At 45.8% G+C, this 133,376-nt stretch overlaps 2 protein-coding genes, 1 long non-coding RNA gene and 1 other non-coding gene across 5 annotated transcripts; 1 reads left to right on the forward strand and 3 right to left on the reverse strand.

The window, feature by feature from the left end:
• Positions 1-23,274: 23,274 nt before the first annotated feature.
• On the reverse strand, positions 23,275-39,314 carry LOC120226211. Its single transcript, XR_005526964.1, has 3 exons — positions 38,909-39,314; positions 24,407-24,481; positions 23,275-23,412 (listed from the first exon to the last, which is right to left on the reverse strand). It is a non-coding gene; the product is annotated as an uncharacterized LOC120226211 (long non-coding RNA).
• A 6,298-nt stretch (positions 39,315-45,612) lies between these two features.
• On the forward strand, positions 45,613-53,334 carry ZBTB33 (zinc finger and BTB domain containing 33). 2 transcript variants are annotated; one of them, XM_039224407.1, is made up of 4 exons: positions 45,613-45,880; positions 47,573-47,638; positions 47,918-48,117; positions 48,349-53,334. In XM_039224407.1, the coding sequence occupies exons 3-4, from the start codon at positions 48,063-48,065 to the stop codon at positions 50,367-50,369; spliced, it is 2,076 nt and encodes a 691-aa protein (XP_039080338.1). In that variant the 5' UTR covers positions 45,613-45,880; positions 47,573-47,638; positions 47,918-48,062; the 3' UTR covers positions 50,370-53,334. The 2 variants fall into 2 exon arrangements, with proteins under 2 accessions (XP_039080338.1, XP_039080340.1); XM_039224409.1 differs by lacking the exons at positions 47,573-47,638; positions 47,918-48,117 and having other exon boundaries at positions 45,614-45,880.
• An 828-nt stretch (positions 53,335-54,162) lies between these two features.
• Positions 54,163-111,606, reverse strand: TMEM255A (transmembrane protein 255A). Its single transcript, XM_039224406.1, has 10 exons — positions 111,497-111,606; positions 104,632-104,774; positions 94,547-94,609; positions 92,170-92,259; positions 85,729-85,797; positions 84,404-84,475; positions 83,909-83,997; positions 73,240-73,402; positions 66,041-66,184; positions 54,163-56,555 (listed from the first exon to the last, which is right to left on the reverse strand). The coding sequence occupies exons 1-10, from the start codon at positions 111,552-111,554 to the stop codon at positions 56,397-56,399; spliced, it is 1,050 nt and encodes a 349-aa protein (XP_039080337.1). The 5' UTR covers positions 111,555-111,606; the 3' UTR covers positions 54,163-56,396.
• On the reverse strand, positions 64,322-64,394 carry TRNAK-CUU. The gene has a single exon. It is a non-coding gene; the product is annotated as a tRNA-Lys (tRNA).
• Positions 111,607-133,376: the final 21,770 nt, after the last annotated feature.

The following is a 133,376-nucleotide window of genomic DNA, read 5'->3' on the forward strand; positions in this document are numbered from 1 at the left end:
CTGTACTGAAAGGGAGTATACATAATCCTATACATTGTGGATCATAATGGCCCTAGGGGGCCGGAAGAATGGGGAGTAATGGCTAACAAGTCTGGGATTTCTTCTGAGAGTGAGGAAATACTCTGAAATTAGATAGTGTTGATAATTAGCACAGCCTTCTGAATATACTACAAACCACTGAATTATGCACTTTAAGCTGATATGTGAAATATGTCAATATAAATAAGATATGAAGTCCCAATACGTGGATGAGCCTTGAAAACATGATGCTAAGAGAAAGAAGCCACGCAGACTAGGCCTTATCTTTTATGATTCCGTTTGTTAGGAATGTCCAGACTGTTGAAATCCATAGGCAGAAAGTACATGAGTGGCTGCCAGTGGCTGGGGAAAGGGGAAGTAAGTGGTGAGTGATTGCTAATGGGTATGAAGTTTCTTTTGGGGGTGAGGAACATGTTCTGGAACTAGATAGTGAGGATTGAGGCACAAACTTGCAGATACGGTATGCTAGACACCACTGAATTGTACATTTTAACAGGATGAACATCATGGTGTGTGAATTATATCCATCAAAAAAATATTGTTTTGAAAGGAAAAAAGGTGTGGGAGAGCATAGATGCATTCATGTATTCAAAAAATATTTATGGAGGATCGACTGCTTACCGGACATGTCTAGGGGCTAGGGACCAGGAATTGAACAAAAGTCCTTCCCCTCATGGCCTGGCGGGCTCAGTCTGAAGAGCACACAACTCTTGATCTTGGGGTCATGAGTTCGAACCCCATGCTGGTGTAGAGGTGAGTTAAAAATAAATCAGTAAATAAACTTAAAAAAAAAGTCCTTCCCCTCATGGACCATGTATCCTGGTATTAGAAGAAAAGCAATAAGATAAATAGCTGAAAATGAGGGTCTTAGTGCAGGGGAACAAATGAAGCGGGGGGGATGGGGTGGGGGGGGAGGGTGATGTAATTGGATTTCAAACCACCTCAATAACCAGATGGCATTTTAGCAAAGATCTGAAGGGTGGTCAAAAGGCGAGCCATGAGAATATCTCAGGGAAAAGCATTGCGGGCAGAAGGAACAGCAGGTGCAAAGGCCCTGATGTGGAGTGGGGCATGCTGGTTGAGGAGCAGCAGGGAGATGAGTGTGGCTGGAGTGAAGAAGGTCACAAGGGGGAAGGTAGGTGGAGTTGGAGCCCTAACGGTGGCGAAGGGGCCGGCACTCAGACTGCATCAGGTCCCGCAGGCCACTGTCAGGCATTAACTTTTATCTTCTACTCAGAGTGACTGGTGGGCTTTCCAGAGGCAGAAATTCCCATCTGTCCCATTCCGGTTTGGTTCGGGAACCTTGGGTGCGCCCGGTAGGGTCCTCGGCCCAGCCCCCAGTGGAGACATGCTCTGGGGCAGGGAAGCCCAAGAGTAGCAGAGAACTTGCACGGTTGAGCCTCGCTCTGCTCCAGATGCGCTCCAAGTGGGAATGGTGGGCTGTGTCCATGGGGTCACGGACAGAGAGCTAGGAGCCGGAAGTCCCTGGCCTTCCCCTGCTCCCACCTGACCCAGCCTCCCTGGAGCCTAGGAAACCATACTTAGGGCTGTAGGCTTTGATGGGGCCGGCCGGAGGGACAGAGGCGGGGAGAAGCTTCTCCCAGGGATGGGGAAGTTCGCCTGCACCAATTTCAAGGGAGCACGACTGCAAGCCACTCTTCTCCATTTGCCCTGCCAGTTATGCAAAGCAGCCGAGGGCCTTTTCACCAAAGGCGCCAGGGTAAAGCGTAGGAAGGGCTCAGAGGCAGGCCCGGGAGGGGAAAGGAAAGGAATCATGAGCAGGTACATCTGACTGCATGGTGAGTACACTCCACGGTCACATCAAAGTGACTTCTGGGCCATTCGTGTCCCCTGTGTTATCGTGAGCATTCTGAAGTTGACACGAGGAAATTCCTTTCCTGGAACAGGCTTCCCTTCCTTAGGCCACTAGGCCCCACATCGAACGCTAGCGTGAGCAATAGGTTTAACCCAGACGGTCAGAGAATTCTCAGGACACGCATGGTTACAAGATGACACAGACACTGGAAATCAGGGTGCTGCTCTTCACCATCAAAAACTCCCAGTTTGACCGTGGAAGTCAGATGGGGGCGGTGTTTACTTACTCTAGCCGTCCATGTCATCTCTGGGTTTCTGTACTTAAAGCTTTCGATCTAGCCACAGGCGTGTTGCCGTTCTTCCCCCCAACGTGCTCGGCCTCGTGACGCCAACACCCCGGTTTACTCCTGGCCCGGGTGTGCTGCGCATTTACCTTGTGCGATCCACGTTGTCTTTCTGCGGGTGGTGAATTTCCCCCGGGGGGTGAAGCGAAGGTTCTGGAAATAGATAGCGAGGATTGATACACAAACTTGCAAATCTACTAGAAACCCCAGAATAGCACATCGTAACAGCGTGAGCATTGTGGTATGTGCATGGTACCTCAGGCAGGAACAATGTTATTTTTAAAAAGACAAAATAATGCTATGGAGAACATAAAGCCGTTCATGGATTTTAAAAATACCTGTGGAGCATCTACCATTTACCTGACAGTTATTTCTAAGGACTGGGGCCTGAGAACTGAACAAAAATTCTTTCCCTTGTAGGCTGCATATCCTGGTATTAGGAGAAAAGCAGTGAGGTCGCTTTTCTTAGTAACCTCTTAGATGGCTTCTGTGAAGGTCCCCGAAGCACACTCGAGAATCTCAAAGAATTTGTTCTCTGGTTTCCTGATGGTGCTTCCCGTAGGATCTAGTCCATTATTTCTGCTCTTGAGGGTCCCCAAAGGCAACAAGTGAACTTTTCTCAAAACAGATTTTTGATTTGCCCAAACTTGGGAGGAACCACGAGGTCCTGCGGCAGGTGAACGGATGAGTGAGCTGTGGTGCGGCCAGACAGTGGAATATTCTTTAGCATTAAAGAGGAATGAGCTACTAAGCCATGAAAAGCCATGGAAGAGCCTTACATGCATTAGTACGAAGTGAAAGAGCCGATCTGAAAAGGCTCCATGCTGGAGGGTTCCAACTATATATAGGGACACTCTGGAGAAGGCAAAACTGTGCAGACGAAAAAGGAGCAGCAGTTGCCGAGGGTTGCGGGTCACGGGAGGAGGAGGAGCTGGAGCACAGGATTTTTCGGGCGGTGCAGGAACCCTGTGTGACACCTCAATGACAGCTGCATGTCCCCATACATTTGTTCAAATTCACAGAATGTACGGCATCAAGAGCCCACCAGTTGATTCTCCAGACTCCTATGGAGTCTCTCTCCTCCTCACTCCCGATACCCAGCTACATGGGCTCTTCTAGAAAATATGAACCCTCCCCACCTCGGGATCCTTGCCCCAAACCTTTTCGTCGGGCTTATTCATAATTATTCTTCAGGATCAGCTGTCACGTCCCTCCCTCGGAGTGGCCTTCCTTGACCTACAACCTAAATCTGAATCTATGACATTCTCTCTCCTTCTGTCGTGTTCCTTACGTGGACACACTTGCCCGTCTCTGTGGATTTATTAGTTTATTGTCCGGGGCTGCAGTTGGGTGGCAGATTTCAGGAGTGTGAGGAAGGCACCTGCCGTGTTCGCTAATGTATTCCCAGCACAGAGTCCAGGGCCCGGCTGCAGGAGGTGCTCAGCTGACCTGTTGAATGCGTGAGTAAATGAATGGACTCTGTGAGGTTGAGGTTATTAGCCCAGACTACTTCAGCAATTTACCTGCTAGCAACAAGACAGAAATGGAGGAGGCCACAGAGTTATAGCTCCTAGGTGAATATACCATCTAGGAAAGTATTTGCTAAGGGGATGAAAATAGGGGTGGGGGAGGGGGGAGGGAGGGGTGGGGCATCGAGCTGGCAGGTGAGAAGATTCCAGACCAGTGACTCTCAGGGAGATGGCCCCAGGTGTGTTGGGGGGGGGGGCGGGGCTGGGGTGAGAATGTGCAAGATGCATATTCAGTGTTTTACATTTTTTGAAAAATATCTTCTGTTTTCATAAAACAGACCGCTGAAAGACTGTCCCTTTCCTGCCTGGGAAGGAAAATGGGAAATAGGGCACCTTTTCCTCTAAGGGCAGATTTTTCAGTTTCCCAGAAGGAAGCAGGTTTACAAGGCCACGGGGAAACTGCCCAAGGGCATTCTAGCACTTACCCAAGCAGAGCAGTGGGCCGGAGGGCACGGCTGCGCCAGGGCCATGTTTGCACAGGGAAAATAGGTTGTGGTGACACAGCACCCCTCAAGCTGCATACTCCCAGCCCCACCTCACAGACCACCCTCCACGCCCTCCGGTCTGTATGTGGCTCAGACTCCACTCACCCCTCCAACCACTTCCCCCACTCCCAAGCACCCTTTCACCCACATCACCCCCCCCCCCACAGGCTTCTCTTCAGCCCAGTCTTCAGTCTTGCCTAATCCCACCGCCTAGGCTAGTCTTGTCGCCATCCTCTGCCGGGACCTGGTGCCTTGCTTGTCGGTGAGAATAGTGTGCTGGCCCTCAGCAGGGGTGTGAGGGACAGGCTAGCAGTCACCCATCACGTGCGTGGGGAGGAGCCAATGTTGTATGCAGTAAGGCCAGTGGCCGGGGTTGTTCATGGATGGTCTGCTTTTGTTTCTTTGGCTTGGATGGGGGGGGGTGTTGCTTGGGTGTGTAGTGGTTGTTTTTTGTGTGTCTGTCTGTTAACGTATAAGTTCCAAATCGTCTTTCTGGGGAAAGACCCTTATTTTTCTAGAGTGATTTGACACATTTTCGGTGAAATGCATTAGCTTTCCCCTTTCGAAAGACTGATGGGAAGGGAATAATGGGAACAACACCATATGCCAAAGAAAACAGATAAGGCGTGAAGAGATGGTTTATCAACATTTAAATGCCCACATGCTGTTTTTGGTTTTGTTTTTAAGAACTTCACTAGGAATGAAATTGACTAAGTTCAAAGAATGTGAGAGCTGGAAGGAAGTTTTGAAATGAAACCAGCTTCTTATTATTATATATGTAGGAGAGCAAGAGGCCCAGAGAGGGTAAGTGACTTGTCCAAAGTCACAGAGCACTTGAATGCAGTTGGGGCTGATTTCTAGTCTGGAGCTCAAGTGGGAAGTGCAGCATCTCTCAGTGAAAGGACAGTAGTGCTTTTAAAGATTTTATTTTATTTTTTATTGTATGGTCGTTGTAAGAGAAGTTGGGAGCACTTCATGTTTTCATTTCCCTGGAGTTCTACCACTTCAAAATGATCCTTGTGAGTATTTTTGCTGTATAATTTTCCAGACTTTTTAATGTATGTGTATCCTGGTAAAAAAAAATGCTGTATTTATTAAAATTGGTTCACACTGTGCATACCTCTTTGCAATGTAATTCGTAACATGCATAACCATTGTATTGAATGGATGTAACTTCGTTAATTTAATCAATCCCTATGATAGACATATAAGCTTTTTCAAATGTTAAGCTCTTATAAAAAGATGCTGCATTAAAGATTCCTGTTTGTACATCTTTTGCTGAGCTGTTGTCTACTTATTGATCAGTATGAGTTTTTGTACGAATGCAGTGCCGTAGTATATGTAGGCTGGGTGTGAAGCCTGGCTCTGGAACTTGCTGTGCATCTCGACACAACTCACAACCTTTGTAGGCTCCAATTTCTTCATCTTTAGGTGGAAACAATCATCCTACTGACCGCCTGGAGGTACTGGTAGGATTAAATGAGATAATACGTGTAAAGTAATTAGCGCCTAGGACATAGCAAGTCCTGAGTCCATATTAGCCATCATTATTGTCGTCACAAGAACATTATTTCTTCCACATAACCCCATAGTTTTCTGTTACTCTTTAAAAGAGAGTGGTCTGTTTCATAAGGAGGTTTTTAGGTATAAGATTAAGGTAACTAAATTAATATTTCCTTCTTCTAACTTAATTTGTCCAGAGGATAAATAATAAATTCTTTTTAAAAAATTTTTAATGTTTGTTTACTTTTTGAGAGAGAGAGACAGAGCGTGAGCAGGGGAGGGGTAGAGAGAGACGGAGGGTGACGCAGAATCTGAAGCAGGCTCCAGGCTCTGAGCTGTCAGCACAGAGCCCGACACAAGGCTTGAACTCCAACTGTGAGATCATGACCTGAGCCGAAGTTGGACACTTAAGCAACTGAGCCACTTAGGCGTGACCGATAAATAATAAATTTAGGTGAACTGCAGGCTGTTGAGCTACTTGCCATGTTCTGGTTATACAGCTTACTGCCAGTCAAAACAGAAAAGTAGAGCTTTTCATTGAAGTTTAAGTAAAAATCGGCTGTTTTGTGGTAACTGAAGCTGCCTCTGATTCTTTCTCCTTTGGAAAGTGCTCAAAGCAGCAGGATTTCTATGCTGTCACCTAGAAAGTTCCCCAATGCCTCAGAAGATTGGGGCAGGGGCGCCTGGGTGGCTCAGTCGATTAAGCCTCCATCTCTTGATTCAGCTCAGGTCAAGATCTCACAGTTTGTGGGTTCGAGCCCCGCGTCGGGCTCTGTGCTGATAGTTCAGAGCCTGCTTGGGATTTTCTCTCTCCCTCTTTCCCTGCTCTTCCCCAACTCATGCTGGTTCGTTTGCTTTTTCTCAAAATAAATAAATGTAAAAAAATTATTTTAAAAAATTGGGACAGGTTTCGGGAGGCAAAAGCGTAGTACGGACAGCCGTCACGTTCTGAAGTCTGGCGGAAGACCAGTGCTGCTGCCACTTGCGCCCAGCGGCACTGCCCCTCTGGCAAACCTTGTTGCTGTGGGACAGCAGTGGCCCCAGGCAGCCTGAGCTTCCACAACATCTCCTCCAGGGTCCCTGAGTCCTCGGCCCAGTGCCCGTGCAGCCCCATAGCGCAGGGCGCCAGCTCCTTCTCCTGGCGGGAGGCGGGGAGGGGCAGGCGTAGGTTCCACAGTGTCTTCACAGGTTTTGGTTTGTTCTCACGGGTCCCCAGGGATCCTTGCGGGTTCCAGTTTGACCTCAGTACAGACTGACCCCACTCTTGACTCCTTAACTCCTGGACCAGCTGATGTTGGCTGAGTGCTCACCATGGGCCTTATCTTTATTACTTTAAACTTCACAGGGGCGCCTGGGTGGCTCAGTTGGTTGAGTGACCGATTTTGGCTCAGGTTCGTGGTTTTGAGCCTCGCATTGGGCTCTGTGCTGACAGTGCGGAACCCGCCGTGGATCTTCTGTCCGTCTCTCTGCCCCTCCTCCGTTTGTGCACTCTCTCTCTCACTCTCTCAGAAGTAAAGCATTTTTTAAAAAACAAAAACCTCACAACATGTGGGTGGTTCGTGAGTTCAAGCCCCGTGTCAGGCTCTATGCTGCCGGTGTGGAGGCTGCTTGAGATTCCCTCTCTCTCTCTGCCATTCTACCACTCTTGCTCTCTCTCAAAAAATAATGAGAATGAGACATTTAAAGAATTTACAAATGGCATTAATGACAAAAAATGATTAATGGCTACCTCCAGGATAAAGGTACCTGAGAAGTGGTTTAATCTGATTCCCTTGTTCTCTCAAAGGCAGGGTTGCTGACACAGCAGATTCCGCTGCTCCCTACCTGCCCTTATTTTCCTTCCAACTGGCTAGTGGGAGAAGGGCCACATCTGGAAGTCCGATGAGCAGAACCACCTCCTTCATCAAGATGTGGCATGGATTGTCTATGAATGAGGCAGCCCTGGCTACTCTTCTTTTAAAGAGGGGATGATGATAATGGTGGCTGTGCAGGTAAAAACAGGATAAATCAGGTACTGTTGTCAAGCACAGACGCATGGTTAGAAGCTATTCTCAATACTCAGGTTATTAACACGTCCCAGGGTCCCTGTAAACACCTCATAAAGAACCATAAAGCCACCAATCTGGCCTGGCTCTTATTTGACACTTTTCAGTGGGGAACAAGAATTCAGGAAGGTAGTTGGGGGTTGGGGTGAGGGGGGAATATGGAAACTCTGGTCTACAACACAGGCCCGGTAATGGGCACACTTTCGCTGTTGGAGGGCACCCTGCAGCCGCGCGAGCAGAGCCCAGCAGAGGATGCACGCTCTACGGCTATGTCCAAAGTCAAAGGAAAGGCCCCTGTACTGGAAGCGTTCTTGAATGCACTAAGCACTGGGCAGGGGGTGACACTTGCACTCTGACATGGGTTTATTATTAAAAACCTGGAGGGGCGCCTGGGTGGCTCAGTCAGTTAAGCAGCCGACTTCAGCTCAGGTCATGATCTCACAGTTCGTGGGTTCGAGCCCTGCTTTGGGCTTTGTGCTGACAGCTTGGAGCCTGGAGCCTGTTTCAGATTCTGTGTCTCCCTCTCTGCTCCTCCCCGCTCACACTGTGTCTCTCTCAAAGATAAATAAACGTTAAAAATTAAAAAACAAAACAAAGCCCTGGAGTACTTGGACTTTGTCAAGGGGCGTGGGGGGGGTTTCCTGCAGGTGTATGGAGCAGAGAGCTCTACTTTCAGCGCGTTCTTGCAAAACCCCCGAGCAAGCAGCCCCCCCAGCTAATCGTTTCGTCTGAATTGCCAACCGGGCTCGTGGACTCTGGGCGCGAACAGAACCGAACCAGAGAGTCCCATCCATTAAAACTACCGACTTCTAGGAGGGGAGAGGCGCGCTCAGAGCCCACACGGCAAGGAGGACTACCGTCGCTTCCATGCTGGGGCTGCCAGGGGCCCCGCGCTTTCTCCAGCCCTGCCTCTGAGTCCCTCGCCCCGGAGGAGCTTAGGGCTACAGCCTCGCACCGACCGCCGCGCAGCGAGAGCCAGGCGGAGAGATGTTCTCCCCACACTTCTCCAAGGGCCCTGGGGGCGGGCGGGAGGACTCCTTCCCCGCCCCTCCCTTTCCCCGCCCCTTCCCCCCTCCCCCGGCTGGCTCGCACCACCCAACCCCAAGTAACTCCCCGCGTCAGCAGCGAGTTAGAGCCCTCGGGCACGCCCCCTCGCAGCACGCTTCCGGCAAGCGCTCCGCCCACCTCGTCGCCACGCCCCGGCCGCGTGCGCTCCCAGGCAGGTCGCGCCCACCACAGCTGGGCTGCTGCGTCTCACCAGCTGGCCTCTGGCTGGAGCAGGGAGAGCCGCGGGGTCGCAACCTGGGCGGAGACGGGTGCTCTGGCTAACCTCAGAAGGTAACATCGCCTTCCCCTGGGAGAGGCGGGTTACGGGACACCGCCCCTGCGATCACGGTGCGGCCCTTCCCTGCCCCCTACCCTCTCTCCCTTTCCCCCTTTCCAGGTAGGAAGGCTTCCTGTATCTCAGTGAAGGTAGAGGGATAAGAGAAGGAAATGTGGTCCGACGTGGGCTGGGGTGGGAAGGATGAGGAGGCGGCGACGGCGGCCCGGAGCCCAGGAAGCAGCAGCTGGAGCTGTCCTCCTGAGGTCTCTGGGGGGCAGCAGCCCGGGGACAGGCAGCAGCACCCCTGTCGCACCACGTTCACCCCCTCCCTGGCAGCTTTTCCACCGCACCAAATACTCTTCGCACGCGTCCTCTCGGTGTACGGCGTGCTTCTGGAGGTGTCTGGTCCTCCAGGGTCTCCGTTGTCTCTGGCTATCTTCAGGACCCCCCCCCCCCACGCAACACCTTCTTCAGGGCCAAAAGTCACCTAGCGGGCCCAAGGCCACCAGGGCCCCATCCCAAAAATCTGGGGTGGGAGCAGACCTACTGGACATCAAGGTAAATATCGTCATGCAGTATTTAAATCCAAGTAGGGAAGCACCGGCTGGAAGCAGGTTTTAAATAACGTTTCAGTAGAGCCGTGCATGAGGCCTGATGGAGCAAGTACAGAATCAGGTCCTATATTTAAATTTTGATAATTTAGGGCACCTGGTGGCTCAGTCAGTTAAGCCTCGGACTTGGGCTCAGGTCATGATCTCATGGGGCAGGTGCCTGTGGAGCCCCACATGGGGGCCCCGTGCTGACAGCCCAGCCTGGAGCCTGCTTCAGAGTTTGTCTCCCTTTCTCTCTGCCCCTCCCCACGCTCTGTCTCTGTCTCTCAAAAATAAATGAGAAAAAAAAAAGTTCAGTTATACTCAATTCTTTAAAATATTTAAAACCAAGCAGAACCTCTGAGCTAAAATGAGTAATTTCATAAGTACGTTGGCACTGGTGCAAGGGAGTCATTTGTTCACAGAAGACAGGTCAGGAGCGCCTAACGTCGGCTTAGTTATGTTGAAACTGACAGAGGAAGAGAGCTTCAAGTCCAGGTCCCCCTACTGTTGCCTTTAAGCATTGGGTAAAGCAATAAAGGGAGGGGCATCCCTAAATTTATCTAAAACAAAACAAAAAGAACTACGGATGAGTTCCATGGATCTACAGGTTGCAGATACCATACAAGTTCGATGTTCTGAAACTACCAAAGCAGAAATGAATATTCTCTTGAAGAATTTCTAACATCCGAGGATTTTTTTTTTCCTTTTGGCAGTACCATTACGAACAGGTAGGGTTTGTGGAATTTGGGGGTGGGGGGCCGCGGCAGATTTGTACCTGTGTTAATTTGAAGTGTATTTTCATTTTCCCAAGCAGCAGTGACTTATTTGTAGGTCACAGGATCGAAAGGGGACTACCTGAGAGGACAGGAACCCCAGTCGTATCACAGAAGTATTGGTGGGGGAAGCAGGAGGGGCTTACCACCAGCTCTGCTGCACAGCATATGTGAGAGCGCTGTGGGAAACAGGCAGTAGGCCTGGTGATGGGGTGGCCGAAACACAGCTCAGCAAAGCAGGCCACCTGAGGCCACAGCTGGCCTCCCAAGTCTGGCCAGCGTTCGGGAGGCCCAGGCCCCTCTGCTTTCTCAAACTGGTGGCTTGCTTTTACTGGGGCTCTGTGGGCTCCCCACTGTGGGCACCCCACTGTGGGCTCTGGCTGCTTATGGGTTTGACCACTGGTACATTTGAATCTCCCCCAAATGAGCGCTATTACACTGGCCTTCTTGAAGATGATAGACTCATGCAGAGGAAGGATCCTAGATCCTGAATCTGAGAGCAAAAGCGAGGAGTCAGACAGGGAGAGGAGACCCACCGTGTCACAATTTGTGGTTGGGAAACTTCCAAAATGATTAAATACAATGTAAATTCCATTAGCCAGGATGCTGAGTGGACAGTGAGATCAACTGACACTGTTTTTAAAATTAATTTTATTGAGGCATAATCGACATATAACATTAGTTTCAGGTGTACAACATAGTGATCTGTATACATTGCAAAATGATCACAGTGAAGTCTAGTTAACATCTGTCATCAGTTACAAAAATTTTTTTCTTGTGCTGAGAACTTTAAGATCTACACTCTTAGCAACTTTCAAATATGCAATGCAGTTATTATCTTTTTAATTATTATTTTAGAGTAACAGAGTGTGAGTGTGCGAGAGGGCAGAGGGGGAGAGAGAATCTTAAGCAGGCTCCATGCTCAGCATGAAGCCTGATATGGGGCTCAATCTCACGACCATGAGTTCATGACCTGAGCTGAAATCAAGAATCTGATGCTCAACCAACTAAGCCACCCAGGTGCGCTGCAATGCAATATTAGTAACTATAATCACCATGCTGTACATTACATCCCCATGACTTAGTTTATACCTTTTGATCCATTTCTCCCACCTTCCCCCACCTCTGGCAAATGCCAGTCTGTTATCCGAGTTTGGCTTCGTGTGTGTGTGTGTGTGTGTGTGTGTTAGCTTCCACACGTAAGATCATACCATATTTGTCTTTCTCTGTCTGACTAATTTAGCACAATGTCCTTGAGGTCCATCCATATTGTTGCACATGGCAAATTTTCACTCTTTTACAGCCGAAACGTATTCCATAGGGTGTGTACGTGGTCTTTATCTGTTCACTGATGGACACTCCAGCTGTTTCCATATCTTGGCTACTGTAAATAATGCCGCAGTGAACGTGGGGGTGCCACCTGTTGACCTGAGTCTAAAATGCCTAACGCCACCCTTCTGCCACAAGAACTGGTGATGGGAACTGGGGTCTCCTCGCTACGGAGAAGAGCCGGCAGGTCCCAGGGTGCTCCACTGCCCCGGGCACCACCACCTTACCCCCAGAATCTTAAAGCGGGAGCTGAAATCAGGTCAGTTGACAGGGTCCTGAACCCAGGAAGGGTGGAGGGTGGGGGCAGGTTGGCACATGCAGAACTGACTGACGGTGGCACGCCGCTTTCCCTCCAAACTGCTGACAGGGCAGACACAGAGAGGTAATAAATCTGAACTAGTTGAGCTCAACATCAAAGGCTCAAATACCAAGGCAGCATCCAGAGCTTCAGCAACTCTCCTGTCCCAGCTAGACGGGCCACAAGCCTCCTTAGCCTCCTTGCCAGACCACATTTTTTTTAATGTTTATTTTTGAGAGAGAGAGAGAGCAGGGCAGGGGCAGAGAGAGAGGGAGACACAAAATCCAAAGCAGGCTCCAGGGTCCTTGCTGTCAGCACAGAGCCTGACATGGGGCTCAAACTCACGAACTGCAAGATCATGACCTGAGCCGAAGTCCGACGCTCAGCCAACTGAGCCACCCAGGCGGCCCCCACCAGACCACCTTTCTAACTCTCAAGAGGTTTCAGAGGATGACTCTTGAGTCATCCTTAAAGGAAACCTTCTAAAAATCCAAAGTTCATCTATTGATTAGCTACTTCAGACTGAAGAAGGGCTTTTCAAATAAGGGACTTTTATTTTATTTTTGAGAGAGAGAACATATCGCAAGCAGGCTCCACACCCCATGCAGAACTTGACACAGGGCTCAATCTCATGCCCATAAGGTCAAGACCTGAGCTGAAATCAAGAGTCAGACACTTAACTGACTAAGCCGCCCAGGCGACCCTCTCTCAGACTGACTTTCAAAAGGACCTGCTTTTCACCTTGCTCAGCTCCCTCTATTAGCAGGGTGACACTAGCTCTAATGAGAAGGGGGCAGAGCAGCTGCATGGCTGATGGCCTGCCGTCAGGACGATGACAATGCTTTATGCTGTTAGCAGGCAAAGCCTAACAGCAAGGACACAATGCAAGCCACTAGCTACTCTTGGATCCAAGACCTGGAAAATAATTAAAGAACATTAAAAGTGGGAGAATGAAAGCAAAGCAATGAGCCTAGACCAGAGCTTGGCACGAAGTTCATGCTCATGAAGAGTGAGCTGGACAGAGGGGGTGCAGTATTCACTTTCCAAAGATATTTTAGGAATAATGAAATTTCTCCCACTGTGGTTTCAAATCTCAAACGCATATGGATTGGTATGTTGTATTTTTCTATGAAGATGGTAACTTTTCAATATACTAAACCAATCTCTTTTTTCTCTCTGATTGAAGGTTTGGTTTCGGTTTAAGAACAGGAGGGCCGGGGCGGCTTAGTCGGTTAAGCGTCCGACTTTCGCTTAGGTCATGATCTCGCAGTTCGTGGGTTCGAGCCCCGCGTCGGGCTCTGTGCTGACTGCCAGCTCAGAGCCTGGAGCCTATTTCAGTCTGTGACTCCCTCTCACTCTGACCCTCCCCTGCTCAGGCTGTCTCTCTCTCTCCTAGAAATAAAATAAAAACATTAAAAAAAAAAAAGAACATGAGGGCCAAATGCTGGAGACATCAGAGGGTTTGAATTTTCAGAAACTTGGCCCCCTTGCCGTGGGTCCCCTTGTCCCCGCTTTTCTTCCGGAGCCCAAATGGAGAGGGGTCCTTCTGGTGCCCCTACAGCCTAGAACCCCCACAGCTAGTCTACTGGGTGGGGTAATGCTGTTGTGGTTAAGTAAGAAAACGTTTTTTTAAAAAACCTTATTTTAGAGAGAGCGTGAGAGTTAGGGGGAGGGGCAGAGGGAGAGAGAATTCCAAGCAGGCTCCACACTCAGCACAGAGCCTGATGCAAAGCTCAATCTCACAGCTGAGATCATGACCCGAACTGAAATCAAGAGTTGGATGCTCGGAGAGGGGCCACAGTGGCAGGGCAGCACGCAAATTCTCAACTTCTCTCATCCCTGAAATGCAGCTAGATCAGCACCAAAGCATTTGGCACACCTGGAAAACTGACCTGAGGATTAACACAGTCTGCATAACTTGAGCCACAGAACTCAGCAGGTACATGGCACGGAGAGGTGAGCTGGGGGAGAGAGAAGCCCTGGAGGGTAGGGAGCTATATTTGCAGAGAGAGGGCAGAGAAAGGGGGGAGGGGACAGGAAAAGCACTCCCCCACAAAAGTAGCTGCAGAGAAAGACAAAGAGTGGCAGCACCCACAAGTGACTGAAGGAGATAGGGAGAAGGGAGAAAGGAGAGGGTTTCAATATCATCAGGACTTTATACAAAGTGCCAGCAATTCAGCAGCTCGGTACCTGACAGTGCTCTGGTGGGAATGGCGAATCCCCAGCAGCAGGCAGCGAGGTCTGAGGGCCACACGGGAAAAGGCTGCTCCCCTGCTGGGAAGACATTTGGTAGAGGCCTTACAGCCTCCTCACAGGGAGAGGTCAGAAAACAGCCACGTTTGCTGGTACTGGAGCAAAAATGCCAGGGGACGGGAAACCTGGCGCTGACCGTGTGTTGTGTTTTGCCACAATCTCTAAACCTCTGCTGCCTCAGAACCCCATGACCTTTCCCTGGGGCAAGCCAGCACCCAGACACAATCACTGAGCCTCTGCAACAGCACAAACGCACGAACGTTCCCTGGGGCAGGCCAGCACCTGGCCATAGCCTGGCGAGACCCTCCTCCAGAGGGTTGGAGTGGGTCCAAGTGGCAAGGCTCTCAGAGGTGAGGGGTTTGGAAACACAGCCCCATCCGAGATATGATTCAGGAGGGAGGTGCCGCCTGGCGGGCTGATGGCTTGGATGACATGGGCAGTGTGGAAGTGGGGAGTGTACAGAAGCCGGAGACAAAGGAGGGGTGCTTGACTGCTGGTCGGTGAGAGTGCAGAGTTCTAACATCAGACTGGGAAGCCGGGTGACACCATTTTCACCTCTCCAGCACATGCGCATACACGCACACCTGTGCCACACCAATCCACTCCAGTAGGCTATGGGGTGCCATCTAGTGGAGCACGGAGCCATTACACCAAGCCCCGCCCAACTGTGCCAACCAAGCTCAGGCCTTAGAGGACGACCACACATCTATCCTCCTACTTAGTGTATGGGCTATAAAGTGCTTCACAGTCAGAATTCCAGGGAAAACTGGATGTAATTTCATTCAGATTTCATTGTTTGTTGGTCCATCTGTTTAGTTTTTTTCCATTTCTTATTCTTTTCTTATTCTTGGATACTGAAAGAGAAAACAATTATTTTTATTTTCTGTTTAAAATTTTTTTAAATTTTTTACTATATTTTTGTAAGTTTTTTAAATTCTATTTTACTTTCTTCATTTCATTTTATTCTATTTCATTGTATACATCTAAGTTTTTAAACGTTTTCTTACTTTTTTCTTTTCCTTTCTTTCCCTTTTTTCTCTATTCTATCACGTTTCTTATAACAATAAGACCGAAACACCTAGGATCTAGCTTCCTTTATTTGATTTTTTGGTGTTGTTTTTAATTTTTTAATTTTCTATTTTATTAATTTTTTTTCTTCCTCCAAAATGACAAAACGAAGGAATTCACCCCAAAAGATAGAACAAAAAGAAATGAAAGCCAGGGACTTAATCAATACAGATATAAGCAAGATGTCTGAACCAGAATTTAGAATCACAATAATAACACTAGCTGGGGTTGAATAAAGCATAGAATCCCCTTCTGTGGAAATAAAACCTAGTCAGAACGAAATGAAAAATGCTATAACTGAGATGCAATCTCAAATAGATGCCATGGCAGCAAGCATGGACGAAGCAGAGCAGTGAATCAGTGATATAGAAGACAAAATGATGGAGAATAATGAAGCAGGAAAAAAGAGGGAAACTAAGGCAAAAAAAGCATGATACAAGAATTAGAGAACTCAGTGACTTACTGGAAAGGAATAACATCTGAATCATAGGAGTTCCAGAAGATGAAGAGAGAGAAAAAGGGTAGGTTTATGTGCGCAATTCATAGTAGAAACCTATCCTAACCTAGGGAAGACACAGACATCAAAATCTAAGAAGCACAGAGAACTCCCATCAGACTCAACAAAAACCGACCATCAACATGACATATCAGTCAAATTCACAAAATACACAGACAAGGAAAGAATTATGAAAGCAGCAAAGAAAAAAAAGTCCTTAACCTAGAAGGGAAGACAGATCAGGTTCACAGCAGACCTATCCACAGAAACTTGGCAAGCCAGAAAGGAGTGGCAGAAAATATTCAACGTACTGAATCGGAAAAAAGTATGCAGCCAAGAGTACTTTATCTAGCAAAGCTGTCATTCAAAATAGCAGGAAGGAGAGAGGAAGAGTTTCCCAGACAAACAAAAATGAAAGGAGTTCGTGACCACTAAACCAGCCCTGCAAGACATTTTAAGGGGGACTCTCAGAGGGGAGAAAAGAAAAAACAAAACAAAAAAAGACAAAAAGTAACAGAGACTAGAAAGGACCAGAGAACACACCAGAAACTCCAAATCTACAAGCAATATAATGGCAGTAAATTCATATCTTTCAGGACTCCACCCAAATGTCGATTGACTAAACTCCAATCAAAACATACAGGGCAACAGAATGGACAAGAAAACAAGATCTATCTATATGCTATTTACAAGAGACTCAGTTTATTTTAGTTTTTAAAAATTTTTTGATGTTTAGTTTTGAAAGAGAGAGAGAGAGAGACAGAGTGTGAGTGGGGGAGGAGCAGAGAGAGAGGGAGACACAGAATCCGAAGCAGGCTCGAGGCTCCATGCTGTCAGCACAGAGCCTGACAGGGGGCTCAAACTCATGGACTGCGAGATCATGACCTGAGCCCAAGCCGGACACCCAACCGACTGAGCCACCCAGGCACCCCTACAAGAGACCCATTTTAGACCTAAAGACACCTTCAGATTGAAAGTAAGGGGATGGAGAACTATCTATCATGCTAATGGTCACCAAAGAAGGCCAGAGTAGCCATACTTATATCAGACAATCTAGATTTTAAAATAAAGACTGTAACAAGAGATAATGAAGGGCATTATATCATAATTAAGGGGTATATCCAGAAAGAGGATCTAACAATTGTAAACATTTATGACCCCATGTGAAAAACCCAAATATATAAATCAATTCATCACAAATATAAAGAAACTCATTGATAATAATACCATAATGGTAGGGGAATTCAACAGTGTACTTACAGTAACAGACAGATCATCTAAGCAGAAAATCAACAAGGACACACTGGCTTTGAATGACACATTGGACCAGATGGACTTCACAGATTTATTCTGAACATTTCATCCTAAAGCAGCAGAAAACACATTCCCCTCAAGTGCACATGGAACATTCTCCTAAACAGATCACATGCTGGGACACAAATCAGCCTCAACGAACACAAAAAGATCAAGATCATAATGTGCATGGTTTCAGACCACAGTGCTATGAAACTTGAAATCAACCACAAGAAAAAATTTGGAAAGACAATGAATAGTTGGAAATTAAAGAACATCCTACTAAGGAATGAATGGGCTAACCAAGAAGTTAAAGAGGAAATTAAAAAGTACATGGAAGCCAATGAAAACGAAACTACAATAGCCCAAAACCTCTGTGATGCAACAAAGGTAGCCATTAGTGGGAGGTATATAGAAATCCAGGTCTTCCTAAAGAAGAAACAAAGGACTCAGATATACAACCTAACCTTATACCTAAAAGAGCTGGAAAAAGACAGCAAATAAGACCCAAAACCAGTAGAAGACAGGAAATAATAAAAATTAGAGCAGAAATCGATGCTGTAAAAAAAACAAACAAACAAACAGTAGAACAGATCAATGAAACCAGGAGCTGGTTCTTTGAAAGAATTAACAAAATTGATAACCCCCAAGCCAGTTTGATCAAAAAGAAAAAGGAAAGGACCCAAATAAATAAAATCAAGAATGAAAAGAGGAGAGATCAAAACCAACACAGCAGAAATACAAACAATAATAAGAGAGTATTATGAGCAATTATATGCCAATAAAATGGGCAATCTGGAAGAAATGGACAAATTCCTAGAAACATATAAACTACCAAAACTGAAACAGGAACAGAAAATTTGAACAGACCTATAACCAGTAAAGAAACGGAATCAGTAATCAAAAATCTCCCAAAAAACAAGAGTCCAGGGTCAGATGGCTTTCTAGGGGAATTCTATCAAACGTTTAAAAAATAGTTAACACATATTCTTTTGAAGCTGTTCCAAAAAATAGAAATGGAAGGAAAACTTCCAAACTCATTCTACAAGGCATTACCTTGATTCCAAAATCAGACAAAAGACCCCACAAAAAGGAGTACAGACCAATTTCCCTGATGAACATGGATGCAAAAATTGTCAACAAGATGCTAGTCAACCAGCTCCAACAATACATTAAGAGAATTATTCACCATGACCAAGTAGGCTTTACACCTGGGATGCAGGGCTGGTTCAATATGCGTAAGTCAATGTGATACATCACATCAATAAAAGAAAGGACAAGAACCACATGATCCTCTCAATAGATGCAGAGAAAGCATTTGACAAAATACAACATCCTTTCTTGATAAAAGCCCTCAAGAAAGTAGGGATAGAAGGATCATGCGTCAAGATTATAAAAAGCCATATACAAAAGTCCCACCACTAATTTCATCCTCAATGAGGAAAAACTGAGAGCTTTCCCCCTAAGGTCAGGAACACGACAGGGATGTCCACTCTCACCACTGTTACTCAACATAGTACTGGAAGTCCCAGCCTCAGCAGTCAGACAACACAAAGAAATAAAAGGCATCCAAATCAGCAAGGAGGAAGTCAGACTGACTTTCAGCCTTCGCAGGCAACATAACACTCTATATGGAAAACCCAAAAGATTCCACCAAAAAACTGCTAGAACTGATCCATGAATTCAGCAACGTCGCAGGGTATAAAATCAATGCACAGAAACCGATTGCATTTCTATACACCAATAAAGAAGCAACAGAAAGAGAAATCAAGGAATCGATCCCATTTACAATTGCACCAAGACCCATAAAATACCTAGAAATAAACCTAACTAAAGAGGTGAAAAATCTATACACTGGAAACTGTAAAAAGCTCACAAAAAATTTTGAAGAAGACACACAAAAAAGGAAAAATATTACATGCTCATGGATTGGAAGAACAAGTATTGTTGAAATGTTGATACTACCCAAAGCAATCTACATATTCAAAGCAATCCCTATCAAAATAAGACCAGCATTATTCACAGAGCTAGAACAAACAATCCTAAAATTTGTATGGAACCACAAATGACCCTGAATAGCCAAAGCAATCCTGAAAAGGAAAACCAAAGCTGGAGGCATCACAATTCCGGACTTTAAGGTGTAATACACAGCTGTAATCACCAAGACAGCATGGTACTGGCACAAAAACAGACACACAGATCAATGGAACAGAATAGAGAACCCATAAATGGACCCACAAACATATGGCTAACGAATCTTTGACAAAGCAGGGAAAACTATCCAATGGAACAAAACTAGTCTCTTTAGCAAACGGTGCTGGGAAAACCGGACAGTGACATGCAGAAGAATGAACCTAGACCACTTTCTTACACCATACACAAAAATAAATTCAAAATGGATGATAGACCTAAATATAAGACAGGAAGCCATCAAAATCCTAGAGGAGAAAACAGGCAACAACCTCTTTGTTCTCAGCCACAGCAACTTCTTACTCAACATGTCTGGAGGCAAGGGAAACAAAAGCAAAAATGAACTATTGGGACCTCATCAAGATAAAAAGCTTCTGCATGGTGAAGGAAACAATCAGCAAAACTAAAAAGGCAACCAACACAATGGGAGAAGATATGTGCAAATGATATATCAGATAAAGGGTTAGTTTCCAAAATCTATAAAGAACTTACCAAACTCAACACTCAAAAAACAAATAATCGAGTGAAGAAATGGGCAAAAGACAAGAATATATACTTTCCCAAAGAATTCATCCAGAAAACCAACAGACACACGAGAAAACGCTCAACATCACTCATCATCAGGGAAATACAAGTGAAAACCACAATGTGATATCACCTCACACCTGTCAGATTGGATAAAATTAACAACTCAGTCAACAATAGATGTTGGCGAGGATGTGGAAAAAGAGGAACCTTTTGCACTACTAGTGGGAATGCAAACTGGTGCAGCCACTCTGGGAAACAGTATGGAGGTTCCTCAAAAAATTAAAACTAGAACTACCCTTATGACACAGCAATTGAACTACTAGGTATTTATCCAAAGGATTACAGGTCTCCTGTTTCGGAGGGTCACATGCACCCCAATGTTTATAGCAGCGCTATCGACAATAGCCAAAGTATGAAAGAGCCCAAATGTCCATCAACAGATGAATAGATGAAGATGTGGTGTACACACACGTATACACACACACACACACACACACACACACACTGAAGTATTACTCGGCAATCAAAAGGAATGACATCTTGCCATTTGCAACAACATGGATGGAACTAGAGTGTATTATGCTAAGTGAAATTAGAGAAAAACAAATATCATATGACTTCACTCCTATGAGGAATTTAGGATACTAACAGATGAACATAAGGGATGGGAAGCAAAAACAATATAAAAACAGGGAGAGGGACAAAACACAAGAGACTCTTAAATACCGAGAACAACATGAGGGTTGCAGGAGGGGTCCTGGGGGGGTGGGATGGACTAAATGGGCAAGGGGCTGTAAGGAGAACGCTCACTGCAATGAACACTTTGTGTTATATGCAGGGGATGAATCACTGGATTCTGCTCCTGAAATCATTATTGCACTACATGCTAACTAACTTGGATGTAAATTTACAAAAAAGACTTGGGTGCTCAACTGACTGAGCCACCCAGGTGCCCCAAACAGTCTTTTTTAAAAAAAAATTTTTATGTTTATCTTTGAGAGAGAGAGACAGAGTGTGAGCAGGGGAGGGGCACAGAGAGAGAGAGAGAGAGAGAGAGGAGAGAAAGAGAGAGACAGACAGACAGAATCTGAAGTAGGCTCCAGGTTCTAAGCTGTCAGCACAGAGCCCAACACAGGCTCATGAACGGTGGGATCGTGACCTGAGCCAAAGTTGGATGCTTAACCAACTGAGCCACCCAGGAGCCCCCAAAATGTCTTTTTTAAAAGAGCTACAGGGGCGCCTGGGTGGCTTAGTCGGTTAAGCGTCCGACTTTCGCTTAGGTCATGATCTCGCGGTTCGTGGGTTTGAGCCCCGCGTCAGGCTCTGTGCTGACTGCCAGCTCAGAGCCTGGAGCCTGCTTCAGTCTGTGACTCCCTCTCTCTCTGACCCTCCCCTGCTCACGCTGTCTCTCTCTCTCTCTATCTCTCCTAGAAATAAATAAAACATTAAAAAATTAAAAAAAAATAAAAGAGCTACAGAGATATTTTGGATCAAAGTATTTGTAATTTACCTTGGATAATTAAGCAAAAAACCCATATTTGGAACAAGTATGTCAAAATGCTAACAAAGTTAAATATGAGTGGTAAGTATACGGTATTAATTATACTCATAATGAAAAGGATATATTCAGGCACCTGGGTGGCTCAGTCAGTTAAGCATCTGACTTTGGCTCAGGTCATGACATCATGGTTCGTGGGTTCAAGCCCTCATTGGGTTCTGTGCTGACAGCTCAGAGCCTGGAGCCTGCTTCAGATTCTGGGTCTCCCTCTCTCTCTCTCTGCTCCTCCCCTGCTCGTGCTCTGTCTCTCTCTGTCTTAAAAATAAATAAACAAGAAAAAAATTTTTTAAAAAAGGATATATTCATAATGAAATATATTCATGATGAAAAGGAGGGGGAAACCCCATGTGTTTAGGGCAGGGGGCACGCTTCCCAGTCCAGGCGCTCAGTCTAACGGAGGAGACAGAGGTAAAGAGAGAGAGAGAGTTTGGAGTGATGCAGGAAGCACAGGGTGCTCCGGGTGTACAGAGAGGTGTCAAAAGCAGGCTGGCCTGGGGAGGCTGACTGAGGAATGGTCAGAGCCGGGAGCTGCTTCAGATTCTGTGTCTCCATGTCTCTGCCCCTCCCCTGCTCACACTCTGTCTCTCAATAAAATTTTTTAAATAAAAATAAATAAATATGTATTTATTTTTGAGAGAGAGAGAGACAGCGTGAGCAGGGGAGGGGCAGAGAGAGAGGGAGACACAGAATCCGAAACAGGCTCCAGGCTCTGAGCTGTCAGCACACAGAGCCCGACGCGGGGCTTGAACCCACGAACTGCGAGATAATGACCTGAGCCGAAGTCGGATGGCCAACCGACTGAGCCACCCAGGCACCCCAATAAATACATATTTTTAAAAATCTTTTAAATCAATAAAACCAGGTTCCCCACACAAGCGCTGCAGGCCACGGCCGAAGCGAGCAAGCCACGCGGCGGACAGGGGGCCACCGCCTCGCAGGCAGCCGGCTCTGTGCCACGGAACCAAAGTGGGAGGAAGAACGCAGACTCCGAGGAGACGGAAAGCAGGTCTCAGGCCCCAGAGGGCGCCGCAAGAGTGGCAGGGCACGTGTTATTAGAGAGGGTGCCACCAGGGCCCAAACTGGACCCTGAAGGCCCCAGAGAGCCCCCGCAGGACTGTAAGTAGGGGACGCTCACACGTGCGCTAAGAAAGCTCACTCTTCCCGGCGGTGAGGAAGAAAAGTGACAGCGGGGGCCAGGAAACCCGGGTGACATCAGAGGAAAAGACGCCTTCGTGTCCTGTGTCCCCAGAGGTGGCGGCCTCTGTCAATCATCGGCCAGGAGAGGGCACAAAAAGGTGGCTTTGTGAGAGGCGCCACCCCACGGGGGTGTCTTCCATCGACAGCTCCCGGCCTCGAAAGGGGCCTTTGTGACGCGCCTTCCTGAAGGCGGCACCCAGGGGCCCGAGTGTGCGAATGACACGACAGCACTGCTCCTCGGGGGCCCGGCGCGGCCCTGTGGCCTGCCTGCCGCCACACGGCTCATGCCCAGCCTTGCCCTGGTTTGTGCGGCCACATGCGACCCGGAGTCACGCCACTCGGCTTTGAGTCCCGGCGCTGTGACCCCGGCAGTGGGACTTCCCTGCCGCTCTGGGCCCCACGTCCCCGCCTCTAGGGTGTGCCCTACAGCCAGCGTGAGGGACAAGTGGCAATCGGAACGTGGGGCACTGGGCAAGGGGCCTGGCACAGCGGCAGCGAGCGGTCACCAGCTTCCGGCCACTGTTACTGGCTTGAAGAACCTGCTTCCGAAGTGAGTTCTAAGAGGGAGAATGAGTTCGGAAGCCAGGCTGGCGGGGCGACACCGGCCTTCTTACCGCTGGAGTCTGTCTCCGAGTCAGAGTCACTGTCACTGTCAGAATACTTCTTGTGTTTTCTTTTAGATGATTTTTTCTTTCTCTTTTTCTTGGACCTTTCTTTTGAATGGCTAGATTTCCTCTTCTTCTTCTGTTCTTCTACGTAAAATACAAATATAAAGTTAACTTCAGGGCACCTGGCTGGGTCAGTCAGTGGAGCATGTGACTCTTGATCTCAGGTTGTGAGTTCGAGCCCCACATTGGCTGCAGAGATTACTTTAAAACATTTTTTAAATACAAAATTATCTCCTGGGGTATCTGGGTGGCTCAGTCAGTTAAGTGTCTGACTCCTGATTTTGATTCAGGTCCTGATCTCGATTCAGGTCCTGATCTCATGGTTCATTGAACAGAATTCCATGTTGGGCTCTGCAGACAGTGCTAAGTGTGGCGACTGCTTGGGATTCTCTCTATCCCCATTCTCTCTCTGCCCATCCCCCAACACTCTCTCTCAAAGTAAATAAATTTTTAAAAATTTAATATACAAAATTAACTTTTTAAAAATGTTATTTATTTTGAGAGAGAGAGAGAGAGAGAGAGAGAATCCCAAGCAGGCTCTACATGTCAGCGGGGAGCCTAATGTGAGGCTCAAACCCACGAACCACAAGATCATGACCTAAGCCAAAAGTAAGTGCTCAACCAACTAAGCCACCCAAGTGCCCCACAAAATTAACTCCTAAACAAGATTTCTGAGTGTCAATTTTATTGTACTTGAAATACTGAAAAAGAACAGATGACAAGCAATTTGAGTAAAGGCAAAGTCTATTTTTCAACAACTTATAACCAGTTTTATCCAACTTCTCAATAAAAAAGCTCTGTAGTATTTTAAAAATGCCTTTTGGGGGCACCTGCGTAGCTCAGTTCCTTAAGTGTCTGACCAGTTAGATCATGACCTCTCATTTGTTAAGTTGGAAACCCACATCAGCCTCTTTGCTGTCAGCATGCAGAACCTGCTTCAGATCCTCTGCCCCCCTCTCTCTGCTCTTCCCCTGCTTGCACTCTTTCCCTCTCTCTCTCAAAAATAAACAAACATAAAAAAGAGCCAAATAAAAGCCCCATGTCTCCTGCATTTGGCTCATACTAAAAAAATACATACCTTCTGAAGTAGAAGCTGACGTGGTGCTTTTCTTCAGCTCATCATCTCTACTGGTGTGTGTTCATCAGAGCTGAACTGAAAGAAGATGGTTATAAGAATCAGAAAAGTGATGAAATATAAACCATGGGGTATTAAAAATATGGAATTAAAAATGTTCAGTAATGACACTGATTGTCCAAGAACCATTAAAAGCAGTGAGGGGAGGGCTGGGTAGTGCAGTCGGTTAGGCATCTGACTCTTCATCTCGGCTCAGGTCATGATCTCACAGTTTAGGAGTTCGAGCCCCTCATCAGGCTCTGTGCCAATGGCATAGAGCCTGCTTGGGATTCTGTCTCTCCTCCTCTCTGCCCCTCCCCCGCTTGTATGAGTGCACGCGCTCTCTCTCTCTCAAAATAAACAAACTTAAAAAAATTTAAAAAAAAATTTTTTAAAAAGCAAACACTAAAAAAACTTTGTTCGAGGGTCTACCACCTTCATAATAATGTAATAATCACTTAGGTTTGCATAAAGCCTTGGAGTTTACAAAATGCTATTCAAACTCAAAGCAACATGTAAGATGTATACTTTCAATGCTGCCTACAAGGTACTCACTTCAGACCTAAAGGCATCCTCACTGAAGGTGAAGGGATGGAAAAACCTGTATCATGAAAATGCAAGTGAAAAGAAAAGCTGGGATAGCAATAATTATACCAGACAAAATAGACTTTATTGTTTTATTTTTATTTTTCTTATTTTTAGTGCTCCATATGCCCAACATGGGGCTTGAACTCATCACTCCGAGATCAGAGTCGCATGGTCTATGGACTGAGCCAGCCAGGGCCTCTGTTAGTTATTGTTTTAAAGTGTAGTTTTTTAAAAGTGCCTCTCCCCAGCTCACTCACTCTCTATCAAAATAAATAAACTTTGAAAAAGTCTATTTTGTCTGGGGCACCTAGCTGGCTCAGTCAGTAGAGTGTGCAACTCTTGATCTTAGGGTTGTGAGTTTGAGTACCACATTGGGAATAGAGATTACTTTAAAAAAAAAAAAGACTAACAAGGCACAAAGAAGGACACTACATAATGATTAATGTAATAATCCAGCAAGAGGATATTACAATTGTAAATATTTACAGACTCAACATGAAGCACCTAATAGTGAATGCTATACTACCCGAGTCAACTATTAACAGACACAAAGGAAGTAATTGACAATAATACAGTAATAGTAGGGAGCTTTTACACCCCACTTACATCAACAGATCATCCAGACAGAAAATCAACAAGGAAACAGTTGCTTTGACAGGCAGATATACCTACCAGGTGGACGCAACAGATATATTCAGAACATTCCATCCCCAAACAGAATATGTATTCTTTTCAAGGCCACACAGAACATTCTTTAGACTAGAGCATGTGTTAGACCACAACACAAGTCTCAATAAAATCAGAAAGACTGAAATCATATCATGCACCTTTTCTAACCACATTATAAAAATAAAAATCAATCACAAGAAAAAATCTGGAAAGAACACAAATACGTGGAGGCTAAACACCAAACTATTAAACAATGAATGGGTCAACCATGAAACCAAAAAGGAGATAAAAAAGTACACGGACACAATGAAAATGAAACCACGATGGCCCCAAATCTTTGGGATGTAGCAAAGGCTGTTCTAAGATGGAAGATTACTGTAGTGATACAGGCCTACCTTAAGATGCAAGAAAAATCTTAAATAAACAACCAAACTTTACACCTAAAGGAACTAGAGAAAGAATAACAAATGAAGCATAAAGCCAGCAGAAGGAAGGACATAATGAAGATCAGAGTAGAAATAAATGTTACAGAAACTAAAAAAAAAAAAAAAAAAAAAAAAAAAAAAAAAAAAAAAAAAAAAAAAAAAAAAAAAAAAAAAAAAACCCACAAAACAAAACAAAAACCAATAGGACAGGTCAATGAAACCAGGAGCTAGTTCTCTGGAAAAGTCAATAGAACTTCTAAACCCTTAGCCAGGCTGATTGAGAAAGAGAGAGAGAGAAGTCAAAATCAGAAATGAAGGAGAAATAACCAGTATCACAGAAATACAAAGGATTATAACAATATCATGAAAAATTTTATGCCAACAAATTGAACAGCCTAGAAGAAATGGATAAATTCCTAGAAACATAACCTTCCAAAACTGAATCCGGAGTAGAAAATCTGAACAGACTGGGGCGCCTGGGTGGTGCAGTCAGTTAAGCGTCCAACTCTTGATTTCAGGTCAGGTCATGATCTCATGGTTTGTGGAACTGAGCCCCATGTTGGGCTCCACACTAGCCTGTTTGGGATTCTCTGTCTTCCTCTCTCTGCCCCTCCCCTGCTCGCATACTCAACGCTCTCTCTCAAATAAACAAACGTTTAAAACAAGAAAATCTGAACACACTGATCACTAGTAACGAAATTGAATCAATAATCAAAAACTCCTAATAAACAAAGTCCAGGACCAGATGGCTTCTGAGGTGAATTCTACCAAATATTTAAAGAAGAGTTAATACCTCTTCTCAAACTATTCCAAAAAACAGAAAAGGAAGGAAAGCTTCCAAATTCATTCTGAGGCCAGCATTACCCTGATACCAAAATCGGATAAAGACACTACAAAAAAAGAAAACTACATCGGTGCCGGCGTGGCTCAGTTGGTTGTGTATCTAATTCCAGACTTCAGCTCAGATCGTGATCCCAGGGTCCTGGGATCGAGCATTGCGTCAGGCTCCACACTCAGCATGGAACCTGCTTGAGATTCTCTCTTTCTCCCTCTGTCCCTCTCCCATGCTCAGGTGCTCAGAAAGGAAGGAAGGAAGGAAAGAAGGAAATGACAGGCCAATATCTCTCATGAACTCAGGTGCAAAAATCCTCAACAAAATATAAGCAAACTAAATCTAACAATACATTAAAAAAGTCATGCACCATGATCAAGTGGGATTTATTTCGGGGATGCAAAGGTGTTTCAAAATTTGCAAACCGATGAATATGATACATCACATTAATAAGAGAAAGGAATAAAACAATATGATCATTTTAATAGATGCATAAAAAGCACTGGACAAAGTACAGCATGATAAAAGCCCTCAACAAATAGGTTTAGAGGGAACATACCTCAACATAAAGGCCTTATGTGGAAAACCCACAGCTAACATCATACTCAATTGTGGAAGACTGAGAGCTTTTACCCTAAGCTAAGGAATAAGACAAGGATGTCCACTCTCATCACTTTGATTCAATACAGTTCTGGAAATCCTAGCCTCGGCAATTAGACAACAAAAAGAAATAAAGGCATCCAAACTGGTAAGGAAGAAGTAAAACTTTCACTATTTGCAGCTGACATGATAGTATGTACAGAAAATCCTCAAGACTCCACCAAAACACTACTAGAACTGATAAATGAATTCAGTAATGCTGCCAGATGCAAAATTAATTTACAGGGCCACCCGGGTAGCTCAGTCGGTTAAGCGTCCGACTCTTGGTTTCAGCTCATGTCATGAGCTCACAGTTTGTGAGTTCGAGCCCCTCATCAGGCTCGGCACAGAGCCTGCTTGGAATTCTCTCTCCTTCTCTCTCTGTCTCTCCCTGGCTGGTGTTCTCTTGTGTTCTTTCTCTCTCTCTGTCTCTCTTTCTTAAAACAAATAAACTTAAAATTTTATATACAGAAATGTGTTACATGTCTATACATTTAAGCAGGAGAAAGAGAAATTAAGAAAATAAGAATAAAATACCTAACAATAAACTTTGCTTAAATTTTTTAAAATAGTTTATTGTTAAGTTGGTTTCCATATAACACCCAGTGCTCATCCCCACAAGTGCCCTCCTTCATGCCCATCACCCTCTTTCCCTTCCCCCCCACCCCCAACAACCCTCAGTTTGTTCTCAGCATTCAAGAGTCTCTCATGGTTTGCCTCCCTCCATCTCCCCCACTATTTTCCCCCTTCTTCTCCCCCACGGTCCTCCGTTAAGTTCTTCCTAATCCTCCTAACCAAGGAGGTGAAAGACCTATACACTGAAAACTACAAAACACTGATAAAAGAAATTAAAGAAGACACGAATAAATGGGAAGATATTTCATGCTCGTGGATTAGAAAAGTGTTAAAATCTCCACAGTACCCAAAGCCATCTAGAGATGTAAGGCAACTCCAAACAAAGCATCAACAGTATTTTTCACAAAACTAGAACAAATAATCCTAAAATTTGTAGGGTACCACAAAAAATCCCCAATAGCCAAAGCAACCTTAAAAAAGAACAAACCTGAAGGCATCAAAATCCCATATTTCAAAATATACTAAAAGGATATAGTAATCAAAACTGTGTATGGTACTGGCACAAAAACAGACACATGGATCAATAGAAGAGAATAGAGAGTCCAAAAATAAACCTACACTTCGATGGTCAATTAGCCTATGACAAAGTGGTCAAAAATATACAATGGGGAATGACATCCTTGGGAAAACTGGAGAGCTACGTGCAAAACAACGAAACTGGACCACTGTCTTACACCACACACAAAAGTAAACTCAAAATGGATTAAGGACCTAAATGTGAGACGTTTCTGAAACCATAAAAATCTTAGCAGAGAACACAGGTAGGGACCTCTTTGACATCAGCAAATGCTCTATCTGATAAGGGGTTAAAATCCAAAATTTATAGAGGGACCTGGGTGGCTCAGTCAGTTATGACTCTTGATTTTGGCTCAGGACATGATCTCCCAGTTCGTGGGACTGGGCCCCACATCAGGCTCTGTGCTGACAGCATGGAGCCTGCTTGGGATTCTCTCTCTCTCTTTCTCTCTGCCCCTCCTCTGCTCACACTGTGTCTGTCTATCTAAAACATAAATAAACTTAAAACAATTTTTTTAAATAAAATAAAATCTTGGGGCGCCTGGGTGGCTCAGTCAAGTAAGTGTCCAACTCTTGATTTAGGCTCAGGTCATGATCTCACGGTTCAGTAGTTTGAGCCACATGTCGGGCTCCACACTGTCAGTGCAAAGCCTGCTTGGGATTCTCTCTCTTTCCCTCCCTCTCTCTCTGCCCCTTCCCTGCTCATGTGCTCTCTCTCTCTCTCTCAAAATGAATAAACTTAAAAAAAAATAAAAGTAAAAAAATAAAATCTTAAGAAAAAAGAATTCACACAAGTCAACACCAAAAAAGTCAAATAATCCAATTAAAAAATGGGCAGAGGGGGGCACCTGGGTGGCTCAGTGAGTTAAGCATCCAACTACGGCTCAGGTCATGATCTTGAGTTTCATGAGTTCGGGCACCCAGTTGGGCTCTGTGCTGATAGCTCAGAGCCTGGAGCCTGATTTGCATTCTGTCATTCTCTCTCTCTCCCTCTCTCTCTCTGTTCCTGCCCCACTCATGCTCTGTCTCTCTCTCTCTCTCTCTCTCAAAAATAAATAAACATTAAAAAATTTTTAATAAGTCAGGCAGAGAACGACAAATATCATATGTTTGCACGTCTGAAGGATTAGGAGGAACTTAACTGAGGAACAAGGGGAAGAAGAAGGGGGGAAATGGTGGGGGAAAGGGAGAGAGGCAAACCATGAGAGACTCTTGAATGCTGACAAAAACTGAGGACTGATGGATGTGGGGGGGAGGGGGAATGGGCATGGAGGAGGGCACTTGTGGGGATGAGCACTGGGTGTTATGTGGAAACCAATTTGACAATAAACTATTTGTAAAAAAAAAAAAAAAAAGAAAAAAAGAATTTTTTAATTAAAAAATATATTTGCACCCCTATGTTTATTGCAGTGTTATTTCCAATAGCCAAGATCGGAAGCAACCCAAGTGTCCACTGATAGACAAATGGATAAAGATGTGGGAGTGCCCTGAGTGGCTCAATCAATTAAGCATCTGACTTGATTTCAGCTCAGGTCATGATCTTGTGGTTCATGAGACTGAGCCCCACGTTGAGAGGGAGGCACCCATCCTTTCAGAACTTAAATGCTAACAACGCAGAGCCTGCTTGGGATTGTCTCTCTCCCTCTCTCTCTCTCTGCCCCTCCCTAGCACACGTGTGCATGTTTCTCTCTCCCCCTCTCAAAATAAACTTAAAAAAATGTTTTTAAACTTTTTTATGTTTTATTTATTTCTGAGAGAGAGAGAAAGAGAGAGAAAGATGAGGAGAGAGAGCGCATGAGCAGGGGAGGGTCAGAGAGAGAGGAAGATACAGAATCTGAAACAGGCTCCAGACTCTGAGCTAGCTGTCAGCACAGAGCCCGACGTGGGGCTCAAATTCATGAACCATGAGATCATGACCTGAGATGAAGTTGGATGCTTAACTGACTGAGCCATCCAGGAGGCCCCGCCATTTTGTTAATATGTGGTGTATACACACACACACACACACACACACACACACACTCACACACACACTGGAATGAAATCTTTTTTTAAAGTTTATTTATTTTGAGAGAGATCAAGAGAATGTGAGAGAGATCAAGAGAATGTGAGCGGGGAAAGGACAAAGAGAGCGGGACATAGAGAATCACAAGCAGGCTCTGTGCTGTCGGTCAGCACAGAGCCTGACTTGGGGCTTGAGTGCACAAACCTTAACCATAACCTTAGCCAAACTCAAGAGTCAGACACTCAACCAACTGAGCCACCCAGGCACCCCAAAAGAGAATGAAATCTTGCCATTCGCAACATGGATAGACCTAGAGTATACAATGCTAAGTGAAATAAGTCAGAGAAAGACAAATACCATATGATTTCACTCATATGTGGAAGTTAAGAAATAAAGTGAACAAACAAAGGAAAAAAGACAAAAACCCAGACTCTTAAATACAGAGAACACGGGTGCCTGGCTGGCCTAGTCAGTAGACCATCTGACTCTTGATCTCAGGGTTGTAAGTTCAAGATGCACACTGGGTATAGAGATTATTTAAAAATAAAATCTTAGGGGCACCTGGGTGGCTCAGACAGTTAAGCATCCGACTTCAGCTCAGGTCATGATCTCACAGTTTGGGAGTTCGAGCCCTGAGTTGGGCTCTGTGCTGACAGCTCAGAGCCTGGAGCCTGCTTTGGTTTCTGTGTCTCCCTCTCACTCTGCCCCTCCCCCTCTGATGCTGTGTCTCTCTTTCTCTCAAAAATAAATAAACATTAAAAAAATGCATACATACATAAATGCAATCTTAAAAAAATTCAGAGAATTAGTAGTTGCCAGAGGGGAGGTCGGTGGGGGAATGGATGAAATAGATAAAGGGGATTAAGAGACACTCATTGACATGAGCACTGAATAATGTATAGAATTGCTGAATCATTATATTGTACACCTGAAACTAATATAATACCATGTTATTACACTTGAGTTAAAAATACACGGAACAATCTGAAATGCATATTGCTAAGTAAAAGAAGCCAAACTGAAAAAGGCTACATGCTGTATGGTTCTGACTATATGGCATTCTACTAAAGACAAAACTAGAAAGACAGTAAAAAGATTAGTGGTTGGAGGGGAGGGAAAGATGAATAGGTAGAGCACGGAAGATTTTTAGAGCAGTGAAACTCTTGTGTATACGTCATTATGTGTCATTATATTATTATACGTCATCAGACACCCATTATACGTCATTATACGTCTGTTCCAAAACCACAGAAGGTCCGACACCAAGAGCAAATCCTAATGTAAAGCATGGACTGTGGATGATTATGATGTATTGGTGTAGGCTCACTGATATGACTTATATTTTCAGAAGAAACCACAGGGCAAATGTAGGGAACTATAAGGAGAGAACAAAAAAACAGACATCTTAGAAGACCAAGGGAAGACTTCATGGTTTGACTGTGCCCGTATAAACGACATACGGTAGAGCAGCAACCATTCTCTGTCCCCAGAGAAAGAAGAACCTAACACACTACAGTAGAAACAGATTCATTGTTATAGAGAATTCTAAAAATGAGTATTATTAAAATCCTACAATAGGTTAAAAGGGGAATTTCCATATCATATATCCTTTTCCTCTGAAGATCACATCTGGAATAATTTAGGTGTTGCCAGGAACATTATTTTTAGGGTTCCTTCCAGCTCCAATTCTATGAGTTTAGATTCTCAGAAGGATTTCTATTAAGAAAAAGTTTCTGGGGGCGCCTGGGTGGCTCAGTCGGTTGAGCAGCCGACTTCAGCTCAGGTCATGATCTCACGGTTTGTGGGTTTGAGCCCCGCGTCAGGCTCTGTGCTGAGAGCTAGCTCAGAGCCCGGAGCCTGCTTCAGATTCTGTATCTCCCTCTCTCTCAGACCCTCCCCTGCTCATGCTGTCTCTCTCTCTCTCAGAAATAAATAAAACATTAAAAAGAATTTAAAAAAAGAAAAGAAAAAGTTTCTGTTTTGTTTGTTTTTAAAGATTTTATTTTTAATTTAGCTCTATGCCCAGCATGGGATTTGAACTCATGACCCAGAGAGCAAGAGTCGCACAGTCCGCTGATTGAGGCAGCCAGGCATCCCTTAAGAACAAGTTTCTGATAACACTTTATCACCCTGTCACAAATTACAAAGTTTACCCATCAAAGCACATTGTCTGAATTCAACCTAAATGAACAGAGAAGCAGCTGAGAGGTGGGGTGCCTGGCTGGCTCAACCCTTACAGCATGCACCTCTTGATCTCGGGGTTGTGAGTTTGAGCCCCGTGGTGGGTGTAGAGATCACTGGGGGAAACAAAGAAAGAGATGAGAGGGAAGGAGCCGCTTATGAATAGCACCACAGAGGAAAGAAATAAGGGAAAAGAAGCATTAAGCCTTCAGAGAGTGTTGACTTTAGGAAATTGAACTAAACCAAACCATATAGCATATTAGTTTTTAAAATCCCTTTGTAATGCTAAAATCTGGCAAGCAATCTGCTACTGGGTTAGTTGAGAACAGAAATTCAAAATAATATAAATGTATCATTACACTGAACCCTTCTATGAAGAAGAAATTAGCACCCCATGAATTATAATTTTCTTTAAACTTATTATTTTGAGAGAGAGCATGTGCACACATGTGTGAGTTGGGGAGGGGCAGAGAGGGAACGGGAGAGAGAGAATAGCAAGCAACAATGGGCTTGATCTCACAAACTGTGAGATCATGACCTGAGCTAAAATCAAGAGTCAGATACTTCACCGACTGAGCCACCCAGGTGCCCCAAATTATAATTTAAAGAGAACGTCTAGCATCCTAAAATATATTGGGAACATGTTTTAATTCTTACATGTTCCATGTTTTTATTTTTTAAACTATTTTTTCTATTTTTCATAAAGTAATCTCTATGCCTACATGGGACTTGAACTCATGACCCCGAGATTAAGAGTCACACACTTCATCAACTGAGCCAGCCAGGCATTTTTAAAACATAAAGGATATAAAAGGATAAACCACAAGAAAGAAGAGAAATGTAAGACATATTTAAAGTTCCTTACTTAATAAAAAATTTGACAACAGGGGTGCCTGGCTGGCTCAGTCTGGACAGCATGCAAATCTTGATTTTGGGATCATGAATTCAAGCCCCACTTTGGGTATGGAGCCAAATAAATAAAATTTTTAAAGGTTATTAAAATAAAAATGGATGAATACTATCTTTTAAAAAAATTTGACAGGGCACCTGGGTGGCTCAGTCAGTTAAGCATCCGACTTCAGCCTAGGTCATGATTTTGTGGTTCATGGGTTCGAGCCCCGCATCAGGCTCTGTGCTAACAGCTTGGAGCCTGGAGCCTGCTTCTGATTCTGTGTCTCCCTCTCTCTCTGCCCCGCCCCCGCTCATGCTCTGTCTCTCTCTTTCAAAAATAAAAAAACATTAAGAAAAATTTTAAAAAAATGACAACGGACTCCAGATTTAACAAATATTACATAACATTTAAAAATTATATTTTTAAACAGCCTAACTGCTTCAGGATTGTATTAATCAGCTGTGGCTACCATAATAAAATATCACATACTGGGTGGATTAAACAACAGAAATTTATTCGCTCACCATTCTGGAGGTCAGCAGTCCAAGATCAGGACTGATTTCTGGTAGAAATTTCCTGGCCTGCAGACTGGTGACTTCTCCTCCCTGTGTCCTTACAGGGCCTTTCCTCCGTGCACACAAGAGAAGGGGGTGGGGAGAGATCTGGTGTCACTTCCTCTTCTAAGGATACCAGTCCTACTGAGTCAGGGCTCCATCCTTATGACCTCATTTAACCTTAATTACCTCCTTAAAGGCTTTACTATTAAATGTAGTCACTTTGAGAATTAGGGCTTCAACATTTGAATTGGGGGGAAGGGAGGGCCACAATTCAGTCTGTAACAAGGATTCTCTGGAGAAAGTCTTCATACTTCAGGGGCTCCCAAATCTTCAATCCTCTCTCACTTTAATCTCCCAGAAGATATAGGCATGCAAATTACAACTCAATGACTAAATTGTGTTGTGTGTGTGTGTGTGTGCGCGCACGCGTAAGAGGTCCAATTAAGTCCTATTTTCCCTTTACGTTTTAAACTTTAAATTGATAAAAAAAACTCAGCATACATGTAAACTCAACACTTAGGAGCTGATGTTCTGACAGTTCAAATGGTACAGATGACAGCCAGCCCGAGCAGCCGGGCTAGAAATGCAGCCTGGGGGGCTGTCAAGTGCATCCCTTCTGCCTCGTGCATGACACAGCTCCTAACTGCTCATTTCATCCTCTGCGATATGTGGTTCAACAGTTTAACATTCGGAAATAACTTCATTTGTTTATACGTATTTGTGAAAGGAAAAAGAAGTCTGTTTCAACTTGGTTAAAACTCTAGGTTTCAGAAACCTGAGAATCAGTAAAGACAGTTTTAAAAAATGAAGCATGAGAAACAGATGACAATAAAGGGAGTCCTGAAGAGTTTCATGTCACGAAAGTTGTATTCAAGGAGATTCAGAGTTTCTTCCAACTCTATGTTTTCCCTTTAGTTCCTTTCTGGAAAAGGAGTACATTGTCTGCCTGCTCTTTGGAGGTCACAAAAAACAGTTTTAGGGGCACCTGGGTGGCTCTGTCGGTTGAGCGTCCAACTTCGGCTGGGGTCATGATCTCGCGGCTTGTGGGTTCAGATTCTTCAGATTCTGTGTCTCCCTCTCTCTCTGACCCTCACCCATTCACACTCTGTCTCTCTCTCCCTTAAGAATAAATAAACATTAAAACATTTTTTAAAGTTTTAATTTTATTATAATGTTTGTCATTTCTTCTATTTTAATTTTTGCTGTTACACATAAGCTGAGAAGAAAGACTAACAGGGGCGCAATTCCCCCAAATTTGGCTGCTTATGTCTCTATTTGGGTTTTCAAAACAATCCTTACAAAATTAATATATTTGGTTTCACTGTTGAATAAATTTGTATTTCTTTATTCAGTGGAAAAGACACTGTAACTACGCAGAGTTGGACTCAGGGGGTCTCCCGCTTCAAGAAGCAGGCAGTCTAACCATAAACATACAAATAACAGTTATTGGAATACATGCGGATAGGGGCCAATGTAAAGACACACAGTTCTTGTGCTATAAAGCCTAAAATGAAGGTCCATTATTAGGTACTGCCTTGCCATCTGGGAAAACCAGTAGGGCCTCCATGTCCTAACTGCAAATTGCCCTCCCCGTTCTGCTTGTGCAGGTAAGGTCCCGGGCCAAACGACCCTCTCTAGCACCAGGGAATGGGCCCAGTTCCAGATCACCCCTGTGTAGTGGGTCTCCATACTCTGCCAGCCAATGGAGCTCATCTGTCCAATATCAGGTATTCTGTGTTCGACCTCCCCATAACCCCGGGAAGGAAATCCCTCCTTCAACAAGTGAACAGGAGGCCATCAAATCAGTCCCTGTTGCTGCCTAGTTGCGTCTGCACTGCAAAGATAAATTATTTATCTTCCACATGCACAAATCCAAATCTCATCCAAGCCGTTCTTCTAACGTTTAGTTGGAATTCTAAAATAAGAAGCTGTCTGGTTTGACTGGCACAGACTGGGGGCACCTTTCTGAAACATTTAACGTCTAGAGGCAGGTCTCCAGTGGCCTCAGGGCTGTTTTTACTCTTTCTGCTCCCAGGCATGAAACCCTAACAGCTAAAGGGAATGTACATTACATTACAGGCACTCAGTCATTACAACCACCCTAAAAATATCGGCACTATTTTTATCCCCTTTCTACAGGTGACTAGATGAAGCCAGAGAGGTTAAGGAACTTGCCTGACATTGTTAAATTGTTAAATTAACATTTGTTAAGTGGAGCTTGGGGCTCTTCTGGACTGTGAGCCAAAGTTCAACAATAGACCACAAAAGACCTTCAAATAGAACAGTTAATTACTCCTAAAGCCTGGAGGAAGTATACAGCATGCCTCCAGGGGACACAGAAGGTGGTCAACGCAGAGTGCAGATAGAGAGACAGGACCTGGGGTGGTTGCTTTTATTAGGGTCTGTATTGCTTTGGAGTCTTAAGGTTAGGGCCAAATGGGCCATTTAAGCCAGAAGAGTGGGGCTTTGGTAAGCCCCACGAGGATCTTATCTAAGGGACCTATAGGGCCTACAGGCACTGGGAGGCAGAGGAGACGGTTGATCACAAGGACTACTGGGGAAGTCCTATCAGGAACTTAACATTTGCTTGTGACTCTCTATGGGCTGCTATCAAGGGCATGTGCTTGCAGGAAGGAGCCAGTGTAAGTCCCTGGAGGCCACTTGGCCAAACCAAACAGCAGGACCATGGGGTAGATTAGCTAAACTCCAGACACTCAAGGCCACACAGGTATTAAATGGCAAAGCAGGGCTTCCAACCCAGGCAGTCTGAATCCAGGGCCTATCTTCACTATGCTTTATTACCTCCCACTGCTGGAAGAAAAAGAATCATCAAGACTTTGCCCAACTGTTGCAATTTCAACCTAGCTCCCAATGCCTGTAATGTTTTTAAAATTTTTTAATTTAATTTAAAAAAATGTTAATGTTTATTTACTTTTGAGAAAGAGACAGAGCACGAGGGGGGGAGGGGCAGAGAGCGATGGAGACACAGAATCATAAGCAGGCTCCAGGCTGTCAGCACAGAGCCCGACACGGGCTTCGAACCCAAGGACCACAAGATCATGACCTGAGCAGAAGTCGGAAGCTTAACCCACTGAGCCACCCAGGTACCCCAAGTTTTTAAATTTTTTAAACACATTCAAAGCCCTTAGTAGGGTACCTGACACATTCAATAAACATTAGATACGAATACTTACACAGCAATAATTAAAACTCTTCCTTCTCCTTCTTAAACTACTTTCCCACTCACTTTTATTAGAGAAAAACTCATCTTACCCTCCTCTCATTTCTCAAGGTCAAGACCAAGACCACTTTTATTATTTTAAATGATTTTTAAATGTTTATTTATTTTTGAGAGAGCAAGAGAGCACGAGCAGGGGATGGGGCAGAGAGAGAGGGAGACGCAGAATCCAAAGCAGGCTCCGGGCTCCAGCTGTCAGCACAGGGCCCGACACGGGGCTGGAACCAAAAAACGGTGAGATCGTGACCTGAGCCAAAGTCTGACGCTTAACTGACTGCGCCATCCAGGCGCCCCCAAGACCACTTTTTTTCCCCCAAAGTTTTATTTCTGAGAGAGAGAAAGAGAGAGAGAGCGAGCAGGGGAGGATCGGAGTGGGGGAGATACAGAATCCTAAACAGGCTCCAGGCTCTGAGCTGGCTGTCAGCACAGAGCACGATGTGGGGCTCGAACCCACGAACGGTGAGATCATGACCTGAGCTGAAGTCAGACGTCCAACCGACTGAGCCACCCAGGCGCCCCCTCAAGACCACTTTTAACAAGGCTTTTTAGGTAGCCTCATCTCCAGTTAGCACATCACTTTTTCTACATTCATCCATCATGTCTTGGGAGGAAGATTTTTCTACTTTCCAATTTAAACCTGTAATCTCCAGGCACCCGGCTGGCCCTTAGAGCATGCAACTCTTGATCTTGGGGATGTGAGTTGGAGCCCTACATTGGACATAGAGGAGAGAGAGAGAGAGAGAGAGAGAGAGAGAGAGAGAAGGAGAAAGAGAGAGGCAGGGAGGAAGAAAAGCAACGTAATCTCAACCCTTCCCAAGTCCCTACAAAGAATTTCCATTTATATATCCTGTTATCATCTCAAACAGATCTGCTCGTTCAACACGCGATGGCTGAGCTCTAAGTGCTAGACATTGAATTCTGTAATGAATAAAATCCTCCTTTCCACGAATCCAGTCTAGTGGAGACTAAAAACATGCTCATGAGTGATAACACAACGCAAATCAATGCTATGCATATAATTCTGCGACCCTTGGCCAAGTCCGCCACCAGACCAGAGGTGGAAGGAGGTGGTGAGAGACCAGGGCACTGGAGGAGGGGACCCAAGGATGAGAGTGGAATAAAGGAGAAAAGGTGCGAATAAGGGGCTGTCATGGACAGAATGAAGAAGGGGGAAACTGGCGCAAGGAAGGGAGAAGCGAGAAAAGCGCGAACGCTAAGAAGCAAGATGAATGATGAAGACCCTGAAGACGGGCTCCTCCCCGCGAAGGCGCGTCCGTGTCTCACTCACCTCCCTCTCCTTGTCCCGGAGGCCAGGCCACGGCCTGTGGGTCCCGGAGCGGCGCGGGGAGCGGCCGCGACAGGCAGAGGCGAAGGGGTGTCCCGCGGCGCAGAGGGCCGCTCCGGAGAACGTGACCGCTAACGGGATGGGCAGGGTCGGTCCCGGAACGCGGGGCTGAGGCCACTCCGTGGGGGGCTCGGGCTATTCTCGGCTATTCCGAGAGGGCGAGCGCGAGCGCGAGCGACGGCCCCGCGGGGCCCCGTGGTGGATTTTCTGTGGTCAGGACGCTTCCACGAACTGCGACCCTTCCCCGCGGAGCCCGGGGCCTCGCGTTCCGGATTGCAGAACGGGACACGGGGGCCATCGCTGCCGGGGAAGCAGGGAACTCTCTCACGAGCCTGGGAAATTCTCCGTGGCCGCGGCTCCCAGAAGTCACCTGCGCAACCTCCCAAAGCTGAGAAAAACTTAGAAATCGTTCCGGGTACGTCGGCAAAACCCTTCCCCAGGGCTACGTGGCGTCCAGCCGAAGGGAAAGGGGTGGTGTATCCGTGTAAATAAGCCGCCACTGCCACCGGCTCCGAGCGCCCATCCTTCCAGTTCCGCAGGCATCTCTCTCTCTCTCTCTCTCACCCCCCCTCTCCCCTCTCCCCCTTCTCCCCCCGTCCTGGTCTCATTTGGTTAGGAGACCATGTCTTTCTCAGCCGTATACATGAAATAGCTGAAGGGATGGGATGACGGACCACAGGATACATTTCACAGAATGGCCATATCAGCAACACAGTCTTGTGTTTCAGGTACTTTCTGCGCATACGTGAATGTAACATATTCTATAATATTGGGCGCTCAGTGTATCTCATGTGTGCATGTGTGTAGATGGATGGATACATAATAAATATGCATAGATATATGTGTATACATGTGCATGTATAACATATAGGAATGGCTCAAATAGAATTACATCTTTTTTCCCCCGTCGGATATCCTGAATTAAAAGAAAAATCTAAATGGGGGAATGGGAAGGAAAAGCACAAAGTATTCAAAGTATTTCCAGGCAGCTGACAGCGTGTTTAGTTTAGTGTTGTCATATTTAGCAAAAAGAAAAAATACAGTGGGCCCACTTACATGTGAATTTCAGATAAACAATGAACAATGTTTTAGTTTAAGTATGCCCCATACAGTAATAATACAGTATTAAATGACTATTTTTTGTTGAAGAGAAGGCCACCATTGTACCTCTGCCACCACCTCTAAATTTTATCCCTTATAGTTTTTCATTTGCTGTTTCAGAAGGGGGGGTGGTGGCAGCCCCTGGTATCTGCAAGGTGTCAGAGCGCTCAGGCCATGTTCTTCTGTTGGACATAAACTCACACAACATTAACCTAAGACCAAGTCACTAGGAGACTGATGAAGTAAGACAAAACAAGGCCAATTTATAATTTTGTCTAACCATAGCTTAAAAAGGTCACTGTGTCACTCAGAAAACGCCAAACGCCCCCTCTCTTAGCCAAAATGGGTGACTGCTACTTTATCAATTATAGCTTTATTCCTGCTCTCTTCTGCCCTCGCTATAGATAAGATGTATTGCACTGCCCAATCATACAATCTCCCCTGCATTCTGACAGCATCTGATCAGCATCTGATCTGACAGCGAACTCCCCCTTCCTCAGATCATCCCCCCTAAATCGCCCAAATAGTACAAAAGGTTTTCTAATGTCCCCTTGCCGAAACACCCCACACTTGCCTATGCTGTGTCTTCTCCCTCCCTGCAAAGAATAATGAACCCAACTTGTCGCTATGGGCATGTGCCTGGTGATCCTTGATTGAAAGGCCTGACATGTTCTGCTGCCTGGATTGTTTTTCACCAGGTATTTGCATAGCTCTTTCCCTTAGTTCATTCTGTTCTTTGCCCAGACCTCATCTTTTCAGAGGTGTTCCCCGACTACACTATTTACAATAGCACCCTCATTGTTCTCCATCCCTTTACGCTGTTTATTTTTCCTCACAGCACTCGTTACTATCTGATATTATACATTTAGGTAATATATACAAATATATTTATGGTATGTCTTTCCCATTTAGAGTCGAAGTTTCATGAAGACTGGGACTTCATCTTAAAGACTATATCCACACTGCCTACAACATTGCCTGGCACAGAATAGGTATTAAATGATATGTATGTAAGGAACATATGAACGAATGGATTTTTATTGTATCAGGGTTTATAACAGTGTCATTCTGTCACATATTCATAATCAACCTTGTTTGGTCTTAGTCCTCCCTTTAAATAGACTGGCTTGCTGCAAAATGTCCGTTATTAATTTTTTATTTTGACTCATTTCTTATTTGATTTGATTTCACATTGCTGAGTAATTTTTCACCAAGAAGTCATGAGGAGTATATTCCCTCAATTTTTGTTCATATTTGAAATACGCTACCTGGTGGTGCCGGTGGTGGTTGTTTTGTTTTTGGTAGATTGTATTGTGAGCAATTGTCCACTTTCTCTTTCTGAGTAGGAGGGTTCTCTATCCCTATCCAAATGACTTTAAGAGGTTTTAAGAAGAAAAAGAGAACCAGCAGTATCAAACATGTCACTTAAAGAAAAAATTGTTAGGATTAAGCACAAAAAGGGATAGAGATGAACAAGCAAATATATAGTTAGCACTTATTGGGTACCGGACACTCCTTCATTCAACATTAAGTAGCCATATCTATCTACCATTTATTAAAATTTTTTAATGTTTATTCATTTTTCAAGAAATAGCATGAGCAGGGGAGAGGCAGAGAAAGAAGGAGACAAAGAATTTGAAGCAGGCCCCAGGCTCTAAGCTGTTAGCACAGAGCCCGACGCAGGGCTTGAACCCGTGAACTGCAAGATCGTGACCTGAGCCAAAGTCAGAAGCTTAACTGACTGAGCCACCCAGGCGCCCCTACCATTCGTTAGATCAAGGCTGGCTCCACAAGGAAGTTACTGCTTGAATTGCATCTTTCTGGAAAACCAGGCACTTGCCAAATAACAGGACTGTTAAAGTACGTGGATATGAAAGGATTGGTTATTTCAAGTGCAAGGTTCTAGGCACGGACACGGAAGCAGTAAACAGCATGTCATATTTGGGAAACTGCAACTCAAAACAATTCTCTGGGAAGGTATTATTATCTCTATTTTACAGATGAATAATCAGGCTCAAGGTCACACAGCGATTGAGTGGCAATATCAGAATCCCAACCCATTCACATCGGCTCCTCTAGTCTTCGCTTCTCCCACTGTACCTTACTGTGGTTTCTTCTTAGACTTGCGCAGTGAGCTTACCAACTCTGTGAAGCTAAGCATAACTCTGAGGAAGGGCTCTAGGATGGAATGAATGCCATTTAAAAAATCTTTTATCATCATCCACTGAATATATATTAAGCACCCACAAGATTCTCGGCATTTTACCACAGGAGAGGACAGTTGCTGTCCTCATGGAATTCCTAATCAAGTTCAAACAAGGCAAACACTGACAATATGGGTATGAACTTTAACTGAGTCCATTATCAGCCAATCAAAAACCTTTCTATAATGTGAAACAATTGAGACCTCCAAATCTGTTCTTTAGAATCTCCTGGGTCGTTTCAAGCAGGATTAAGCCTGCAGATAAAAAGAAAGTGACAGGTCAAATAACTTGTTGAGAAACAGAAAACTAACCAAGCTTTCCAATTACCTTGTCTGAAAGGCAATTGTTATTATTTTTTTAATGTTTTATTTATTTCTGAGAGAGCGAGAGAGAGGCAGCGTGAGCAGGGGAGGGTCGGAGAGAGAGGGAGACACAGAATCAGAAGCAGGCTCCAAGCTAGCTGTCAGCACAGAGCCCGACGTGGGTCTCGAACCCACGAACCATGAGATCAAGACCTGAGCCTAAGTCAGACGCTTAGCCGACTGAACTACCCAGACACCCCATGAAAGGCAATTGTTAAGGCCACTCAAAGGTCTTGGTTAGCTCTGCTTTCGTACAAGGAAATTCCTTTCCTGATCATTGAAGCCCCTTAAGTTATAGGTAGATTTTATTTTATTTTATTTTATTTGTTTATTTATTTATTTTGAGAGAGAAAGAGAGAGAGTGCAGGAGGGGCAGAGAGAGAAGGGAGAGACAGTATCCCAAGCAGGCTCTGCACTGTCAGCGCAGAGCCCTATGCGGGACTTGGGCTCACAAACCATGAGATCATGACCTGAGCTGACATTGGACGCTTAACCAACTGAGCCACCCGGGCGTCCCAGTAGCTTTTAAATTTCAGTTTAGTTTTTGCTGGGCTGGGGGCGGTGGTGTGGTTGAGGGACACGGCCAGAAGGGAAGAGGTTTCCTATGTTTTAACCAACACGTTCTCTTCACACCTTAGTTGGGGCTCCCTATTTTTAAAGCCCTTTCAGGAAAGGGGGAAAGGCAAGGCAACTCCTCTGGTGGCCTTGCTGCCATTAATGCTGGTGCAAAAGACATCGTATTGTGTTTTCCAATTTACTGAGTGGTAACCAGCAATCATCTGATATCAAGAGTACAGCTGCTGCCACTGTGATCCGTATTTCAAATATATGTCTCATTTTAGTCTTTGTCAATGGAGCTCCTGAAAGGTAAATAGATCCTAAATTTTCAGGAAGTACTTTGTCCTAGTTTCTAAAAACATGTTTTGTTTTGTTTTTTGTTTTTTGGGTTTTTTTGCTACTGTATTTTGGGGGAGGATGACTCAGGAGAATGGTCATTAGTCTGCTAACTAGTTTTGTTAAATGTGCGAACTCATTTTGTTCAGTGCTCAGTTCCAGGAAAATACTACCTTCCACTTTAGTTTCCTTTATAACAGTGTACTCCTATTTCCTGGGAAATGTCTTTATATTAAACGATGAAACTCATACTTTCAAGTCCTAATTTAAAAAACCCAAGAACGCAGTGAATTCTCACATCATTTCTTCACAATACAAAATCTGGAAGAGCCTAAGGAATTTCATGCGAATTTCTTATTTCCATGCGAAAATACAACTGTGTTACACCACTTTGGTATTTTACTATGTGGCTTTACTTTATTGAGGAGAATGTAGACTAGATGAGGGATGGAGAGATAGTGACATTCTTTTTAAAAAAAATTTTTTTTAATGTTTTATTTATTTCTGAGAGACACAGCATGAGCAGGGGAGGGTCAGAGAGAGAGACACACACAGAATTGGAAGCAGACTCCAGGCTCTGAGCTAGCTGTCAGCACAGAGCCTGATGCGGGGCTCAAACCCACAAACCATGAGATCATGACTTGAGCGGAAGTTGGACGCTTAACCGACTGAGCCACCCAGGCGCCCCTAGAGATGGTGACAGTCTTGTCTGATTTCATGTTAAAGAAGATTAGATATAGTTAGATTTGTTTTCATTCCGGAATATCCTGACATTTTCAGCAAGATTTTTGTAGCAAGGAGCACAGGGATTCCGACTGAAAGGTAAATAGGTGCAAATTCAAGTTTTGGGGAATGGATGCAATATTACCCCCCCCACACAATATGTATAAATAAATCTCTCCCTCAAAAAAAGCATATATATAAATATTATCATATATACATACATAAATATTTGTTTGTTTGTTTATTTTTGAGGGAGAGAATCCCAAGCAGTCTCCACACTGTCAGTGAGATCACCAACAGTGAGATCATGATCTGAGCTTAACTCACTGAGCTACTCAGGACCCCATCCCATATATATATATATATATATTTAAGAAAATTAAGGTAGTGAATGGCCTTAATTGTTGAAGAAAAAAGCCACTATTCTGGGTCCTTAGTTGGATACTATCAATAATCATCCTAAAGGGAAATGTTTTGCACTACAAACACCCATTCTGTTTCTTCATTCATCGTGGTACTCAGAAGTGTATTACCAGAGGGTTTTAAAAAATTACAACTCATTCATGTATTTATTCATTAAACAATTATTGAACACCTATGTGCCAGACACCAGAACCCCGTGAGGAGGAAATGCTACGTAAATAAAAATAATAAATTAAGAATGCAAGTATTAATCTGTTCATCTTTCAAGATCCAGCTCAAATGGGAATGTTTAGTTTGCTGTTTCCTTCTCTGTGTTCCGTACCTTGCACAAATACTTTTGCCGACGTCTGTGTAGCCATCTACTGAGCTCTTTGGAGAGGGAGACCTTGGCTTACTCATTTTTGTATTCCATCGAACCTAACATGGGATTTGGTATGGCTCAAACAGGTGGGCAGCAAACGATAGCTGAAACGAAGGAAATAAGGTAGTACTGCTTCATTTCGTATTCAGTTACGAAGACAGTCTGGGGTCCGAACGCCAGATTTATTTCCTAAAAATAGTTACTGTGATGTCGTTATCAACCTGCTATCCTAGAACCTGAATCATCCTGAGTCGGTCCATTTGATTTTATTGTATTTATTCCGATTATATTTCAAGGTGGCTTAGCGTGTAAGCAACGGGCTGAGCGAGCGGTTTCCCAACTCACAAACTCTTGCAGTCTCTAAAAGTTTCTCTCCGCCCCGGAGGCTGGCGCCGAATTCCGGCGAAAGCGACCCGCTTCCCTCCCACCGCACGCGGGTGCCGGTCTGACCCCATCTTTCCCTTCCTTTTTTCCCACCCTTTCGCCCTCCGGAAAGGGCCGAACGCTCCCAGAGCTTCCCAGTCTCACTCCGCCCCCTGCGGAAGGAGCCGAAGGCAGAGCGGGACGCCGACGCGCGGCCTCCGAGAGCTCGGGCCCTTCCGGAAAGGCCCGAACGGCGTTCGGAGGAGGAGGGCGCCGAAGTCGAAGGCGCCCCCGCGCTGTGCCCTCTGTCGGCGGCGTGGGGCAGCTGTAGCAGCGGTGGCGGCAGCCGCGTCGACGTCGACCAAGACTGGAGCGACGTTTGAAGAAGCAGCTGAATCGCCACGGAGTCCGGCTTCTGGTGGTTGGAGGGGGTCCCACCCGTCCGCGCGGCCCGACGAGGAGAAGCGGCGGCGCCGGGAAGCAGGTGAGGACCCGGCCCGGCGCGGGGGGAGGCGAGGGAGCGCGCCCGCTGCCTCCGTCGCCGGGCCGCGCCTGCGTTTGCATTCTCCTCACTTGAACCAGGAAGCGGCGGAGTCGGAGGCTCCGCTCCTCCGGCCCTTTCTTTGTGTGGGCCCGGGAGCGAAGGAGGGGACGAGCCCGGAGGGCCGCGGCGCGGTCCCCTCCGCCGTCAGGGGCCGGGGGGCTGCCGGTTCCCCGGGTAGGCCCGGCGCGTGGGGAGCCCGCCGCGGGGACCCACTCGGCTTTTCCCTTGCCCTCCGCCTGGCTTTTTGTGCCTCCTTGTCTCCCCGGAGCCCCTTACTTTGATTTAGAGCTCTCTGCCCGGCCCATCCTCCCTTTCCGTCCCCTTCCTGGGGCATAACAATGCCGCCCGCTTGGCCTCACCCCCTCCCAACACCCCACCCTCTCGGTCGCCACCTTCCACTTTTCCCGGCTCGCCGGGGGGGACCCCTGCCCTCGCGCCGCCGGTCGCAGCTGCTTCTGGATTTCCGGGACGCTGCCTTTTCGCGTGAATTGGGGTGAAAAACGTCGGTCGCGGCCGGCGGGGCGCAAATGGGGAAGAGGGGGTGGAGTAAGGAAGATGGGGTTCAGCTGCCGCAGGGAGCCGCGTGTCGCCCTGACTCCCTCGCGGATGGCGTTTCTCGCTTCCACCTTCACCTGCCCTCAGTCAAGGGTTCGCCTCACGGTGACGCGCAATGGCTTTTCCCTGGGCAGCTCGCGGGGAGGAGGGCTCGGGGTGATCTGTGCGGTTCCTGGGCCCACCCTGACCCGGGAGGAGCCGGGGGTGGGGGGTGGGGGGAGAATCCGCACAAAATGAAACCAGCCCCCAGTGTCACCTGGACACGTACGTTCGAGACATCACCCCGTTCCCGGAACCCGTTTGCAAACGACAAAAATCGGATTCCGAAAAAACCTGTCCACCCACTTAACGGCGACTTCTGTCGAAATCCCCATATTTCGGAAGCCCTGGTCACTGGCTCGCTGTCCAAAGGTCACCCTCTCTGATGAATGCCTTTATGGTCACCTGGAGATCCTTGGCACTGTTAAAACGAGCAGCACCTTATAACGGATGGTGTTTGAAGCCCTCATTTCTAGACTTTCTGCCTACTTTTTGTTTTTAAGCTGCAATTTTGAGAATTTGGAAGATGCTTGAGATGCCCTGCCTTCCACGTGTATATAACTTAAGCACTGCGATGACAGTGGTGCCGATTTGGTAACTTGAAAGGGAAAGAGTATTAGCAATAAAAGTGTGTGTGTTTTTTTTAACCTAAAGTACTGATCAGCTAATTGTTTACATATATAATATATATGAAAGGTAAGTGTATAAAAACTAAATAATATATTTAATATAGTTATGCATTTTAAACAACTCCACATCCTTGTTACTGGCAATATATTCTGGAAGGTGCAGAACAAGAATGTTTGGGGGGGGTGGTACACGGCATCGCTCCTCCCTGACACCATGCTCCCTTCTTCTAGAGTAACCATCTGCTCTGTTCCAATAAGTATATGTTTTCACTGTCACTAACACATCAAGTATAAGAAAGTTCTCATGCCACCGCGCATAATTCTTTACCAACAAATTGAAATGTTTTGTGTTTTCATGCAAATAAGCATTGAGAAATGGTGACTTCTCCTTTGTCTTATTTTTTCACAGTAGCATCTGTGCCTTCACTTGGAACTCTTTATACCCGTCACCCCTGGAGATTATAAGAGTAGAGAGGTGAGGGGAAGGGGTGAGGAGGACGAGGAGAGGGGAGAAGTTTTAAAAAAAAAGCGTTTTATAGTTCATCTAGATGAGGCACTCCAATTTAAATAAGAACAGGAAAATAACGGGCAGTCTAGGGGTAATGGATTGTCAGTGTTTGTAAGCACTAATTCGGTTTTTGGGCCGTGGGAGTAGCTTTTGAGTATGTCCTTAAGGGTGAGTTAAAATTTAGAAAGTATAGAATGGCTATTGCACACACCAAGCTTCTCTGACACTGAAATCATTCATTTACAGGTGAAATAACTTCTATGTGATCACGACGAAGACTTTTCGTAAAGTTTTAAGACCGTTAAAAGTGAACCTTTAACTCTTCTTGAGGACAAAACCCAAAAATGGAACCAAGAAAATTCATTCTAATCTTAAGAGATTCTCAGTGGTGATGCATGGATCTGAGATTCAGAGGAAGAGATGTTACTGTTCAGATCTGCAGATCAGTTAAAAACTTGCTTGTCTCTTCTCAGGGGGAAGTCACGAGGCTTGGTGCATGGTCCAGAAACCAGCCTGCGTGAACAATTTCTGTACAAGCCAAAGAGTTATGCCAACCTTCGGTTAAAACGTGGTGCCATGCGATGCCATGCCCTAGCTTACATTCTGAATGATACACAGTACTTTTGTTTTTCATTTCTAATCTTCTTCCACCCCCTCCTCCTCCCTTTCTCTTATAGGCATGGAGAGTAGAAAACTGATTTCGGCTACAGACATTCAATACTCTGGCAGTCTGCTGAACTCCCTGAATGAGCAGCGTGGCCGTGGACTCTTCTGTGATGTTACCGTCATTGTGGAAGACCGAAAATTCCGGGCTCACAGGAATATTCTCTCAGCTTCTAGTACTTACTTCCATCAGCTCTTCTCGGTGGCTGGGCAAGTTGTTGAACTGAGCTTTATAAGAGCAGAGATCTTTGCAGAAATTCTCAATTATATCTATAGTTCTAAAATTGTTCGTGTTAGATCAGATTTACTTGATGAGTTGATTAAATCAGGGCAGTTGTTAGGGGTTAAATTTATAGCCGAGCTTGGTGTCCCATTATCACAGGTTAAAAGCATCTCAGGTACGGCTCAGGATGGTAACGCAGAGACCTTACCTCCTGGTTCTAGTGACAAGAACCTTGAAGTACCAAAATCAAAAGATGAAGCCCAAGATAACGGGGCCACTATAATGCCTATTATAACAGAGTCTTTTTCCTTGTCTGCTGAAGATTATGAGACAAAAAAGATTATTGTTACCGATTCAGATGATGATGATGATGATGTCATTTTCTGCTCTGAGATTCTGCCTGCAAAGGAGACTTTGCCAAGTGCCAATGCAGTGACACAGGTCCAGCCTAACCCAGGTTCCATTGCTATTTCAGATGTCGCACCTGGTGCTAGTACTAACTCTCCCCCTTTACCAAATATCACACCTGCTCAGAAACTTCCTACTGCTGTGAATCAGGCAACTCTGAGCCAGACACAAGGAAGTGAAAAACTGCTGGTATCTTCAGCCCCGACACATCTGACTCCCAACATTATTCTGTTAAATCAGACACCACTTACTACACCACCAAATGTCAGTTCTTCACTTCCAAATCACATGTCTCCTTCAATCAATTTACTTGTGCAGAATCCGCAGACACCAAACAGTACTATTTTAACAGGAAGCAAGGCCAATGAAGAGGAGGAGGAGGAAATTCTAGATGATGATGATGACACTATTAGCTCCAGCCCAGATTCGGCCGTCAGTAACACATCTTTGGTCCCACAGGCTGAGATACCCCAAAATGCCACTTTTGATGGATCATTGATACAGAAGATGCAGATTCCTACACTTCTGCAAGAGCCACTGTCTAATTCTTTAAAGATTTCAGACATAATTACTAGAAACACTAATGATGCAGGTTTAGGATCAAAGCATCTAATGGAGGGTCAGAAGATCATTACTTTAGATACAGCTACTGAGATTGAAGGCTTGTCAACGGGTTGCAAGGTTTATGCAAATATTGGTGAAGATACTTATGACATAGTGATCCCAGTCAAAGATGACCCCGATGAAGGGGAGGCCAGACTTGAGAATGAGATACCAAAAACCTCTAGCAGTGAGACGGCAAACAAGCGTATGAAAGTAAAACACGATGATCACTATGAGCTGATAGTAGATGGGAGGGTCTATTATATCTGTATCGTGTGCAAGAGGTCCTATGTCTGTCTGACAAGCTTGCGGAGACATTTTAACATTCATTCTTGGGAGAAGAAGTATCCCTGCCGTTACTGTGAGAAGGTATTTCCTCTGGCAGAATATCGCACAAAACATGAAATCCATCACACGGGAGAGCGAAGGTATCAGTGTTTGGCCTGTGGCAAGTCTTTCATCAACTATCAGTTTATGTCTTCGCACATAAAGTCAGTTCATAGTCAGGACCCTTCTGGGGACGCAAAGCTTTATCGGTTACATCCCTGCAGGTCCTTGCAGATCAGACAGTATGCGTACCTTTCTGATAGGTCAGGCGCCATGCCTGTGATGAAGGATGATGCTATTGGGTATAAGGTTGATGATGGGAAAGAACCTGCTGTAGGGGCCACGTCTACTCCTCAGAACAAGCCAATGACCTGGGAAGATATTTTTATTCAGCAGGAAAATGATTCCATTTTTAAACAGAACGTAACAGATGGCAGCACTGAGTTTGAATTTATAATACCTGAATCTTACTGAACTTGGGAATGTCAGAAACTCTGGTTTGCATTAAGGGGCAAGGGTTTCGGAAAACCTGTGACACAAATTAAGGTGAAAACGAGTTAATTCGCTCTGCCACACCATCTGAAGGCAGTCTACTTGGATTATTTGTTGATAAATTTTAGAAGCAAATCGTTCCAAAAGTTTGAGTAGAGATTGAGAAGTTCCTCCCCCCACCCCCGTATCTGTTTATATAGTTCACTTTTCAGCTTATTTTAAAGCAAACAGCAAAGGCTTGGAGAGATAGTTTCCTGAATAGAAGTTTGAAGCAGTCTGAATGTTCTTTGAAAATAACTGGAGTTATTAGCTTACCCTAGTATACCTTCCAACTTTCCCCTTCCATGTTAGCACTTTAACTGCTGAATTTTCAATTTTGTTAATATTGAGACTATAAATGCGTGTTGTGTTTTGGATATGGCATAAGAAGTAAACAAGAACTTCTAAGTTGTTCTGGCAAATTTCAGAGTAAGTCTCTGCTTGGTTGTGTGTTTTGCTAGTCCAAATGGATAGCAACCTCCTGCCTCCCTCCCGCCATGAAAATGGCCATGCAGACAAGCGTCTCCTCTGAATAAAGAGTTTTAGTTCATTAGAGTTAAGTTGTAAGTTTCGCTTTTCTTGCCATTGTCTGGAAAGGACTTTGGTGGCTGGACTACTGTGTATATACCCTTGCAGTGTGGTCTCTGTGGGCGGACGTGTTCATGGAAAACAAATCCCTGTATTGCAGACCAGAGGAGAGGAAAAGTTCTTTTGGTTTGTTCTGAATTCTGTGTTCTTACATGATAGAGAGTGGAAGTGAATGGCGATGTCCTTTTTGTTCCTTTGGTTAAAAGATACTCCCTTGAGAAATCTCAAAGTTTGAATCTGAAAGCCACCAAATAAATCTTTCATTATGTGTAAATCTTTATAAATGATAGATTCCATAAATGAGACTCCTACATATTTTAGGCGGGAGGCTACTGGTATATATTTTTAAATGTCCATATTACTTAGAATTTATAATAGGAAGTTTTCGTTTGAAATAGTTGAATCCGTGATCTAGTATTTTCCTTTCGGCAAGACCTTTTAGGTTGTTATCCCTTCTAAAGTTGAGTTCCATTCCATCTGCAAAGTGCTGCAATGTTATAGCAATCAGAAAATATATATGGAATGTTCTGGAGGCTTGTTGATTCCCATTTCTCTTGAGAATAAGTATACCTTTCTTCCTTTTAAAATGATACCTATTTAAACACTTAGAAAATAAAGTCAAAACTCACTGAAGTGCTAGTACTAAAAGGAAGCAGGTTGGAACAAATGTATAGCCTAGCCTTTGTAACAGGATTAACTTGTTGAACTTCTGTAAATTACTTTTTGCAAGGGAAAAAAGATTAATAGATACTAAAAAAGATTGTTGTGCATAGTTGTTAGTCATTTGTAACCTTGCTTAAATATTTCCTAATTCAGCATAGATATTTTCTTCTCTTTAACCGCGTATTTTTAAAAATAGTCTATTTCTTGACTCGGAACTTAAAGCTTTAATCATAATTTCTCACGTATACATCATTCTTCTGACAGCAAGCTAGATTTGAAGATCATGGTTTCAGTGATTCGATTTGTAGTGGAGGGTATCAGGCCTCCGTATTTGCAATAACACAAGAAGAAAGAAACATATTATCCTGGTTTGCTTACTGAGGGCTAGAGTGAGGTGCATCTGACTGTTTCCTGTTCTGTGAGTCTAGACCTTCAAACCATTTTGTAAACTAATCCTTGGAAGATTTTAAGTTACCTTACAATTTAAGACTCTGTGATCTCCGGAATCACAATATCTGTTTCATTTATGTGTGGATATTGACAACATTACTCTTGGACCATACGGTGCACTCAAGTATTTTCAGTGGAAATATGTTTCAGTTTCATTAATGTTGTTTTTACCAGTTAGACGTAATTACTTCAACAAAGTGTGAATGATATCGATGCCAGCAGAACTTCCAGACCTTTCAGACTTAACTGCTAAGAAAATTAGTTGATCATGATAAAACTTGAGGGTTTTTACAAGGCTGTTGTGACAAACCAGTTCTGTGATGGAAAGCTATCCATTTTGAGTAATACGGATCTAACTATTTGCTGCTGCTGTGCTCTATGTTAATTCTGAGTATAAAACTCTGTGCCTAATGAAGGTGTCTTCTAGAGTTTTTTGGGGAGAAGGAAAACTGGAAAATTAACTTGTATTTTTGCCAGAAGATTCTTCCTCGCGATGTATGTCAGGGTCTTCAAGAAGTTTCTATATCCAAAGTTCAGGATGCGTGTGGAATACTCCTTTGGGGCTGAAACCATTCACCCCTGGGATTCATTGGGTTGGAAATCTGTAGCAAGATTCTGTTGAAAACTTAACGTGGTGTTTTCCTATTTTATATTTAGTTTTCTGGCTATTAAATTCCTCCTTTTTTTCTTTTAAGTTGGCTTCAAGCTTGCTCCTGGGCTAAATTACCTGTGAATGTTCTGGATAGAAGCTGTTTGAAATAGCAGTTTGTTAAAAGAGATGATAGAAAATGAAATGCTCAAACTAAGCAAAGATTTTTAAATGCCATAAGAATCTTGCAGGATTTACTTTAAAATGTATTTGAAATGATCATTATCATTTCAGTGGTAATGATCCCCCCCCCCACCCATACAGCTACTGTGAGGAATTGATGTTGTGTTTTTTCCATTGTACCGAAAAGATAAATGGTTAAAAACGGTCAAGGTATTTTGTATCGTCAAGGCATGCATATTCTAAAGGATTAAATGTTCATTCAACAGCACTGGCTTCCTCACCTGTCAATCCTATGAATCCACCCCATACTGTAATGTTCATACCTGTACAATCTTAATCTTCCCTGTCCTATGACTTTAAGTTCTCTTCATTAACCATGACCTGGTATTAGTTCATAGAGCTTCTTATGGCAAAAATAAAATGCTATAATTCTGATTTTTTGAGTGTATTTGTTACGAGATTGTCTTTCAGAAATTATGTAGACTTGGGGCGCCTGGCTGGCTCAGTCGGTAGAGCACGCCAGGGGTCTGGAGTTCAAGCCCCACACTGGCCATAGAGCTTACTTAAAAAAAGAAATTCTATAGACTTTTCTGTCGTTTTTCAGGTTTTATAGGAGGAGATTGGGGGTATTTCTGATGACAGCATAACAGTACTTCCTGCTAGGCTTGTGAGAGTGCTGACAGTACGGACTCCATCTTTGGCTCTCCGTCTTATTCATGTCTGTGCGATGACCTTCCTTGGGTCTACACGTTCCAGGCCCCTTGGAGGTTACTGTTGGTCCTGAATACGGGGAGGCTTGTCTTGATCTTTCCTCGACTTGCTTAAACACCCAGTAGAGCTAACGGTGTCTTCCCTTCCCCTGTGGTGCACAGACAGCACCACGTCAGATAAAACTACACTTTGACCTCACCACCACACTCTAAAATCTGTGGCTTAAGACCCGCACTTGGTGGAGAGTAGTCGCATAGCACCCGACTTGTTGTCCGCTCCGTCGCCCCCACCCCAGCCAGTAAGTTACCCTGACTAGAACTCTGGAAGCCGTATGGAGTGGCTTGCTGCTTCCTGGTTTGGTCTCAACAGGCCTTCTCAGTCCGGACGAGGCTTTTCTGCCCCTCCTCTGCCTTCTAACAGGTTTCACATGTGGGTTAATTGCATCCCTGTTGCATCTTGTGTCACTATCGTCCAAAGTGAGCAGGCTGTGGTCTGTCCCTGGCTTTGGGGTGTTTGTGATACTTTCGTGCGTTGCATGAAGACGCCCGTAAGTGAATAAGGAGGAGGACGGTTTTATTAATTTGAAACATCACAAAAGCAGTCTGGGTCTCCAACATGGCAGTGATACAGATCTCAAGCAACATCCAGTGTATACAGGTTCTGGATTAATATTTTAATGTGTCATGCCCAGTTCAATACTTGAAAGCAGAATTAGGAATAAAGCAGTAAATACTACAAAATGCAGTCAAGGTACATATTGGAAATAGAAATTCCTTCATTACAGCAAATGTTTTGCAAAAGAGTAAAGCAACAAATACTAACTTCTCTAAGTAACATGCACTTTATAGAATTCAATGTAATAAAAAAAGAAGCTGCTCAAATTAAGGGTTACAAAATCTATTCTGTTTCAAGTTATTTTGTAAAGTAAGAAAAATACATAGAAATGAGTCAGAGTCTTAACACTTTAAGAAATGTGATAAATGTAGGATATACTGCGTAATGGTGCCTTTTAAAAAATTAAATACTCCTACACGTTCGCTAAAGCAAAAGGTAAAGTGTAAATGGCAAAAAAAAAATGTCACTGAGTATTACAAGGTGGTATTTGTATAGTAAGTCAATTGGCTATTAGTCCCTTTTTGGAAACCCAATAGAATTTAATATGCTCAGAAGTGTAGAAAATAATGGTAATTCTGTGTAACACAAAAGGATTGTTCTCGTTTTCCCAATTTTGAACTCTGGGTGAGGCCTCACTCGTGGTGCTGGATGTTAGAATGCTTTGCAAACACTGTGAACAGTGAGTGCACTTGTCACGCGCCTTGATAATTCTCGATGGCCGGGTGTCTACAAGGCAGATGGGAGCACCAGCATTTGCCTGCTACCTCGAGTCCATCAAGTCGGGAGGTAGCGAAATTGGCTGGAAGGTTTTCCAGCATGTGTTCTGCATTTGCAGAACTGTCTAATTAGGTACCCTCCTGCAGCCCCTGTAGTTTTACATTACACAGTGTAGGATTATCAGCCTTCCTTTAAATCATTCCTCAGGTTAGCATTAAGATCGCAGTGAAAGTGTTCATTCTGAAGATGAAGGCATGGGTGCCAGAGTGTTAAATTCGTCAGGTTGATGGTTTAAAGCTATGTGTAATTAAAAGAACTGTACGAACATCTACCACAGTGTGCCAGATTTTAAATCTACGGTAACACTTAAGAATTTGTCAGGTTGGCGACTTCTGAGGTTTTGCAGACTTAAAGCGGCATTGTAACACTTTCATAATCTTGAACACTGTCGTGATTGGTCTCCACACACAAAAAGGACCAATAAGAGCAGTGGCATTAAAATACAGATGATTCTTGTGGGGTGGGGTGCGGGATACGTGCGGTCTGCCGGGATTGAAGCACAATACTTGGAGATTAAATAGTCACAAAGATAACAATTCCTGTCAGCACCCAGGAACCTAATCTGGCATTTTTAACGTCAGATTCCTATCTCCCGTAGCAAATGCCTTTTGTAATGCCACGTCCTTCAGTAGAGCCGCTGTCTCCTACGTTACCGGATGTAGAACTGAGACCTACTCACAACACTTCCCATGTTGCTCTTTGTATTTCAGTGCTTCCTAAACAATCAGTCCTGTTCCCCACTACTCGAGGGAATATTGCACTTTTCCCTTTGGGAGGTACTGATAACAAAAGCTTGAGCTGAATGATCACAACAGCCATTTTTACAATACTCACAGAGAAGGAAAGGAGTACAAGACACGGGCAGCGTTTTTCGACATCCAGACAAAAGCAAACAAAATCTTAGCCAGAAGGCTCTGTGTTGGAACTACCATGTAGCTTCATCATCTGGGAACTTTTCCTTAGGGACCCACATTGGTGGTAGGGAAAGATAGGGCCCGTAAGCCAGGTGCTGCAGCCAAGGTGCTGGGGTGGCAATCTACGAGAGTTTGAGGGAGCCCCTGCGTTTACACAGAGTGAAACAGGTGGCGACCGCGCTTCTGCCGGACACAGACGGGAAGCCGCAGGGAGATGCAGGGCCACACGTCTTGCTGGGGTGGCGCTGCAGCCTTGCTTAGGGAGCGTGTGCTGCCCTTCTCGGGAGCACTGGGTTCAGCCTAGCCACCCTGCTCTGCACCGATAACACATAAGCTTCATCCCTATCTTCCCCTAGCTTGGCAAGCCTTTGTAAAACTGTATGCATAAGAATTGCACTTTACACGTTGCACCCTACACACTTCCACTAAAGCAGAAATACAAAAGCCACAATAATCTCAAGAGCCAGCGGACATTCCGCTTTAGGGGCTATAAGGTGGGGGTTTCTCAAAAGGCGGGTAATAGGGCGGAGAGTAGCGGGGCGGGGCGCTCGAGGACCACATGTAGCTGGGCGAAGGCGAGGCAGACTGGGGCTCATCGGAGAGTCCAGAGGGCGGGGAGGGCGGAAAGACACCGGAATGCTGTGTGATGACAACAGAATGTCAGGTTAGGCAGCCAGGTGGCAAGTTCTCCAAAGTCCATGTTATTTAAAGATGCATTGGGACCAAGTCTGCTTCTGTTTGGAATAACAGAGTGCTCCTCCACCTCACTAAGTTAACGAGGGGCAGGAGCTGGTGCCACTTTCTCCCAGTCGTTCCGGCTACAGAGCGCCCGCACAGAGAGCATAGGATCCTCCCCCACCCCCCGCCCCTAAACCCTGCATCCAGTTACCGATTCTTGTTGCTCCTGCTTCTGCATCGTCTCTTCAACCCACCACTCCCTTTTCCACGTTTACAACCCAAGCCTTTGCTGCCCCTCCCTCGAGCTGTGGAATCCCAGCTAGTCTTCAAAAAAAGATCCTCTGGGCCTAACAACATCTGAGGCGGGGCGCCTGGGTGGCTCAGTCGGTTAAACGCCCGACTCCTGATTTCAGCTTAGGTCATGATCTCAATTCGAGCCCCACATCAGGCTCCGCAATAACAATGTGGAGCCTGTTTGGGATTCTCTCTCTCCCTCTCCCTCTGCCCCTCCCATGCTCTCTTGCTCTCTCAAAAAAATAAAGCCCTCCCCCCAAAAAAAAGAACATCTGAACAGAGGTTAAGCCAGTAATACCTGGGAAAGTCTTTGCTACCAGAATATATCACAGAGCCCACCTCATAGACCAAAACACAAAACAGAAACTAAGGTCAGAGAGGTTAAATGGCTTTCTTGGATCTGAGCTCTTCTAAGTCCAGCAATTTCTGTTTCATCTTAACCGCGGCCCACCACTCCCAAATTCAGGGGAGGGCAGAGGAACACAGACATGGAGGTGAGACTACCAATGGTCAGAACAAGGAGCGATTTGTCAGGTTGCAGAGACACTGAAGATTCCATTGGACTTTGTGTTGTCTTTGGGAAGAGAGAGGATATAGACTAAAAAAACAACAACAACAGTGAATTAACACATGAGGAGTCATTTGCTACTTTTCTTTCCCTGGGCCATGTCTATAGACCCCTGACCCTAATGGTTTTCCTGCTCAAGGACAGTTGGCCTGTTTTGTTCATTGCTGTTTCCTCCAGAGCTCAGAACAGTGCTTGGCAATAGCAGGTGCTCAATAAATGTTGAATGAGCGGCTGTAACCTCAGGAGTACAAAAGATGAACTTGGCATGTGTTTCAAAAATAAAGTCCATCTTCAAAGAGTACAGTCACATCTGGTAGGTACCGCCGCCATGCTCCAGCGGCAGGACACGGCTGCGGCGTGAAGGCTGGAGGGGCTGTGGGTGTGGCAGGAGGCCAGACGCCACTTTCAGGCTCTCAGGAAGAGTACACATAATAAGCCACCAACCTAGGCTGGAGAACTGCAATTTTCGGGTGTGCCTTAGCTCTAGGAGGAACTGGTATATTAAAAACAAACAAACAAAAAGACCTACTACACCAAAATTTCTCGAGTTCAAGTGCTGTTTGGGGTGGTCATTCCTTTACTTCATTCACTGGCCATAGTCTAAGTGGATCATGTCATTTTTCCAGGCCTGAGGCAATCTAGAGTCAACCTTGACATGAAATTTCTTTTTATTTATTTATTTAAAAAATTGTGTTAATGTTTATTCATTTTTGACAGCATGAGTGGGGGGGGGGCAGAGAGTGAGGGAGACACAGAATCTGAAGCAGGCTCCAGGCTTGGAGCTGTCAGCACAGGGCCTGATACGGGGCTTGAACTCACGAACTACGAGATGAGCTGAAGTTGGATGCTCATCTGACCAAGCCAGCCAGGCGCCCCTCTTTTTTCTTTTTTTAAGTTTATTTATTTTGACAACATAAACAGGTGAGAAGTAGAGAGGAGAGACAGAATCCCAAGCAAAATTGTCCCAAACAATTTGGGGCACTTGAGTGACTCAGTTGGTTAAGCATCTACTTTTTTTTCAAAATTTTTCTTCTTTTAATGTTTATTCATTTTTTGAGAGAGAGAGAGAGAGAGAGAGAGAGAAATCGAGAGCATGGGTCGGGGAGGGGCACAGAGAGGGAGACACAGAATCCAAAGCAGGCTCCAGGCCCCCAGCTGTCAGCACAGAGCCTGATGCAAGGCTGGAACCAGTGACGCTTAACAGACTGAGCCACGCAAGCGCCCCAAGGGCTTGACTCTTGATTTCAGCTCAGATCATGATCTCACAGTTGGTGGGCTCAGAGTCCCAAGTCGGGCTCCATGCTGAGCGAGGAACCTGCTTGGGATTCTCTCTCCCTCTCTCTCTCCCCCTCTCCCACTCCTGTGCTCTCTTTCCAAATAAATACACTAAAAAAAAAAAAAAGACATCTGTATGGTGACTTCCTAGTCTTCCATTCTGCACTACAGAACTCTCTCCTTTTCCCCCCCTCCCCTGTCTTCAACCAAGTATACTGTCCTCTCAGCGGGAGAGGAAGGCAAAACACAGCGGGGACAAGAGTCCCGGTGCACGGGGACAGGGTCTCCTGCCCTCGTAGAGAACCAGGAGGCCGGTTTGAGGCACGGCCAGCTGCAGGCGGAGGCACAAGTTCCCCCACCGTGCATCGAGAGCAGGCAGGCAGCGGGTCCTGGGAGGTGCGGAGTAGCGACCCCCATAGTGGGAGGGGACGGCATGACCGCCTTTGGCTTTCACTTCTCACTTTCACGGTTGGGACGGTTGGGACGCATTTGAGCGGATGGGGGTGGGATGCCTCTCGCTGCACTGTGAGGACGCTGGGAGGCTTAGGGATAACATCGGAGGGCCGGAGGGCCGGGGAGCTAACTGGCTGCCGTCCACACACCCTTGGGGCTGGGGTTGGGCCGGGGGGTGGCGCACAGTACCAGCGCATCGTTTCCTAGCAACAGGCAGGCACCTTGGGAAGGATCTGGCTTTGTTGCGGCTGGGGAGCTAGCCTGGTGCATTCTGGCTCCTGCCTAGGAGTCAACTTTACTAACGGGACAGACAGCTCAGAAGAACAGAGCTTTGAACCCTTGGGCGCCACAAAGCATGAAAAGCATCTAAATAGCTTACTGCCGGGCCTACCAGCGGGTTCGGGCTTCCTGAGCTGCTTCTCAGAGGCTGGGGAGGGAAAGAGGGGAGGCGAGGCACGGGCTGGTGGTGCCCCCAGAGGAGGGCCACCCTGTCAGGGCACACACAGCTCCCTCTCCCACCCTAGCCTGCCCCCTGTCTGCCGGACAGCGGCCCCGCAGTCTCCAAGAACCAGCGCGCGGTTCTATCCTGTGTGCTTCTCTCTTTGGGAGCACTGGGAGGCAGTGACTCTGAAGAGACCCCAGTACCTGGCCAGGTGACAAAGGTCACAGCAGAAGATGCTGTGTCCCCAGGGGAAAAAAACCCAGGCTTTCTTGGCTCTTTACATGCCCCCCTCTGTTTGTGTTACTACCCCAGAAAGCGAGGCCAGGGGAGATGGAGAGAAGAGTGGATAAAAGCAAGAGGCAGAAAAAGGGGGATGGATCAGAAATGAGAGAGAGTTAAAAAAGAAACGAGACAGAGAGAGAGAAAGAGAGAGAGAAGGACATACTTGGTAGGAGAGGGGAAATAAAGAAACGGTTGAGTGGCAGCAGCTACTGCCTTCTGAGGCTCTCGGTAACCTGTTCCACACACCTCCTCCCCTGGGACTAAACAGTCCTTTCATTAAATGGGCCCAGTTTTAGGACGCCTGGGTGGCTCAGTCAGTGGAGTGTCCACCTCTTGATTTTGGCTCAAGTGGTGATCCCGGGGTCATGGGATCAAGCCCCACATCAGGCTACTCTCTGATGTGGAAGCTGCTTAAGATATTCTCTCTCTCTCCCCCCCCCATACACACACACACACACACACACACACACACGTGTGCTCTCTCTCTCTCAAAATAAAAAAATGAACAGGCCCAATTTCTAGTGAGTCAATTTGGTGGCTGAGATGAAATCTCATGTACCCTCATGTGATCTCATCAAGAGCAGAAACAGAAGCATTTACATTTTGCATAGTCTGAGCCTTTTGCTTTAAAGTAAACTTCGCAACACACAAGTGGACGGGAGAGGAACCAGTCCGTGGTTAGAGTGAAGCAGGGGGACTGGCCCAGTAGACCAGATGGGGAAGTATGGCTGGAATCCTTAAGGGTTTACATAAAGCGACGCTGGGTTGAATTTCCCAGCAGAAGTAGAAACTGATGCTTTATACCGTATGGAATGTGGACTGCCTGGATGAAACTGAGGTACGCGTAGTAGGGAAATGAATGGGGTGGGGGGTGGGACAAAAGAAGTGAGTGTTGGGAAGATTAGCAAGGAGGCAAAGGTAGTCTCAACTTCTATCCTTCCTGCCTTGGGAGATGGGGAGTTAGAAGCAAGGAAAACTTGGGGGCACCTGGGTGGCTCGGTTGGTTGAGCATCTGACTTTGGCTCAGGTCATGATCTCACAGTTCATGAGTTTAAGCCCTGCATCAGGCTTGCTACTATCAGCACAGAGCCCACTTTGGATCCTCTCTCCCCCTCTCTCTTTGCCTCACCCCTGCTCACGCTTTCTTTCTCTCTCTCAAAAAGAAGGAGGGGAAGGAGGAGGAGGGGGAGGAAGAGGGGAGAGGGGGAGAAGGAGGGGGAGCAGCAGCAAGGACACCTTGGAGTCCAGTGTTTGCAAGAGCCCTGATTCTCCAAGCTCAGCACTCACAACATCCTCGGGGCATCTAACCGAAGCGAAGTCATCTGACCACAAGGAATGTTTTCCAAGCTGTGTAACTGGACAGCTACCTCATAAGGGCATGACTTTGAGGGGTTAAAACAAAACCCTAGGCATCTCTTTCCTCTCCCTTCTATCAGCCTTGGGGGTAAAAAGGAACGATAAGTCACATATATAGCCCTATTTGGAAATGGCTGGAATAGGGAAGTCATTTAGAAGAATGGTCTACAAAGTTCAGTTTTCCTGCTGTACTTTGGGCCCTTTTCCAATCTGAGAAGATCATAAGGGAACTCTGGCTTTTTTGGTGTGTGGTGGGGGAAGGGGCTGGTCTGTGCTGCTGGCAGTTTTATCGTCCGAGTGGGTGTGCATTTTGCTGGCTGCTTTCTATTTATGTGGGAGCCCAAGCAGATGTTCCCCCATCCTCTTGGCTTTCCTGGGTAAAGACTGGTATTTCCTCCTATGAAACTATAAGCGCATTAAACTTGGTGAACAAAAGAAAACTCAATCCAAACACACTATTTAAATTCTAGAGGGAGAGGTGCCTGGGTGGCTCAGTAGGTTAAGTGCCTGAGTCTTGATCTCGGCTCATGTCATGATCTCACAGTCATGAGATTGAGCCCCAGGTCAGGATCTGCACTGACAGTGCGGAGCCTACTTGGCATTCTCTCTCCCTGCCCCTCCTCTGCTTACTCTCTTTCTTAAAATAAATAAACAAACATTTTTTAATGTTTATTTTTTTGAGAGAGAGAGAATAGGGGAGGGAGGGACAGAGAGAGAGGGAGACACAAAATTAGAAGCAGGCTCCAGGCTCTGAGCTATCAGAGCCCGATGCAGGACTTGAACCCGTGAGCAGAGATCATGACCTGAGCCGAAGTCAGACGGTTAACCAACTGAGCCACCCAGGTGCCCCATCAGTTTTTAAAAGAGTCCTAGAGAGAAACAAATTGCTTAAAAACACATCACTCAGAACCCACACCACACAACTCTACAGTAGTCTCCAAAAAGGAAACACGAAGACAGCTCGAATCTGGAAAAAGAACTGAGAGATGTATAAGAGGTATCCCAGCAGCCCCTGGAGTGAGGAACAATTTAATAATTAACCAGAGAGAGTTTACCATTTACAGACCCTTTCTGAGTCATAATTAGGAAGCCCGTAATTTAAATCAGTAAAAAATATAAATATCCTAAAATTAACTGGGGAGAAGATCTATGCTGTGCTGATTTATAGCTTCTCCAACGAATTCTTGAAGCTGATTGTAGAGTCGGACTCCAAGGACAAGACCCTGGCAATGACAAGAGTCTTTCCCTCAAAGATTAAATGAGAGGGATACAGAAATGCTGAGGCATAGGAGCACATGTACCCCAATGTTCCTAGCAGCACTCTCCACAATAGCTAAAACATGGAAAGAGCCTAAGTGTCCATCAACAGATGATTGGATCAAGAAGATGTGGTTTATCTATACCATGGAATACTACATGGCAATGAGAAACAATGAAATCTGGCCATGTGTAGCAACATGGATGGACCTTGAGGGTGTTATGCTTAGCGAAATAAGTCAGGCAGAGAAGGACAAATATCACATGTTTGCACATATAGGAGGATTAGGAGGAACTTAACGGAGGACCATGCAGGAGAAGAAGGGGGGAAATGGTGGGGGAAAGGGAGAGAGGTAAACCATGAGAGACTCTTGAATGCTGAGAAACAAACTGAGGACTGATGGATGTGGGGGGGAGGGGGGAGATGGGCATGGCGGAGGGCACTTGTGGGGATGAGCACCGGGTGTTATATGGAAACCAATTTGACAATAAACTATTTGTAAAAAAAAGAAAAAACAAAAAAACCAAAACCTTAAAAAAATAAAGATAAGGAAAAAGACTGAAAAAAAAAAAAAGATTAAATGAGAGGGTACCTGGGATACACTCAGCACAATGCTGGGTGCATAGCAAGCACTCAGTGAATAGGAGCTGATACTAAAAAGCAGAGACTTCATGGGGCACCTGGCGGCTCAGTCAGTTAACTGTCTGACTCTTGGTTTCGGTTCAGGTCATGATCTCACACTGTGTGGGTTTGAGCCCCACATCGGGCTCCTTGCTGACAGTGTGGAACCTGCTTGAGACTCTTTCCCTCTCTCGCTGCCCCTGCTCACTCTCTCTGTCTCTCTCTCTCTCAAAAATAAATAAATAAACTTAAAAAATTAAAAAAATAAAAAAGCAGCGGCTTCCACAAATCCCTGACGTCTGTGCTATAAGCCTACGGGTAGGTTTGGCTTAGGTGGCTAGATTTGGATCCCTTTGCTGGGTTAGGGGCCCTGTCCCTGGGTTTCCATAGCACTCTGGGTAACAGTCTATTTACATTTTTTGTCTCCACTGCTGTCCCCTGAATATCCCCTCATCAAGTCCCTAGATTGATCACTCTTTTTTTTAAAGATTTTTTTTTAATGTTTATTTTTGAGAGCAAGGGAGCCTGAGCTGAACAGGGGAGGAGCAGAGGGAGAGGGAGACACCGAATCAGAAGCAGGGTCCAGGCTCTGAGCTGTCAGCACAGAGCCTGACACAGGGCTCAAACTCACGAACCCTGAGATCATGACCTGGGCCGAAGTTGGAGGCTTAACAGACTGAGCTACCCAGGCGCCCCCCTCGGACTGATCTCTTAATGCAATCAATCTTTATATCCACACCTCCTAGCACAGTGCCTGCCACGTGGGAACACAGAGTAAACACTGATTGAAGTGAAGCCAACAGCCTGAGTCACCAATGGTATTGTCGAACTTGTTTTCATCCCTGGGGTAGTGTTTGAATAAGGAAGGAGGGACAGAGAAATGTCTCCATGCCCTAGAGAGGCTTCCCATCTCTCTCTCTCTCTCTCTCTCTCTGTGTGTGTGTGTGTGTGTGTGTGTGTGTGTGTGTGTGTGTGTCTGCAGCAACCATCACTGGGGAGATTAACGCTCCTACTCCAGGGATACATTATAAAGGGAAAATGCCTAAAGTCAATATAATGAACATAATTTACCTCGATATAAAATAAATGGAGGCAGCCTTTTGGGCTGGGCTTGTGTGTCAGTGGCCTCTTTATCCCAGGATGCCTTTTGGCCTTTTTTTTTTTTAAAGTAAGCTCTACGCCCAACGTGAGGCTTGAACTCACGACCCTGAGATCAAGAGTCGCATGCTCTACCAACTGAGCCAGCTGGGCGCCCCCAGGATGACTTTTTATTACTTTTTCTTCCTGTGTTAATGTCAACATTCCTGTATTCTCTTAAAGGAGTCTTTTTGTCTCTATCACTACTGAAATGATCTATACCCTTAAAAAAATTTTTTTAAGCTTATTTTTGAGAGAGTACAAGTGCACTCAAGCCAGGGCAGGGGGCGGGGTGCAGAGAGAGAGAGGGAGACTGAGGATCTGAAGCTGGCTCCGTGCTGACAGCAGACAGCCCTGTGCAGGGCTCAAACTCATGAACCTGAAGATCATGACCTGAGCGCAAGTCAGACACTTAACCGACTGAGCCACCCAGGGGCCCCGCTGCCCTTTTTGAACATATCTGTGTTTCCCAGTCTGTCTCACCTATACCTATTTGGGTAACAAGTGCCCTCAGTTGTCTAACCTGTAAATACTGTAGGCTTTCAAACAAGTTCTAACATAATTTTTTCGCAAGCTTTAATGGACGCCACCTTGCTCTAGTACCACAATTTATAACTGTGAACACATCCAGGCTCACCCTATCTCTTACTATTGCACCAGAGAGTCCTGGACCCCCACAACAGTATCTAAACCAAACAAAAGTACACTTTATTCAACAAAATGGGGTTTTCTAGTTTCAATTATTTTGTTAATCTAAAGCTGAAATTAGGTTGCCCAAGGGCTTTGTATTTGCAAACTGGCTGGTTAATTGGAAGTACCCCCAAACACTCATGCCTTTATGTCCCCTTGGAGCATTCAGGGACCCTTAGTTGGTGGAAGCAAGTTCATTACGGGCTTCTCTCCTTTCAAAGGTATTTCCTTTGGTCCTCAAATTTTTAATTAACCAGATTTCAATGTAATCCTATTCTTCTATGGTCAAGGGTTTACAATCACTGTAAATGTTTAAAAGACCATGTTGCTTGTTTTCCTGAAGTGCCTAGTCCAGTGCTCAGCACACAATGAATCCCTTTTAATTAAGTGCCTTTCTTAGTTCTGTTTTCCTGTGCTTAGTCTCAGCTCAAAAGGAAAAGGGGAAAGTGCAAATTTGGTAACTCTATTTCTGTCCCATGTGATAACAAGGCTAAAAAGGGGAGAGGGGTGTTACTGTGTTACTAAAAAAACAACAACAACACAATAAAATCCTTTCTCTGTATAGTCCTAGTTAGGAAGTCTGGAGAAAAGGAACTTCTTACTCATTACAGATTTCATTCAATCCCTTGTATGACCAGAGTCCCTTGGGCTAAAGAACAGGAATGGGTCTCTCTCTCTCTCTCTCTCTCTCTCTCTCTCTCTCTCTCTCTCTGACAGAGGAATGAGAAAAGCCATGTCTGGCTGGACAGGGGTCCGTATGGATGCACTAGTGAGGGCTGTCTTCTCCTGGGTGCCAGTCAAGGCAATTTGGGACACCTTGATCCCAGCTCCTTCACTCCCCTTTTTCTTCCATCTCTGTTTTCTGCATTTTTCTTGCCCTCCACACCTCTCCCATCTCACCTTGCCATTGTCTGTAAACGAGTCACTGGTGCCCACAGGCTGCTGAAGGCCACCAGGGTCAGCGCCTGGCTACCTCATACATATTAGGGAGCTTCTGTAATTAGGGGGATAACGAGAGAGCACGAACAGCAGCAAGCATAATGGAGAGGTCTTCTTCTCCCCAAGCATACCTGGAAGTCATAAGCAGAGTATGGCGGCAGGTGAGGAGGGCTATGGTAGTAGGTGTTGTACGAAGCCACTTGAGGACGAGCATAGTAAGAAACAGTTGGATGGGCATTCTCAACAGAGCAGTTCAGTGCTGGCAGAGTTGGGTTCTGTAGAAAAACACAAATTAGAAACAATGTAAACATTCATCAGCAGGCGAATGATTAAATAAATGGCACATCCGTCCTGCAGGATAGCATGCAGCTATTGGTAACAGGCAATGATGTGGACCTATGTTTAGTGACAGAGAAAGTTGTCCAGGATATATTGTTAAATTAAAAAAAAAAAGCCACTGGCGGGGCACCTGGGTGGCTCAATCGGTTAAGTGTCCAACTTCAGCTCAGGTCATGATCTTGCAGCTTGCGGGTTCGAGCCCCGTGTCGGGCTCTGTGCTGACAGCTCAGAGCCTGGAGCCTGCTTCAGATTCTGTGTCTTCCTCTTTCTCTGCCCCTCCCCTGTTTGTGCTTTCTCTCTCAAAAATAAAAAATAAACATGAAAAAAAGCCACTGGCAAAACTAAAGTAACAGTAAAAAGATCAGTGGTTGCCAGGGGTTGTGTGTGGGGAAGGATGAGTAGGCAGAGCACAATGGATTTTTGTGAAACTAATCTGTATATTACAATTATGGATACATGTCATTATACCTATGTCCAAACCCAGACCATTACCACACCAAGGGTGAACCCTGAGGCAAACAATGGATTTTGGGGATAATGACTTATCAACGTAGGCTCATCCTTGATAACTCTGCTAGGGATGTAGTTACTGGGGAGGCTATGCATGGGGTGGGGGCAGGGAGGACATGGGAAATCTTCATACCCTCCTCTTAATTTTGTTGTGAACCTAAAACTGCTCGGAAAAAAAGTCTTAAGAAACCCACTGTGTTATATTGATATAGCACGATTCCCAATCTATGTAAAAACAAAGATCCAAACAACTATATACTTATGTGCATTTGTAAATGAAAAGAAATTAATCTGGAAAGATTACAATAGACTGTCAACTGTAGTTATGTCTGGGGAGGGGAGTAGTATCAGGAGGTAAATGGGGACCCTTTGCTCTCTGGTTTTATTTTTTAATTATTTATTTAGAGAGACAGCATGCCCCCTGGAGAGCATGAGTGGGGGAGGGGCAGAAAGAGAGAGGGAGAGAGAATTGCAAGCAGTTTCCGCAAGCCACGCAGGCTCACAAACCGTCAGATCATGACCTGAGCCGAAATCAAGAGTCAGACGCTTAACCAACTGACCCACCCAAGCGTCCCTCTATTTCTTTTCTTATATTACTTGTGTCATCCCCTCCGCATTTATTATTTTGAACCATTCAAACCTATACGAAAGTTGAAATCACTTATTTTTGTGGTTTTCAAAAACCAAAAAGACAAAAGAATAAGACCCCAGATACAACATGTCATATCGACAAGGTTGAACAGGCTACTGCCCTTGCTGTGACGGAAATGTGATGAACCGCAAAGGGTTTGTAAGGGTCATGCGGATCCCTGCAGACCGCAAGCTTGCCAAGGACCTCTCACGCAGACCCGAAGGGTACATGTTTCTCACCGGCCCTGACGGCTGAAGGCAACACCCTAGCAGTACACAGAAGCCATGAAAGACCAAGCAGAGTAGATCAATCCCCTTTGGTTTGTTGGCACACAAAACAGCGCCAAAAGAATTTAATGCCACTTTGATAACATGATGGTGCGTATAGCCCTTCAAGGGTTAAAGCTGATCTCGTCCAGGACAGGGGTCCTGCTGTCAATGGGGCCAAAGCACTGCTCAAGGAGTCACCACTCATTAGTTCCCAAGCAGGGCTGTCCCAGGCAGGACCTGCCATGTGCCGCGTGGGTCAAGGCACAGGGTAAATATTTTTCCCGTTTTCCGTGCCATTGACACGGCTTCCATTTGTATGGATAGCCAAGCGCTGTCTGCAAAATCAGGGTGTCTTGGTTCGGGCACATATCTACTCCACGTGAATGGAGAGCAGACGCTTCCTCTGAAGCAATGAAAATGTGTGGGCAGGCCTTGGCAGTGGCCACGGGCAGCCACGTTGCGGGGTTGGCGGAAGACGATTCCCTTATAGCAAGTTTCAACACAGTTCTGCTGCTTTCTTCCTTAGAGTGGGTTACTGTTTACATCTCTGGGAGGTTTGAAGAGCTACAAGGCTCAGGCATCACAATGCAGCTCACAGACAGGCAGAGAAATGTTTGTCAGCCCCTCCCATGTGTGGGTGGGGGCTGAGGGTCTTGACCAACCCCAGGGGCTGGCTCGCTTTCTAGAGAACGAGTGCTCAGAAACGCCTTGACCTTGCCACCAGAATTCTAAGAGGAAATTTCATCCCTGAGGAGGTCCCAGAAGTCACGTCCCCTGGGCCTCTGTCAGTTAAAGACACGCCCTCCAGCTCTTGCAAGATGAAATCGGTTCTTCTATGCAAATAAACTAAGCCTAGCTATAGAGAAACAATCGCGCAATGTAAACTCTATCTATAAAAATTGTTGTGTGTTCAGTGAGGCCGGGGGCCCAGGCTAATCTCTGAAAGGAAGTTGACTATAACAGAGAAAGCAACACAAGAGGAAGATTGAATAAGCACAGGAAAGCCACAGAAGAGAGGAGAGTCAAGGATAGAGGGTGTAGAAAGAATGGACAGGGGAAGAGAGGTCGGGAGAGCAAAGGGGGGTAAGTGGTTGGGCAGGGAAGGAACAAAAGATATGGCTCCAAATAAATGTCGAGAGAGTTTTTAAATTGCTAACTCTGATTTCACAACAAATTTGAGCTCTTATTTGTGCGTGCATATGGCAGTGTGTGTGTTTCAGTTAAAATTCTGGGGCTTCTGGTGCACCTGGGGGGCTCAGTTGGTTAAGTGACCCACTTTGGCTCATGTCATGATCTTGTAGTTCCTGAGTTCGAGCCCCACATCGGACTGCTCACCAACTGTGTGGGATCTGCTTGGGATTCTCTCTCTCCCTCTCTCTCTCTGCCCCTCCCCCCTCCTTGTGCATGCTTTTTCTCTCTCCCTTTCTCAAAAATAAATAAACTTTAAAAAAAATAAAATTCTGGGTCTCGGATGACACCTCCTTACTGATCAGTAACATTCTGAGCTCCAGGGAAACAAAAGGTTACTAGGAAGCACAGGAAACGGTGTAAGCAATCTTGCCCATACACAACGGGCAATGACTGCCGACTTTGTAAGGAGTGCCACTTTTATTCCTCCCCACTTTACTCCGAACCAGAGATACCAGTTAGGAGGAAATGGCAAGAAACAGTCACTTTTCAAAGACTCATCTCAAATTCTTGTTATCTTTGGTCAACAAACACTTCATCAAACATTTCTCAAAGCTCCTTTGCCCCCAGGACGCCTGGGTGGCTCAGTCAGTTAAGCGACCAACTTTGGCTCAGGTCATGATCTCGAGGCTCGTGGGTTTGAGCCCTGCATCGGGCTCTGTGCTGACAGGCCCGAGCCTGGACCCTGCTTCAGATTCTGTGCCTCCTTCTCTCTCTTTCCAACGCCCCCCCCCACTTGTGCTCTGTCTCTCAAAAATAAATTTAAAAACATTAAAAAAAAAAAAAAGCTCCTTTGTCCCCCAAGCCTTCCCCCGTCAGGGAACGAAGACATCCTTGTTCCTCTCTGGCGGCTACTGCCTGATCCCGTTGACAGCTGCCAGCTCATAGCCCTTGGCTCCTGTCCTCACTCCCTGGGAACGGCTTTCACCAGCCAGCACCCCTGGGCCTCCCCGTGGATCCCAGGGTATTCTACTCAGAGGGAAGGCACACCCCAAGTCACCAACCACGTTTGGATCCAGGCCAAGGATTTTATTTAGGCTCACCGGTTGATGTTCCAGGTTTGTCTACACCACATCTCATTTTAATAAAGCGACTAAAGTGGGACACCTGTGCAGCTCAGTCAGTTAAGCGGTGAAGCATCTGACTCTTGATTTCAGCTCAGGTCATGATCACCCCGAGTTCGAGCCCCGCATCAGGCTCTGCGATGACACCGCAGGGCCTGCTTGGGGTTCTCTGTCTCCCCCTCCCTCTGCGCCTCCCCTGTTCTCGCGCACTCTCTCTCCAAATAAATAAATAAACGTAAAAAAAAATAAAGTGATCAAAGTAATGGCTCCTTCTTGGCACCCCATCTTAACATTCCCACTTGCTCTCCCGTCTCATGAATCGGGTGCCTGGCCCCTGATCTTTGCTTTCATCTTTCGTTTTCCCCATTGGTCCTCGACTTGAGTTCCCAGGCCCGGCATTTGTATTTCCCTTGCCCTCGTCCTTGTTTCCTCTTAAAGAAGCCCCGGACGGTTGGAAACAACTCGCTTTTCATTGTTCTAAAGTAAAGCAACGGAACAAAGGAGGTAATGTGTGTTAAAACCCTTAGAGAACGGAAAGAGCTATCCAAATGTTGGTCCGGGCAGCTGGGACGCAGTAGAAAGAGCAAAGCTCTGGCACCTGATGAACCTGGGCTCCAGTCCCAGCTCTGCTATTGAGTTCTGGGCAAGCCACTTGACCTCTGTTGGACTATTTCCTCATCTGTTAAATGGGGACAGTAATACTTACCTCATAAGGTAGCAACAGCGGGGAGCGGCGAAGAAAGTTAATTGCGCAAAAGCCCTTTCTAGAAACTAAAGGTTCATGACTGCTACCTCTCAGGACAGACCCTCAACAAACCCCCCTCTCCCCTACAGATCAAAGGTCACAGTGAAATGAAGAGTCCAGAAATAAACCTGCACATCAATGATCCACTAATTCCTTCCAGGAACCACATGGAGGCCACCAAGCAGCCACCCCCCACCCACTGCATTTGTGCATCAGGGTAGCTCTGCCACCTGGGTCTGAAAGCACTGGGAATGATCCAGAGAACCCGTAACACCCATCCCAATGTCCGATCTCCTACCCGCCCCCCCGGCCCCCAGAGCTTGCCTTCCAGCCAGAGCGGCTCACAATCTACTCAGTGCCTCCAGTTTCACCGGCCCCCTGGGAAAGGTCTCCAAGAACACAGAGCATCCTTTGTTCAACCCGGAAACAGCTTTTCTGAAGCCCCCTCGCCCCAAAGTTCCCTCACGCCCAAACCTACAGGACCTCCTCCCTCTGAAGGTCGTACCTACACTGGTGTGCTTAATGCCTTCCCCAGTGGGGAGGGGTGTGGGAATGAGAAATGTGTATATGAGAAAGGGAGAGAAAAAACAGAGACAGACAGTCTGGACATGAATAGGGAAGGAATTCTCTTAACTTCAAGTCACCAGCACGAACACTCAATAACTCCCTGTCAAACCCAGTTCTGCCGCACTGTTTTCTTTTCCCCTGTCTTACCCCACCTTTCTCTTTCCATGGCTTAGCGTTTTGACAGTCCAAGGTCACATTACAAACTGGCTTTCAGGTTCCTGTTCCTCAGGGACCCCAGAACAGGACAGAAACACCCAGAGTCTTAGGGGCTATCTGACTCATTTCTGGGATCAAGGGAGAATCCTTTTAAGCACAAAAGAATTCCTAAAACACAGGTGGGACACTTCTTTAAAGTGGAGGTATTCAATCCTGGTGGAGCAGAACCACCTATGGAATATTTTAAAAAATACCATTGCTGGGGGCGCCTGGGCATCTCAGTCAGTTAAGCTTCTGACTCTTGGCTTCAGCTCAGGGCATTACTTCATGGTTCGTAAGTTCGAGCCCAGCATCGGGCTCTGCGCTAATAGCGTGGAGCCTGCTTGGGATCCTCTCTCTCCCTCTTTTTCTACCCCTCCCCGGCTCACACTCTCTGTCTCAAAAATAAAGAAACATTAAAAAAAACCATTGATGCCTAGGGGTGCCTGGGTGGCTCAGTTGGTTGAGTGTCCGACTTTGGCTCAGGTCATGATCTTGAGGTTCGTGGTTCAAGCCCTGCGTTGGGCTCTGTGCTGTCTCAGAGCCTGGAGCCTGCTTTGGATTCTATGTCTCCCTCTTTCTCTGCCCCTCCTCTGCCTGCGCGCACACGCACACACTCTCTCTCTCTCAAAAATAAACATTAACAAAAAATTTTTTACATATTGATGCCTGGGCTTTAATTTAGACCAATTAATTTAGAATCTTTGGAGGAGACGTTCAGGCATCTAGGCTAATTTTTAAAGTTTTTTTTTTATTCTGAGAGAGAGAGAGAGAAAGAGAGAAAGAAAGAGAGAGAGAGAACAAGCAGGTGAAGAGCAGAGAGAAGGAGAGATGGAATCTCAAGCAGGCTCCACGTCATCAGCACAGAGCCTGATGTGGGGCTTGAACCAAAGAACTGCGAGATCATGACCTGAACTTAGAGATCAAGACCTGAGCTGAGATCAAGAGTTCAACGTTTAACCCAGGTGCCCCTAGGCATGTGGGCTTTTTAAGCACCTCAGGTGATTCTATTCTAAAAGGAAGCCCGATTGACAACCATAGCGCTAAAGCTATTATCTCCATAATTAGAGATCAAAGTTTGTTAAAGAAGCAAATAAATGCTTGGTAATGCTTACCAAAGGAAGGAAGCAGCCCACTCTGATAGGGAACTTGTTGAGTGCTGAGTCCCCTGTGCCTTTGCGCGTGCACGCGTGCACACACACACACACACACACACACACACAAATATGGAAAGGAGTAGATGGGGAGGATAAGGAACTTGGGGAGGCTAAGGTTGAGGATAAGACCCAGCAAGCAGCTTAGCCCGGGGGGTGGGGGTGGGTGGGTGCCCTTCAGATGGAGAAAGAGAAGAGCCCAGATGCTCTTTCTGGAGAGACTCCAGGACGAAATTCCCGGGGACGGGGAGACTCATATTACTCTCATCCGAGCTAAAAAACCTCTTTTCCTCCATTTCTCCCCAAAGTCTGTGAGAAGAAAACCTACCCAGAAAGGTTAGTACTAAAAGGCGGGGGGTGGGGGGAGCATGAAAAGCTGTGTTTATATAACCAGCATGAACTGGAGAATTGAGGACACTGACTCCTCAGCCCCGCCCCCAGAATGTACCCCCAAAACACAGGCAACTCATGTTAGCAAGACATTTTTTGCACCCTAATGACATCGCCTGTCACCTTCAACTTGAGATGTTTGAAGGCAGCTATAGTCTTGAAGCAAATGTCTCGGAGTCCTCCCTTCGAAACATGGGTCCCCCCTGCTTCCAACCTCCTAGCCTCCACCCTGGCCCCTGACAGGGGCCGCTGGAATAAGAAGTCACTTCCTTCCTTACCATGTCCTTAAAGCCTCCTAGGACAGCGGCAGTGATGATGCCCAGGAACAGGCCGACGATGTTGAGGATGGTGGCAGACCAGAGCAGGTGGTAGAGGTGGATGATGTCCTGGCAGCTGCTGACGTCGATGTATTCATAGTACCCGCCAGTGATTTCCACCCGGCTGGACGGGGAAGAGCACACACCCATCAGTCTCTGGGGAGCAGGCCATCCCCTGGGGCTTTGGCTACCATGCAGCTCAGCGAAAAGACAGGTGAACAGGTGGGGAGTTACAGTAAGGGACGTCATAGCCATGAATGCACCGGGGGAGCAAGACACTGTAGTAAATCAGTGTGACTGCTGCTTTTCCAAAAGATAAATTTAAAAACCCACCTCCTCCCTCCCAGACAAACACTTGTTGCCGTTACTAACACGAATCCTAGACAGCACACATTGACATTTACTACGTGCCAGGCGCAGCGCTAAGCACTTTACACATGCAAGTTCATTAAATCTGTGCTGTCTGACATGGTAGCTACTAGTCACTGTTTAAATTTAAATGAGTTAAAATGAAGTAAAACAAAAAATTCAGGGGTGCCTGGGTGCCTCAGTCGGTTAAGCGTCAGACTTCGGCTCAGGTCATGATCTCACAGCTCATGGGTTCAAGCCCCGCATCAGGCTCTGTGCTGACAACTGGGAACCTGGAGCCTGCTTCTGATTCTGTGTCTCCCTCTCTCTCTGCCCTTTTACACTCACACTCTGTCTCTCTGTCTCTCTCAAAAATAAATAAACATTAAAAAATTTTTTTAAATTCAGTTCCTCAGGCTCACCAGCCACATTTCAAGTGCTCAAAAACCACACTCCTTATAAAGTTTTTAATGTTTATTTATTTATTTATTTTTATTTTTTTTATTTCTAGTAGAGAGAGAGACAGCGTGAGCAGGGGAGGGTCAGAGAGAGAGGGAGTCACAGACTCTGAAACAGGCTCCAGGCTCTGAGCTGGCAGTCAGCACAGAGCCCGACGCGGGGCTCGAACCCAGGAACTGCGAGATCATGACCTAAGCGAAAGTCGGACGCTCAACCGACTAAGCTACCCAGGTGCCCCTATTTATTTATTTTTGAGAGGGAGGGAGGGGCAAAGAGACAGGGAGACAGGGAATCCCAAGTAGGCTCCTCGTGTAGCGCGGAGCCCGATGCAGAGCTCAATCGCACAAACTGTGAGATCATGACCTGAGCCAAAATCAAGAGTCAGAGGCTTAACTGACGGAGCCCCCCAGGGACCCCTAGTGACACTTCTAAGAGCCACATTAGTGGCTGGCTACTGCACTGGACAGAGCAGATTACATTTCTGTCACTGCAGAAAATTCTATTAGATAGCACTACAAATCCTTACAATATTCTATGAGGTAGGTGCTATCACCATTCCCATTTTCCAGATGAAGGAACTGAAGCAGAGAGAGGTCAGGAACTCGCCCAAGTCATAGGTGATAAAGCTGTGATCTGAATTCAAGCTTAAAAGATTTCACTGTTTCCTCTTTCAGGACAAAACAACAACAAACACAAAACAACGTCTTTAGTAAAGAACTAAAGCCAAGCTGCTGCATAAAACTTGAATCTCACCTCCTTGGGGAGGCCATCCCTGATCACGCTGTCCAAAGACACCCCCACTCAGCCCAGTCACTGTCTATCACATTAGTTGCTATGGACTGAATTGCGTCCGCCTCGAAAATTCCTAAGTTGAAGCCCTAACTCCCAAGATGATAGTATTTGGATCCAGGGCTTTTAGGAAGTAATTAAGGTTAAATGAAGTCAGAAGGGTGGAGCCCTAATACGATAGGACTGATGGCTTTATAAAAAGGAAGAGCGAGAGAGCAAGCTCTCTCCATCTGTAGGCACTGAGGAGAGGCCAGGTGAGGACAGAGTGAGAAGGTAGCCATCTGCAAGCCAGAAGAGAGCCCTCGCCAGAACTTGGCCATGCTGGTGCCTTGATCTCAGATGCCTCCTCCAGGACTTTTCAAGAATCAATGTTGTTTAAGCCACCCAGTCTACAGTATTTTATCACGGCAGCCCAAGCTGACACATTACCCTTCTTGAACTACTCTCTAGCACTCACTCGTTACTGTCTGTCTCTCCAACTTGAACATGAGCTCCATGACGGCAGGGACTCGGTTTGGTTCACTGTTCTGCCTGACACCCAGTTGGTGCTACATAAATCTGTGTTGAATCAATTAAGTGAAAGTTCCTGTCTTCTGGGATGTTGCAGACTAGTTTACAACCTGGCCGCTGGAACCGCCAATGAAACTCCCACATTGTGGTTCTTAAAATTAAAATCACCACCAAGCACCCCGGCATTGGGATGGTTATTACGTGTGACTCCCCTGTTGTAAGAACACCGGATGTGAAAAAGGAACAAAATGAAAGGTTAGCCTCCAAAGGGAATCAGGGAGGGATTATTCACACAAGAAAAGACTTTTAAACTTTACAGGTGATTTTATTTTGTCTCAGGATCCTTTAAAATCAGTGTCTTTCTTGGGGGGCGTGTGGCTCAGTCGGTTGACTGACTTTGACTCAGGTCTGATCTCACAGTTCGTGGATTTGAGCCTTCTTCGGATTCTGTGTCTCCCCCTCTCTCTGCCACTCCCCTGCTTGCACTCTCCCTTTCTCTATTAAAAATAAATAATCATTTAAAAATGTTTAAAATCAGTGTTTTTCTGAGGAACTGAAATCAGTATGGTTATGGGACAGACTGCATCAGAGCCATTGGTGTGTTTGTGTACGTGTGCCCGCCTCTGTGTCAGCGTGGTATTTGTGCATCTGTGCGTACATGTGTCTTTGAGAAACAGATGCTTAAACACACAGGTTCCTCGGCCCAGCCTCAGTCACACAGAATCCGGCAGGATATCTTAGGGTGACGCTCAGGAATCTGTGTTAACGAGCTCACTGATGTTTGAAACCCACTGCTTTATTTATTTTTTTATGTGTTAAGTAAATTCTGCCCCCGAAGTGGGGCTCCAGCTCACGACCATGAGATCAAGAGTTGCATGTCCCCCCCCACCGCCGACTGAGCCAGCCGGGTGCCAAGAAACCCACAGTTTTAAATAGTAAGCTTCCATACTGAAATTTTATTTTATTTTATTTTTAAAAATGTTTTATTTATCTCTAGGAGAGAGAGAGAGACAGTGTGAACAGGGGAGGGTCAGAGAGAGAGGGAGTGACAGACTCTGAAACAGGCTCCAGGCTCTGAGCTGGCAGTCAGCACAGAGCCCGACGCGGGGCCCGAACCCACGAACCGTGAGATCATGACCTAAGCGAAAGTCGGACGCTTAACCGACTAAGCCACCCAGGCGCCCCCATACTGAAATTTTAAAGGTATCTTAATTCATCATAAAGTGAGCCAGATTTCAGTATTTTCAAGACTATAGCTGGAGACCACCCACGAGCAGGGCAGATACACAGAAAGCTTACTGCCCACTACCGGCCTCTCTCTGCATACATCAGAGACTACAGTAGCTCCCAAGTAATTATTACTCTTGGCAGGTAGAATATTTTCTTTTTGATATTAAATAAGAAGACATATATCTATCTACCATCATAGATGTAGGTCAAATCTACAATTCTGAAAAAATAATATAATTATAATAAAAAGTTCTATATAGCACTTACTCTTACCTGGTACTATTCTTTGTTTTTAAGTTTACTTATTTCTTTTGAGAGAGAAAGAGTATGTGCATGCAAGCGGTGGAGGGGCAGAGAGAGGGAGGGAGAGAGAGAGAATCCCAAGCAGGCTCAGCATTGTCAGCACAGAGCCTGACCGGGGCTCAATCCCACCGTGAGATCATGACTTGAGCTGAAATCAAGAGTCGGACACTTAACCGCTTAACCGACTGAGCTACCCGGACACCCCCTCCTGGTACTATTCTAAGTAGTGTGCAAACACGAACTTACTTAATCTTTAGAATAAGCCTATGTGGTAGGGGCTATGTTTATCTCTGTTACTTACAGATGAGAAAATCAAAGCAGAGAAAGAAAGTAATTAAGTAGTGGAGGTGAGCTTTGAACCCAGACACGCTGGCCTTGAGTTTATACTTAACCATGACATTTTCAAATGTCAAAATCAAAACTGAGCCCCACCGACATAAATCATTGTTGAATTCTGTTTACTCTATCCTTATTAATTATAATAGAACAAATCAGATTTATATTTCATGCTACATTTTTCCATATTACTTGCACATATCTTTGATTCTTCATTGAACCTAGTAGAAAGAAAACCATAAGCTGTAACATTGGCACCCAGGATATCAGACACTGGATGGAGAAATGATCCATTAAAGAGGGATCCAGGAAGAAGACATATTTCATTATCCTTTTAAACAAAATTCTTGCTTCGGATATAAAATATTAACATGTCCCATGTTTATTGGGATTTTAAGGCATTAATCTCATGAGTAGCATGTATTAATAAAGAGATTGATGCAGTGAGAAGAAAGATCGCGCACTACCACGAAAAGGCACACCCGTATAAGAGCTGTAAAAAGGCAGGCCTATGCAGAAGGGTGAGTGTGGGGTTGGAGAGCTTGAGAGCCAACTTCTGACTTTCCTGAATGATCTCTGTCTGCCTCCCAACACACTGAGGGCGGGCTGGGCTGTGAGTGAGCACGGACAGGCGGTAGGCACTCTGCAGTCGAACTGCCTCTGGGTCCCAACTCTGTCACTTACCTGCTCTCTGACCTAAGCAACTTTCGTAACCTGCCCAAGCCTGGGGAATTTCATGAGAGAACGCACGAGAGCAGCACTGAAGCACATAGGGCCTCAAGAAAACACGTAGCTTTGTTTTTTGCTTATTTTTTTTTCCTTCTAAGAGCCAGCCTCTGGCAAGGAAACTTTGAATCTTGTTCTTTTTTTTTATTTTTAAAAATGTTTTTATCTCATTTTTGAGAGAGAGACAGAGAGTGAGTGGAGGAGTGGCAGAGAGAGAGAGGGAGACACAGAATCAGAAGCAGGCTCCAGGCTCTGAGCTGATAGCACAGAGCCCGACGCGGGGCTCGAACTCACAAACTATGAGATCATGCCCTGAGCCGAAGTTGGACACTTAATCGACTGAGCTACCCAGGTGCCCCAAGATGTCAATGCTTTTAAGAACAAGATTCAGGGGCACCATCTCTCTCTTTCTCAAAAATAAACATTTTTAAAAAATTAAAAACAAAATAGGGGCACCTGGGTGGCTCAGTCAGTTAAGCATCTGACTTCAGCTCAGGTCATGATCTCACAGTTCAAGGGTTCTGGGTTTGAGCCCCGCGTTGGGTACTGTGCTGACAGCTCAGACCCTGGAGCCTGCTTCAGATTCTGTGTGTCTCTCTCTCTGCCTCTCCTCTGTTCACGCTCTCTCTGTCTCTCAAAAATAAATAAGATTAAACATTTTTTAAAACTAAAATTTTTTAAAAAAAGCATTGACACTTTAAAGGCACAGACCACACCATAGTGACAGGTTAGTGGTTTGTTTAAAAATACTCAATTATTTTAGATACTATATGTTTGGTTCCAGTTTGAGCACGTTTGGCAGCTACTGAAATTTTTTTTTTTTTTTTTTTTTTTTTACTTAACCATGAAGCAAAAGAATGTTAATACTCAGATCTGGTGGTTTGGGGTTCAACAAATTAATGCAATTTGTTTTTGTTTGAGATTCAGGATTCCACTGTGTTCAGTGTCCATGCCTGCAAGGCCTGCCTACCAGACCCTACCACTGCCTCATTAAGCTTCCTCAAACAATTCTTAAAACTAAGTCATTCATTGAATCAAAATCCTTCCATGGCTCCACATTCACTTCAGGAAGAAGGATTCAGATTCCGAAGTCTGCCACACTCGGGTTCCAAAATGGAGTCCAAATGTCTGGCTAGGCGGGAGCCCTGAGAAGCCCCCAGCTGGCCATGCTGGGTACTTCTTTCGAACGTGTGCTCGGATTGTCTCCCTGCATGGAAGGTCGTGCCATCTGCTCTCTGCCTGTCCTAACCCTCCCCGCTGCTCACTTCTACAACCATCTCTCTAGTGTCTTCTTCAAGGACCAGTGCCCATTCATCAGCTTTTCCCCTGGACTCCCGCGACCTCAGACAGTCTGTTCCTCTGAGTTTGGCACTTCGCATATGTCAACAATTCGGTTAGCCATTTAATCCAATGTTTATTGAGAGCCTCTTCCATGCTGAGTCCCGTGCTGGGTGCCGTAGCTACAATCGAGGTAGACGTAATGCCTCCGTCTAAATTGTAACCTCTTGGGGCACCTGGGTGGCTTAGTCGGTTAAGCGTCCGACTTTCGCTTAGGTCATGATCTCGCGGTTCGTGGGTTCGAGCCCCGTGTCGGGCTCTGTGCTGACTGCCAGCTCAGAGCCTGGAGCCTGTTTCAGTCTGTGACTCCCTCTCTCTCTGACCCTCCCCTGCTCACACTGTCTCTCTCTCTCCTAGAAATAAATAAAACATTTTAAAAAAATTGTAACCTCTTGAGGGCGAGGGTCATCTCTGTGTGTCTCCCTCACTGTCTAGCACAGTGGTGGAAATGCTGAAAGTCATCAATAAATACCTGGTGAATGAGTAACTGAGTTCAAAGACTGATTGTGGCATTGATCATGAGAGCGGTTACCCAATATGGGCTTTCGCCCTCTCGTTCTCAACTTGCTGGGTGTGCCTGGAGAAACAGATGACCTCTCTGCGTTTCAGTCCCCATTTAACAAAGTAGGAGGCAACAGATCTTGGCTAAAGGGCCTCCTTCTGCTCTTCCGTAGGGGCCTGGAACCATCCGCCAACTCCTGGTGGACAGACAACGGTAACGGGCAAGCTTGTGCACCTCTCTCTCACTGCACGTATTCTGTGTACGACTCTCAGCTGCCCTACCCCCAGCCCCTCTGGCAAACCGAGTTCCTGAGGGGTAAGATTATGCTTTCCCCATACCTGTTCTTCTTGAACAGTCCCTGGCACATAGTAGGGGCATGATACAACTTTGTTGAAGGGCGGAATGAATGAAAGTAAGCTGTCTTCTTCCATCTTATTGCCTGCGGAAGCAGTTCACCAACCCCCATCTCCCATTTCCTTCCACTTCCCTTTAGGTTACGCGCCGAGAACCAGTGATATTGACTTGACCTCTCCAAAGCTGAGTGAGGTGCTCTGAAAGGCAGCCGCTGAAGAGCTGTGTCCTAGAGAAAAGCCACCTTCCTGCACAAGGGTAAATGGAGTCATCTATGTTTGGTATTAAAACCTCACTGCCTTGACGTCAAAGAAGGTCTGTGGGTTTGAGGGGACAGTAGAAGCTCTGTTTCCATAGCACTGTACAAACGACTGCCTGATGTTTTTGTTCCCACTTTTTTTCCCTTGGCCTCCTTTCCAGGAAATGGACTGGAGGAGCTGGCAATTGATTAAAAATAGGTTTCGTGTGAGGAAAACAAATACGCGCTCTGCAAAATTAAAGCCCCGCATCTCCGCGAGTGCTTGCTGCTGGCTATATTTAGGCCTGGAGTTCAGGTCTCTTTGGCGCTGGCTGGAAAAAGTCAAGGAAAACCTTTTCCCTCTATTGTAGGATCATTACCTCTTAAGTCTCACGGCCCTGGTTTATGACCCTAGTAGGACTGTTTCCTGATGGAAAGTTCAGTGAAGTTTTTTCCTAGTGGCTTTGCCCTTGGAAACTCAGCACCACAGACGGGGCCTTGACTGATGCCTGGGCCAGTGTCCGGGCACCAGGTAGGTGAAAACCATTTCCAGGCTTAAGGACAATGTCCCTGTGACACCTCTCAGTTGCCTAGTTCAATATTTTATCTTCCTGGTGAAAAGGGCATTCTTCTTTTTGGTACTTTCCAACAAATGTCACTCCTGTCTTATTAGGTCTTTATTCATGCCCTGTCCTGTGCCATGGCCCGGGGACATAGCTAAGATGAAGTCATGTCCCTGCTTCTAGAGAGCTCAGAGTTTAGCACCACTCCTCATAAAGTTCCTTGAGAGCCTTGAAGACAATACTGGCATAACTTGCTTTAAGAAAGTAAGAAAGTCAGGAGCACCTGGGTGGCTCAGTCAGTTAAGCATCCAACTTCAGCTCAGGTCATGATCTCACAGTGTGTGGGTTCAAGCCCCACATCCAGCCCTGTGCTGACAGGTCAGAGCCTGGAGACTGCTTCAGATTCTGTGTCTCCCTCTTTCTCTCCTCCTTTCCTGTTTGTGTTCTCTCTGTCTACCGAAAATAAATAAACATTAAGAAATTGTTTTTAAAAAGGTAAGAAAGTCAAGGGCACCTGGGTGGCTCAGTCTGTTAAGCGTCCAACTGGCTCAGGTCACGATCTACTCAGTTTGTGAGTTCAAGCCCCACGTCTGGCCCACTGCTGTCAGCCCAGAACCCACTTCAGATCCATTGTCCCCCCCTCTTCTCTCTGCCCCTTCCCTGCTCAAGCTCTTTCTCTGTCTCAAAAATAAAATAAACATTTTCTTTAAAAAGTAAGAAAGTCAGTTATTATGAAGTTCAGATTGACAAGAAGATAAATTGGGCTTGAGTCTCCACTTTTGGGGAAAAAAAAGTCACCTAAGGACCCAACTAAATGGAATTTAAAGTAGGATTTAGTTTATTTAAACCTTTTCCAGAAGCACACCTAACTGCAGAGAGAAAGGCTCTGTCTGCAAGGAATCACTTCACAGCCCCTGCCAGGGGGCCTCTGCTCCTCTGCATCCTGGGCCCCCAGGTGCTGGACAGCTCCCAGCGCCCCTCCCCCAGGAGGCCAGGAAGTGGGAAAAGAAGAGGAGCGGGCCAGAGGAGGGGGAGAGCAGGAGGGAGAGGGGGCATCAGGGGAGGCCAAAGGAAAGATAGCAAAATAACCCCAATTCCCCCAGGACATATTTTACATTCCTTTGATCATTTTTGGAAGGATGAGCTCAGGAAGTATAATTATAGCCATCACCACTGCTGAGGAGGGAAGTCCTTTACAAGTGTTAGTTATTATTACAACATGAATAATTGAACCTCCCAGATAATCCCTAAACCTCATTTGAGTCTTTAAGTTTCTCTTCCTCCGCCGCCAAACCTTTGAACAAAATGAGGCTGCTGCAAGCGAAGAAGGGAAAAGGCTGGTGCCAGGCTCCCCACCTCTCTGCCCTGCCTCCAGTTGGTCAGGCCTTAATCCTCAAACCAGAGACACAGGCCCTACAGCACCAAGAGTAGGGGGTAGGGCTTGGGAGGGGGCTGCATCCATCTGCCAACTCCTCCCTTCCCTCTCTGTCTCCAGGCCCTCGGCACCCTTGCTATGCCATTCAGTGGCTTTCAAGGTCAAGTCCAAATTGCTTACAGGGTCAAGTCTAAAGTCACTGATCTGGCCTCCTATAGATCGACCTCACCACCTGCCCCCTGTAGACCTCTTCCCACCTCACAACTGCTGGGAATACCCTCCTCACCTCTACCCCCTTTTGGTTTGCTTCCCAACTCCCTCCTTACCCTATAAATTTCAGCTCCCATGTCACCTCCTCCTTGACGCTGTCCCCCAGCAACTCTGACTTTCAGTCATTTGGGTCACCAGGGTCCCCAATATATCCACTGGTCCCCACTGTACCTATCACACTCTGTTGTATGTTGTCAGTTGTTCTCATGTCTGTCTTCTCTACACATCTGTGAGCTCCTTGGCAATAGACTACATTCCTACCACCTAAACATGCTTTTTAAAAATTTTTAACGTGTATTTATTTATTTATTTTTGAGTGGGGGAAGGGATCTGAATCAGGCTTCAGGCTCTGAGCTGTCAGCACAGGGCACGATACGGGGCTTGAACTCATGAACTGTGAGATCATGACTTGAGCTGATGTCAGATGTTCAACCGACTGAGCCACCCAGGCACCTCTACATATGTGTTGAGAAAAAGAGAAAGTGACATTTTTGCAATAGAGGGCAGAGAGCCGAGTGGCTGAAATAAGATTAGCACTGAGCCTGCTTCTGCCTCAGGGCCCTTGCACTTGATGTTCTTGCTGTTTGAAAACACACTTTCCCCAGGTATCTACTTGGGTTGCTCTCTCACTTTGTTCGGGTCTCTGCACAAATGTCATATCCTCAAAGAGACCTTCCCTGGCTCCTTTGTCTCACACAGCACATACACTCCACCTTGTCACTACCTGTCTACCTCTCCTGCTTCATTTTTTTCTCAGAACTCTGATCAACATCTGGCATATTGTATATTGATTGTTGACTGTCTTCCCTAATAAAATACAAGCTTCATAAGGGCAAGGACTTTTATTTTGTTTGCTGCTGAATCAGCAGTGTCTAGAACAGGCCCAGGCCCAGAGAAAGAGCTCAATAACTATTTGTTGAATGCTGTTGAACTTAGACTTAGACAGACTGGGTTTGAACTCTACCTCTACCGTTTTCAAGTTCTGGGTGACCTTGGGCGAGGTGTCTGCCTCCTCTGAACCTCACTCTCAACATCTGTAAAATAGAGAGAATAACCCTACACACATCACAGGTAAGAACAAAATGAGATCAAGTATTCCAAAGTACTTAGCGCAATGCCTTGGCACGGAGAAGGCAGGTAATGCTTATTAGCTGAAATCCGTTGACAGACCAACATCTTCCATTTCTCTGACCCTTACTATGTGCCCTTGTGCCACCCCCTGCCTGCCCCAGCCCCTCTAGTGCCCACTGTGGTCAAACCATCATGCCTGTGCCCGGGCGCGCGGCACTTACTTGCCACAGTTGTAGAGATCACAGCAGAAGCAGGTGTTGCCCCGGATGCGAGGCGTGCAGAATCCACGGCTGAGGTGAGGGCAGTTCACCTGGGGGCACACAACAGTGAGGAGATGGGCTGGCACTGGGTGGGAGGCAGGACCCTCTGGGACTGGCACTATGAGTTAGTGACTGATGGAGACGGTAAGGATGGCTGTGAAATGAACACACCAACGCAGGAGAGGGAGGGGGCTGGGCACGGGGCTGGCCGGCCTGTGCCTGACTTGAGCCACGGCGTAGCTGGGGTCCATCCAGCCTCAGCCACAGCCCTCAGTGCCCTATCCCTGAAGGGCAGAGATGCAGAGGAGGAAGGATGGATGGAAGGACAGACAGAAGGACAAATGGCAGCAGGAAATGAAGGTAGGTGGGGAAGGGGAGTCAGGGGACGAGGGGAGGGGGATCCGATGGGGAGGAAGACAGAAAGGCTGTCACATGCACTCTGAAGTACAATAGTACCTCTCTAGCTGCCTGGGTAAGGTTCCTCATAACCCTCGCGGAAGGAGAATTTTTGGTTGAGGAACTTATGACCTTATATAGGAAAAATAGGGTTAGGGGGACCAAGGTTACAAGTGAATCTATGGAAATCATTAATATTTTTACAGTCACCAAGTTAACACAAGAAAGTGATTGCCACAAAATCAGAACAGCAATGACATCTCACCCATCTCAAGTTCACAAAAACACGTAAAAGATCAATTTCCATTTACCGTCTTCTGTTTGGAAGAAATCTTCCAGACTCTCGTCCCCTTATGGATGCAAGGAAGTGCTTTGTGAATGTGTTTCACTGTGTTATAGAGACTGTTTGTAGTACACGGGCGCTTTTTCTATATTGGGTCCTCCAGCCAAATGCTCACTGCCTTTCTGAGAAGCTGTTGGCACGTGCAGGTTTCTACTCCTCCCTTTGAACCCATGGATAGTTAGAAAAACGGTAAAGCTGGGATTGTAGGGAGAGTAGGGGGAGAAGTGAAAGGCAGAGCTGTAATAGAAATGCCTGCCCTGATGCGTTGGGAGGAGGGCCATCGAAGGACGTTGGGAGGTAGTTTCATATCGAAGGGATCTCTGGGCTGGGGGACGATGACTGTGCCCACACACAAGCAGGCAGTGAGTCGGGTTAATTTCTCAAAATGGCCCGGAGCCATGCTTCACCTCGCTGCCCGCTGCCTTTAGCTGCGCGAGGTGGTGTGGACCACGAGGAGATCCGTGTGGGGCAAGTGAGACAAGCTGTCGTGCCTTAGAAGACTGGCCTTGTGGGGTGTCCTGAGAGGGGCCGGGCCCACAGTCCAGGCCTTCTCAGAGCCTTAGAGTGGACCAGGTTTCTCAAATACCTTCATCTGGCTTCCTGACTACCCCCTGCGTGTGAGACCCAGACCCTGCCTCCCTGGTCCAGGCCCAGCGCTTTGGTGGGGCTCCCGCTCTTCTTCCAGCTGGGCACCGTGTCCAGGCAACTGGACCACCATCCACGGAGCTGGGGAAGGGACCTGCCCTGTGGCCTCTGTACTCATCAGTCCCTCTTGGGATCAAAGCCACACACGGAGAGGCCGCCTGCTGGGGTCAGAGGGGCAGCCTGCGGCCACAGAGCAAAGTAAATCTGATCAGGCCTCATGAGGCTCCAACCTATGACTGTGACCTCATTAGAGCTGTGCTCTGACCCACTGAGCAAATCAACTACAGACACCTAACAGCAAGCCTTAGGCCTGTGAAAAGGAGTAAAAGGAAGGGGGTTGCAGGCAGAACGGAAGACTTTTCCAAAAAGTAAGGCATGCACTCTCATTCTGGCTCACCTCCTCAGCTTCCTTCTGGGATGTCTTGGGGACGTAGTGGCACCGGTTAGCATAGAGCGGTTTCAGATCCTGGAAAGGGAAGCACCAAACCAAAGGAGTGTCGGTTTTGGAAAATAAAGCAGCAAGTGCTCTGATGGGTAGTAAAAGATTTGAAAACACACACACACACACACACACACACACACACACACACACATGAGCAGACCGTGGATTGTGTTAATTTCTGAAAGTTGCCCATCTATGGGGCCTGAGAATCTGAGGATTAGAATAAGATGTTCTATAACTGCTTTCTGTTGGGCCACTTGGTTCATGAGAAATTCAGAAATTGACTAAGAAATGGGTTTCTTGAAATATCCTCTCTGGTTTTCTTGTATTTCAGGTCTTTGTCTTCTTCCAAAGAGTCCCCTGGGAACAAGATTCAAAATGCTTGTGACACCATACTCCCAAAAGGAGGGAGCCCAACTCCAACAATGATGTCTCATTATCACCTGAGGACAGGACTTCAGGTGGCTGACATGTGCTCCCTGCTGTCATTGCCACAGCTTTCGCAGAAGGAAGAGTTCAGGAAGCAAGCCCTAGGGGGCTGAGCAGCTATTGAGACTGCTGTAGATTTTTTTTAAGTTTATTGATTTATTTTGAGAGAGACAGAGAAAACATGAGTGGGGGAGGGACAGAGAGGGACGGAGAGAGAGCATCCCAAGCAGGGCTGTGCACTGTCATCACAGAGCCCGAAGCAGGGATCGAACTCACAAAACCAAGAGATCATGACCTGAGGTGAAACCAAGAGTCGAACCTTTAACCGACTGAGCCCCCAGAGTGCCCTGAAACTGCTGTAGAGTTTAACTCAACTGCACTATGAGCCGTTTTCACTCAACTACACAGATTAGATAAAGACAGTGAACTCCAAATATACTGCTAAAGCCCAGAAAACTAACATGGGGCTCAAGCGCAGCTAGCTTGCCCTCCTGGCTGGGCCAGCTTCCTGCTGAGGGAACTCCCAGGCATGGGGGCCAGGGTAGAGCAGACAGACACAATCCAGGGCTGCCTGGAAACTTGCAGGCAGGGGATGCCGTCAACTTCTGGGGTGACACTAACCATCTCCTGAGTGGTGGTGGAGCTCCGGCCAAAAGCAGGTTAGGATGGGACAAGAAGTTCATGTAAACTGACCTGGGCGGGGGTTAGCCAAAGCACCTTTCCTCCTGCCCCCACTTTTCTTGCCATTTTCAATAACCCCGGGGCTGCTTTCCCCACGGATGATTTGACATCTCCTGTTCCTGACACCCCAGTGCCTCCTGCCTCCCAGCCCCATCCAGGACCTGAGACTTTCCATCAGCTGCTTCTACAGGAACCTCCCATTGGTTCACTGTTCTTTTTTTTTTAAATATTTTTATTTATTTCTAGGAGAGAGAGAGAGACAGCGTGAGCAGGGGAGGGTCAGAGAGAGAGGGAGTCACAGACTCTGAAACAGGCTCCAGGCTCTGAGCTGGCAGTCAGCACAGAGCCCGACACGGGGCTCGAACCCACGAACCGCGAGATCATGACCTAAGCAAAAGTCGGACGCTTAACCGACTAGGCCACCCAGGCGCCCCTGGTTCACTGTTCTGAAAGTACATTGCCCTGTTGCCTGAGGCTGGAGTCAGGGGGGGAAGGAATGAGGGTTCTCATGTTCATACACAGCAGGTTTATTTTCCACGTTTGCAGAATAGCAGAGGCCATGATGATCTTGTGGAAAGGGAGGCTTGATATGCTGGTCACAGCCCTCCCGACCTCCTGGTTCTGCAAAAAGCATTCAGCCAACTTCCCCAAATGAAGACGGACGTGTGTGATGGTTGTCTTTGCTGCCTCTAGCTGCCATTCTGCATTGAGACTCCGGAGAAGGAATAAGCCCTGGCAACTGGGAAGTAGGAAAGAGTCACTCTGTGACAGCTTGCCAACCTTTTTAATCTGAAGGGCTACCCAACATGGATGGACCTTGAGGGTGTTATGCTGAGCAAAATAAGTCAGGCAGAGAAGGACAAATATCATATGTTTGCACGTATAGGAGGATTAGGAGGAACTTGACGGAGGAACAAGGGGGAGAAGAAGGGCAGAAATGGTGGGGGAAAGGGAGAGAGGCAAACCATGAGAGACGCTTGAATGCTGACAAAAACTGAGGACTGATGGATGTGGGGGGGAGGGGGGATGGGCATGGAGGAGGACACTTGTGGGGATGAGCACTGGGTGTTATGTGGAAACTAATTTGACAATAAACTATTTGTAAAAATAAATAAATAAATAAACATTTAAAAAAAATCTGAAGGGCTACCAACTCTGGAGTGAAGAGATGGAAATGGACATTGATTTGTGTGGAGGGCCTATTCGCACCCATTATTACTTCCTGTCACACTCAGGCTGAGCCCAAGAGGTAGGTTACTATTACATCCACTTGGAAGAGGAGGAAACTGTGGTACAAGAAGGCAAAGTGACCTTCCCAGCTGGCTAATGGCCATGTTGGGGGAGGGGGAAGGAAAGAAATAGGAGACAAGAGAGAGAAGGAAGAAGGCACATTTAGAGGGGTGTGTAAGCAGGTAGGTCTTGAGAGGAAGCTCACACGCCCCCAAGTCAAAGGGTAGGGCGGGATAGTGCTGAGAGACATCAACAGGAAAGGCTGGCTTTAGGGGCGCCCGGCTGGTCAGCTGGAAGAGCACGCAACTCTTGATCTCGGGCTTGTGAGCTCGAGCCCCACGTTGGGTGTAGAGACTACTTAAAAATAACATCTTTTTAAAAATACATTGTTTATAAAAAGAAAAGGCTGGCTTTAGCCCACCCACATGGTGCTAGGGACCAAAAGGGCCTTTCATTAAACTGGCCAACGGATACTGCCATATATTAAGCCTACTTCCTCAAAACTCTCTGGGTGTCAGTGAGGACGGGCGGATGTCTGAGGACAGGTGCGGTGTAAGCAGGAAGGTTTTCTAAAAGATTCACCCAGCCTTAACCCGAATGCACAAATCAAACGCTTTGCTGCAGGCAACTAATTGTAGGAAGTACTGGGGGGCCTGGAGTCAGTGACAGGGCTCTTAGAGGAGACTTCCAGTAAGTGTAACTTAGATTTTTCCCCGTTGCCTTTGACAGAGGCCAGTGATCAAAAACATTCAAGAGCATCAAGGAAACGCAAATCAAAACCGCACTGAGATACCACTTTATTCCCACTAGGATGGCTAGGGGGACACTAGAATTAAAAAGTCAGATAATAAGAGTTCACAAGATGCAGAGAAATTGGAGCTCTCCTACACACACTTCTGGTGGGAATGTCAAATGGTGTGGCTCTTTTGGGAAACTGTCCAGTAGGTCCTCAAAAGGGTAAACACGGTTACCATATAGCCGGGAAAGTCTCTCCTAGCTATATACCCCAAGGAAAATGAAAACATATGGCCACATGGCACCTGACTGTTTAGGACAGCATTATTAATAAAAGCTACCAGCTGGAAACAACCCAAATGCCCATCAGCCGGTGAATGGACAAACAGCATGTGGTATATCCATATGATGGAATATTATTAGGCCATGAAAAGATATGAAGCACTGATACATGCTATGACATGGGTGAACCCTGGGGATAGCATACCAAGTGAAAGAAGTCAGGTCGCAAAAGGCCATGGTATTCTATGATTCCATTAATATGAAAGGTTAATTAGTATAAGGTAATCTATAAAGATAAAAACAAGTAGACTAGTGGTTGCCTAGGGCTGAGGGGACTGGAAGTATAGGGAGGTGAGAGCCAAGTGCATGGGGCTTCTGTTGGGAGATGATGATGAAAATCTTCTAAAATTGATGTGGTGGTGGTTTGCACGTAACTAAAAACCACTGGATTGTACACTTTAAGTGGGTGACTTATATGGGATGTGAACTACATCTCAATAAAGCTGTTTAAAAAAACACAACACATTAGGAGTGGGAGGAGGAGGGAAGAAGAGGGAGCCATTTTAGCTCGTGATGCCATCAAAATCTACTGCAGGCTTCTTGGCCACTAGGCCTCTGTTACCATGGAGACTGCTGCAGAGTGAATACTGCTTGTCAACTGGGGATAATAATGCCTGCCCTACATAGCCCACAGGATTGCTGTGGGTCTCCAATGAGATAATAGATGTGAAGGCACACTGAAAAGCTAAATGCACTACACAGAAACAAGGCATTCTTGTTATCAAGATGGCTCCTGTTGAATGCCAAATAGCACGCATGCCATGATGGTCTGCAGCCATGCTACAGCCACACGACTGACACTTACTCAGAGGGTCATATGCAAAAATGGTAAGGATTGCTAGGTTAGGGTGGTAGGCTTGTGGATGTTCCAAGTTCCCTGTGTATCACTGGCCTCTTTAAGAAGAAAAAGATGAATAAGATGGCTGCTCGTAACTAAAATCAGGAGGGATGGGTCTGATATAGGGGCAGACATTGAAATTCTTGCCTCTGGAAGAAAAGTGGGCAAAGAGCCTCTCTTTCTCACCCCTTACTCTGCCCTCTGCCCAGAAATCCTCTCCTGAGACACCAATTCGGAGACTGCTTGTGGGGAAGCACCAATCACATGAGTCTCTCCAATCTTGGCAAGTGAGGGACTGACTCTTACGCCTGGGAAGAGGGTCCAAGAGCAAGTTGGAATTGAAATAATAATGTCACAGATCATCCTTCCCCAGATCCAGCCATACCCACAAGGCCCCCGCAGGATGACCTGCACTATTAGCCAGTGACTGAAATGGAATAAAATATCACTGATCCACAGAAGATTCTGGTAAAGCAATTTTGCTCCAATTCAGTTGTTTTGGAAAGCAAAACAGTTCCAACTAGTTCACGAGGTGCTTTCCTTCTCCATGCTGATTCAGGAGGAATGAAAGGAGTACTTGTGTTTGTTGTAGGGGCCCAGTAAGTTGCTGTGGCTCGCTTTTGATTTGGGTTTGTGGGCCAGATCAGGGATATGTTATGACCTCCCTGGGACTTAGACACTTTTGCTTTTGTGGGCCAGTCTCCCCATTAAAAAATACTGAAAATTATATTTTCTTTATTTTTTTAATGTTTATTTTGAGATAGAGAGAGAGCAGGGGCTAGTGGGGAAGGGACAGAGAAAGAGGGAGAGAGAGAATCCCAAGAAGGCTCTGCACTGTAAGCATGGAGCCCGACACAGGGCTCGAACTCACGAACTGTAAGATCATGACCTGAGCCGAAATCAAGAGTTGGATGCTTGAGTGACTGAGACCCTCAGGCGCCCCTTCTTTATTTTATTTATTTATTTTTTAATATTTTTATTTATTTCTAGGAGAGAGAGAGAGAGAGACAGCATGAGCAGGGGAGGGTCAGAGAGAGAGGGAGACACAGACTCCGAAATAGGCTCCAGTCTCTGAGCTGGCAGTCAGCACAGAGCCCGACGCGGGGCTCGAACCCACGAACCGCGAGATCATGACCTAAGCGAAAGTCGGACGCTTAACCGACTAAGCCGCCCAGGCGCCCCAGCCCCTTCTTTATTTTAATTATATCTAATGACTACATTGATATAAAGACAAATATATTTATATTATATGGAAAAACTTTTTCTTGACTAAAAGCTTATCACGTTTCTATAGATTTGAAAAAAAATGCTAATATTTTACTGAACCCTGACAGTCCTATGGGTCACAGGCTCTGTGCCTATTGTGCCTACTGGAGAAGTCGGCCTTAGCAGAATAGTCTGGAAACAGTACGGAATGGAAAGTGCTGAAAGAGGGTGAAGGACTCCTGTAGAGAGCCACACAGGAATGCCCTGAATCCCAGGCTTCCTCAAACAAGAGTACAGGTTTGGGTTTCAGAAACAAAGTGGCCTTTCTCAAGGCATAGCTTCTCCAGAGGAGGATGGATTTGGCACCCGGGCTCCAGGAATGGACTCTGAGTGGAGGCTTCTAACTCTGGGGCCTTCTCTGGAACCCAATAACATCACTAAATGCCAACCACGGTTGTAGGGACAGCAAAGTTCAGGTGCCTGAGAAAAGGTGACTCTGTCCTCATGGTCTGTTCTTGTGGCTGCTGAAGGCTCCAAGGCTCTCAAGTCATTGGCCTCCCTGCTCCTCCCTGTGTCCTCGCTGCCACTGTCACCTCCCAGCCATTTCCCTGGCCCCAAAGCCCTTCCCTCTGCCTTTCCAAATCTCAGCCACATGTCAAAGGCTTAGCTCCCACCACTACCAGGAAGCCTGCCCTGGCTGCCAGAGTGAGGGATAAACTGCTCTGGTACTTAGAGTTTATATACCCCCAGCTCCACCCCTGTTCTCTAGATGACCGTGTGTCCCGTGCTGTCCTCAACTGTCAGCAACTGAGCCAGGGATCTTGTTTTCTCCCGCTTCTATACCCCTCACAGCACTGAACACATATCCTGCACACTCATTAAAGCCTTTTGCTGTGTCGCACGTTGACTTGCACCCAGCACTTGTAAGTACTCACGATGTGTCTGGCAGCAAAGACTCCGTCGACAATGGCACAACAGAAGGCGGCGATCACCCCAAAGCTGATAAAGACGATGGAAGCCACCAGCTGCGAGGGTGAGGGGGAACAAAACAAAAGTGCATGTTAGCCTTCCACTCTTACTGCTTCTGCAGACTAGATGGTCCCCAAGAGAATGCCAATGCAGCCAACGCAGAACTCTGGCCACCCACCCCACGAGGGTGCTTTCTTCAACCATGCAGGATGAGTGGGAGCCAGGAGAGGCAGGGAACGGGCCACTGAAGCACTTTTACCATGTTCAGGGCAAGCTAAGAAACTCATTCAGTGAGTCTGTGAGCACCAAATGAAGAGGGTGACATCCAGCCAACTGTCCGAGGAGGAATGTGTGTGGCTCTTCCACACTCAGACTCAGAAAGATGCTGGACCTTTGACATCATGTGGTCCAACCCCTATTTTATTTACTGGGGGATTGGAGGCTCAAAGAGGGGAAGTGGTGTGCCCAGGGTCACCATCTGGTCTACAGAGAAACCTGGTGCCCACCAACTCCTAGTCCAGTGTTCTTCTCAACCCCTCACAGTGGGCACTGATGAAGACAGAGATGATCCTGAGGCCCCACACAACCCTACATGGCCTTCTGCATCACTGAGGAAAGAACAATCAACTTATTAAGATTTAAATACCAAAGACATCTGACAAGGGTTGAAGTCTCTGGAACCGATCAACTCTGTGTAATATATACACAATTTTTTAATGTATTATTTTTTATAAAATTTTTAATGTTTATTTATTTTTGAGAGAGGGAGACACAGAGTGTGGGGGGGGGGCAGAGAGACAGGGAGCCACAGAATCTGAAGCAGGCTCCAGGCTCTGAGCTGTCACTACAGAGCCCGATGCAGGGCTTGAACTCATGAACCTGGAGATCATGACTTGGGCCAGAGTTGGACGCTGAACCAACTGAGCCACCTAGGCACCTTAACAAAATTTTTAAGTAAGAAAAGGGTTTGCTTGAATCAGACAGCCCTATACTCATCATGTTATGTGATGAGTATGTATGTATATGTATATGAGTATATATGTTTATGAGTGTATATATATACGTATGTTATACGATCATGTTAAGTGACAACTTTTCCTAATAATCTGTCTTCTACTACAAGGGTGATACTACAACCCAACGTGGGGGGAGGTACTTACAGGGTGCCCATGTTGACCCTCAAGACTAGAGAGAATCCGTGTTTTGGTTCCTTGAGGTGTTTGGGGGTAAAGAGGGAGAAATAGCACAGCAGTGAACTGCTCTCCTGGGTAAAATCAAATCAAAGTCAAGGCCACCCTAAGGTTCTCCCTCCCCAACAGGCCAGGAGGAAATACTCGTCTCCTTCAGGAATTGTTCAGAAGCCTCTCCCCATAAATCTCACTTCACAGCGCTACAGAGAATTGGTAAATAATGGATGAACAATGTCATGAGACCAGCATTATTAGCTATGCTATGATCAGCTTTACAATTAAAACTCCCCCGTTATTTTGAATAATGTAAGCACCAAGTGCAAACATAACTGGCAGGGGAGGCGGGAAGTCTAGGTGAAATGGAAGAAGAGGACTATGAGCTCTCCCTTGAGGGTGATTCATCTGAGGACATACAGTTAGAGTTCTCTGTCCTGGGAGCTATGACGTTATCTGATTAAACTTGCTGTTAAATAGACCCTATTATCAAAGTCTAGATGCCACAGAGGCTTGTACTGGGGGAGCCTAATCAGTCCACCATCTGACCACTCACCAGGCATCTTGATTTACAAGCTAATCAAACTGCAAGATGCTTGCAATTCAGTCCATGCCAGGAAACCCAACAGCTTGCCCCTTGTGGCCCTCATTAGGACACAGAACTTTCTAGTTTTACCTCCTGCTACATGGTCCTTCTTCCTTTGAACCTTATAACACACTTAGCTTTGAACTATGGGTTGTGGGAATACTTTAGGTTGGCTTCGTAATTTTGTCTTCTGTGTGTCCCCAATGTGGTTTGTCCTCTTGATCTAAGTCTCCTAGACTGTAATACCCTAAAAGCCAGGCACCCTCTGCAAAAACCTCCCCCAAAGGTTATGCATCTGAGAGGGAGGAGGGAAGCAAAGGGCAAGATTCAGAATATTCTATCCTTCTGACTTAAGGAGACCAACTAGGGCACCAAGGGAGCGTCGGGCAAGATGAGAACAAGTCCCATACCACAGGGTCACTTTAGAACGAGTTCCCTGGAGGCTGAGGAGAGAAGGCAAAGGAGCAGGTCCTTTTGTGGCCCAATCTGGGCAACCTTAAGAAGTGTGTTCCTTAAGTCATAAATATATTGAGCTTTGTCAAAGAGTGTGATTCTGTAGCGGTGACAACTTACCATCTGCCGTTTGTTCTCGACAAGGTTTGATCCGATGATTCCAAGGAATGATCCAAAGCCGAGCTGCAAAGCAACATGGCAAAGAAAGGATGTGGGAATGTGGCCAGTCTGGCCACATGATGAGTGCAGCTCCTGGATATGGTGCAGGACAACGGGAAAGAACTGGGGCATAGATGCTGAAGCCACTTGCAGTTGTTACACAGATACGAAGTGTTCAATAAAAGCTTTTCTCCTGCTATTTGCAAAATTTTTCCTCGTAGAAATAAATCATACCGAAAAGCTATGAGTAAAGGTCAACCAGAGCTTTTCAGAGCCTGCCTATTTCAATGCCAATATCCATTACCTAGCGCGTGACTGGTGAGTCAGTAAGAGACATATAATGGTGAAAAGCACGCGTTATATTCTGATCTGAATCCTTTTTTATTTTTTTGAAAAGAGACCTTCTACTCTGATACATGGATTACAAAATGAAGATTTGAAATAGCAATTTTTGATGCATCTGGCACACTAATCAAACCCAGGAAGTACTTTAGAAATCAGCAAGCACCTTAACCTAGACTTTAAAAAAAAAAAAACAAACCCTGTTCTTTGAAAGCTTGTATTTGTGGCTGGCCCACTGCAATTTATGTTAGCACTTATTCACCTCCTCTTCCATCTCTGCTTCATTTATGGACAGAAAGCATTCATTAGAGGGCAAACTGAAATGGCAGCGTAAAACCCTGGGAAACAATTTCCCTGTCTAGGATGATGGCTCAGTGTAGCAGGTCCCACTTTCCTATCATTTCTGCCATTAGTGGACTGAGGTGGCCAGTCTCAGCTGCACACGATCACTAACCAAAGGCTGTTGATGGGGATAAAAACGGAAGTAAAGAGTGGTGAGCATGGACCAATAAATCTTAACACAAGCTCAGAGATGTAGTTATGTATCTCTTAACCTCACTAATGGTCCAGGTTTCCATCTTCAGCCTTATGTTGGCTAACAGGGGCATCTATTTCAGTCTGAGGCCCCCAAGCCTTACACCTGAGCTGGGAAATCTAATGGACCCAAGGGCCAGGCAGGATGTGGTGGGGCAGCCTGGGGGGCTGGATAGCTGTCTCAGAAACCCAGGGATGAAAGGGAAAGATGGGAAGGAATGAATACAAATTTCCAAGGACTCGTTCCGCAGGGCCACTCAGCCAGCAGCCCCTGTTGGGAAATAAAAGCCAAAGTGCATTAAGAGTATATCCTTTGCTATCCAAGACTGTAGTGAGAACATCCTCACTCAACAGGTAAGCTATGCCCATCTCCCACCTGCTTGCTTGCTTGCTTGCTTTATTTATTTATTTATTTATTTAAGAAGGAGAGAGTGGGGGAGAAAATCTCAAGCAGGCTCCTCACGGTGAGCACAGAGCCCGATGCTGGGCTGGATCTCTCGAACCACTGTGAGATCATGACCTGAGCTGAAATCAAGAGTTGGACACTTAACCGACTGAGCCACCCAGGTGCCCCAACACCTGCTCTTAGTTTAAATGTAATTGAAATGTGTTATTTTATACAGTATACTGCTTAAAACCTGGTTCTCACACTAGTCTGGCTTCCTGCCCCAGCTCTTCCACCTTTGTTTGTGGGATCTTGAACAAACTGTTTGGCTTCTCTAAACCTCAGTCTCCCTATCTGGAAAATGGGGACTAGAGCAGTGGCTATCTTGTAGGGCTCTTGCAAGCATAAACCAGGCTGGTACATTCAAAGAACTTAGCACAGTGCTTGGTGCACAGTAAGTACTCAGGAAATATTAGTTATTGTTCTAGTGATCATTACCATTAAAATTTTTTTGATGTTTATTTATTTTTTAAGAGAGAGAGAGACAGAGCACAGGCCGAGGAGGGGAGAGAGACGGAGACACAGAATCTGAAGCAGGCTCCAGACTCTTAGTTGTCAGCACAGAGCCCCACCCAGGGCTCAAACTCACGAGCTGTAAGATCATGACCTGAGTCGAAGTTGGATACTTAATTGACTAAGCCACCCAGGTGCCCCTGATAATTACCATTTTTGAAGGCATTTAACTTTTGGGTAGCACTAACCCAATTTGAGCTGGAAAATTGTATCATTGCTTGCTGTATTTCATAGCAAGAGCTTCATGTTTTCTCTTATCCACACCTCCAATATATTCCACAGCATTTTTTTTTTAGGAAGAATTCCATGAATAGTTTGTGCTTATGGCATTCTGGACCACTTGTGGAGATTGTGAGAAAGTCAGAGGCAGTTTCTTACATGGAAAATAAGTCCTTTGACCGAGCAGCTTATCAGTTTCCACAGATATTCACTTAATGGTCTCCTGGACCCCAACAGCAGTCTTGACCTTCAGACAGGAAGCAAAAAACCTCATCGTTCCTGGCACTCTCAAATAACTCTGATGGTAGTGGCCAGAAGAGGTGGGCTGAAGACTCATGGAATTGACTGGAAAGACAAGGCACTTAGGACTGAAGTCCCAGGTTAACCAGTTACTTCATTCAGTTCCCTCCCTTTCTTTCCATTCCATTCTAATCTACTCTGATTCATTCGGTTTTCTAATATTCACTAAGCACCTGTGCCAGATAAACAGGATGTGGTCCCTGCCCTCCAGGAGCTCCTAGTCCAGTGAAGGAGAGACAGACTGTGGCTTAAGGACCACAGGCAACGTATAAATATAGTGCTATAGGAGAAGAGAATAATTCATTTTGTATTACATCCTTGGCTCTGCTATTTGTAAACTGTGTGCCTTGGGCTAGTCCCTTAACCACTCTGCTTCAGGTTCCTCACTTGTAAAATGCAAACCATGATGGTAACTACCACACAGGGCTGCTGTGAGGATTAAATGAGATAAAGTATGTAGTGTGACTTCTACTGGGTATTTACCCAAAGAAAACAAAAACACTAATTCAAAAAGCTATATGCACCTCTCCATTTATTGCAGCATTATTTATAATAGCCAAGATACAAAGGTAATCTAAGTGTCCACTGCTAGATGAATAGATAAGGAAAGATGTGGAATGTATATGCAGTGGACTATGACGCGGCCGTAAAAGGGTGAGATCATGCCATCTGTGACAACACGGACAGACCTAGAGGGTATTATGCTAAGTGAAATAAGTCAGACAGAGAAAGACAGAGACCATATGATTTCATCATATGCGAAATCTGAAACACAGAACAAATGAATAAACAAACAAACAAACAAAAATCAGGATCAGACCTAAAGATACAGAAAACAAACTGATGGTTCCCAGAGGGAAGGGGTGGTGGTGGAGCATGGGCAAAATAGGTGAAGGGGAGTGAGAGACATAGGCTTCCAGTTATGGAATGAATACATCATGGGAATAAAATGCACAGCATAGGGAATACAGTCAATGGTATTATAAGAGCTATAATATTATAATAGCTAACATCTGTTAGATGGTGGCTATACTCGTGGTGAGCACAGCGTAATGGTTGCATCACTATGTCATACACCTGAAGCTAACATAGCCTATGTGTCAACTATACTCAAATAAACAAAAAAGTTTTTAATAAAGTATGTGGTGTGACTTGCATAAGGTAGGGTGCTAAATAAGTGGTAATTCTAAGATTTCACAGAGGAGAAGGCCTTTTAACGTGGGGTCAAAGATAGGTAGAGTTCACCAGTCAGGGAACTACTGCCTCTTGAGTCCGGCTGGAAGAACTCACCCACCTGGAGGACAGGTTGATGAACTCACCAGTGTTGCTAAAACCACCGTACATCTGAAAAGCATTTTAACTTAAAGCAGCATGTGCCCTCCATTTTGGTCACAGTAATGCTACAGAGTCTGGTGGAGCTGATACCGTTCCCTTTTGAAAGATAGGAACATGGTGGCCTAGAGAATTGTATGGACTCATCTCCTCTTACAGCAAGTTAATGACAGGGCCGGGACTAGTCCACAGGTGCCCTGACCAACAACTGGTGTTCTTTCAGCCACACTGTGTTGGCTTTGTGACGTGTTAGTAGAATAGTGACCTTCGTCACTTCCCCTCCATCTCCAGGAAAGAGGTTCCCTGCAAAGATGGAGTGAAACATCCTATCTGAGGAAGAGCTGAGGGGTTGGAAATAAAAAAAGGAAAATGAACAGAATTTCCTGAAATTGGGCAGCTACTTCTCATCGACTGTTTACTCCCCTGAGGCCTCAGAAAGGTAAGCTCTTTGGTTCTCCCTTGAGAACTGCATGGAATCACAGGAAGTGCAGACCTTTGGACCTCCATCTTGATTCCCCATTACCTGAATAAATAACCAATTTGCTTTGATTTGGCTGCCCTCCACTCGTTGAAGCAAAAGACAGATCATTAGACATCAAAGTCAGATTTAAGGGCCCTTTTTGGACTGGGCCGATTCCCATTCACTGCACTGAGGCTCAGAGGATTAGTTATTCAATACATGTTAATTGGACATCTACTCTGTGGCAGGCACCATGCTCTATCTGTGATTTGGAGGCCAGAAGTGGGGGCAGGGGGTATGATACTATGACCAATGAGACTCACCCTCAAGGAGCTATAATTAGGTAAACTAGCCTACAATTCTTTCCCATAATCCTGAAATCCACAAAGCTCTTAAAACCAAAAGTTTTTTTTTTTCGTAACTAGCTTGGTGGCAAAACCCTGAACTGGTGAACTGGTGTGAGATTATTTTACAATCTTTATCCACTTAGTAAAAACTCAGTTTATTAGAGAAATATGAAGGTGCTTGATTAAGGGGGTTTTCTCCAAACCCCACTGGGATGTTAGATAATATAATATATGCGCTGTATTATCTTTCTGAAATAAAAAAAAGAAATCTAGGGGCACATGGGTGGCTCAGTCCATTGAGCATGTGACTTCAGCTCAGGTCATGATCTTATGGTTCATGTGTTCGAACCCTACATTGGGCTCGCTGCTGTCGGCCTGTCAGTGCAGGGTCCACTTCAGATCCTGTGTCCCCCTCTCTATCTCTCCCCTTGCAAAAATAAATATAAAAAAAAGAAAGAAATCTAAATTCTCAAACACATCTGGCCCAAGGATTCAGATAAGGGATCGGGGACCTGTATAAACAAAGCTAAATGAGAATATGGCCCTACGGATGCCACAAAGCAGGATGTGAGTATTTTCCAGAAACCATGAGTAGGAGAAATTTATGGTATGGAGTTCAAAGATGGCAGACACCACTGTGAACCTCCGCAGTTGAAAAATGTCCCCGCCTTATGGGCAGGGAGGAGGGCACTTGTGGGGATGAGCACTGGGTGTTATATGGAAACCAACTTGACAACAAACTATTTGTAAAAAAAATAATAATAAAATAATAAAATAAAATCAGAAAAAAAAAAGAAAAATGTCTCGGCCTTGTCTTTAAGTTGGGATAGAACCAAGCATTTGGATAAACAGAGAGGAAGTGCAGGGAAGACAATGAAAATGACAGCAGCAAGGCAGAAAAACCCAAGTTGTGTTCAGGACAATGAATTGACAATTTTGGCAAAAAGAAGGGGAATGGGAGACCAGACCAAAGCATCTTTGGAACTCTTTGAATGACAAAACTAAGGAGGCAACAGGGAGCCAACAAAGGTTAGAACGTTATGGCATTACAAGCCTTATTTAGCAGATCCGGATTCAAGACTCATCTTGAAATGTACTTCCTAAGGTACGAACTTTATTTTAGAATGCTTTTATATTTTAGAAATATTCTCAACAAGAGATGGATAAAATGTCTCCCTAATTCACAATAAACTACAAAATCCCACCATCGAGAGTTCTGGATGTTTCCTTTGCATTCTTTAGTCTAAACTTTGTTGGATTTATCAAGAATCTTTACGTGTGAAGCTTGGGCCACATCTGCCTAAAGAAAGTTTCTGGTCCATTGTTTTGAATGATCCCTGCTGTCTGTTTCCTACTATCCCACGGTAACTCTGATACAATTTTTCCATTCACACACACACACACACACACACACACACACACACACACACCTTGGAAACGGGGCTGAAACTCCTATTTTTTTTCTCCTGAAAGAAAACCCAGGTTGGTATGGGCCTCAGCAGTACAACAGCTGGGGAGAGGGTGCAAGAATGAAAGATTTCCACCCTGATCAGGTGGCCAACCCCATCCTGTGGGTTGCTTGGGAAACACATGTAAAGGCCTCGTTCTCCCGGATCAAAGGTTAAAGTGTTACAGAGAAGGGGCCGGCTCTCTCCCCTGCCCTTTTCAGCTTTATACAACACCTGAGCCTCTAGCCTCTTTTAGGTCTCCCGTGTAGAAGGTTCACCAAACTCTTCTGCAATGGAATATGTCTGGAACATCTGTGGACAGTAAAAATCCTAAGCCAGTTTGTCTTTCTTTATCAGTTTTAAGTTTTTAACAAAACTGCACAGTGCCACTTGGACACATTGGCACATCTTAAAGACGTGCTCAGGTATGCAGGTACCACATTCTAGCTCAGAGTAGCTCATGCCCTATTATAATGCATCTCCCTGTACAAGGGCAGCTCGCTTGGCAAAATGAATATGCCCCAGAAAACTTTCACGGGAGTTTGAGCTGTGCAAACGTAATTGTATTTTAATATGCCTGAGGCTCTATATTTAAGTGAGTTGTATGTACAATAAGTCTTCTTTTAATCAAATAACTGCTCCCTAATTTGTCTGTTTTGAAATTTTGAATTCTCATGTACTGTGACCGCATTTAACCAGCAGAGCTAACCCTAAAACAACAGAGTTCCAAGTAACCCAAATTTTTCGTATTTCTATACAATGATCATTTATATTCAAAGTGACCAATTTGCCAGTGTGGAATCCTAAAATGCTTGGCTTTCTTGCTGAGCATATTTTATTTATTGGGTTTGAGTTCTCCAAGTGGTTGCTGGTTCATTTGAATTAGGCTCCCCTGGGGTATTTAGTAAAATGCAGATTCAATTTGTAATTGCTTTTCCAATCAAAAGTTAGCTCATCAAAAGGAAATTCAGGTTCCTGGGACCTACCTGAACCTACCAAATTGAGTCTCTGGGGGTAGGGAGCTGAGGTCTGCATTTCCCACAGCTTCACCAGGTCATTCTCCTGCACACCAAAGTAGTGAAACCACTGGCTTAGAGTTTCTACAGTGCCTACCTCTCTAATAACCAAACGGGTCAATGAGTGAAAGCACCCCAGTCCTGGATGAATCCGGATTGTCAGGCACATACTGTTTCAGAGGACTGAGTCATCACCGTATTTGCTACAACATGATCTGACCTCTAAACCCAAATGGATTTTTCTGCCTTTCAGTCTGCAATCTTCCCCGTTCACTTTCTATAATTAAAACTCATTTTAAAGAAACAATCTACAGGAGCTTGAAGAGCACAATTTTAAAGGTTAAACCATGGGGCACACCGTCTGTTAGGGATGGTTCTCCTCTTCACATTTCCATAGTAGCTTTTAGTGAAACACACACACAGGCATGCGCCGCTTCAACTTCCCGAGCTAGGTGAACATCAGGTACTCGGACACCAACAATCGCCCGCCCTCCTTGCTTTGTTAATGCTTCCAACCTAGCCACCCACAGGCAGCTACTCTACAGAGCAGGTTCACAGCCACTGTTCTAGAATAGGAGTTCCTACTCTTACATGACACGGAAAATACCTGTTCCTCACCCATGGGGAGTCTGACTCTTGGCTTTGAGCATCTGCTCATCCGTCAGAAACATTTTAGAAAACGCCGCTAACCTGAAGCACACAGTCACACGGACCCTATAAATTGCCTTTCCAAACCACCAAGACGCAATCTTACCTCTCCTTTCCTCCTCGCCCCCCTCGCCTGTGTTTAAAAATAAAACCCAATTCTGCTGACGACTGGCTTTCTTGCCTCACCACAGGAAGGGGACTGGGTGAGTTCTCACATCACACGTTTAACAGAGGGCACACAAACGGGTGTCTGCGGGACACCTGCCCTTGGCTGGAGGGAGCCCTGCTCACCCCAGAGCTGCAAGGAACTTCCCAGGCAGCCTTCAGCTGGGGGGGAGGGGGAGGGGGAGGCATGTCTGGCGCCAGCTAGCTAGGGCTATTGAGGAGGCTGACGGTGGAATCCGTGGCCTAGGCAACCCTGGTCAGGCTTGGTCACTCGCAGCTCCAGGCTTGTCAAAGTCATCCATCTTTAATCCTTTCCTCTCCCTTGACTTCTCTCTCCAACCCCACATCTCCAAAAGATAAAAAGAAAAAGAAGAAAAAAGAAAAACAACAACACAAACATGTGACCTCTTTGCTGTACTAAATATACATAAAAGAGCCATCCTAAACTTCCAAACTTCCTTCCTGCTCTCTCCAATGACTTACCATTGGGAAGTCATATAGTTGATAGTGAAAATATGACCCTACCTCTAGGGTGAGGCTTTTGGGATCAGCAGCAGTGTATGGCGATCCAAATAAGGCTCATGTGGGCTTTTGTTTTTCTTTCCTTTTCTTTTCCCCAGATTTACTGAGGTATAAATGACAAAAGAAAGTGTATATATGTCAAGGATACGACACAATGATCTGCTATAAAATGAGCCTATGTGTGTGAAGAGCTCAGTGGTTTCCAGAGTGGATCACACGCACCCAGGGGATGGATACAATAATCCACTGACACAGGAAGAAACTATTCGAACTCTCGTGCCCTATTTATTGTTTAGCTAAACCAGTAAGAAAGAAATTAAGCATTACAAATATTCAATAAACAGACTAGCACTGGCGCCTTCCCCCGGTGTGAGTGTCAGATGACAAGGTCAGCTGTCTTGTGGAGGAAACAGCAAGATCTAAGTAGCAACCAGCAACCGGTTGATGGTGGGGCCTCTGACGTGTGTGTCCAGATCGTGTTATTGAGTTTTAACTAAACTGGTCCCTACCAAACCGACAGGTGGTTTGGAGAGCCTCCTGCTGAGAAACCGCAAATTGAAGATGACCCTAACAATGTAAGTAAGCAGAAGTGAGCCACAAGAAAACGGCACAATTGACACTTGTCTCAGGATGAGCTTTTTGTCGGCTACACAGTGAGATGGACATTAAAAAACCAATGATGCCATGTTGCATGGTGACGGACAGTGGCTACACTTGTGGTGAGTATAGCATAACCTATAGGGATGTTGAATCCCTATGTCGTACACCAGGAAGTAATGTAATATTGTATGTTGACTATACTCAAATTGAAACATTTTTAAACATGATGCCAATGGTAACCTAATTGTATCTGATAAGTCAGCCAAAAGGGTTCAAAATTATCTAGCGGGCTATTTGAAATAAGGATTTATAGTCACTACCTTTTCCTTTTAAGTTTTTTTTTAATGTTTACTCATTTTTGAGAGAGACAGAAAGAGAGAGAGGGAGAGAAAGAGAGGGATACACAGAATCTGAAGCAGGCTCCAGGCTCTTAGCTATCAGCACAGAGCATGACGTGGGGCTCAAACTCACTAACTGTGAGATCATGACCTGAGCAGAAGTCGGACACTTAACCGACTGAGCCACCCAGGTGCCTCTATAGCCACTACCTTTAATGACAGACTTCACTCAAAGTGCATGTCATCCTTTGACGTTTTAGTGTTAGCATGAAGGTAATAAAATTATTTCTTTTTAATCTAATTTTTGAATTTCCATGTTGGTATGTTTTACGAACATGTATAAAACCTATAAATAAGTAATAGATATACATTATTTTAGAAGTAAATATTCCACATGTCTTTCCTGAGAGGAGATCAGTGCTGACAGTTCTAGAGTGTCAAGCTGTCATCAGATTTCAGGTAAGATCAGGTGACCCCTATTATATATTGGAAAGCAGATGCTGAGAGAGAAAAGGACCTCAGCCTAAAGTTAACACTGCTAGTTGGTTAACACCTCCTAGACAAGGAAACCAAGGGCCTAAAGAATGAGGTGACTTGCTCACAGCATCGCACTGCTAATTAGGGATAGAGCTGGGATTCTTCTCAGTCTAGTGCTCTTCTCAATGGGCCCAGAGTCGCCTCTCTATACACATACAGGGCAGTACATAGGAGGAAGCCTGAGCAAACACTAGAAACTCAGACTATTGAAACAGTCAGAGTAGAACCCGAAAGACTGGACAGCAAGCCCCTGAGACCTACCTAGGTCTTTTATACTTACAATAACTCCCGGGTAATAACCTCCGACAGTCACATTCTGGGTCCTGGTGGTTGCGGCAAGGCCCACCGTGAGAATTAACACCGACACAATAAGCAAGGTCACGGTGACGTAGATGGAGTTTCGTTTCCTTCGATTGAAGGCTCCTGAAAGCACACAGAGAAACTGAAGTTGTTCATCTGGGCCGGAGAAGGGCATGGACTTGAAGGAAAAATTGCTGGGAAGGCCTTCCTTTCCTACCCCAACTGGTAGCTGGGGTTACCCCTGGGGAGTGGAATTATGGGGAAGAGATGGGGCTTCGGGGTTTTTTGCACTCATCAAGTGCTGTGTTTACAGGAAAAAGATATACATTTCCAGTCTGAAAATGAACAACAGAAGGAATCTTAGCTGTTCATAAAAATAAATAAATAAATAAAACCAACACAACAAATTTTTGTGCTTTTTGGCATTCTGTGAAAGATGTGTCGTACACACTTAGTAGAGTGCTTTTTAAGGCCAAATTACAAGCCCTATGATAAATGGGAAGCGTACGTGTGGAGGCATTAAATGAAAATATTTTAAAGCCAAAATGCAACCAAGAAGGGTTTTTTTTTATAAGCTGGAGATATGAAATTTCATTTTCAGTGTAAATATCACAACCGAGCCAGGTGCTGGGATTTTTTTTTTTCATTTATTTCTGACATTTGCCACCTCATGTATAAACTTTAAAATGGTGCGTTGGCAAGATTTGTCACATAACAAATGTGTGTAATAAAGTAAGTGTTTGGAGGCCATTAGTCCACAACGATATGAATCGGGGGAGGCAGATGGGGAAGATTATAACTTACACACATTTAGGCTTATGTGAGGGTGACATAAATATAAATGATAGGAAACGCGTTCTCCTACTCAGTGCTTATCAGACACGATAGCGCAAACTAATATTTTTTTTTCGAGACCAGGCTTCCAATATTTTTTTTTTCGAGAACAGACTTATTAAGTCAGATAGAAAAATGGCATCTAGACTCGCTTTTGAATTTAATTTTTTTTCTTTAAAGGAATGGAGCACCGCTCCGCATTCGGCGGGCGTTTTTCCGAGTCCCTCCAACAAGGGGATAGGGGAGTCTCGACAGGAGCTACCAGGGGTGAGGTCTCACCTCTGAGTTCCGAGAAAACACGCAAGTGGGGGGGACTGGGAGGAGGGTCCAGTTCTCCAGTGAGGAGTAGGAAGCAGCGGGGAGCCTTACGATGGGGTCACCCACCCCTGTGGCTTGGCGGGCATTTAGGGGCCTAAAGAAGCCCCTGGAACCCGCTCCCAGGACCCCACCATTTCGGGAGGAGGCCGCACTTCAGCCGCAGGGCAGCGGCTGCTTTCGAAGGCACCTAGACTGCACCGCTGGGAGGGATAGGAGCTGGGGTGCAGGACGGGGGAGGGAGGCGAGATGAGCGGCGAGACCCCGAGGCCAGGAAGGGCTGTGGCCCGGCCCGCGCAGCCCCCAGCAGCGCCGGCCTCCCGGAGGGGACGGGGCGCGCCACCCCGGATTCGCGCCCCTCTCCCCCGTCCATCTTGTCTTCCCCGGGGCCGTCCCCACCGAGGGCTCCGAGGGAGGTGGGAGGGGCTGGCGGTCTCCCCTGACGTCAGCCTGGAAAGTGAGCGACGTGACTCATCAGGGTCATTTCTAATGCGATCCCGCTCTAAGACGATTTCACATTGCGGGATGGAAGGGACTGGAGCGTTTAGAGGAGCCCAGATCCCGCCCTCAGAGGAGAGGCCGGGAGAGTTGGGAGATGGAGGCTCCTCTCCGGTGGGGCCTGAGTCCGGCCTCCACCGGGAAGAGCATAAAGGTCCACTGGGGACACCTGTGACATCAGGGCCCTTCGTGAGACAGGGCTGTTTGGGATGCAAATGGCGGGCTGACTGGTGGAAACACCGAGAGCAGAGCTGCGGACTGCGGGGGGGAGGGTGTGTGTGTGTGAGGGGGCAGGATTTATTTCCTGCTCGGCCGAAGGGTAGTCAGCCTTCGTCTGGGTCTGGGTCTCGAGGGGTTCCTTAAATGAGTGTCTAAAGCAGGGTCCTTGAGTCTGTTCCTTGATAGATGCTTCTGGGTGAACAGAGGGGCTCTAACAAAAACCTGCCTACCTCGCCTTCCATTCCGTCTGCCTTCTCCTTGTCACTCGCCCCCTCTGAGCCCTCCCCTGCCTCAAATTAGCAGAACACAGTGAGGAAACATCTGGAGCGGCCAGGGGTTATCTTAGCGACGCAGGAAAGTGTCTCAACACCTCATACGGAAAACGTATAACTTGAGAGACTAAATTGGGGGAGTGCATGTATGGCCCTTCTGATTTTTTTGGTATCACTCGCCTGCCCACTTCTTCCTTGCCAAGTGGCTTTAAATCCTATTCACAGCTCTCGGGTCTCCTTTGCAAATATCACTCTAGCTCTTAAAAGCACAGGAGCCAGGTCAGAAAAGTGACTCAGCAAACCACATGGTGTCATTTGAAAATCTTTTTTTTTTTCCCTCTTGCTTGGGAACCTGAATTGAAAATCCAGTCAGTTGGGAAACCCAGGGAAAGATCCTACAGATTTCCAGGGGCCTTGCCTCCAAATAGGATTTGTTCTGAAAATTCCCAAGAAAACTCTCTCATCACTAGGCTGAATATCTAGTCTCTGTCCTCTTCCTCCCCCTAGTCCCCCCTGTCACGCCCTCCCCCAAGTCACCCCCCCTACTTTACACTGTAAGGACTATAATTGTGGAAGATGAAATTATTTCTAGCTGTGCTTGGGGAGATCGTCATAAGGAACTGAGTGGGTGAATGCTTTTGAAAAGTGAAGAATCACCTCTCCATTTAGTGTCAGTTTGACTTAAAAGTCACCTCTACTTAGAGCAAGACACACCTGTTCTCTGAATGTGTGGCCCAGGCTGCTAAAAGGTACATATTCCTGGTGATTGTTTCATTTTAGAAGGAAGCCCTCTTCTTATTAGGGAACAGTTTGGGGCCTGCCTTAGATGAGACCCGTGAATACAGGAACACCTGATTCCGATTTTGTTTAGTTAATCATCATTTGAAAAAACTCCGGATACCAGGAGGTGCTTAAATAAAGCAGGAGGCAGGAGGCACCAGAAAACAATGCCTTCACAGTGGTTGACACCTAAGAGAGGAGTCGATACTTGTTGAATAAACCAGAGGCAACATATCAGAATGTCTTCCCTTCTAATCAAAAAGGCGTGCGGGGAATTGTGTGAATAAATATGAGCCGTGTTCATAGAACTGATTTTTAAAATTAGGGTACACCCGAGGGGTCCCCAGAACTAAAAGCCTCTGGTCAACTAGTGTCACAAAACCCCAGTGTCTCCCACTAGCCCGCCGGCTTGGCGCCCAGCGGGTTTCTGTTTAAACAACACAACCACCCCTGCAACCAAGAGCAGTGGGAGAGTCTGAAATCCCGTCATGGGCATTGCCTGCCCCTCTTCCGCCCCCAGCAGCTGCAGAGCTACTGCGGCCCTCCCTCTCTGCAGTGCCCCACCTCCACCCCAGATTCGTGACAGCCAGGATCCTCAGCTCTAGGAGCACCCAATTATTTGCTGTTTCCACCCTTCCAGATACAGCCTGGTTTCCCCCCTGGTCCGAGCCCCCACCTGCACTGCAGTCTTTGAATCTGAGTCCCTCTCTTCCTCTAAAATCTACTCAAAACTCACCTCCTCCGAAAGTTTTTCTTGCCAAGCCCAGGCTATTCTAATCACTCATTATTTCATGTCCCTGAATTCCTATATATCTTACTCAATACACACATCAGTGGTGACTGCCACCGCTACCCTTGTAAATTGTGGGTCTGGCACACGAGCTATATGAGAAATCCCGATCCAGGATTGTGTATCTGACAGGAACGAAGATGTGGGTGGCCAGAAGGTGGGATGATGATTATCTCTGCTTACTCATGTTTTACCTGTACGTGCTCTCGATCACCCCCTTGATTACAGGGTGTGTAATCGCCATGGGAGTGCAGCAAGGAGCAGGGGCCCAGTATCCTGTCCTATACACTATGTTGTCTATGACTGGCTACTTTGGAGGGCTCATCTTTAGAACCAGTGAGGATTTGCTTACCTGAGTCAGCTTTGCCACACAGGGAGGGTCCCGGGAAGTCCCAGCCTTGCACATCAGTGGAAACAGGTGGCTGCTCATGCAAGAGCCTCAAGGCTGCCAATCTCCCAAACATTTCCTTAAAGTCGCTGATATCCTGCGTCCCCCCCCCCCCCCCCCGCCTTTGGCAGTTCTTTGACCAGAGACATCCCAGGTCACTGGTGAATGACAAATGTGTTATTTGGGAGAGGAGCGTCATGCTGTAGTGGAAGTGCCTTAGCGCCTGGGGGCGGTGTTGCCAAAAGGGAGAAAGGGGTTGCTGCGAGGGGATGCAGGGGCGCTGGAGTCAAATTACCATCTTCATATTGCCCAGCGCCTGCTATGTTCCAAGCCTTGTACTAACCCTTCATCCCCAGGCAGCCAGCAAACGTAGAGTGCAGGCACCTTGGTGCAGTGTGTGTCTTAAATTTTACTGTTCGGGCTGCGGTTGTGTCTTGCCTGCAGAGGGAATCCCCTCAGAAATGCTGCCCCTTGGGGACCGAAACACTACCCCCCACCTCCATTTCCCCTCCCCCCACCCGCCCCCGTCACATGCAAGGGAAGGTGGCGTTGCCAGAACTGAGTTAAGTGGGAGTAGCTCCTAAATAGCCTAGACGCTGATTCAGGCCTGGGTTGTGCGGGACTCGAGCCAGGGAACTCCGGGGAGACTCCCCGGTCCAAACTGGAAACCCTGGGTTACCACTCGGCTCAGGAATTTGCTAGTGTCCTGGGTCTGCGGACTTTACAAAGCAGGATGCGTGGACAGGCTCCAGCGTCTATGAGGGATTTAGGATCCTTTTCCCACAGTGTTGAGTCTGGGCTGGGCGAAGCCCCCTCAGCTTCTTAAAACGCCAAGATTGGCCAAGGGCCCCTGGGAGCCCAGGAAAGAACTCTCTTCATCTTGTTCCCCAACCTGCAGAGCCGTGTGCCAAGTAGCAACGTTTTAAGGCCTGGGCACCTAACCTGCCCACTCCTCCTCCTCCCCCCCAGGCAGACGGCCAAACGCGGAGGCTGGCTTTGCAGGTGGCTGTGGCCCTCTGCACACACGGGCGCTGCGTGCCCTCGCCCTCTTCCCCCCCCCCCCCCCCCCGCCCTCCCTGGCGCAACAGTCTGGCGTCGGGGAGCCGGGGGCTGCGCTGGCGCCACAGCTGGCCAAGGTGAGGAGTGCATTCTGTGTGCCTGCATGCGCGTGCGTGTGTGAGAGAGTGTGTGTGTGTGTGTGTGTGTGTGTGTGAGAGAGAGAGAGAGAGAGAGAGAGAGAGAGAGGGCGCGTGTTAGACAGCTGGGGGGAGTCTGGTACTGCTGGGTTCTGGATTCGGACCCAAGTCCTCATTTGGACCACGTTGCAAGTGACTACACCCTTAGAAATTAAACAACAAAAAAAAAAAGAACAAATTCTCATACTGAATATGCAAAACCATTGAAAATACGAATCTTCCCACCATCTAGAAGATGACACTTTCTGGGGCCCCTCCGGGGAACGAATTCCGTGCAGACCCGATCTTTTGCAGGCAGTAAGGAGCTCCCATAGGGGGTTCAGCCCTCTCCCCGCCCCCTCCTTTTGAAATGTTCCCGCAAATTCCTCGGAGAAGACCTGAGAAGATTGGATGGCAGGAATTCGGGACGAAGGAAATTTGCAGAATGTAAAGTATGTTGGCAAAAGATAATTCGATTTGGTTAAAGTGTGTCCGAGGCGAATTTTAAGATTAGGTGGGATCATGGCTTGACAATCCCCTCCCGCTCTCCTGGGCTACAAATTAATTTCTCCGCCCAGTGAAATCATAGGGCTTGGGAAGGTGCCTAACAGCTGAGGGGGACTGGGTTTGTGTTTTGTTTGTAACTACCCAAAAGCAGCTTCGAGGGGCAGCCAAGTTGATGCCTTATCTGATGAGCTGTCCCCCAGATTTGATGAGGAAAAGTGTTGAACCAAATCAGGCTAGTGGGTCTCCCCCTCCCCCTCCATTCCACTCCGAGAGGGAAAGCGCTACTTCAGAAGATGCGCGGGCTCGCGCTCGCTCTTTCTTTCTCGCGCTCTCACTCGTCTCCCGCCCCCCCCCCGCCACCTTTTTTTTTTTTCCACACTCACGCACATTCCGTGCATTTGGAGCAGAATAGAAATCAAATTCAAGGAATGCTGATCCTGCCGCTGCAGATGGCAGGGCTGGGCCGTCTTGAGTGATTCCTTACTAGTTCCCCTCCCGCCAACCCCCCTCCTTTCCCCCCCCAACCCATCCCTCAGGGTTGCGCAAACTCCCCCACCAGCGAGGTGCAAGTCTGCGCCCCCACCACCACTGCAGCTCTGAATTTCTGGGCAGCTTCGACAGAGTTGGGAGGGGGCGAGGACTCTGCTTTTCCTAATTGTCGTTAGTCGTGAGCTCTTAGAAGTGACGGGGACTTTGCAAAGAGGGAGCGTCGAATGGAAAGCGAAGGCGCAGGTTGCAGGGAAGTGTTTGGATCTCCAGACAGCGGGGATTTACCACCAGCTGCAAGTCTGTCGGCACACGCACACAAACACGCACACACCCGCACTCCGAGGCCGGGATACTCCGACGCAAGCTAGGCTCTCCAGTCTCCGCGCGTCGCCCCCGCCCCCGCCGGGCCGCTCCCTTGGGGCTCCGGTCGGCGACCCAGACTCAGAGGAGCTGGTACCCCCTATCTAGCCCCGCTTCCCGCTCCCCGGCTCCCGGAGGAGGCCGGGGCGCTCGGAGTCCGGAGGGCAGCGCACTCACCCCAAGCCGCCGCCGCCCCTAGGAAGGGCGGCTGGACTTACCCATGGAATCGGGCAGGGACATGTCGCTGGACCGCTGCTGAGTCAGGGACTGATGCATGGTGAAAGCTGCCCTGTGGCCCGGGCCCCCGAAGCTGCTTCGCGTGCCCCCGGCTCAGGGCGCCCCGCAGAGCATCCTACTCCGCGGCTGCTGCTCCCTGTCCCTCTGAGAGCAGAGACTGCCTCTGGTTGCGAGCTGCAGCCTAAGTGCTGCCTCCCCCTCCCTTCCCCTCTTCTCCCTCCCTCCTCTTCTGCCTCCCTCTGCTCTGGGAGGCAGCAGCATTGGCGGTCCGAGCGGCGGAGTGCGCTTGCGCAAGACCCCCCCACCTCTCCCCCTTGGCCCCCCCATCCTAGTTATCCACCTCCCAGCCTCCCAAGCCAGACAGGGAGCCGTTTTAGCCCCTTGGGGCCAGGGCTGCGCAGAGAAAGAGGGGGGGAGGCTACAGCCTGGGGCCGACCGGCCTTCTCTGTAGTTTGAGAGAGGGTCTTGGACAAGCATCCTGTTCTAGGATTTATAACTGGGGAGGGGGCAGAGTCAGAGGTTCAGAGCTGATGAATACACACACACACACACACACACACACACACACACATTTGTGCAGGTTTGGTCTTAGTGCTTCCAGAATGACATAATGGAGCTGGAGATGATCCAGAGAAGGGCCACTCTACAATCAAGAGGATGGGGGAGGGTAGAGGGGGCTGCCATGTGAAGATAGATTAAACAAATGCAGACTCTTTAGTCTAGAAAGATGAAGGCTGGGAAGAGATGTGACCAGAGTGTATAAAATTATGCAGAGATGGAGAGAGGGAACACAGCCTTATTCACCAGATCTGAGAATTCTAGAACCAACAGCCCCCTACGAGCCTGAAGGAGATTCAGCTAAAGCAAATATGACTCGGCATCAGCACCACCCTGGTCTGGGCTTTGGTAGAGATGCTTTTACGAGATGCTTTTATGTCGACGATCTCATTTTCTCATCACAGCAGCCATGCAAAGCAAGAAGAGGAAGTATCAACACTCCCATTTTACAGATGAAGAAACTGCATCTCAGAGAAGGGATGAAAATTTCCTGCAGCTACTCCACCAGTAAGTGGCAGAGGTGGGATTTGAACCTAGATCTGTTAGACTCCCAGGTCAGTGCTCTTCCTGGTGAGGCAGCTGAAAAGAAATATTACTCTATAGAGCATATTGGAAACCTAAGGAACTCATTAGGTTCAGTGCAACAGGATAAAAACACAAGGAGCTTCGGAAAGACTGAGCAAGCCACGCCTGCGAGAATCCACTGGGGACCGCTAAGGGAAACTGAGGGCCAAGTGTAAATGTCCCTGAGCTTGGAGGACAGCAAAGCCCTTCCCAACCCATCCTTCCAGACCCCACTAGACCTCAGTCACTATGTTGTCAGCCCAGAGGGCAATGGTTTTGCACTCTCCAAGGAGTAGCAGAACAGAATGAGGCCAGAAGGTGAGGAAGATGATAACAGTGGCACATAGGCCCTGGGGGCCTGGCATCCTGTGGAATTTACCCGTTTACCTGTGTGAAGGCATCCACGCTGTCCCCGCGAGAGCTCCTGATCTCCAGGCTTCCTTCCAACCACCTTCCCTGATGGTTGTGGTGACACTCTTTCCAGGTACTCCCGCCAGAAATAAATAAATAAATAATCAATCAACTACAAAACTCTTCCTGAGAGTCAATGGGATGAAGAAGAGAGCTTGGTTCTTCCTAGCTCTGGCTTGCTCATCTGCTGCGAGGCTTGCTTTCCTTATCCACAAAATGGAACCAAGGGCCCTTGCCCTTGACCGTCTTCCAAAGGAAGAAAAGACGTTTCCTGAAGGTTAAAAAGGAAGCCCTTTGTAAAGAACTTGGGCACCCCAGGGGCCAAGCTGAATGCTGTGTTAGGTATTATTATCAGCCTTACGCTATAGATGTGGTTTAGCAATGTATAGGTCTAAAGACAAGAGGCCCGCTGGTGTAGAGGCGTGTGCCCTAAGTGTGCTTGGTTTACGTGTCAGTCTCCGTAGGCTCCACAAAGGCAGAAAGAAGAGAAGCCCGGTATTTATACTCTTGCCATGTTTGTCCTCAGGTGTGTTTACTTACCTCTCCTCACCCCCTTTGCTCTAAAGGTCTCATACATTTGATGTGAAGGGCTCCTGCAATGAGCATTGATTTCTCGGGAGTACTTCATAACTAACTGATTTGGTTTCTGTGAAAGTAGCCTTGAAGAAAAGCGGATTTGTTTATATGGCTGGAAAAGACGGCTTTGCACATTCCCTAGAGATGTCGGCTCCCCTATGGCTACCGTTCAGCTAGAGATTGCTTAAGAAGCTGAATAGAAACTTGTTACTTTGCTGGTCTCGATGGACAGACTGAGGCCTTTTCATTTTATCTCACTGCCCATCAGTTGACCTTTATAATCAAAGCCATAAATGAGTGAGGTACCCTTAAGAGGGGGGGCTTGCTTTATGGAACACCTGTATTCCCGAAGCCTGTGTGAAAATTAAAAGCTATTTTAAAAAGTACTAGAGGAGGTTGGCTACTTAAAAGAACTTGCACTCTGTATATTTCCTTCATACTGTCTCTTGGGGTATCTTGTGAGACTTGGAACACAGCGGGCTCTCAGTCAAGTTAAAGATGACTTTGAGACCAGTAGCAGTGACAATAGCAGCTGCCCGCAGCAGCTCAGAGAGCAGTAGCCGTCTTGTCCCCGGAGATGGTGTGCTTATTTGGACAGAGGATCTGGGATAAGGGGAGGGACTAGAATGGAGCTTGGAAAAGAAAAAAGGCAACCCACATTCAACCAAGCCTGGCACAGAGACCCCTTTCTTACAAAACCAAAAAAGTTTATTTTCCTCAGAATGAGCTGGACAATTAAAGAGCAAGAGGCAATTTTGCATGGGCTCCATCTTGATTTTTCTCAGGTCAAAACACATGTAGATTTAAAAAAAAAATTTTAATGTTTTATTTATTTCTGAGATAGAAAGAGGCAGCGTGATCAGGGGAGGGTCAGAGAGAGAGGGAGAAACAGAATCTGAAGCAGGCTCCAGGCTCTGAGCTGGCTGTCAGCACAGAGCCCAACATGGGGCTCAAACCCACAAACTGTGAGATCATGACCTGAGCTGAAGTCGGACGCTTAACTGACTGAGCCATCCAAGTGCCCCAAAATACATGTAGATTTTATGCAGTGATAGGCTCCCCAGAAAATTTACCAATAGGAAAGCCACCTGGATGAAGGAACAGGTCTCTCATGGCAGCAGAGGCTACTATAAAACTTCTTGGTTAACTTCTGATAAAAAAGAAATTATTAAAATGATTTAAAATAAATCCTTTTCATTGCAACTTAATCAAGCATGCGGTATTGCCCTAGGTTGCAAGCTGTTTTGTAGCATGAGGAAACGTTTGCCAATGGGGCTGCAGCCTGCTTCTCTCCATCTTCTCCAAACCAATGGCAAGAGTGCTCCCAGAGGCTTGTGGACCACTAGGAAAATACCAGATGGTGCTGTATCTCTAACACATTCACCCTGGGAAGAGCCATACTACTTTATCACCTCCTTATTTTGATGCTCAGTTTGATTAAATTACTGTAGAGCCTTCCTGATTCCAAATTTGGGAACTGTGAACCAGAGAAATCATGTCCACATGGATAACTACCCATAAATGCATTCATACATACTTGGGATGGTGGCCACAGAAGTATTCACAAACGCCCCAGTGATTCTTTCTCCACCCTGGTTACCACCACCCACCACTCAGCTCCCAGACTTGAGTTGACTAAGTGCAAGAAAGGAGCTTCAGAATAACGGAGAACTTCAAAGAGTCCAAACATCCCTAATTGAGGTTGGAGTTGTACCCACCAGACTACCTTAGGTCAATGCTGAAGGCATTGGCATTCAGCTGTTTGAATCTTCACTGAGGAGAACCATGGTTGATGGTGTGATTTTGCCCATGAAGCTTGAATGGTTCCCATCGTCAGCTGGTCATTTTCTTTGGGTACCAAGGAAATCACCACAGCACCAGGGGACAACGCTGGTACTTGTCTTTACTTTGCCATTGATTTCTTTCTGTCCTAGTAACCAAATGCTATAGTTACCAAATACTAAAAGTGTTTTTCAATACCAGTGAGAACATTTTGATAATATGATTTGAAATGAATGGAATAACACTTATTCACCATTCCCGGCTGTCAGATACTTCAGAGGTTTCCAGTTTTTTAACATTTATAAATAACACAATAAACTAAATATTTCCCCCTTTATTACTGTAGGATGTAATGGTATAGCAGAATCATTGGTTCAAAAGTTTCACATATATATTTTCTTTTCTATGTTTATTTAATTTTTAATTGTTTTATGTTTTTTTAAGTTTATTTATTTTGAGAGAGAGAAAAAGCAAATGTGTGTGAGTCAGTGGGGATAGGGTGGTGGGGAGGGGCAGAGAGAGAGAGGAGAGAGAATCCCAAGCAGGCTCTGAGCCCTACACGGGGCTCGATCCCACGACCCTGGGATCATAACCTGAGCCTAAATCAAGAGTTAGATGCTCAACCGACTGAGCCACCCAGGCGCCCCTTTAAAAATTTTTTTTCACATATATATTTTCTAACAAAACATTTTTGGTGACATGCATACAGTAAGGTGCACAGGTCTTAAGTATACCTAGCGATAAATTTTCACATATATACTCTTGTAGCCCCCACCCAGATCAAGATGATGTACCTTTCCAACATCTTAGATGGCTCCCTTGAACCCCCTTCTTGGCCAATAACCCTCCTAGAAGTAACCACTATCATGGTTTTTATCATCAAGTCCGAATATTTTTCAGGCTTTTTAATACATATGGTCAAATTGTCCTCCAAAATATTTGTAGCAAAGTCCCTTCCCAACATCAGCACATGCCAGAATCTTCACACTCATTTGGCTTTACCTTGCAAAGGAGGTGTTTTAGCGCTTGAGACACATCCGGTTACAACCAGTGAGGGGAAGTGCCAGTCAGGAAGCGGGATCAGAGGTCAGCTGGGCCCTAGGCATCTGGTGAGAACCACAGATCTAGGAGCCAGAGTCTGAGAGCAGTCCCAGGAGCAGGCAACACTGCATCATAGTCCACAAGAACCCGAGAAACCTCCAACTGCTTAGTTGTTTTCATTGTTGTGGTCATTATTGTTCTCCGTTGCACATACCCCAAAGTCTTTTTTTTTTTTTTTGGTAGCTTTCAAAATTTCTATAATGATTGCTTAGTTATGCCTGGTACATAGTAGGGACTTAAATGCCTGTTGAACATATGGCGCTTTTCACCTGTTGCTTTTTTTCTGCTTACTGGAATAAAACATGACACTGTAAAAATTCTCCAAACTGCAGAGGTACATGATGCAGCAAATTACCCTCTCCCCTGCAATTTTACTCCCCAGAGATAACAATTTACGGGTTGAAATGCATTTTTCCTGATTTTTTCCTCCATGCACACTTTTTTTTTTAAATTTTTTTTAATGTTTTATTTATTTATAGGAGAGAGAGAGAGAGACAGCGTGAGCAGGGGAGGGTCAGAGAGAGAGGGAGTCACAGACTGAAACAGGCTCCAGGCTCTGAGCTGGCTGTCAGCACAGAGCCCGACGCGGGGCTCGAACCCATGAACCACGAGATCATGACCTATGCGAAAGTTGGATGCTTAACCGACTAAGCCACCCAGGCGCCCCACCTCCATGCACACTTTTATTTTTGTTTGTTTGTTTTGAGAATCAATGAGTAAATATAATTACCGTATTTTATATATTTTTATTTTTTTAACGTTTATTCCATGTTTGAGGGACAGAGAGAGACAGAGCATGAGTGGAGGAATGGCACAGAGAGAGGGAGACACAGAATCCGAAGCAGGCTCCAGGCTCTGAGCTGTCAGCACAGAGCCTGACACGGGACCCGAACCCACAAACCGTGAGATCATGACCTGAGCCGAAGGTGGATGCCCAACCAACTGAGCCACGCAGGCGCCCCTATAATTACCATATTTTATACAGTAACCTCTTTATTCAAGGAAAATTCATACAGAAAAATTCACCACATATATTTCTTTTTAATCAGGAGGGAAAGGGGGACAGGAGATTAGAGTGAGTGGCCTTAAGCCCACAGGAATGGGTTAGGGGATCATTCGGTGGGCCTCACGATTTGAATGCTCTGGTTTACCTGCCAGAGATGGCGGTTGGTGGGGACAGTGGAATAGCATTCAGTTAAGCAGCAACTGCCCCGTTTCCTTCCTCTAATTAATTACATAGCTGAGTACATCCTTTCCCTGTAACCCCATGAAAAAACATGCATTAAACACCTAATTAGATGTGGCGTCGTCGCAGGGGTGTGTGTGCCCAACTGCTTGGTTCAGGTTTGGACTGGAGAGGATTTCTGTGTTCAGTAGTTTCTGGGAATCAATAGATTTGCTCCCAGTTCAAACTGCTCCACAGAGCCTTCCAAAATGTTTATACTCTGTGACCCAGTAATTCCACTTCTGGGAATCTGTACTAAAGAAAGAGAAATCTGGACTAAGATTTATGTGCAAGGATGTCCATGGCAATTTATAAGAAGGAAAAAAATTAGAAAAAAACCCTGAAATGTCCCAAATTAGGGATATGATGAATTAGATGATACCACAGCCAAAAGGTGCACATGTTATATAGCTATTAAAATTGTGTTTTCAAATATTAGGGACATAGAAATATCCATAATGATAGTGAAAAAGTAGGCTGTATAGTTTGATCCCAATTTTGTTTGAAATTGCATATATATAGAGAGAAAAATGACCAGGAGGAAAAACCATAACGATATTTACTGTAGTCAATGTTGGTAGTGGAATTACAGGTGACTACCTTCTTTTTTATGCTTTTCTGTAGCCTCCAAATACATTCAGTTAGCATGTATTATTATTTTTTAATGCTTATTTTATTTTTGAGAGAGAGACAGAGTGCGAGCAGGGGAGAGGCAGAGAAAGAGAGGGAGACACAGAATCTGAAGCAGGCTCCAGGCTCCGAGCTGTCAGCACAGAGCCCAACGCAGGGCTTGAACCCACAAACCATGAGATCATGACTTGAGCCGAAGTCAGACGCTTAACCAACTGAGCCACTCAGGTGCTCCAGTGAGTATGTATTATTAAAAATAGCCCCCGAAACACTCCAAATTCTATCTTCTAAAAATTTTATTTATTCTGAGAAAGAGAGAGCACGAGTGGGGGAGGGGCAGAGAGAGAAGGAAACAGAGAGTCCCAAGCAGTGCACTGATAGTGCTGAGCTGGACACCAGGCTCAAACTCACCAACCTCGAGATGATGACCTTAGCCGACATCAAGAGTTGGATGCTCAGTCAGCTGAGCTACCCAGGCGCCCCTCCAAATTGTATTTTATAAACAATATTTTATAAACAAATTAAACACGTGAATGCTTCGTAATTGCCCTTTGTCCTCCCTGTGGCATGTGCTTCAGGTCACTCAAGACCCACTTGCTTTGGTTCCCTCTGTCTCTGTCTATCTCTGTCTGTCTGCTTGTCTGTCTGTCTGTCTGTCTGTCTCTCTTTCTCACACACACACACACACGCACAGAGCTCTGCTTTCAGTCTTCCTTGTCTGAGTGCAAGTTTCAGACAATGTGTCACCTCTTTCAAGGGAATTTGTCCTTCTCTTTCCTTGTGTGATTAAAGCGTGTTGGTGCTGGCAGGTGGGTAGTACTCTTTCTGGTCTGATTATTTCTATGCCCCTGAAATTGCACCGGTAGGGGGCTGTCTACTCTGTGGATTGCCTGAAAAGAACAGCTTCTCTGAGACACTGGCCTGTCTGGGAAGATAAAAGGAACTCAGCCCAGGGTTAGGGCGGGGGTGGGGGGTGGGTGTGGAATCTGAGGGAAGGACAGAATAGAGAGAGAGAGAGAGAGAGACAGAGAGAGACAGAGAGAGAGAGAGAATGAGCATCTTTGCTTATTAAGTTGGATTCCTTTGGTAAGGTTGCACTTTCGTGTCTTTGTGTTTAGAGGAAACACAGCCTTGTGGTTCAGCTAGAGCCGTGAGAGGTTCTGTTGAAGATAAAACTCACCTAACTCCAGCCCCACCCGGGAGCCCAGAATCCCACAATGAGGAAGGTTGTCCAAGAAAGCCTGCCTTCCTTTAGCAAACAGCCAACAATGGCAGGAATGAAATATGTGCCTCAATTTCAATCACAGAAGTGTATACGCTAAAAAGTGAAAGTCTTTCCCTTCCCAATCTCACTCTTAAGAGGTAAACTCTTAAAAATCTGGTGTGTATTTTCCCAGATTTTCCCATTTTTCCTATGCATATACACACACCCGCAAGTACACATGCACACAGTTACACACAGAGGGAGTGAACAAAAATGGAACCAAACTATAACTCTTATTCTGCAACTTACTTTAAAAAAAAAAACCAATTCTATTTCACGGGCGTGTTTCCATGTCAGTATACATAGATTTACCTCATTTTTCCCCAGCAGCTGCCTAACATTCCACTGTGTGAATGTCTCAGGCTTATTTACGCAACCCCCCATGGCTGAACAATTAATTTAGTTCCAGTTTTTCATAGTTACAAGCAATACTGCAGTAAACAGCTCCGTACATATACCGTGGAATCAATTTCAGGGGAAATCTTCTTTCCATCAGCTGTGCATTACCTAACCATTTGCAATTAGTTTCCTGGGCTCTGGAGAACAGTTTTTAATGGCTATGCCAAATGTTCTGTAGCGTCCCGAATGGTCCAAGGCATCCTTTCCAATTAAGATGCAGTCTGCCACACTCTGCATTTTCAACGACATTATGCGTTAAGGACAGGGCACTGTCTTACATTACTGACACAGTGTTACAATGTTCCAGCTTAATGCTAATGTCCTGGACTTGAATGAGCCCTTCCTGAAGAGAGTGGGCAGCCAGAGACTGCCGGTACACATCACCATCACCAAGGGCAGCCCAACCCAGGGAACAAAACATATGACTTGCCATCCTCCACTGGCTTCCAGCCTCTCTCCACCACTTCTGGCAGGAAGGGCCAGCTAGAGATAAGGCACTTTATTTGCCACCTACTGGCTTGAGGAAAAGAAATCAGGAAGCACAAATACTAACATCCAAATTGAAGGAGACTGGGATGGTTTCTGCACCTCTCATTTCTGCCTCCCCCATCTCCCTCCTCTTTTGTAAGTGCTCATCGTCTCCACCACGACTTCTGGCTTTTCTTGCTTGCTTGCTTGCTTGCTTTTTTTCAGAGAGACAGAGAGAGAGAGGGAGGGAGAGAATGTCCAGCAAGCTCCACGCCCAGCCACTGGACTCCATCTGAGGACCCTGAGATAGTGACCTGAACAGAAATCAAGAGTCGGACGCTTAACCCACTGAGCCACCCAGGCGCCCCTGAAGGCTTTTCCTTTGACCCCCTATTGGGGGTGACCTCAACCATTCCCCACCCCCTCCCCATCAAAACACTTCTCCATTTAGAATTCTCGGTTACCAAGAGTCATTTGTGTCAACGTGACAGAGAGTGCTTAAGGCTCAGCATCAGGAGACCATTTTCTAGCCCTAGGCCTTTGACCAAATCAATTAATGTCTCAGAGCCTCCATTTTGATGGCTGCAAAATGGAGATAATAAGGGGGTCTTCCTCACAGGGCTGATGTACGATGAAATGAGATAGCATATGGCCAAATACAGGGAGAGCAAGGAAAAGTGCTCCGTGATTATAAAAGGTGCCATTATTATTTATGGATTCTTGTTTCCAGGTAAGCCAGTTTTACTTTGTTTTTGTGTGAACAGGAGATTTCTGGAGACGACAGTGTTTTAACTGGAAGGAATGCTCTATGACAGTGAAAATGTCAGGCCATGGAGCAGGCCAGCGGGGAAGCTATTTTGAGGTAGGAAAGCCCTTCTAGGCTTCAAATCCACAGATGTAGGGGGTTGCTGGCACCACCAAGACTGAAGACTGACCGGAGCGCCCCCCCCAAAAAATGGGCAAAAATGTCAGAAAGGTTCTGGTTACCCCTTTGTGTCTCCAGGTGAGAGGAAGTGGGGTTGGAAGGGGTGAGAACAGCGTGGATTTCTGAGCACCCGTCCTCCTTAGGGAGATGAGTTCTAGCAACTGTTTGGTGTATTTTTAAAGGTCAGAGAGGCTTTGGCTCTATAGGATGGAGTGGCTGTGACACCTGATTAATGTCTGTGCAGTACTTTCCAGAATGAAATTTAATCAGCAGAATGATTGCAGCAAGCAGCTGCCTGGAGGAAAATGATCCTGTTCTAATGGTGGCTGGTTTGATGTGTTGGCATTGTAATGGGGCACGTACATTATTAGTCCGGCCCGGGGGGCCCCAATGGGGACACTGGATGAACTAGTGAGGGAGTGCAGCAAACACTCTATGGATCCTGTGTGGGGTCATCGCTGTCAGATTGTCAGCTCCTCCCCACCCCAAGGACCTTTATTGCCAGCCTCCCTCTTACCCCCAGGGTCTTTCTGGTCTGCTCCTTTAATCCCCCTCCTATCATGATTACCAATTCCCAGAGTCCCTCATATCCATCATTCTTAGCTGCCCCTCCCCGGCTTCAAGGCCTTTGCTGACAGCCTCCTTCAACACACTCACACGAAGGCACAAGCACCTCTTCCCCCTCTTCCTCCACCCCCCGAAGTGTTCTCAAGGCTTCAATGGAATGAAAAATGGCCTCTCCTCACAAAATGACTGGAGTTCCCTGGTCTAATTAACCCTTCTTGGCCTACTTTTCCATCAGAAGCACTGAGGTTATTATACCGACCTGTGAAAATTCTGTAGTCAGTATTACATTCTCTAACAGGTAAGGAAATCAGAGCCTGAGGTGGCTGCCATGGTCAAATCACCTGATGCGCTTTACACCCACACTGACGGGGCCCGGCCTCCCTCAACAGGATGTGTGGTGTGAGATGTTTCCCCCACTCAGTGGTAGAGATAGGCTGAGTGTGCCAGCCACAGCTTCTTGTGGATCTTTGTTCCCTAGTTCAAAATACCTCCAGAGTGTACTCTAGCATCACCCTGGGAATCTGACCCAGGACAAGGGCAGTGCTTGGAATTATGGAAGCTCCAGCTTACATTGGAAAGGGTAACCCTTCAGGACCAAAAGGGACCAAGATGATCCAAATGGACAGTGCCCCAGAAACCCTCTCTAAGCTCAGAGAAAGGGCTGAGCCATCTCTTCTGGGTGGGCAACTGAGAGTAGTACTTCAAGACTCCCAGGCCTTGATGGAGGAGCAAGAAATGGGAAACGGAAGAGGTCGAGGAAGAAGCAGTGGGAAAAATACAGCCATTGTCAGCTCCACCTCCCTACCACCATGTTTGGGGTAAAAAGCTGCCCTCATTGAAGTGGCTGGGTGGCCCAGTCAGTTAAGCATCCAACTCTTGATTTCGGCTCAGGTCCTGATCCCACGGTTCATGAGTTAGAGTCCCACATCGGGCTCTGTGCTGGCAGCGCGAAGCCTGCTTGGGATTCTCTCTCTCTCTCTCTCTCTCTCTCTTTCTCTCTCTCTCTCCCCCTCCCTCAAATAAATAAACATTAAAAAATTGTTTTTTAAAAGCTGCCCTCATTGTAGGTCAGTGCACCTGCCATCCTGTCTCTTCCATCTCTTGGCCCCGGGGAAGAATTTCCCCAGTGGGAGAGTGTGCAGGGTGTGTAGTGGACATTCCTGTATGTGCAGTTGATTAAATGAGAGAGGGACAGAGAGATGGTTATCTCGAAGAAAAAAGGGGTGGTCAAAAAAATAAAACAAGGATTTCTGCACTTAAATAAAAAGACTCCTAGGCTTTGCCTGAGGTGCCACCCCGGGGCCCCACGTATGAAATAAATCTGGGACCCAGGAAAAACAAAACACTGCCTAGTGTTCCTGGGCGCATTAAGTTGTTATGTGTTTGGGGATGTCTGGAGGTGGAGTTGGACCAGAGCGGGTAGAGAATCGCACAGAACAAACCATCGTTGAATGCTTGCTATGCGCCAGATGCTAGAAATCATTAAAATTCAGATCCTGCTCTCAAGGAGTTCACAATTAAGTGAGGGAGAGAGATTTGGAAAGAAAGAAAGAAAGAAAGAAAGAAAGAAAGAAAGAAAGAAAGAAAGAAAGAAAGAAAGAAAGAAAGAAAGAAAGAAAGAAAGAAAAAAAGGAAAGAAAAGATCATTTCAGCACAGAAAACTAAATGCAGTGGTAAAAGTGTATACTGGATCCTGAGAAAGGATTGAGAAGGGGTTCCTAACCCAGGCAACAGAGATGTGGGAAGTTGTGACTGACTTAAGTTTAACAAGACTGTCCTTCATCCATTCTCTACCATCTAAGGTCCATGAGGTCAGGGACTTGTTTTGTTCACTGTTGTAGGTCCAACGCCTAGAACAGTACCTGGAATATGGCAGCTCAATATTCTTTGAATAAATGAATACATGCCTACTATGTGCCAAGCACTGTGCTGAGCGCTTGGGAGACTTGGAGGAGGGGTGATGAAAAGGGAAGAATCAAGGGAGGTCTCTAGGTTTCTGGCTTGAGCAGGATGATTGTGTTAATTCTTTAAACTTTTGGTAGAATTCACCAGTGAAGCTTTCTGGTTCTGGGCTTTGTTTTGGCGGGAATTTTGACCACTGATTCTATGTTTTTGCTTGTACGTGTCTCTTCAGACTCTATTTCCTCTTCGGTCAGCATTGGCAACTTGTGTCTTACTAGAAATTTCTCCATTTCATCTGGTTTGTCTAATCTGTTCACATACAATTGTTTATAGCATTTCTTTAAAAACAAAAAAACAGGGGCGCCTGGGTGGCTTAGTCGGTTAAGCGTCCGACTTTCGCATAGGTCATGATCTCGTGGTTAGTGGGTTCGAGCCCCGCGTCGGGCTCTGTGCTGACTGCCAGCTCAGAGCCTGGAGCCTGTTTCAGTCTGTGTCTCCCTCTCTCTCTGACCCTCCCCTGCTCATGCTGTCTCTGTCTCTAGAAATAAATAAAATATTAAAAAAAAAAAACAACTCTATAAGGTTGACGGTAATGTACCCAACTACTGTTGTTGAATTGTCTATTTCTCCTTGCAATTCTGATAGTTTGCTTCACAGATATGGGTGTGGGCAGTTTTTAGGTGTGTATATGTTTATAATTGTTGTATCTCCCTGAATTGTTGACCTCACTATTATAAAATCTTCTTCTTATACTCTGGTTTCTCTTCAGATCGTATAAATCTTTCTCCTTTTAAAATCTTCTTCCTTGTCTCTACTAACAACTTCTGTGTTAAAGTCTAATTTGTCTGATATTAGTTTATCCATTCCAACTCTCTTTTGGTTACCATTTTCATGAGACATCTTTTCTACCTTTTACTTTCAACCTAATTGTATCTTTGAATCCAAAGCACGTCTTCTGTAGACAGCATATAATTGGATCATGCTTTTTTATTGGAAGGATCTCTGCCCTTTGATAGTAGTGTTTAATCTATTTGGATTTAATGTAATTACCAAAAAGGTAAAATTTATGTCTGCTCTTTTGCTATTTGTTTCTTCTATTTCCTGTCTTTTGTGTTCATCAAATCTTCTGCTACTGCCTTATTTTGTATTAAATGTATTATTTTTTGGTCTATCATTTTGATTACTTTATCATTTCTTTTACCATATTTTCAGTTATTTTCTTAGTGGTCTCCTTGGGGACTGCAATTAACACCTATAAAAATTGAGTTGAAATTAATACCAATATTATGTAAGAACTGTGCTCCGAGATAGCTCCATTCCCTCTTCTCTCTTTTGTGCTGTTATTGTCATACAAGTTACATCTTTATGCTATATGTCCATGTACACAGATTTATCATGATTGCTTTATGCAGTTGTCTTTTGAATCAGAAAGGGAAAAAAGGAATGTGGTACACAGTCTAAAATTAATATTACATGTTGCTTTGATGTCTGGTAAAATTGGGAAGGCCTCCAGTGACCTAACTGCAAATTCCCCTCCCCCACTCTGCTTCCATGAATAAGGTCCACTCGCCAAACAACCCTCTTTATCATGGACACCAAGCACAGTTCCTGCTTATCCTTGAGTAGTGGGTTTCCGTTCCCTGCCAGCCCATAGATTTATTTCAACAAGCCAATCACATCCTCTTATGGGAAACAGGGCTCACCCCATCTTCTTTTTTTAAAAAAAGTTTTTAGTGTTTTATTTATTTCTGAGAGAGAGAGAGAGACAGCATGAACAGGGGAAGGTCAGAGAGAGAGGGAGATACAGAATCTGAAGCAGGCTCCAGGCTCTGAGCTGGCTGTCAGCACAGAGCCCGACGTGGAGCTCGAACCCATGAACCGTGTGATCATGACCTGAGCCAAAGTCGGACGCTCAACCGACTGAGCCACCCAGGCGCCCCTCACCCCATCTTCTTGATACTACAAAGCCTGCCATCCACAACACTTGGTTGTTCACTCTGATCTCAAGTGCAAACCGCCTGTGGCTCTATGAGACATGCAGTGTCCTCCTCCTCCTTCAGGCTGTAAGTATATGTGACTAATAAACTGCTATCGAGCTCATGTGTCCAGTGTTGGGTGTTGGGCGTTCAGTCATCCCCATAATTCTAGGGAAGAATCCTTCCCTCATCAGTAGGGTGAAGAAGAGATGATCAAGACAATTGGTATCATGAAGAAGATAGAGCAACCATGAGCAAGGACACGTGGTTAGTTTTAATTCACTGCTCATGGCTAATTAACTGATTCCATGATATGGCGAATGCTGTCTGGGACAGAGTTGCCAATTGCTGATGGACTTGCACTTTGGCTTGCAGGGCAGTGCGAGGTCTTTGCCAAGTATTGGTAGCTCTTACTCTAAACGTTCTAATCCTGGGGCGCCTGGGTGGCTCAGTCAGTTAAGCGTCTGAGTCTTGATCTCGGCTCAGGTCATGATCTCACAGTTCATGGGCTCGAGCCCTGTATCGGGCTCTGGACTGATTGTGTGGAAACTGCTTCAGATTCTGTCTCTCTTTCTCTCTGTCCCTCCCACACTTGTGCACGCTCTCACACCCTCTCTCTCTCTCTCTCTCTCTCTCTCTCTCTCTCTCTCAGAATACATATGTAAACATTTAAAAAGTTTAAATGCTCTAATCCTCACGACAAGAATTGTTGCTAATAGACATGCTATTGGGTTTGGTCCGGGTTTGGCAGGTGGGCTCTGTGCCTCCTGCCTGTGAAGGCAGCATATGTAGTATCCTAATCACTTGTCACTTGAGTCCCAGCTACCAAGGGGGGAGTTATAGCTCTCTGATTACTGTGTCTAGCCTGGTTAGTGTCACTGGCTGCTTGGGCAGCCATGCAAACCTTGTTTGTGATTATGTACTGCCAGGATGGGCCTGGGGACTCCTCTTTGTGAGGTTTGTAGAAAGGAAGGAGACCGCTGTCCTGGGGAGAACTAAGCATGGCACTCCGGTCACTTAATAGCCATTTTTGCTTAGACAAGGATAACATTTTTGCTTTTTTCCTATGATGCTACTTCCCTTGCTACTGTCACATATGGTCTCCTGACCCCCCAAAGATATTGAGGCACACATCCATGGTGACCCATGGCCCAAGTACTGATGATTTTTACAAATGGGGAGGGGTATTTTGTACTTAATTGCTTTCCCCATGCATAATCCCTAGCCAGTGTGCCTGAGCTTGGCCTAGCCCTGCCGCCCACCAGGATGCCCAGGGGCTAATCTTGCAGTCGTGGGACTTGATGGATCCCATTCAGGCCACAGACAAAATGATTTTACTGGATGTGGGCCTCAACCCTGGGAAGATTGATTGGCATCCCCTGGAGGAAGAGACAGCTGCCCATGAGGCAGGCCCCAGGGCCCCTGAACCTTTCCCCATAGCCACCAAGAAGGTTCACATCACGGGTGACTGGGCAGAAACAGAAACTAAAAGGAGAGGCTTTGCTTCGCTGGAAATCTAAAATACTTTGACAGAATTTTTACAGAGGGAGAAATAGAGGAGAAAGGAAAGCCCTTGTGGGGAAAAGAGTTGGGCCATACCAGAATTGTGGACCCAATGCTCTCCCACTATGCCATTCTGCTATGCCTCCTTTGCAACAAAGAGCTCACCCCTCAGGGTTGCCAGGGAAAAAAATTAAATCGAGACAAAGACACACTGTTTGATACTACTGGAAATCCAAAATTTCCTAAAAGAATTTATACAGCAAAAAGACAAAAGGGCACTGATTGACTTTTGCGCCTCTACAACACAGGTTCTGAATTAACGTCAACATTTGCTTAAGTGCACCAATTGGCAAACCTACATGGACTTGATCAATAGTGGGACTCAAATTACAGTTATACCTGGGGACCCATTAAATTCAAACAAGGTACTCTCTATAATCTTAAGGAAGTTACTTAATAGAAAATAAAGGACAGATAGGTATGCCTCACCTTAACGATCAGAATTAGTATTTTGCCAATATTCCCCATGGTCATAACACCCATGACCCTAAAATATCTTCTAGGGGGCACAAACATTCTGATCCAATTGAGTAATAAATTAAAATTGTATAAAGTCTTCGGTCCTTATAAATTGGCTTGACTAAATGAGATATCATCGATTCCCCAGTTTAAGAAGTTAATGGGCCAGTGTAACTCAAAACAGGGCCCTGAAGGATTGAAAGTTATGATGTAAGATCTAATTAGTGAAGGAGTGATTATGCCCACTGCTTGTTCATTTAACATCCCAGTTCGGCCTGTTCTTAAACCTGAGAAGAATGAACGGTGCTTCACAGTGAGTAACTGTACCTCAATGCCGTGGTCCCAGCCATTAAGACCCTCCCCCCCATAATCAATACTGACTATTGGAATTACTGACTCCACTCACTCAGCAACTGGCAAATATTTTGCTATTATAGATTTGAATAATATATCCTGCTCAGTGTCTATTTCAATAGTCTCTCAACTGCTGTTTGCCTTCCCCTCTGAAAGGAAACAATACATCTTTACCAGGCTACCCATGGGGTACCTCAGCAGCCTTGCCCTCGCACACTCTTTGCTGGCAAGATCCTAACTGCATCCACCTCTGCCTAGAAACATAGATATGACATGACATGGATGACAGCCTCCTCCAAGGAGATTCATGTGACACATTTATTAACGACACAAAAATACTCATAAAGTAACTCACAAAAGGGTGTCAGACAATTGCCACACGTAGTCAAGGCTCCACCTTCTCTGTTACATTCCTGAAAACTCTGGTAAACTACTCCATCTCTGACAGTTAAGAAGACAGCTGCTGACCCTTTCAGTACCCACAATGTTAATACAAATCCAACATCTTCTAGTATTTTGTTGTTCTGGAAATGTCGTAGTCTTTTTTTAGTTTATTTATTTTGAGAGAGAGAGTGGGAGAAAGGCAGAGAGAGAGGGAAACAGAGAGAATCCCAAGAAGGCTCTGCCTTGTCAGCACAGATCCCAATGCGGGGCTTGAGCTCACGAAGCCATGAGATCATGACCTGAGCTAAAACCAAGAGCTGGACGCTTAACCAATCGAGCCACCCAGGTGCCCCTACCATAGTCTTCATTTACAGGTTTCACTTAATCTCGCTGATGCTCTTACTTGCAAATCATCTCACCTTGAATCAGTCTCCAACAAAAAACTCCAGAATCTGTCCAAATTGAAATCAACAAGCTCTCTTAGAGTGTCCTCATAGCTTCACTGTAGCTTTAACACCACCCTTTCATACCTCCTGGAATCTCTGGGCCATGTATTATGACTATAAGTGGTCCATTGGCTTCTAATATAAGACATTGCCCTTCATGGCCCTGCACTATATACAATTAGGGCAGCAACTGCTGGCCACATACTGAGATCTCCTGAAAATCAAGGCTCTCACGGTCTCTAAGCCTGTGACCTTCTATACCCAGCTGCCCTTATGCTTTGGGTCATGGAAGCAGCACCCCATAAGCACATTACAGCTACCTAGACCTCCTTGCTATGGGATAGAGCCAAACCTGGGTCCTCTAGTAGGCTCCACATATAGGAGTGATGACCTTCTCTAGCCTCAGTCACTTGCCAAGTGCCATGGTGCTAGAGGAGATCAACCCTCTGCCAGCCCCTTGGCTACCTAGAGACCCCTTTAGGATGAACTGAGTGACCAACAGCTGGAGTTGATACACTTTATGGATGGCATTGCACCATCATACATGATAGAGTTCAGTAGAAGGTTGCTGGGTTTCCTCACTTAACCAGAATGTCCCTGAAAAGCATGGCACCCAAGAGTCAGCACAATTGGCCATACTTCAGATAGTCATTTTAACACTGGAGGCCTAGCCAACAAATAGTATCACTTGCACATTTTTAACAAATCCTTGGGCCATAGCCTAAGAGTTGCCCCCTTTTGGAGTGAAGAACTCTGGGAATCTCTTGCCTCACAGATATCCAAAATATAAATGAATGTCACATGTCTCTACATATACTAAGGCCACACACAATACAAGGCCTTACCAGGATATTCCTGATCACCTTTGTAGTTACATTATTGTCAGTGACGAGGGCACTCATTTCAGCTCTCAGAATATACAATGCTGGCTCTTAAAGAAGGCTTCCAGGGACACCTGGGTGGCTCAGTCAGTTAAGTGTCCAGCTTCGGCTCAGGTGATGATCTGCTTCAGAGTCTCTGTCTCCCTCTCTCTCTGTCCCTCCCCCGCTCATGCTCAGACTGTCTGTCTGTCTGTCTCTGTATCTGTCTCTCTCTCTCAAAAATAAATAAACATTAAAAAAGGCTTTCAGTGGAATTCCCCTATAGGACCCAGGAAGTTGTTTTAACTGGAAGGCATAATGGGCTCCTCAGATAACTCTTATTTAAGTTTACAGAGTGGTAAATGGACCCCCCCACTGGGTGTCACTATTGCTACAGGCATTGATTAGTCTAAATTAATGGCCCCTGGGGACATACACTCCCTGCATCAGTGGCACACAGGTCCCTCAAATGCCTTTTTTGGTCATAAAGGGGGACACCTCTAAAGTTCAACTTTTTGAAGACGATCATTTCACCATGTGGTCCTTTTCCTCCTGGTCAAGTACTTATTTCACTTCCTAGGGAGACACTTCTACTCTCTAAAAATCTCAGTCATAACCAAGACTGAAACTGATAAGACATTCAAGGGGTCAGATGTGATGAGAGTCCTAAAATTAATATTAAGTGCTGCCTTGACAGCTGGTAAAATCAGGAGAGACTCAAATAGATTAACCACAAGTTCATCTCCCCACTCTGCTCCCATGGATAAGTTCCCCTAGCCAGAAAAACAAAACAAAACAAAACAAAACAAAACAACTTCTTCTAATCATGGGGACCTGGCACAGTTCTTGCTTATCCCTGTGCAACAGGCCTCAGTTTCTTGCCAGCCTATGGAATTATTTTAAAAAACCAATTACTTCCTTCTGCTGGAACCAAGAGTCACCTCACCCTTTCGACACTAGAAAGTCTGCCTCCCACAGACCCTGTTTGTTCACTCTGTCCTCAAGTGCAAACCCCTTGTTTCCCTGCAGGGCATGTGATGCCCTCCTCCCCCGGACTGTGAGTGTATGTGACTAATAGAACACTGGCTGTCTCATCTACGTAGTATCAGATGTCATGTGTTTGGCCATACCCATCATTCTACATTAGGGAATATATTCTTCACCAATGGGGTGAAGAGGAGGTGATAAAAGCAAGGAGTTACAAAGAAAAAAAACACATTTATATTGTCTTTTATATTTACCTATGCAATTAAGTTTAGCAGGTATTTTTTTCTTAATGTGGATTCAAGTTACTATTTAGTGTCCTTTCACTTAAGCCTTGAGAACCTCCCTGTAGTATTTCTTGTAGATCAGGGCTGCCAGCAATAAATTCTCTTAGTTTTTGTTTGTCTGGGAATATCTTGGTTTCTCCTTTATTTTTCAAGAAAACTTTTGCTGGATATAGAATTCTTTGTTGACAGTCTTTTTCTTTCACCACTTTTATTGAGTCATCTGACTGCCTTCTGGCACCTTGGTTTCTGATGAGAAATTAGCTGTTAATCTTCCCGTGTGACGCTTGTATCTAATGAGTCACTTCTTTCTTGCTGCTTTCAAGATGATCTCTTTGTCTTTGTCTTTTGACAGTTTGATTATGATGTGTCTTAGGTGTGGATCTTTTCTGAGTTTTTCCTACTTGGAAAATCTCCTTTGTTTGGCTTCTGGGTGTGTAGATTCATGTTTTCTTTTTTTTATGAACTGTAGGAAGTTTCTGACATTATTTCTTCAGATATACCTTTTGCCCCATTCGCTCTCTCCTCTCCTTCTGGGTGTGTCATTGGGTTTATGCCTCGTTGTGTCCAACAGGTCTTAGATGCTCTGATCACTTTGCTTTCTGCCCCTCCCATTAAAAAATCTCAATTGACCTCTTCTCAAATTCATGGATTCTTTCTTCTGCCTGTTCTGTTCTGTTGTCAAGTCCCTTTGTTGAATTTGTCATTTTCTTATTGTACTTTTTAACTTTGTACTTTCTATTGCATTCATTTTATAATTTTTTTAAGTTTATTTATTTGATTTGAGAGAGACAGAGACAAAGGGAGAGAGAGAGCATGAGTGGAGAGGGGCATAGAGAGAGGAAGAGAGAGAATCCCAAGCAGGTTCTGTGCATGTTTCAGGCAAGAATCATCAATGGATGAGAATATAATCAGAAAAGGGATATCTACATAGTATGGAAGTATCTTTCCATAAGATATGTATTAATTACAAAAAGTAAAATGTAACTTTACAGTGGAGAAGCCTGTTAGGGTCCACCTTCACCAATTGGCTGAAGTTAATTAGCATTATGAGCTAAAGCACAAAGCAGTATCATATATCTCTAATGTGATGCACTATAAAAGACACAGCATCACTCTCTGGTATTCCTGCCAAAATTAATAACCTAAATCTAATAATGAGGAATCATCAGAAAAATCCAAATTGAGGGATATTCTATAAGATAACTCACCTGTACTCTAAAAACTCAAGGTCCAGGGGCACCTGCTTAAGTGACTTTGGCTCAGGACATGATCTCACAATTCATGAGTTCAAGCCCCACATCTGTCTCTCTGCTGTCAGTGCAGAGCCTGCTTCAGATCTTCTGTCCCCCTCTCTCTTCAGATCTTCTGTCCCCCTCTCTCTTTGCCCCTTCCCCACTGGTTCTCTCTCTCTCTCAAAAAATAAATAAATAAACTTAAAAAAACAAAAAGTCAAGGTCCAGAAAGAGAATAAGGAACTATGCAAAATTAAAAAGAGTCTAAAAAGACAATTAAATGCAATGGGTGATTCTAGATTGTATCCTGGACCAGATTTTTTTCCTTTTGTCCTGAAGATGACTAGTGTGATAACAGGTGATTTTAAATTTAAGATGAGTACATTTGATAATAGTCTGGTATCAGTGTTAATTTCTGATTTTGATAATTGTTCTGTAGTTTTATATGAGAAGTTCTGTTTATAAGAAATACCTATTTTGAGGTAAAGGAACATCAAGTCTGCAACTTAATTTTATTTTTTTTAACATGTAATATTTATCTTTTTTATTTTTTTCTTACAAATATTTTGTCAAGTTGGTTTCCATATAATACTCAGTGCTCATCCCCACAAGTGCCCTCCTCCATGCCCATCTCCCCCCTCCCCTCCACATCCATCAGTCCTCAGTTTGTTTCTCAGCATTTAAGAGTCTCTCATGGTTTGCCTCTCTCCTTTGCCCGCACCATTTCCCCCTTCTTCTCCCCCATGGTCCTCCATTAAGTTCTTCCTAATCCTCCTATATGTGCAAACATATGGTATTTGTCCTTCTCTGCCTGACTTATCTCTCTAAGTATAACACCCTCATGGTCCATCCATGTTGCTACACATGGCCAGATTTCATTCTTTCTCATTGCCATGTAGTATTCCATGGTATAGATAAACCACATCTTCTTGATCCATTCGTCC

Source organism: Hyaena hyaena, unplaced genomic scaffold (genome assembly GCF_003009895.1).
Source record: "Hyaena hyaena isolate Hyena2069 unplaced genomic scaffold, ASM300989v1 scaffold_1629, whole genome shotgun sequence".
In the NCBI taxonomy this organism is placed as follows: Eukaryota; Metazoa; Chordata; class Mammalia; order Carnivora; family Hyaenidae; genus Hyaena; species Hyaena hyaena.

What these genes read in the sequence shown, in the direction of transcription:
- ZBTB33 (XM_039224407.1), top strand. Translation starts at nt 48,063, where the DNA reads ATGCATGGATCTGAGATTCAGAGGAAGAGATGTTACTGTTCAGATCTG. An exon ending in CTGTTCAGATCTGCAGATCA is followed by an intron (nt 48,118 to 48,348) that starts GTTAAAAACTTG and finishes TTTCTCTTATAG; the next exon opens with GCATGGAGAGTAGAAAACTG.
- TMEM255A (XM_039224406.1), bottom strand. Translation starts at nt 111,554, where the DNA reads ATGCATCAGTCCCTGACTCAGCAGCGGTCCAGCGACATGTCCCTGCCC. An exon ending in GTCCCTGCCCGATTCCATGG is followed by an intron (nt 104,775 to 111,496) that starts GTAAGTCCAGCC and finishes GTGTGCTTTCAG; the next exon opens with GAGCCTTCAATCGAAGGAAA. An exon ending in TCTTTGCTGCCAGACACATC is followed by an intron (nt 85,798 to 92,169) that starts GTGAGTACTTAC and finishes TTCCCTTTCCAG; the next exon opens with GATCTGAAACCGCTCTATGC.